This window comes from Squalius cephalus, assembly GCF_949319135.1.
Source record: "Squalius cephalus genome assembly, chromosome: 22".
Lineage (NCBI taxonomy): Eukaryota > Metazoa > Chordata > Actinopteri > Cypriniformes > Leuciscidae > Squalius > Squalius cephalus.
The window spans coordinates 26,542,017-26,654,835 of NC_137143.1; the positions used below are offsets into that span (position 1 = coordinate 26,542,017).

General features: G+C 37.4%; 2 protein-coding genes across 4 annotated transcripts; one reads left to right on the forward strand and one right to left on the reverse strand.

Moving 5' to 3' along the window:
* Positions 1–7,252: 7,252 nt before the first annotated feature.
* Positions 7,253–17,655, reverse strand: lims1 (LIM and senescent cell antigen-like domains 1; the record flags this gene model as incomplete). 3 transcript variants are annotated; one of them, XM_079856940.1, is made up of 11 exons in its annotated part: positions 17,490–17,637; positions 14,497–14,656; positions 13,606–13,672; positions 13,400–13,520; positions 12,672–12,821; positions 12,442–12,592; positions 10,391–10,483; positions 10,215–10,263; positions 9,976–10,051; positions 9,514–9,647; positions 7,253–8,575 (listed from the first exon to the last, which is right to left on the reverse strand). In XM_079856940.1, coding segments are annotated over exons 1-11 (1,032 nt in total). In that variant the 5' UTR covers positions 17,519–17,637. The 3 variants fall into 3 exon arrangements, with proteins under 3 accessions (XP_079713066.1, XP_079713067.1, XP_079713065.1); XM_079856941.1 differs by lacking the exon at positions 9,514–9,647 and having other exon boundaries at positions 17,490–17,655; XM_079856939.1 differs by lacking the exon at positions 7,253–8,575 and having other exon boundaries at positions 9,506–9,647.
* Positions 17,656–28,290: 10,635 nt separating this feature from the next.
* Positions 28,291–86,320, forward strand: thsd7bb (thrombospondin, type I, domain containing 7Bb). The gene is made up of 28 exons (XM_079856729.1): positions 28,291–28,548; positions 42,972–43,114; positions 54,055–54,895; positions 57,729–57,977; positions 58,333–58,493; positions 60,118–60,273; positions 60,662–60,862; positions 66,795–66,986; positions 68,308–68,548; positions 68,642–68,757; positions 68,874–69,006; positions 70,640–70,743; positions 72,883–73,074; positions 73,156–73,464; positions 73,560–73,738; positions 75,394–75,548; positions 76,047–76,200; positions 76,995–77,133; positions 78,361–78,476; positions 78,564–78,678; positions 79,380–79,525; positions 80,606–80,780; positions 81,001–81,174; positions 81,503–81,598; positions 81,755–81,837; positions 82,954–83,146; positions 84,855–84,942; positions 85,274–86,320. Exons 2-28 carry the CDS (start codon positions 42,988–42,990, stop codon positions 85,350–85,352), a joined length of 4,914 nt encoding a protein of 1,637 aa, XP_079712855.1. The 5' UTR covers positions 28,291–28,548; positions 42,972–42,987; the 3' UTR covers positions 85,353–86,320.
* Positions 86,321–112,819: the final 26,499 nt, after the last annotated feature.

Consider the following 112,819-nt stretch of genomic DNA (forward strand, 5'->3'; position numbering starts at 1 on the left):
AATGGCAGATTAGAGATGTTTAATAACTTCATCTAAATACAGCGAGGCAGGGAGTCTTCAATCAGGAGACCAGCGATGACATTTAAACAGGCACCTGAGCAAATTAAACCCAGAGAAGGTTAAGCTCTGTTAACACCATCGCAATGTCAAAAAATCCTGCATAAAGTTACTTTCCCATGCCTCTTTTATTTGACGTGGGATTCAGTGTGATGGCTCACAAAGCCAGGAGAGCTCTCATACTGTGCTCTGTCTGAAACGAATTATCTACTTTTAGCTTACCAGGATTTGTAGACAGAGTGAACAGCAAGAGAAATGGGACTTTGCCAGTGCGACCCCTTGGGGAGGCTTGTGAATCTGGTGCACTGTCGTCCCTTTATGTTCCTCAGAAGGCCTGGATGCAATGATGACTTTTCTTATTAGGTGTTTTTGACAGGGTAATGGTGCAAGAAAGGTATCCCATCCTAGATGGAGTAAAGTTATAGGTTGTCTGTCAGATCCAAATGACTCCAATTTACCGGTTCTTCATTGTGTATCAAAATACAGTGTTGCCCGATTCCCGATACAAATGCCTTTAAAGGATTAGTTCACTTCAGAATTAAAATTTCCTGATAATTTACTCACCCCGACGTCATCCAAGATGTTCATGTCTTTCTTTCTTTACTCAAAAAGAATTGAAGGTTTCTAAGGAAAACATTCCAGGATTTTTCTCCATATAGTGGACTCCAATGGGGTACAACGGTTTGATAAGACCCTTACTCCTCGGCTGGGATCGTGTAGAATCTTTGAAGCTGCATTGAAACTGCAACTTGGACCTTCAAACCGTTGTACCCCATTGAAGTCCACTATATGGAGAAAAATCCTGGAATGTTTTCCTCAAAAACCCTAATTTCTTTTCAACTTAAGAAATAAAGACATGAACATCTTGAATGACGTGGGGGTGAGAAAATTAGGACATTTTTATTCTGAAGTGAACTAATCCTTAAATGAGCCGGTTCTTTTTAGAGAATTTTTTTTTTTAAAGTTGAGTTACCAGTTTGAATCAGTCTGAAACCGTACCATGTGTAGGCTTCTGGTTGTTGAAAATGTAGCCACGTAAATCCAATGTGGTTGTTTTGTGAGAACAAAGACAAAGCATGGAAGGAAATGCAGAGGAGTTGTGAAGGATTTATCCTCGGCTTGGTTTGTGTGTTTCCTCTCATGTTTTGTGGGTGTGTGTGGCGTTTATCGTGCGGCAATATTGCTCTGCTACTCTTATTTCCCACCGCCACCTGATTAACGCGATACCTGCTCGCTATTTCCTCTCCCTTTATAAGCAGCCCTTTCGTGTTTTGTTTGTGTCGGACCGTTCTCATTTATCATGGTGTTTGTTGCTGTTATGCTCGTTTTCTCTCCTGTTTCCAGTTAGAATTACCCATCTTTATTTCCCGTGCTCCAAGCCATCATCCTTCAGTCACTCTGCCTTCATCTCTGCTGTCATCTATTTACCCCATTGCAGTTACTGCTGTGCCTGCCAAGCTTCATCATCATCATCATCATCATCTTCATCAAGACATTTGGATTACCTTTTCTGTTTACTGTCTATAATGATTCCTGGTTTCATTATTAAAATTGATTTATTCCATTTCCTGCATCTGGGTTCACTATCTACCATAACAGCTAGTGATGGGAAACCGAGGCTTTCTGAAGCATTTGAGGTTTTCATCAAATTGTGCCGAAAAACGGTTCATTACTCGAAGCTTTTAACACAATGCGCATTAGCGGCATCTGGTGGTCAGAATTGTTTTCTCTACCATATCTAACAAATTATCGCGGAGCAGAGGATGTACGGTTTGTAAAAGCACGTGGCCAAACAAAGCTTCAGAAGTCCGTGACATACAAGAGTGGAATCAATCTGGGATCAATACAGTTCTATCTAATCTAATCTCATCTCATCTAAATGAATTTGTGTCAATGAGACCACAACTCATGTCGTGTGTAGCCTGGTCAATGAATTCACATAGGCTATTGACCAATAATATAAAAAATATCTTTTTTTTTTTAGACCAGCTGTCTCGACCTACCGATACTGCATGACGTTCGAAGCTTCAAACATCATCAGTCACGTTGTATTGTCATTTTGACACAAGCATCGGTACAGTTTGTGAAACTGCGTCGGAGCATCGTAGCCCAGGTATCAACTGTCCCATCACTAATAACAGGAGTGTATGTTATTTATGTTGCTTATTTTACTTGATTGATTGATTGATTTGTTGATTGATTGATTGATTGATACTTCCCTCATGCTAAAAACTAAACATAGCACATACATTTTTTTTAGTGATTGGTTGTTTGTTGCTAATGCCAAGGTCTTGGGTCTGATTTCCATGAGATTTCAATGCAATGCTTTAGATTACAAGTCAACTAGAGGACATTTACCTCCCAGATGACTTCTTGGTATAGGAAACATGTTTTACCACAGGAGCTTCCTCAAAATATGCCCAAAACTGAGTAAAACTTGCTATCACACTGATAAATGATGCAGTTAAACACTGGCATCTCAAACTCACAACATCTAATTCACCCCCCCACATTTCAGAGGTTCATTACATGCTGTAGATTTAATGGCATTCTTAACTAAGATCCCCGTAGAAGCATTTTCTTTCGGCCGTGTTCCTAAATCGTAAGAAAATGAGCCAGAAAAATCAATAGGTAAAGTAATTTCACTTCACTAGTGACTTCCAATCAAACACCAGCCCAAACAAAAACACTCAAGCACACTTTTCCCCCCCGATGCACAAGCCACGATATCACTTTTCTCCTGAATAAAACATGCGTCCCATTTAGATTCAGTTGGCTTCATCTTAGGGAGAGAGAGAGAGACAGAGAGAGAGAGAGAGAGAGAGAGATCCTGCCTGATGGGACGTAGAAAAGAAGCAACGTCTAGAAATAGTGTTGGCACAAAGAATCGACTTATTCATGGATAATTATGTCAATTATACAACTCTGAAATCCTGCTTCCTCTTTAACTTAATAGCTTGCGACGAAGATGTCTGGTTGCATCCGAAATTGTCCACTTGAGAAAGTAAGTTCACAATCATAAACCAGCAACCAGCAGCTCAGCACCTGCAATGATGGTACTCCTCTCAATATGCTAATTAAGGAGACAAAAAGTTGAAGATTTGACAAGTTGAAGATGTCGAGAACACTTCTCGGTCACATGAGCTGGAGCACATATAGAAGAGATGTCATTAATGCGAGCACACACATCCTGGCTGCACTTCAGACGTTTCCCTCTCTAAACTTCAGTGAAGAGAAAAGCAACTTTGATATCGGCTCAGCGGAGGAGCCATGTTTATATCGGATGAGTGGGCTACCATAATTTTCCTCGCCGGATCAATAATATTAATCAAAAAAAGGGAACCAGGCTATGTTTGGACATGCAGAAACCCGATAAGCACGACTGCACCTGTGTTTCCACACACAGATCCCCGGCTCGGCGCTTGTCGCTTTCCTTTATCCACCCGGAAGGTTTTCTGTGTGTGACACATATTGACGTTTTCCATGCATACTGTCACCATGATAGATTTTCAGTCCTTTGCCATAACTCCCCGCAGTCCTGAACCTCACTGTTTCCATCAGTCTGTCTCTCTTTTCAACCTTCTTTCTTTCTCATACACACACAAATTGATCCAACACGTGCAGGAGAACCAAACGTCTACGGTAGTCAATCAATGCATCCTACCGTTGAATAACAAAGTCTAGCAAGTACGACTATTCCCACTCAGCATGAATAATTAAAGACGGCTACTTTTATGGACACAAGCTCTATATTTTCTTCTCTTACACTAGAATCAGCCTCTGAGCGCAGCATGATTTTCATACACCGTAATCAACAAACCAAATGCACTGCAGGCTCCAGAACAAATATCCTTTTTGATGTAAATCCTTAATTAGTAGACACTATACAATTCTGGCCTCCAGCTAGCCATATCAGCCTATATTTCAAAAATGTACTTAAGAATTTTTATGGTGCTTTCATTCAGGCACAACATAATCAATGAACAGGGACAGTAAAGTCTATTAGACCCAGCACGTCTAGCTAAAAATTAAAGATGTTTATTAAAAGGCCGCTCTGTGAAGAGAAACATTACCATAACATAAGGATGTAATTCAGGGTTGAAGGGGCCAAATGGAATTATTTTGTCAATATGAAATCAAAATTGACCCTATTTACATTCTTTTTGTGTATGATCTTCAAACACCACATTCACTTTTTACTCTCCAATATTAAATGTAATAATTTAGTCTATATGAAATAAACGATTTCCATTATGAGCTTGGTTATTGGTACGTTATTTAAAATAAAACGTTTGTGTTCATAATCATCACTGTATTGTATCCAATAAATTCGGCCCAACATTTTTTGTCAATATATATATATATAGCCTATATGAGAAAATATATAACTCTTGTTAACTTAATCTTTTTATTATAAAGTTTTATGTATCTATTTATTTATTTTATTGTTATTATTTTTCTTTTTGCACTGTCTAAACATTTCCATGGACCCCCAGCACTCCCGTGATGCCCCCTGGGGGTCCCTGAACACCACTTCAAAAATCCCTGTGCTAGACCATATAGCCATATAGAAGAGACATCACTAATGGCCATACAAAAGTATACACACACACGCACAGGTTTCCATTGGGACTTTCCATAGACATAATGATTTTTATACTGTACAAACTGTATATTCTAACCCTATCCATCACAGAAAACTTTCAAAAAACATCATCTTGTATGATTATACTTGTTTTCCCAATGGGAACCAAAAAATGTCCCCACAAGAACAAGGATTTCAGGTGTAAGGCCCGCTATATTGGTCCAATTGCCGGTTCGCCAATACACGGGGAAGGTATCACGTGTTACTGTCCTTTTCTCATGCAAAGTATTGGTTGGTTAGATGCAATACATTAATCATGTATTCTCTCGTAATTTCATCTGACTCCATAAATGAAAGGTTTTAATAATATCTGTGCCTCACTAAAAGTGAGCGAATGTTTGACTATTCCTTTTAACCATTAAATGAACAATGTCAAAATCAGTTAGAATAATCACATGTAACAATTTAATATTTCAGATATCCAAGATCAATTCCACAATCAATTCAAATATCTAGAACAAGGTTATACATTGGTTACACCAAATAATCTTACCCAGCTTGTAGCCTAGATAGAGAGAGAGAAAGGGAAAGAGAGAGAGAGAGAGAGAGAGAGAGAGGAGACAGAGAGACAGACAGACCACCTATTCCATTCGTGTCCAGCAAAGAAGAGCCCCGAGAGCCGGAGCACACCTTCCTTTATCCCCTTGACCAGGTGACATGGGGGAAGGGGGAGACCACCCTCAAAATGGCTTCTTATTCAACAAAAGGGGGGTGGCATTATCTGGACCAGTTTTCTCTAAACTTCTATAAACCTTACTTCCTTTTATTTGATCTATCTGGATATGAGATATCTGTACCACTCACTTTGAGACATTTCAAATGACACCAAAAACATAACAGTCAATGATAAACATTCACATTAAACCATGTTCTTGTGTGAGTTCTTCGTTGTTTCTGAGAGGAAGTGAACCTCACTTCCTGTATGGGGGATGTCGAATGTTAATTAGCTAGCAGGGCCCTTTGTCTCAGACCCCAACCAGAATTTTCAGTCTTACACAGGTATTGCTATCTTTGTGAGGACATTTTATGTCCTCATAATGTAGGGTTTACCAGGCCCCACACACACACACACACACACACACAACCCTATAATCCGAATAGTGCGAATGACAATGTTCACGGAGGTTACAGCCGAGCCCGTGACGTCAAGCATTGTTGAAGATTATTTCTGAGGAAACTAACTAGTCAAATCCACCCTCTTCAATTGCTCTCTTTGAGAATTGAATTGAATGCCTCTTATTGTTCTTTGTCATTTCCTTCTCTCCTTTCATTTGAAAAGATTCCACAGAGGAGGAGATGCTCGCAGGGAAAAGACGAATTGCTGCAGCCCTCGAGAGCACAGAAATTAGCACCGCTGAATGTAAATTACTGCCATTGTAAATGATGACAGAGGCGAGGCGACACCCAGATAATATTTTTCTACTGTTCTCACTTCTGCTATTGAGCTACAGTAATAGAATCAGAGGTATTGTTTTATTTGTGATTAGAAGCACAGTTTTAGACGGTAAAACGGCGAGTCTGTTCAGTGATATTGAGAAGTTGCTCATTCAATCCAACCCACCCAATAGTATCCAGAACTCTTATTGTGTTGCTTCTCTTTTCTCCAAATCTTTTGAACAATTGATCCATGTTGCACCTCAGCTTTAATTCTAAAGGGAAACTAGAGGAAGAGACAGAGTATTTAAAATGTTTCATGAGGACTGAAGGTCTCTTTTCAAACGAAATGCAACTTCTTTTTGAAGACTTTCATCTAGAAGTTTCAGGTCCTGTGTAACAGCGCCACCTGTTGACATTTTCCTAAAGAACACTGTATATTGCATACATCATCTTCAAAGAATAATTCAATAAGTTACTCTAAAAAATCTTCAACAGTGTAATTAGATTACAGTGCTAATTACTCTCTCTAAAATGTATTGCATTAATTCCATATCAACCTCGACCAGATGAACAATACAAGGATAGAGATGAAACTGCTCTTAATTCTTTCAAATAAATGATAATATAAAATTGCATAAATTATTCTCGAACTGGCCTAAGGGAGGTTTCATTAAAACATACATTTTAACATTTGACGTTAAAATTTGATGTTAAATCCTAAAATGTTTTCAAAAGGAAGTTCTGTAGTCTAGACAGTATTTAATGCAATTGCATCAGACGTAACTGTAATTAAATTACAGAAAAATTAAGAGTAATCCCCATTTTACAACTTTTTCTAATTCATTACTGAGTAATGCATAACACCCACCACTGGTCATCATTTAGCCCTTGTCATTCCAAATCCAAACTCGTTCTCATTTGATTATTCTGTATTAAATAATGTTTTGGTCCCTCTTTCCTTGCAGTTCAGATAATCAGATTGCATATTTGTATGGTTGTTTTACAATTTTAAAACCCCCTTATAATTGTTTTTGCATTTTATTGGACTGCAAGATACCAATATTTTATGGATTGTTGAATGTAAATGCACCTGAAGGCTGATTAAATACATATATCTGTTAGTTTTGCAAACTTGTATAACAGAGATTAAAAACTACATTACAAAAAAAAATATGACATCAGAAATAGTGCATACTTTATTAATATATTTTTAGATTTCGTACAGAACATAGTGAAATTTATTTAAAAGCTGCCAACAAGCATATTAATACATATTTTTGCCAAAATGCGTCATTCTGTGAATGCAGGCTGTGATGAATTCATGAACTAGTTTTGCTATGGGTGTAAATATTGCTGTAAAGTAAAATGAAATGTCTGACTGTAATAAAAGGGCATTTAAAAAAAGTAACAACACATACTTGTAGCTAAATGCACAATAAACACACAAAATATAATGTATAGAGTAGAAATGTGAGTTTTGTTTTTTAAATGTCTTTCATACTTAAAAATAGATGATGAAATCAACCGTTACAAGGACAGTCAAATCACGTTTAAGTTCAGTCGATTGTTACATAAATCAAAAGCAATTGCTGTCGATGTAAATAACAAAACACGAGGGGTGAGTTCATTATATTTGAAGAGTAAAAAGCATTTTTTCTCCAGAAAAAGCAGGCGTGTCATAAAACTAAACGTATAAAACGAAATGAAAAAGACAAGGATGTTATGATGCACGACAGTCAACAGTTCATAAACCTCTTAGAAGAAATACAAGTGGTGTCTTTTATTGCATATTTGGAGAACACAGCAAGGGCTTTAATAAAGCAAGATCATTTAAGTTGAGAAGGAGATTACAGAGCCTGAGCACTTTGTTCATTCGAGCGAAGAGTTTGGTTTAGAGGTTGTCGTGTTCCTCCAGACTCATTACATCATGCATTAACTTTTGATCCCCTGTCTGACAGAAATATGTGAGGCTTGAGCATACATTAAATATCAAATACAACTCTTAGATCAATAGATCAAAGTCAGACCCAGGGTCAGACACAGGAAGGGTTTCAGCCTTGAGAAAAAGTTCTGTGGCATTGCATACGAGGAAACAAATGTCAAAAACATGCTCTGAACGGTGTGACTACAACTAGCATTATCTTCATAAACATGCAAGTACATATATATCAATAAACAATATAAAAAGTATTTGGTTTTGGTTGCATTGTGTTAAGAAACAAGAACAATCTGTTGGAACGAGACCAAAGAAAATCTGCTGGCCACTTTCCATCATAGAACGATAAAGTAAGACACAAGTGAAAACTAATCCCAAATGAAATGCGGTCCAGATTTTGTTTGGTCTCCATTCATTCTTAAAGCACCAAAGATGGCGAGGAGATCTACTTGCGGCCCAAGGTCTCTGCAAGCTTCTTGAGTCTCTTCTTCAGCTCCAGAGGAAACTTCTCGTAACATTTCTTACACACTGGCTTCATGTCGAACTCCACAAACTTGTTCCTAAAAACACAAATCTTGCTTTTAGGAATGTGCTTTCTAACACGTTTAGGCCAGACACACATGTAATGCAAATATGCAACCCATTTCATTTACTTACAGTGCTCTTTATGTGTTTTTTATTGTTAACTAAAAATAATAATTAAAAATATTAAACCATATAATAGAATATAAACAATACTATTATATAGTACAATAATAAATAACACTGTTATATACATGATATAGTGTTTCAGCAGTTGCATAAATTCATTTGCATTATATGTGCGTATTTTCAGTAAAAACTTTGAGGACAATGGGTCCTCAATATGACAAAGAAATATTGAAAAAAACATCAATATGATGATGAATATCAAAAAAAATGATAATGCTGAACTGACAAATGAACACTGGAAAATAGGGATGCACCGGTATTCAAATTCTGGCTGACACTGATAATTACTTTTATGTTATGGCTAATAACCAATAAATATGGACATTTCTTTTTTTTTTTATTTAATAAATTAAAAAATAAAACATTAATATAATAATAAAAACATTGCAACAATTGATGTTAGGCATCACATTATAGAATGAAACAAACAGAATAAAAAATTTATATAAATTCTGAAGTTACATTACATTCCAGTGTTTATTAAATGATTAATTTTTAAAGTTTAAATGAGCAGCGGTATATGACAGTATAGGTACATTTTCCATCTAAATTAGGGTGAAAAATGTAAAATATGCATGCACAATTAAATATCCAATACTGGCAGATGCTCTTAAGAAAAATAGTATCAGCCGATATCTGACATGTCCATCCCTACAGGAAAACATTTTTGAAAGGAATACCTAAAAGCCACAAAATAAACGATGAGGTTGAAAACACTAACCAATGATAAAGAACGAGTGAAGCAGATGAGCATGAAGAAGAAAAAAGAGAGAAAAGGGTTACAGACAGACGGCGATGGCTTTCTTTCGGCGTTCGCGAGAGTCGCGTTCACGTTTCGCCAAGCGCCGTTTCAGTTCTTCCGGCAGGCGTTCGTAACACTGTTTACACACTGGCTTCAGGTCCACCTCCACAAATCTGTCCCTGCAGGGCCACCGTCAGGGACGAAAGAGGAGAAACAAGCGAAAAGGAGGGGAAATTGGATGGAAAATTGGGTTTGAAGTGGGAGAGAGGAAGAGAAATGGAATGTGGGAGCATTTTGAGAGTGGAAGAGAGAATTGAAGGGGACAGAATACAAGAGTTAGCAGGACAGAAAGGTTAGTTATGATCCTAACTTCACAGCACCCGGGAGACCCAATTTAAAGACACTTCTGAACCAATTTAAACAGAGCTGGTGAAAAGCCACAAACAGAAAAAGGAAAGTGGGGTAGATTGTGATATCGGATGAGTATGTGTGTGTAAAATCACTTACTTGAGAGTGAGCTTGGTGTTACAGGTCGAGCACGAGAAGCAATTCACACACCAAGCCTTGTTCAGAGCCGACACCACTGAGAGAAAACACAAAAGCATCTTAACAACTCACAACAGCAGTTCCCGTAGCCATAACTACTGCACTACAAGGCATTAATAGCTTTTGCTATTATATAAATACTGAAGCTTTAAAGGTTGAGAACTAAATGTCAATATCATGTTCAAGTAAACAGCAATTACCGTCTCCTTCGATCACACGGTTGCAATGGTAACAAACATCACCAAAGAGCTGCACAACAGACACAACAGACACTCGCATTAAAACCTAAAAGTTTCATTATCCATAATGTTTATAAATAATAGATTTTTGGGGGGGAACAAAAGAGGCTTTGAAAGAGGAGTCAGGCCTGCGTTACCTGGTTGTAGTGAGTCTCGCAGTAAGCAAGACCTTTTCTCTCGTAATGACGGTGTCCCAGGAAAGGCTTCTCGCATTTGGCACAGACAAAATGCTGCAAACACACACAAATATACAAGCTGTCAGTGTGAATCTCAAATATAAACTACCATTCAAAAGTCTGAGGTAAGATTTTTGCTTAAATCTTATGCTCACCAATGCTGAATTTATTTCATTTAATAAAATATAAATATAAGTCATATAAAATATAAAACAGTAATACTGAAATATTTTTTGTAATACATTTTTTAAAGCTGAATTTTCAGCATCAGTCTTCAGTTCCACATGATCCTTCAGAAATCCTTTTTGAAACATTTGTAACATTATACAGTGCTATGCATAAGTTTAGACACCCATGCTAAAGTTGACTAAAAAGAGGAATAAAAAATCATCTTTTAGAAATTGAACTTAATGCCTTAATTAAAAAATTTTGGAAAAATCCAACCTTTAAGGACACCAATTTTCTTTGTGAATGAATAATGTATCGTAAATAAATAAATGTTCTTCCTTAAAATACAGGGTGCATAAGTTTGGACACCCCTATGTTAAATTCCCATAGAGGCAGGCAGATTTTTATTTTTAAAGGCCAGTTACTTCATGGATCCAGGATACTATGCATCCTGATAAAGTTCCCTTGGCCTTTGGAATTAAAATAGCCCCACATCATCACATAGCCTTCACCATACCTAGAGATTGGCATGGTTTTATTTCAGTTAGCCTAATAGCTGGTTTGATTTGCATTGAGAGATGATCTTATGGAAAGTACTCCATGCCAATCTCTAGGTATGGTGAAGGCTATGTGATGATATGGGGCTATTTTAATTCCAAAGGCCAAGGGAACTTTATCAGGATGCATAGTATCCTGGATCCATGAAGTAACTGGCCTTTAAAAATAAAAATCTGCCTGCCTCTATAGGAATTTAACATAGGAGTGTCCAAACTTATGCACCCTGTATTTTAAGGAAGAACATTTATTTATCTACGATACATTATTTTATTTTATTTTATTTTAATTAAGGCATTAAGTTCAATTTCCAAAAGATGATTTTTTATTCCTCTTTTTAGTCAACTTTAGCATGGGTGTCTAAACTTATGCATAGCACTGTAGATGTCACTTTTGATCAATTTAGCACATCCTTGCTGAATAAAAGTATTAAAAAATCCTACTGACCCCTAACTGTTGAACAGTAGTGTATGATTAAGGGAGAGGTCTAAAGTGATAAATTCAGTGTCGAATCACACAGCGGACACCTCATGCACACGCACATTGAAAAAAAGATTGGTATAATATTGTCTTAATTGGTAAAAATTAAATAGATATTATTCAATTCAGTATAGGGTTGTCACAATTTCAACATTTCAGGAGTCAAAAATAATATGCTAATCGTTTTTTAATATGCTAAACACACTCCTTTAAATAAACAATTAAAAATGAATTAAAAAATATTACAATTAAATATGACAACAACATGAAGCCTACATTTTCTCTATTTGTTCAAGCAATTATTAACAAATTACAAGCAATAGAACAAATTAAACAAACAGAACAAAGAAATAGAACAAATTAAATGAAAGCAGCTTGAAGCTAATTACAGTCTTGAAGTATTTCCAGAAACTGAAATATCACTAAAAAAAAAATTTACTACATGACTATTATAATACATTAATATTGATCTGATGCCTTTTGCAGTTTGACTGTGTGCTTCTCCTTTTCTACTATATCATTGTTTGATTTATATTACAAATATCATATGTGGCAGGCAAGAAAGGCCTCATGGACACCCGATATCCCATGCCCAGATCCGCTTACATACATCTAAGACATTACTTGTGATGTTTGCATTGATACCTTGTCAAGGCTGGCATTTTGACCCGAAACAGTTTTCTGTTTTATTTTGTTTATTAACTAGCGTGATTAAAAACATATTCAGCTATATATAAGAATTGTACTAGAAATTTGTCACTGTGTTGAACATTTTATTTGCTTAAAATAAAAAAAGAAAGCACACGAACCTCGACGTGCCACTGTTTGCCCATGGCATTGACCACACGGCCCTCGATTGGACGCCTGCACGCTCCACAGATCGGCACACCCATCTTATCGTGGCAGGGGAGGCAGTAGAGTTCACCTTTCAGCTCGCGAGCATCCGCAGTCAGCTCCTTACTGTAAAACACACAACCTCCAAATCACATCACTTTCAGTAAATGGACACAGCAGAGGAGTCGCTTGGTGCCGTACTGACCCGCAGTTGCTGCAGTTGAAGTGATCGGGATGGTAGGGGTCATTTTTGAAAATAAGGGGGTTTTCCTCAATGATGGCGTGACACTTCTGACAGATGTACTTCCCGAGGCCCCGAGCTTTCTCGCGGTTATGACACGGACGGCAAAGATGGCTGGAAAACACAAACATGCACATCAGCCAATCAGAAAACACAGACGGCAACTTTCTGTTTATTTGTATTTACATGCATCAATTTGGCCCCATACACAATCAGCTGAGCTAAAGAACATCTCAAAGGGATGATTATGGCTGGTAGGACTAAAAAAACGTGTATTAAAGAAACAGAACTGCTCATGAGAATAAAGATTTCATTAAAGGATTAGTTCACTTCAAAATAAATCCTGTCATCATTTACTCACCCTCAAGTTGTTTCAAACCTGTATGAATTTCTTTCCTCTGCTGAACACCAAAGATATTTTGAAGAATGTCGGTAACAGTTGATGGACCCCATTGACTTCCATAGTACTTTTTTTCCTACTATGGAAGTCAACGGGGTCCATCAACTGTCTGGTTACCGACATTCTTCAAAAGTAAATGATGACATAATTTTAATTTCGAAGTGAACTACTCTTTTAATGAAATCATAATTTCATCAGTGGGCTGATACTAGACCAGTTTTCACATCAAACTGAACGTATGGAGCCTGTCAATCACATGCTCACGGTCACCCCTCATTGGCTATAAACTCACCGGCCGGCGTTCTTGACGAATCCAACATCGGCGAGCACGGCTTGGCAGATATCACAGCAGAAACAGTCAGGGTGCCAGCTGTTATTCATGGCCTTAATCACACGCCCAATTATAAATTCTCCTGTGGGAATATGAGGGACACAATTCACAATTAGCACAGTCAATAACATCACCTGTTCGAGTGTTTATGCATGTGCGTCTCTTACCACATTGGTGACAACAGGGAGCAAACAACATCTGGAAATCATGCTCACAGTATTTCCTTCCCTCAAACTATGGACAAAAGAGAGAAAAAATTAAACATAACACATCGGCTCCGGTGGGAATATGTCTCAAAGTCAATCAACTGCCAATTCTGAATTCAACTTGTAGACAAAACATACTGTAACTTCAAGATCTCAACACTTCACCCAGTCCAAAAAAATATTTACTAAATTTAAAACTTAAGGATCAGAGAGAGGGTGGGAAAAAAGTTATTTCATATATATATATATATATATATATATATATATATATATATTAGGGCTGTCAAACGATTAATCGCGATTAATCGCATCCAAAATAAAAGTTTGTTTTTACATAATATATGTGTGTGTATGGAGTATAATTATTTTCTATGTATAAATACACACACATGCATATATATTTAAGAAAAATGTGTTATTTATATATAAAATATTTATATATAATATAAATTATATATACACAGTATATACATACAAATATTTCTTAAATACTGTATGCATGTGTGTGTATTTATATATAGAAAATAATTATACACCGTACACACACATATATTATGTAAAACAAACTTTTATTTTGGATGCGATTAATCGTTTGACAGCCCTAATATATATATGTAAAATTACTTTTTTTTTTATTATTTATAACAAATATTTAATATTAGATCTTATATCTGTTTTTTCCACAAATTTTTTTATAAAACAAACATTATACAACAAATCTAACATTTTAATTCGACCTCCAGGACTTTCTTTAATTTAATAAAAAAACAAAACAAAAGAAATGTAGGATATCACCGCTTTAACCAGCAGGCTTCAAGATTAAATGCTACATGACAGGTTTAATGGAAGTACCTCGTAAAAGAGTCCTTCAGGAAACTGCTGGAAGCACTGGGCGCAGACGAAGCACTGTTCGTGATACAGCTCGCCATTGCTGTTGACAATTTTCTCCGCCGGGGCAAAGCCGCTTTTACACCGTTCGCACGAGGCGTTTGCCAGGGCATTGGCCATGTTGCTGTTAGAAACAGATCAATGTCAGGAGAAACAATCAGCAGCGTCTATGAACAGCTTTGATTTCTCTATGGTAACAAACAAATGTATATGCAAGAATCACACTACTACAAAATGTTTGGCGTCACAAACATGGGGGTTTAAAGAAATTTCTACTTTTATTCAGCAAGAATGCATTAAATTGATCAAAGTGACAGAATAGACGTTTATAATGTTACAAAAGATTTCTATTCTGAATCCTGAAAAAAATCAAATAAAAAAAAATAATAATTTTCCACAAAAATATTAAGCAGCACACTTTTTTTTTCAACATAATAATAAGAAATGTTTCTTGAGCTGCAAATCAGCATGTTTGAATGATTTCTGAAGGATCATGTGACACTGAAGACTGGAGTAATGATGCTGAAAATTCAGCTTTGCATCACAGGAATAAATTACATTTTAAAATATATTCAAATATCAAGTGCAAATATCAAGTGTTTTTGATCAAATAAATTAATGCATCCTTAGTGAGCACAAGAAACTCGAGTAAAATAGTACCGACCCTAAACGTTTAAATGGAATTGTATATAACTTCATTCATTCACTGATATATTGGCCAGGTAAATTAGCTGATAAATGCTGGCATTTCATTTCCTCAATTTTGCATGTGTCTTTAATATTATTAAATTGTGTCACATCTGTATCAGTATCATATCGTCATTTGCTATCCTGCTCTCGAGAGTGATTCAAGATGATGTTTCTCTAAACAAAAGTCCCATGATGTAGTCTTGTCTGGCACTTTGTGAGATATTAAGTTACACCGTTTAGGAGCGACCGGGCAAGACTTCAACCAATGTTTACATCACACAAACAGAATTAGCCTGTCGTGGCCTGTGGTCACTCTGTCAGACAAGATCCCAAATGACTCAGTGATTCCCTGCACAGACATCTCTCCTCTGACATCACAGGTCATGTGGCTATTAGAGGATGGATCGTCTTTACAACTTCCCCACACTCCCTTCGCAGCGTTAAAGCAGACTGACTATTCCAAGGACACATTCCCTAATATGGTGATTTGAAAAGAAAAGATCTGCTTGTGTACTAACACACTGTAGATGTAAAAATAGATCATTTGTGTGTTTAAGAGATGGAGACTGTTTTATGTCAGGTCTTATCATATGCAAGAGCTCACAGAACAACAGTGGAGGTCTCACACTACTGTGTGAGGAAGCTGGAGCTGTGCCATCTGTGTGTGTGTGTGTGTGTGTGTGTGTGTGTGTGTGTGTGTGTGTGTGTGTGTGTGTGTGTGTGTGTGTGTGTGTTCTGGAAGTACGACAACACATTCCCAGCTTATCCAACATGCATTTAGGAAGAATATACTGTGTCGCATAAAAAGTTTCAAAAAGAAATGTTTTGGGTAACATTTTGCATTAAGGTTTTATTTGTTAACATTATTTAACAGCATTTGTTAATCTTAGTCAATAGTAATTTCAACATTTACTAATGCATTTTTAAAATAAAATATGTATTTTTAAAATTAGTTAATGTACTGCATGTGACCTAACATGAACAAACAATGAACAAAGATAATACATGCCTCAAAAAATATATTGTTCATTGTTAGTTTATGTTTACGAATACTGTAAAGTGTTACCATTTTATTCAACTTCTCTCTCCAATTGTAATTAGTTTTCTTATTATTATTATTAGAAAAATGCAGTAAGTATTTCACTAGTGTTCTTAGACCTAGAAATAAGTCTCTTATGCTCAATCAAGGCTGTGGTTATTTGATCAAAAATACAGTAAAAACAGTAATATTGTGAAATATTATTACAATTTAAAATAACTCGACCCGGTCTTCAGTGTCACGCGATCCTTCTAATCATCCTAATATGTTGAATTTGCTGCTTAAGAAACATTTCTAATTATTATCAAGGTTGAAAACAGTTGTGCTGCTCAATATCTTTATGGAAAAGATATTCTTTTTTTTATTCTTTGATGAATATAAAGTTAAAAGAACAGCATTTATTTGAAATATATAGATCTTTTGCAACATTACAAATGTCTTTAAATTTAATGTTTAATTCCATCCCTTAACACTGTTAAGACATGATAATTGTCAGTTTTTAAGGCGCTCAGGAGCATCTCAGGAAGCAGATTACATCCATGTTTTCCCAAAAGATCTGATAAGTCTGTGGGAGCATCCAGATCAGGAATGTTTGGGAATTTGGTCTCTAGAAAAGCAAAACGTCAAAAGCACAGACTAACGTTACACAAAACATCTGAGAAAGCATTTGAAGGATAAGGAGCACATAGCAGCGTTCCAGAAGTACTATGAAATTTATTAAATAATTAAATAATGAATAAATTCATGTTATTTGTTAACTTAAATTTATCTAAGTTACAGTTAGGCTTTATATAGACCGTTAACTGCATCATGACAGTGCTCGTCTAAACATTTGTGGTGTTGAATGTCTTTCCAGCTCTCGCGCTCTCTCTCTCTCTCTCTCTCTCTCTCTCTCTCTCTCTCTCTCTCTCTCTCTCTCTGTGTGTGTGAGTGTGTGTGTGTGTGTGTGTGTGTGTGTGCCTCAGAAAAACTCAACTAGGGAGGCTAATTAGCTTAGCATCCGCCCTTATCTAGCAACCCATGCCATTTTACTTATTCTCTCTATATAAAACAAAGATTTAACACTTAACGATACAGTTTAACAGTAATTAAAGAGATAGAGTGGAAAACAAGAAAGAAGAAAAGTAATAAAGTAAACAATAAAACTGTAGATATCAGCTGCATCTCTAGCTAGAGAGGAAGATTTATCTATAACATATTTAATAAAAATCTATTTCAAACATCGTACCTGCCCGTCATCTCTGCCACCCCCAGCATCCCCTACAGCACGACTTATCCTGAGAGACGATTCAGATTTTATTCGACAACATAAAACGCCCCTCAGATCTGTTGCTTTTCCACTTTTCCCCTTCACTCTAAGATAAAGATGTTTTCCTGAAAAACAGACTATCCACTCAGCTCGCTTTTCCGGGTTAGATCACGTGCTGCTCGGCTAGACTTCTGATTGGATGATTGCATGAATCAGTTCTTCTGCTATGCAGAACTTAGAAATTTGGGGGGGGAATAACATAACATAACATAACATAACATAACATAACAGTTTTCTTCAAATAATCAATATCAGAAATAATCAAGCGTACGAAGTATGATAAATACATTAGATTTTATATAACGGTCACTCAGAAATAGTTCTCTTGTGAAGTTGCAACACACACAAAAAAAAATGTAAGTCCTCTATAAAATGCACATATATTTGATATATATTCATTTAAAATTAGTTCATTAATATACAGTTTATTTAAAAATCTAAAAATTATTTGAACAGCATTGAGGGGTTTCAGTTTTTGCGCCCTCTTGTGGTGGTTTTGCGCTGTTGCTCAAAAGTAGTGAAGGCGCTGGAAGAGAGTGGACAGGCTAGATTACAGGATAGAAATGAGCCACACACTTCTCTGACGTCAACACTGTTTAGCGCTTTCTATCAAACAGAGACTTATATGGCAATTGGTGCGGGTAAGCCATAAAATCCTCTAATTCAAACTAAGAATCCTCAGCCTACGGTTCAGTAAACTAGTCCAGTCTTAACTGAATAGGAAAGACAGTTCTATTTAGGCAAATACACAGAGATCTGTAGCGTTCCACATGAATTGTAAAAAGTTACGTTTTGAAAATGTATTATGCTACATATCCACCACACGAGGGCACTGTTGCAAAAATGAAGACAAAAATAACTTGGACACAGTTAATGTGAGGAAATACCATGGGAAATACACAACATGTGGTTTCTCCTGCAAGTACACCTGCTGTGAACTATAGGTGAGCTGAAACATCCATAAATCATTAAGATTTAGTCACAAAATCTATCTATCTATCTATCTATCTATCTAAGCTTTATTTTAGCAGCATCTTAAAGCGCTTCACAAGAATAAGATCCAATAAAACATACAATTATACAAACAATGCATTAATGAGAGTGAAATACAGACAAAGAAAAAATACCAAATAAAAGCAGAATATCAAAAGTTCAACAAGTAAGTAGACAAATATAATAATTTAAAAACATTTAGATAAAAGGTACCCTAAAAAAAAAAAACACACACACAGCTAATCTCAGCAGGCAGAGAATTCCAAAGTTCTGGAGCAATTGATGAAAAAGCCCTATCACCCATAGATTTTAAGCGAGTAAGCGGAACAAAAGGCCAGCTTCAGAGGAGCGGAGATCACGCAAGCGGTTAAAAGTTCAGAGAGATAATGTGGTGCCAATCCATGCAAAGCCAAAAAAAATGTTAGCATGAGAATTTTAAAATCACGGAATCGGACAGGGAGCCAGTGTAAAGACTCCAAGACAGGAGTGATGTGATCCCTTGTCCTGTTTCCAGACAGGTTTCGAGCGGCTGATTCTGGAACCTACTGTAATTTATTTAGGGTAGCTTTTGAAACCCCGGCCAGCAAAGCATTGCAATAATAAATGTGGGAAAATACAAAGATGTTAATTAACTTTTCAGCCACCAGGAATGACAACATAGGACACAATCTGGTAATATTGTTTAAGATGAAAAGATAATGTTCTGACAATGTTCTGAACATGAGGAGCAAATGTTTTATTTTGTTTGAAATTCCAGTGTAGAGTCATACACTTAAAGTTAAAGACCCAGCCTTACACAGCTGGTGGGATGAACCACCATTTTTTTATCTCAGAAACACATTGAGAAAAAAAAGACACAGGCACATTAACATTAAGTTTTGAATGTATATAAACCTGGGTGTCATCTGCATAAAAGTGAAAGTTGAGACCAAGTGATCTTAAAAGTTGACCAAGAGGAAAAATGAAGATGCTAAAAAGCAAAGGGCCCAAGATTGATCCCTGAGGAACACCAGACTTCAGACCTGCAACCACCCATAGCGACAAACTGCTTTTGATCTGAAAAATAGGACTTAAACCAGCTTAATGCGTATCAGAAACACCAAAGACTAAACAAGTAAGTCAAACTGAGTGATCAACAGTGTCGAAAGCGGCACTGACATCAAGAAGAATCAAAATAGAAAGACAGCTAGCAAAAAGTCGTCTATTAGACGTTAAATAGACGTAAATCTTCAACATCTAATTACGACTTTTCAACGTTGAAAACAGGTCGATCTTCAACGTCTTGGAATATGTAAAACTCTTTACATTTATTTGAGATAATAATGAACATGGTTTGGTAGTTTTTTTGGTAACACTTTATATTACGACCCGCAAACAACTGCGTAAGTAAACCGAAATTACGGTGTACGTTTCTGTAATTATAGTGTACTTCCGTGTAGGTATAAGGGAACAATATGTTAAGTTTTGGGTAATAAAGGGGTAACAAGCAGATATACAACCTGCAAACAACTGCGTAAGTAAACCGAAATTACGGTGTACGTTTCTGTAATTATAGTGTACCTCCGTGTAGGTATAAGGGAACAATATGTTAAGTTTTGGGTAATAAAGGGGTACAACCAGATATACAAGCAAATTATTTATAATGTAATTATTTTAAAACTAACAGGTACCTATTCTGTTAATATATTCCAGGCAAAAATTGTATGTCTGTTGTATATAAAAGTTTTTATCACATTTCTGGCAAAATATGTCTTTGTGCAATGTAGTTACAGGGTAATTTTGACATCTGTGGGTTGTAAATTAAACTTTTTGGCAATGCTATTTATTGGCTTTTCTTACTAAACTACTTAACGTTAAGCCAAAAAAAATAGTTTTTGCTATGATTTTAATTTAGAACGTACCATGTACTTATACTTACCTTATCACATTGTATTGCAATAACACTTAAATGTCAGGGCAAATATACTGTGTAATTAAAAGTTTTTTGTTTAGTTTTTTTAATAAGAGTACCTTTCTCTGTAATTACTGTGCAAATAGTGTTGTTTCGTATTGTTACATAGTAAGTAGTGTTTGTTACCCGTTTCAACTGTGTAGTTACAGGGTAAGTGTAACTCCTGCGGGCTGTAAATTAAAGTGGCGCTTGTTACCCCCTTGTTCTGTGTATTTACAGGGTAAGTGTAACTCCTGCGGGCTGTAAATTAAAGTGGCGCTTGTTACCCCCTTGTTCTGTGTAGTTACAGGGTAAGTGTAACTCCTGCGGGCTGTAAATTAAAGTGGCGCTTGTTACCCCCTTGTTCTGTGTAGTTACAGGGTAAGTGTAACTCCTGCGGGCTGTAAATTAAAGTGGCGCTTGTTACCCCCTTGTTCTGTGTAGTTACAGGGTAAGTGCAGTAAATATACAATAAAGGATCCAATTTAATTTCTGACTTTTATTTTACAAAAAAAATGTCAAAACATTTTTTCATCTTAAAATCTTAATAAAACATTGTCTTTTCTACAGTATACTCAAACAACAAAGTAACACATTATACCCCCCCCCCCCCTTTATTTGCGTCCCTTGCTTTTCTTCTTCTTTCTTTTCTTGCTCTTCTTTTTCTTAACTTCCACAGGGGACTCTGAAGTTGAGGAGTTGATGGAGTCCCATTGGTCTTGCTGCACTGCAAAAATATGAATATACAGTATATACATGCTCTTAGCAAGCTACACCTTCAATTTTACGTTGTCGAACAATCCTCCACTCTAAACATTTTGTGCCACCTGATATTACTGTAGTAACTGTAATTTTGAAGAAAACACATTTTGGTGAAGTTTGAGTCAGATCATGGGGGGGTTGTGATATTTTATAGTGATAATGACTGTAGTGCAGCAGAAAATGTTTTTTAAAAAGGCATAGTTGTTCTGACAGCAACAAAAAAACAAAAAAGCATGAAACACAAACCTGAGGGCAGTGGCAATAGTTCAATAGTTCAATAGTTCGGATTGAGCTGATCAACAAACGGACAGGGAACTACGTCATCACGTTGAAAGGTCACGCCTGCGCCGGCCGAAGTACCGCCCCACTGTTTACAATGCGACCGTACGTAGGAGGATAATTCAAATAGTATTGTTTGCGATTATATATATAGAAATAGTATTCAGTGAATATGAATATGAATAGTATATGAATAACATTCTGATGAATATGAATAGTAGTTCAAATAGCCGGCGCAGGCGTGACCTTTCAACGTGATGACGTAGTTCCCTGTCCGTTTGTTGATCAGCTCAATCCGAACTATTGAAGGTAAAAAGTCTATAAATTATATATTCCTTTTTTTTAAATGACCTATCGTTTCGCTAGATAACAACCTCTTCTTCAGCTGTGATCACGTACAGCCCGTTTAAACACTTAAAAGACTTTTGAAACTGCATGGATTTGGACTTAACGATGGTGACCAATGTTTGTTACCGTTGTCCGTTGTAAATTTTCATTTTGGGGTGAACTAATCCTTTAACAAGTGCATTTATAATGTACAGTACCAGTGATGTTTAGTTCTTCAATTTGATGTTTTAAAAAATAGGAAAGTGGTCACAAGTATAAGCCCTGGAGTAGGGCAGGAGTAAAATTTAAACGTCTAACCTTTCTTTCTTTCTTTCTTTCTTTCAAAGATAAGATTATCACTCTTAAAGCAGAGATCACCTTGCTCAAAGATGAGTGTGATTTTTTGAAAAAGGAAATTGAAAAGATGAAGTCTGCTGTCCCATCTGCAATGACACAAAGATATGCTGTTCCTATAGTGCCACAGCCCTCATGTTTGTGTTTCATGCTTTTTTTTTTTTTTTTTGTTGCTGTCAGAACAACTATGCCTTTTTTAAAAACATTTTCTGCTGCACTACAGTCATTATCACTATAAAATGTCACAACCCCCCCATGATCTGCCTCAAACTTCACCAAAATGTGTTTTCTTCAAAATTACAGTTACTACAGTAATATCAGGTGGCACAAAATGTTTAGAGTGGAGGATTGTTCGACAACTTAAAATTGAAGGTGTAGCTTGCTAAGAGCATGTATATATATTCATATTTTTGCAGTGCAGCAAGACCAATGGGACTCCATCAACTCCTCAACTTCAGAGTCCCCTGTGGAAGTTAAGAAAAAGAAGAGCAAGAAAAGAAAGAAGAAGAAAAGCAAGAGAAGCAAATAAAGGGGTTGGGGGGTATAATGTGTTACTTTGTTGTTTGAGTATACTGTAGAAAAGACAATGTTTTATTAAGATGAAAAAGTGTTTTGAAATGTTTTTGTAAAATAAAAGTCAGAAATTAAATTGGATCCTTTATTGTATATTTACTGCACTTACCCTGTAACTACACAGAACAAGGGGGTAACAAGCGCCACTTTAATTTACAGCCCGCAGGAGTTACACTTGCCCTGTAACTACACAGAACAAGGGGGTAACAAGCGCCACTTTAATTTACAGCCCGTAGGAGTTACACTTACCCTGTAACTACACAGAACAAGGGGGTAACAAGCGCCACTTTAATTTACAGCCCGCAGGAGTTACACTTACCCTGTAACTACACAGAACAAGGGGGTAACAAGCGCCACTTTAATTTACAGCCCGCATGAGTTACACTTACCCTGTAAATACACAGTTGAAACGGGTAACAATCACTACTTACTATGTAACAATACGAAACAACACTATTTGCACAGTAATTACAGAGAAAGGTAAGCTACTCTTATAAAAAAAATAAAAAAAACTTTTAATTACACAGTATATTTGCCCTGACATTTAAGTGGCATTGCAATACAATGTGATAAGGTAAGTATAAGTACTACATGGTACGTTCTAAATTAAAGTCATAGCAGAATTATTTTTTTTTTTGGCTAAATGTTAAGTAGTTTAGTAAGAAAAGCCAATAAATAGCATTGCCAATGTTTTTCGAAATCAGCTGTTTATAAAATTGTTTCAGATTAAATTTTTATCATACTGTGCTTACATACAGCCATATATATATATATATATATATATATATATATATATAATTTACAACCCACAGATGTCAAAATTACCCTGTAACTACATTGCACAAAGACATATTTTTCCAGAAATGTGATAAAAACTTTTATATACAACAGACGTACAATTTTTGCCTGGGATATATTAACAGAATAGGTACCTGTTAGTTTTAAAATAATTACATTATAAATAATTTGCTTGTATATCTGGTTGTACCCCTTTATTACCCAAAACTTAACATATTGTTCCCTTATACCTACACGGAGGTACACTATAATTACAGAAACGTACACCGTAATTTCGGTTTACTTACGAAGTTCTTTGCAGGTTGTATATCTGCTTGTTACCCCTTTATTACCCAAAACTTAACATATTGTTCCCTTATACCTACACGGAAGTACACTATAATTACAGAAACGTACACCGTAATTTCGGTTTACTTACGCAGTTGTTTGCGGGTCGTAATATAAAGTGTTACCGTTTTTTTTTCTCCGTTATTTTAGCATGTATAACAGACTTATCCTGTCTTAGATGATCAGTTGAAAACACATAGTCAAACAGTCCGGCCGAAACTACTTAGTTGAAATCACGTCGTAAACCAGTCCAAGGCGGACTGACTTATTTTCAACCATATTTCAACATTGAAAGATGGTAATTGTTTACTGGGAAGTCATTAGTGACCTTAAAGGAGAACTCCGGTCAATTTTAACATTGAGCTCATTTTTTTGTACATTTGGAGTGCTGTCAATACAGAGAACAACGACAAAAATCGGTGTTGCCTACACCGTGTTATTCTATTTTTAAAATTTGCACCCTGTTGACTTCAATGGGGCAAGTACTAAACCTGCTTTTAGCCTCTTAACATCCTTGATGTGTCATTACAAGTGCACAGAAAATGTGAGTGATTCCTTCTGAGTGAACACGAGTGAGTCTGACTGCAGTAGATGTGAAAGATATGTTTAAAAATGATGTTATTTAAGCCAGCGCAAATACCTTTGTTTACATCCTGTTTTTCGGTTGAAGTCCAAAGTAGTCGACTGCCGAGTTCACGCGCGTGATCATAGGTATTAAACCTATGCGTGTGAACTCTGCAATCGACTACTTTGGACTTCAACCGAAAAACAGGATGTAAACAAAGGTATTTGCGCTGGCTTAAATAACATCATTTTTATACATATCTTTCACATCTACTGCAGTCAGACTCACTCGTGTTCACTCAGAAGGAATCACTCACATTTTCTGTGCACTTGTAATGACACATCAAGGATGTTAAGAGGCTAAAAGCAGGTTTAGTACTTGCCCCATTGAAGTCAACAGGGTGCAAATTTTAAAAATAGAATAACTCGGTGTAGGCAACACCGATTTTTGTCGTTCTTCTCTGTATTGACAGCACTCCAAATGTACAAAAAAATGAGCTCAATGTTAAAATTGACCGGAGTTCTCCTTTAACTAATGCTGTTTATCTATCTATCTATCTATCTATCCATCCATCCATCCATCCATCCATCCATCCATCCATCCATCCATCCATCCATCCATCCATCCATCCATCCATCCATCCACCCATCTATCTATCTGCATGTGTATATGTATAATAAGTATGAATGTAGCCTATGTATAATATATATTAGGGTCTAATAATAATGTTTTGGTATTTTTACCAAAACATTTGCTTATTGCTACCCTATAATTTACACATAGCATTTTGAAAAAAGCCTTAGTCGTGATTTTTGAAGGTGATATGGGCATTGTTAGCAGTTCACAAAAAGATGGCATCTCTTGCATCTTCAGCAACAGTCGGTCAAGGTGATAAACAGAAACAGCAGTTGATCGGCAGCTTCAGAGAGAGAGAGCACCATTGTTTATTACTGTGTTGGATAAAGAGCAGCCGTGTCTAATCTTTCTGTGATGCTTTCTAAGCTATAATCTTGTAGATAGAAAAGCTGTTACTGGATTTTGTGTCTCTTTTAAACATTATAATTTTTTTGGCCTCTGGTTTTGCCCTTTAGTCTGAATTCATCAACCCCTTGGTGTCGTTGTCATGGAGACCCATGGATGCACAAAAGTGCATCTGAAGTTCTGTGTAAGAGAAATGCACGATTCCCTGATTCACATTCAGACTGAGTTACATAAAGATGATATAAAAACAACAGGCCTGTGGATGATCAAACATGAATCTATGATATGAAATAAACAGATTCATAACACTGTTTATCTTCATATTACACAGATTTGTGTGTGTGAACACATGAACCAGTGTCTATATTATAATTTTTTTTCCAGATCTCGAATCAAATCTAGGTCTAAATCACTCCTTTATCTTTTTATTAAAAGGGCAAATGTTTCCACGCAGAATGCTGTGAATATCTGAACGGGATTTACTTTTGACATTTCAAATGACCTATGAGAGGTGTAAAAATGTAACTAAAGACATGAATACAAGTGTGTAATACTCCACTCATAGAGGGTTGTGAGGCTTTGAGCAGAATAGGAGATCAATGAACTGTGAATGGCTCAGGTCTCAAGGACAAAGAGAAGTCTATTCATTGAATGAGATGCTGAGTTCTCTGTGAAAAGTTTGTTCTTCATTTGCACTTCAAATAACACACTTACTCTCAAACGAACATATGGCCAGAGGCACATACACACCAAACAATGTTTTATCTATCTATCTATCTATTAGGGGTGTAACGGTTCACAAAATTCATGGTTCGGTTCGATACGATACACTTGTGTCACGGTTCGGTACGTTTTTGATAGAGCAAAAAGAAAGAAATGCCAGAGAAATTTCCTTGATTTAATTTTTTTTAATAAAACTAACATCATAAAGTATGATATATTTTTTTACTTTGAGCAATTTACTAGAGCTATAATTGACTCTTCTTAGAAGAATAATAAAACAAAACAGCTCCTTGGAAAAAATGAAATGTAATATTGTGGTAGCCTAGTTATAAACAAAGGTTCAGATTTAGTTCAGATTAACATTTGAGGGCAGCAATTGTATTCATAATGTCAAAATAAAACCGACGTAATGTTACTTGAAGGCATTATAGCCTACTATTCCTGCCAAACTTCCATGGTTGCAGTTAGTGTTACTACAGTAAATCCATGGTGAATGTTGCTGATCTGTGGACACTGGATAGTTCATTCATGAATCATGGCACAATGTTTCTTCCTGGTTTCCACGCGCTGTTTGATCCGTTAATAACGGAGAAATGTGAATGTTTCTCACTAGATCTCGCAGCGATGTTATTACTTCTGTGGCGAATTCAAATGGATCTCTTATTAGCGCTGTGTAGTAACAGTGTCGCATGATCACGATCGGCTCGCGCTGCACTGGTCCAAACTGATAAACGGTCCTTCAACCACACAATAACGAGCAGTTTCGTTCCGCTTGCATTACGTTTGCCATTTGATGTTGGGCAATGTTGTGGTCGCGCCGGCGTCTCTTACATTAGACTTAATTACATCTTACAGGGACTTTAAGCAACAGCCTCTGGTGGAACGGCAACGGCATTCTGGCGTTGTATTGCGTATGCGCGAATTTAACTGCTACAACGTGAGAGTAAATCTAGGTTTTTAGACTTATTTACATCATACAATAGTAAAAACTCCTCTTCTGACAAAAGATTGTCATTTAATGCCAAAAGCAATCCTTCTCTTGCTTTTTTAAATGACTTTGTTTTTTTTGTATCTCAATAAATGCCGCGTTGCGCTGTCCTGTGTACGGTTGCTTAGTGATTTTTACGTTCTTGGCTACGGCGGTGTGACAGCATACTTCCGGTCGCCGTAGCCGTTCCATTCGATTCGCAGCTGTTGCTTAAAGTCCCTAGCGCGCTTGCCACGCGCCTACATGTGAAATAACGAAATTTTAGTCGGCAGGAAAAATGGTCCAACGAACCGTTCGGTTTGAAAATCGTAGTTACCGAAAACCGAACCGAAAGCCTCGTACCGATCGGTTCAATACGAATACGCGTATCGTTACACCCCTCTATCTATCTATCTATCTATCTATCTATCTATCTATCTATCTATCTATCTATCTGTCTGTTTGTCTGTCTGTCTGTTATTCTATAGTTCTGTCTATCATTCAATCTATCGTTCCATTGTTCTATAATCTACTACCTTTTTTTCATTTTTTTATGCATGGTAGAAACAAGCTTCAATAGATCGCCTTTGTGAACCATTGACATTTTTAGAGGTTTCGAAATTAGCATGGGTTGTTAGGTGGTTAGAAAGTCTCTGAAACTGTGGTCTCTAGAGGATCCTCCAGTGCAATTTTTTAGCTTTAGCAAAAATCTTAAGTATGATAGCCACACGATCATTCATTTTTATGGCATAAACATTTCAGGATGAGTAATCCTTATGATTAAACACCCTGAATCCCAAACTATGAGCAATAGTAAATCTTGACTTACGAAGCACCACTAACGATGCAATCTCAACATTTTGATTATTAAAGCAAAGGAGATTAGAATGCTTTCTGTACAAATTCTAACAAGAAATGTTTGTGATCTGATTAAATGTATGAGATTATCACCAGGTTAAAGTCTTTAGAGTCCAGTCTGATTTGCTTTGAATGGCAATCCATTATTTGACAATGAGATAGAGGAAGGGGAGGCGGGGGAGTTGAGTGTTGGAAGAGTGACGGAGAGAGAGAGTGAGCGGGCGAATGAGAGAGAGAGATAGCTAGTGCTGCCAGTGTCCGCACACCACACACAATCCCACCTCTCTGTCTCTCTCCTCTCTGCCACTTTATCCTCAGCAAGGGCTTCCCACTGGGATAATATTCTCTATCTGTCTTTCACGCACATTAATCAGTCATTCTCTCGCTCTCTCTTTTCTCCTCCTCATTATTTGACACTTTTTCTCCATCCTCCTCTCTGTCATCTTCCTCCTTCACCTCCCTGTCCTCCTCCTTTATCACTTCTATTCTGCTGCTCACATCATCTCACCGGCTGGAGAACTCACAGGACGCTGGAGGACAGGTAAGGCTCTGTGTGTGTCTGAGAAGTAAAAGACCCTGTGCGTATTTAGATGTCTGACAATTTGATGGATGATAATCTACAATCTTTTCAGTGAGACTTTGTTTTACTGTATATTTCTAATTTTACTGCTCAGTTTACTGCTAGCTTCAGTTATGGTTATCACGGTTCAGGTATCAACTTGTTTTAGGATGCTTTAGGAAAAATGAAAACCGCCACAAATGAGAAAAGTATTGTCATGCAACTCTAATAAGTTGCTTTTGGTAGATTTTGATGAAAAATGTTTTGAGTTCATATTGAGATCTCTGACATTTGATTGCAGAGACTAATATATTGGCAAATCTGAGAACATTGTTGAGATCTCTTCTGAAACTCTAGAGGAGACATATGTGAGATTAAGTAAATTAAAAGGTGATGCATGTAATTTTCCTAATTTCCTAATTTTCTTTTAATATAAAAATTATTGTATTTGTATAACAAAATATTGTTTCTTGTTCCAGATTAATGTAAAGAGTAGGCAATATGTAGGTTGCTTTCTTGTAAACACTCTGATTCTGTGGTGCTTTTGTCTAGAGTAGCACAACATTACCACAACATTGAGTCAACCAATGGCGTATGTTTAGGGGTGGGACTATCTGTTTGAGTGACCTATGGCAGATGGAATATTGTTCATTGAATGTTGTTGGAAAACAGTCATTATTTTGGTATCACTTTACAACAAGGTCCCATTAGTTAACATTAGTAAGTGCATTAACTAACATCAACTAATAAGCAATGCGTTTGTTACAGTTTTTATTCATCTTTGGTAATAAAAATACAACTGTTCATTGTTAGTTCATGTTGGCTCAGATTATGAAAGTCTCATTTGCTCTCAGTGCTGTCTAGGAGAAATCATTGAGAATTGAAGAGATCTCCTTTGTGCTTTTTATATGATCATGAACTATTCCAGTCACAGGTTGTTTTAGGCAGTCAATAGAAGTTTCTATCAAGCTCGTCAGGCAGTCAATAGACTAATTTAGTGAGCCGATAAAGCCTCCCTCCTTTGAGAACAAAGAAGAAGTGACAAAAACAGCGGGCAGAGATAAACAGACGTTTCTCTTCATGTCTGAAGACATTTATGTGAATCTACGTGGGCAATTTGACCTTGATGGCAATCCGCCCATGTCTCTTCGAGTTATTTAAGTGTTAAACAAAAGTTAAAAGCAGGTGTTTTGGTTACAAGATTTGGTGTGTCATCAGGCTGACTTCATCCTGAATTGTAAAGAGAACTCATCTGAGCATGAGACATATGGCTGCTGTCTTTTCCTGCCCCACTTTTAATTGAATTTTCCACTAAGGTTGAGGCAGGCAAAGGCTTACCTGTCTTCTGTCATCTGGTCTTCACAGATGGGCTGCTAATGGCTCTAATTTTCAGTTTCACCTCTCTCAAACTAATTTCTTATCTCTTAATATTCCCTCTCTCTTTCCAACTATCTGTCTATCTATCCGTCTGTCTGTTCACCTATCCGTCTGTCTATAATGTTTAACTATCTAGTATCTATCTATCTATCTATCTATCTGTTTGTCTGTTGTTTTATCTGTCTGACTTTCCTCCTATCACCCTTTCAACTCCTCAACATTTTACATTTTGTTAAATTTCGTTTCATTTTTGTCCTATGTCCTTCTTTTTTTCATGTCTCCCTTTGTGCTCCATTCTTCCTTTGTCACTTCCTTTTCTTTTCACACCGGCTGGAATCTTGCTTTCAGTTTGACAGATCTATGTTGTGATGGATGTGCGTATGTGTGTGTGTCCATATACAGCCATAAAATATTTGTGCGTCCATTTTATGGCTCAGAGGGTCATGAATTTGGAATGGGCCCATCGTTGCTTTGTTCAGTGCAGTGTGCAGTTGTGACATGAACATGCGATTCCTGTGTTACAAGTGCACATTAGTGACAGAAGATTGAATGAATGTGCTGTGGACTGGAGTGTGTTGTGAGTGTTGTGAGAGTTAAAGCCCATTGCATGATTCATAATTAATGCTATTGTTTTCATAATTTATATGAATGGGTACAGTATTGGGGGCACTTAGCAATCAAAGTTTTTCTGGGGATATTATGTTAATTGCATTTAAAAGGGGGAGGGGAGGGGGGGGTTGAGGCACAGTATATGCGCACTGGTCTTTTGAAAGTTTAAAAGTGCATTTGAATCTAATTGGAGTTTATTTTTGTTCTCAGAGGAAGCATTTATGCTGTTTTTGTCCAGAAATGATTTCAATTGTGCTGTTGGATGAAATGTCGAATGTGTTGTCATGGTGTGAACACCTCTGGCTCCTCGCTTGGGTTGTTCCATTCAATAATTAAGGGATGTAATTATAATTAAGGTTATATTTCAGAGACTTTTCCAAACATCATTTCTCCTCTGGGAAAAGCATTGATTTAATCTGGGAAGTAGAGTCAGATGAAGTTTTGTAAATTCCTATTTGAAATGGGTGTATGAGAGAGACTAAAGTGTCTGTGCACGCATGTTTGTGAGAGCGAGCCTGACTGTGTGTTGTTTCCTCTCCACGGAAATCAATCCAAACATGGAGTGCCGGAGCACTCATTGCTATTCACACGCGTGTCTGTCTGTATCATATCTTTAAATCTGCTAATTAACCTCATTACGACGCTCAGCCTGCAGGGGATCCAGTGTAAACCAAAGCATACGCTCATACACAGAGATTTGACATAAAACTCCCCAAACTCAAAGGAGACTGCTTCTCCAGTTTAATTATAAAAAGCCCATGATTGAATAATTAATGCTGTTGGGTCGTCCTCAGCATCTCACTAAGCAGAGGCCAAGTGGTCATTGTGGTGCAGCTAGACATGCTCTATAAATAATCCAAACAGGCACAGACCTCTGTAAACTGCGCCTGCCAAAAATTTGACCCATGCAACTAAGATTATACCCTTCACCACACAAACACAAATACAAGCCTTCTGTATGGGTTTACAGACCCTGAATGTGGAACATTACCAAAACATCAGAATTACAGCTCTAAAACCACAAAATGTGCTATGGTAAACCTGTTTGTATGGTGGTCTTCTAGCTTTATCAGCTTTGTACGCAGTCATATTAATGGCTGAACATTGCATTTATTCGACAACAGGCTTGAATTATTCTATGGATCACAACTTTTCAACAACAGGCACTTAGACCATCAAAGTCAGTCCGCAGAAAAAAAAAAAAAAAAGTAGACTCTAAATAAAGACTCTAAATGTGTGTTCACACTTGGCAGGTTTGGTTCGATTAAAACAAACCCTGCACACCAAACAAGAGGACCGAGACCGCTGAAAAGGTGGGTCTTGGTCTTCTTCCAAATGAAATCTCGTGCGGTTCAACAGAAATATGAATGCAACATGGACCATCTAAACGAACCAAAAACAGAACTTGAACATCACCAGATGCTAAAAAAGACAGAATACTGAAGCACACCATTTTTTTTTCTATCTTTCAGTTTGGTCTTAAAAATGACAATGTGAATGCTAAGTAAACAAGGAATATATGTATTAGGGTGTGTTCACAGTAGTTTGGTTCGCTTGGTTCATTTGATCCGGAAAAACCCAAAAAAAAACCATTTAGTCCTGGTCCGCTTAGTGTTTAGATTGGCATTTTTACCACTGAACCTAAAGGCATAGTGATACGTTCACAACCTGATTGGTCGGCTTTTATGACGTATGATTTTGAGACAGAACTTGCGAACATCCAAAACAATGTGTGCTGGCCAAACTTGTCCGCTGTATATGCATAGCCGGCATATTATGGTATTTTGACCAGCTGGGAACTCATAAAGAGCTTATAAGATGTGTGAAGGACTCAAAACAGCTGCAGGACTCCCTCCGTCACACACACAAACGAAGATCTGCTGTGAGGAGACGTGGTTCTGATGCCTGTATCAAACTATGATGGGTAACATCGCAACTATGTCAAGAAAAAACAGGTATACTTGAGCATTCTGTGCTTTTTAGGGTCTCATCTTTCTGTTTTTGGTTGTTTACATATCCTTAGTCCATGTTGCGTTTATATTTAATTCGAACTGCACCAGAGTTAATTTGGAAGCAGACCGAGCAGATCTTTTCAGCGGTCTCGGTCCTCTTGTTTGGTGTGCACCAGGGTTCGGTTGGCAGCGTTCACACTTATTCAAATGAACTGCACTGTAATCGCCAGGGTTTGTTTGAATCAAACAAACATGCCGAGTGTGAACACACCCTTTTTTTGTTGGTCTAGACTAAAAAGATCCAAGAGAACCAAACTACAAGTGTTCTTTCACACTTGTTTCGATATATTGGTTCGATTTATTGGTCCGTACCAGCGTTCGATTGCTCCACCATCCCCTTCCCCCTCTGTTCTCTGTTCAAATTATTTTATACACTTTTGTTATTGTAGTTTCCAAAGCGTCAGCACATAATGGCACTTTCGTCTCTCTGCCGCAAATGTACTACAAATTCTCTAAAGAATGCTGGAGTCTGTCAAATGACATTTTGCTTGTAGTGTGTCAGTCACGCCTGTCAGGAAAGGGAGTGAGAACACATACAAGCTCAAACATTTTCGAATCATACATCATCAATAGTGGTTCACTTTCATGATTTAGTACGATTGCGTTCATATCAGCAGTGAACCATATGGCAGTTTACATGAACGGTTTGGTTCACGGGTGCGCACCAGAGTTCGGAGCGTTAACATCATCCAAACGAACTCTTGACTTCAATCAAACCCATGTGCGCACCAAATGTACTAGTGTGAAAGCACCTTAAATTAGCATTTTGAAGAAAAGAGGTGATAGTCGCAAGCTTTCTGGACATAATTTTATTCCTCATTACAGAAAGTAGCAATGAAAAAGGTTATGTTCTTGTAGCGTTTTGCTAGCAATGGTTGTGGTTGTAATTCTCAGGGAAGCTTGATAAAAGAATATCTTGAATGTGCTACCACTTTCATTACAGGAAAAATAAACCTGTGTTTGCTTTAAAGACAAGTTATACAAAGTGCAGTCAGGGAACTGAAGCCCATGGTCAAGCATTATGGTAGTTTGTGCTTCTCCAGTCTCTTGGTTTATTTGATCACTGATTTGATTTACTGCACACTTGAAGGTTCCTGGTATCAGGCATCGTATGAGAAAGTCTCAGCATTTGCTGTGCAGAAATAAATTGTTGGTGAGTGAGAATGATTTACAGTAGACAGACACATCTTAGCAGTGCCGTGTGGTCGAGATTTCCATTTGCTTCAGTTGATTCCTCACTGCAAAAAAATATTGTTAAATTTGCGGTATAAACAAGCAGCTGTGGTTGCCTTAAATTCACCATAACAAATATGGTAACTATGTTTCAGGTTTTACAGGATGACATAATGGTGCCTATATATTTTATAGCTTATAACAATATATTTCATTAAGTGATATAATGTTAATATACCAAACTACTTGAACTGTTAAATCAGTTAAATATTCCTTCTTTACTGTTTACTTTTCACTGTAAATTATGTTCATTAATAGTTTATACTCGCAAAAAACATGAATTTGACAGTATTTTACAATAAAATGACACATAATGTGATTTGATAAAAAAAATTTTTACAGTTATATGCACTGGTAGATTTATCCACTTTTAGCGGAATTTTCAAAATAAAAATTCTTTATAGAAGATTTATTGAAACGCGTAGATGCAGGGACGTGACTCTTTAATACAACATAATTAGATGATTCATTTTTGGAAGCTGTGAAAGTAATGTGTTTCTTTTTTCTTTTTTTTATTACACCATAATGTGTAGAAAGTGTACCTTTAAGCTGCATATTAGCACCTTAAGGTGTTTTTTTAGAAACATTTTTTCACAATTTTGCATGCAGTAAATATATGTTTTGCTGCTTGCAGAATAGACCGTTTTCTTGATTATAATGGAAGCAATTTTGTTGCTTCACATTGCTCACTTCTCATGCAGACCATATGCACCATTTAGGGTTAGATAAGGTACAGAGGGGTACCTTTCAGGGTACACCAGTGACAAGTGGTTGTACCCCTCAAGGTACATTTTTTGCACAATAATTTTTTGAGATGCATTTCTAAGCCGTAAGATTGCCATGCCGGTTCAGCGCAAAGAGTGTTCCGGCGCAAACGTTCCCTGGTGCTATTTTGCAGGTTTAGAAAACAATTCCGCCACAGACAAGGAAAAACCTAGTCTAAAGTCAGTGGCGCGTTGCGCATGTTATTCATATGCTATTTTAAGGGCGCATGCTTGGCCATAATCAATGTAGCGTGTGCACAATGCGCATGCACTTTGCTTATCTCATCTACACACAGACGCAGCAGTTCTCATTTTTAGAAAACCATACATTATTACAAGGAAAAATATTACCACATGAGGGAAATCATTGTTGTGTCCATGAAGATGTGAAAAAATAGGCATAAATCTAGCTTACACATTTACCCAAATTATTATACGCCTGTTTAACCGAAGCTAATCTGGGTGGGTTTCTCCCATCCCCATACAATGTCACTTCTCTGTCTTTTACGGCCCTGACGAGAACGTCGGTCTCCTCGGCTGTGAACCGCTCCTGGCGTGCGCCTGGCAAATCCGCCATTATAATAGCAATCCGCTATAGATCAAGCGCGCCTGCTCTTAAAGGGAATGTGAGATGTCGCTCTGATTGGTTTATTGCATGTTACGCCCAAACCACACCTATGAGTAATGTAGCTACTTCAGACCAACCCATTTTAGTCATTTATCCCGCCGGTATAATAGCAACAGCGCCCAAGACCCGCCCACAAAGTTACTTGCGTTTCGCAATTGATACTTGCGTTTCATATCGTTAAAATGGGGCCCTGAATGTTACTAACCAGACACCAGTATTCAGCTGTTTGATCTCAAAGCTGTGGAACTTCCGATGGAGAGGTCCAGGACTTTGTGAAACTAGTGAAGTTGTGCTAGAGTCTGAGAACTTCAGAGATAATCCTAGTGATGCTAAAAAGACATCAAAGGACTGACAGCAGCTGGTCGTGTCCGGCCCTTCAAAGTGTGTAAAGCATCTGAAGTTTGGCAGAGATAGCGTGTCCACAGCGGCACACACCGATGATTTTTAGAAGCAACCTAGTGACTTCAGACAACCCAATGTATGTCAATGGGATTAATCGGACATCACACGAGCTGTTAATATTCTGGTAGGCCTGTAACCATATTTTTTATTTTATTTCATTTCATTTCAGTTTATTCCTGAGCATGTAGATACATCCTTGTATTCCTGTACCTGTCACTACGATCAGAAGGACCGCTTCCAAATCTATCAGTAACGCACTGTCTAATCTTTCATAAACCCGCAGCGTTCACAGATAAAAGAAGAAAGCTTTATAAAAACAAGGTTAAAGTGTCGACATTTGTCTGAGAGTTTCTGTCTGTTGTTTCAAATGAGAGTTAAGACAGTGACTCCAGCTCTCAAAGATCCTGAGCCCAGTTTGCAGCCTCGCGGCTAAGAATCACAATGGGACTATGAAGATGAAAGAAAAGACAATCAAAGACAACTCAAAAACATGTTGAGTTTGCTTTAAGTGAATCACTTTGAAACCCACTTTTCGGTCTGTTTTTTATGCAGAATCTCTCATTAGTGTGGCACACATGAAAACTGTATTTCAATCTGTGTGGAAAATTAGCTCAAAGACTAATAGACTCTCTCTCTCTCTCTATCTCTCTCTCTTGATCTGTCTCTTCAGTCCTGCAGCAGTAAGTCTTTGCTGTTTGTCCAATGTTGTTTAATTGAATGACTGATGCTGTCACTGAGAGGTCCTCAATATTTACTCAGTTTCATCTCAGCTATAGGAGAAGAAGGCATAGTTTCTGATGCACTTGAACAAGGTTCAATATTAGATTTTTTGCTGCACTGGCCAATGGTAAATTTACCTGCTATAAATCTTCCTTACTGGCCACAAAATTGTATTTTACATCATTTTTTAATATTAAAGCAATATTTTCTTGCCTCAGGCAATGCAATTTTTCCTCTGTTTTCTCCAGTGAATGTTACCATGTGACTCGCAGCATCATAAATGAGATCTCTACTGAAACTATATCTGATACATGATTGTGTTGCTCATATTTTTATGTTGGTGGTTTAATCACTTGTTTGGTCTTAAAGCAGTCAGGTACATTATTTTATTTTTATTTTATTACTAATTATTTTTATTATTATTTTGTTATTATTAATATTGAACAATATACATAAACTGTAAAATTAGTGTTAATAAAGCAATAATAATAATATTAGTTAAAACCAATAATAATAATAGTATTTTTATATTATTTTCACTGAGATGAATAAAGACACAAATCCTGGCATGTGTTCTTCAGCGACGATGACAACAACAACGATGATAATAATAATACTAATAATAATAGTAATAACATAATAATAATAATAATAATATAATTATAATTTACTTTATTTTTTATTATTATTGGTTCAAAATATTACATTACTAAATATTAAATTACACTTAAAATAATAATGATAATAATACATTATAATTTATTATAGATAAATGATGTTAGAAGACTGACAAGTCCTAGCATGTTTTCTTTAGTAGAAACGAGTAGAATGTTTTGTTGTTGTTGTTTTGTCTTGTGTTCTTTTCTTTTCTTTTTATTTTTTAATAAATGGTTTGTCCTTTACATCAGTGTCAGACTATCAGTCGGAACAGTTTTAATTAAACCATACATTATTTGCAGTTTCTTTTAAAGTGACTGGCCGATTGAAGAATAACTTTGAAATATTCGCCAAAGCTAAATTTTGTGCCTAAGATGGCAATTTTTGGACATATGTAGTGGACTGTATTGAAGCCTGAAAGCCAATCTCAAAGCCCTTGCATGTGTCTGTAATTGAAATCACTCCATTTTTCATACACTTTCCCAATTAAAGGTCTACACCTCATCCTGTATAAGTCCTAGCTTTCTCCAGCCACCAAGGAAATTACAAGAACAGATGTTCAATCCAGCTCGCATTTGAGCCCTATATAAAGTACGTTTTATTGATTCTTTCATTTCCACTTGGGTTCATAAGTGTTTTTGCAACCGTTTCCAGCTGAGCTGGAGCTGGTTTGGCCATAGCTGCCATATGCTTTCTGCTGCAGAGCTCGGGTCCACAGCAGGGTCTGTGTCCTAATTGAAGTGTAATTGACTCAACAGCAGGGAAGGTCAGTTTGTCACCGAGCACTGCTTACAGTGTGCCGTCAAGCCTGTTACCTGATCCAGCCAGTAATGACTCATGCCACGTCTCCCAGAGACTCTTTTTACAAGATGAAACAGGAAATTGATGCACATATTTATGAACGCACACACCGAATTAGAGAAAACTTGCACACTCGTGGATTAACATTGACACTAAAGTAATAACCTAATGTAGTTGACGCCATTGACTCTTGGGTGTCTGTTTTCTAATGTGAACACACTATTTGGAGACAGCAGGGATTTACTCTACTCACTATCTGGTTCTATTACACATGTATGTTCTTTTGGGGGGTTGGAATGCAGACATTTATTTAAAATATATTTAAAATATTATTTATTTATTTATTTTAATTGTATTTCATTGTAATTTTTTATTAATATTTAATTTTTTTTTTTTAAAAATATATTTTTTATTATTTAATTTACACTATTATTCAAAAGGCCAGTAAGAGGTTTTGGGCACACTTTAGATTAGGGTCCAATTCTCACTATTAACTAACTACTAATTACGACTTTTGCCTCAATAAACTCATAATTACTGCTTATTAGTAGTTAGTAAGGTAGTTGTTAAGGTATTGGGTATTTGATTAAGGGATGTTGAATATGGTCTTGCAGAATAAGGAATTATTATGTGCTTTATAAGTACTAAACAGCCAATATCCTAGTAATATGCATGCTAATAAGCAACTAAGTATAGTGAGAATTGGACCCTAAACTAAAGTGTCGGGGTTTTTTTCTTTTTTTTAAAGAAATTAATACTCATCAAGGATGCATTAAATCAAAAGTCAAACTTTTTTTCTTTTTTTTTTTTTTTTTGCTGAACTTGCTATTCATCAAAGAATCCTGAAAGAAAATGCATCAAGATTTCCTCAAAAATATTAAGCAGCACAACTGTTTTCAACATTGATAATAAAACAATTATTTAAAAACTGTATTTAATAAACTGTAAAAAACTGAGTAATTGCTGCTGAAAATCCGGCTTGGCATTACAGGAATAAATTACATTTTAAAATATATTAAAATAGAAAACAGTTCATTTTAAATAGTAATAATATTTCACATTTTTGGATCAAGAACTTCTTTCAAAAACATAAAAAAATCAACCCTGAAACTTTTGAACGGTAGTGTAATTATGAAAATTCCAAAATGATCTGGACATACAATTGCATAAACATAGCAAAATTAGTTTTTTGGTCCAGACTAAAACCTATCATCTACAAAATCTTTCTTTTAACAATGCAATTCATAGTCAATGCGTTTGCATTGTGTGAAAGAGCATTGTTAAATGCCAAACTTGAAAGATCTTTTAGAAGTCGCTCTCTTCATTAAAGTAACCAATGCATTTACTCATTAATTATCCTGATAGAGACAAAATTATAAGATTCATAAAGAGACAACATCTGCGAGAGCAGCCGCTGCGATAATGCAAGATTAGCTCAGTTGTCCTCCGGGTTAATTACTACAATACTGTTGAAGTAAAGGTTAAACAAAGGTGAGTCATGTTGGCATTTAACTTGGATTTCCTCCACACCTGAAGCGTGAACATTTGAGTCAACTCTAAAGCTCAAGCACGGGAGACGTTACAAAGGAAGGATGCATTTTAACACGGGAGTTAAATGTTTTAAATGAGAAGGTGGCATTATGAAAATGTCATTGCACTTCTAGCAGGTGAAATGTGATTTCAAGAGGAGAGACGTCCTGCAAACCCAGCTGAAAATTGCCATGGAAATGAATGCTTGTTATGATTAAAGCTGCAAAAAGACTTCTAAATGCATGCATATATATATATATATTAAAACGACTGAAAGAGACCGCCTGGAATAGACCTCTTATATTAGGAAGGGGGAATTGTTGTTTCCCATTGGCTTAATGATGCCTGTATGCGGGAGATTAAGATAAATTTGTTCATTATTCTTCTCTTTACACCCTCTTGACCCTCAAAACAGAGCTGAAGATTTCTAGGTATAATGAAAAGGATGCACCCATTTAATCAGCCAAACAAACTATTTAATTAAACTTTTCAGTGAATACTTGAGCCCCGCAATTCCTCAAATCAGTCCGCCCTTCTTGAAAAATTAGTGTTTTAATCAGGCAGTCATTTGTAGATCGCTACTTCTACTTTGTGTGTGTGTGTGTGTGTGTGTGTGTGTGTGTGTGTGTGTGTGTGTGTGTGTGTGTGTGTGTGTGTGTGTGTGTGTGTGTGTGTGTGTGTGCGTGCATTGCAGTCTGCACATGTGAGAGCCCGTGAGTGAATGGAGCCCTGTCGAAACTGATTAGCTTTGTAATTACTCTCCAGTCTCCGGTCAGCGCTAACAGACATGTTTTAATGCTATGCGTCAATCTACAGTCTCACGATGGAACGAGCAGGGAATTCTAAGATAACAGCACTTGGAGGAAAGGAGCGCAGAACTGTGTCTCAAAGCTCACTTTAGTTGTGACAGGCCTTTCAAACTGAATGACAAAGCCAAGGCAGCTAACCAAATGCGGATGCAGTCCGTGTTATGCTGAATGGAATGTGATTTACATTTTTGGATGGGAATTGGAGTTATATGGGGATTATGGCAAAGGGAAGAGACAGATGTGGAGAAAGAAGAGGAATTATCTCTCAGAAACATCAGGGGAAATGCAGTGGAAAGTAATGGAGCTGAGTAGCTAACAAACATGAGGCTAGTGAAGAGTCTTGGATGCAGAAATAAGAGCTGTTTAGACTATTGCAGCCAGTGAACCTTCAGTAAAATCAGGGGTGTGTTTGTTTTTAAATATACACTTTCACCTTAAAACTTTAGTGACTGGATGTCTCATCATCATTATGTAGGCCTATATTTGCCGAAGGTGCCCAGCTTCTCAGGCTTGTTTCGCATGTTTTTTCGTGTTTTGTATCCTATCCTATTACAGTTAACCACGCGAAGTGATATGGAACTGTAATGCGGTCAAATAATACAGTAAAAAAAAGTAATATGAGAAATAATATTACAGTCTAAAATAGAATTTTCAGCATCTGAAAGCATTACTCCAGTCTAGTAGTGTCACATGATCCTTCATAAATCATTCCAATATGCTGATTTGATGCTCAAGATACAGTTGTTATTATTATCAATGTTGAAAACGGTTGTGCTGTTTAATACTTTTTACTAAAACTGTGATCTATTTTTTAAGTGTTTTTTGTTGAATAGAAAGTTCAAAAGAACAGCATTTATTTGAAATAGAATTTTCACTTTTGATCACTTTTGACCCCCTATATAATATAAAAATAAAAATAATATAAAATATCATATAAATTATGTATATGTCAGATATTATTTTGAAAATATTCTCTAAACTCTTAATCTTATAACTCTTTTTTTATAATTTTTAATTTATTTTATTCATTTATTTTTTTATTTTTTTGAAATTTTTAATTATTATTATTTTTTATTTTTTTTTGACTTTTTTAAATTTAATTTAATTTAAAAAAATTTTTTTTTATTACAATTCCACACTATAGTGTACTGTACCATACCATAGCATGGTATGCCATACAATACTGTTCTATTCCAAATTATCATCCAATACCATAAACTTGTTGAGTTATTGATGGAGATGTATACACAAACACACACTGTATTTAGGCCCACTCTTAGAGGACTTCTCTCATCCTTCATACCGACGACAGTTAATTGACAACGGTTTGCCTGAAAGAGATGTGGTTCCAGTGGAGATCCACAATTAGTTAGTGAAGTTTGGAGTTTATTGTCTCTGTAATATAGTCATTCAGCAACCACTGGTAAAAAAATCTCTATGCAGTATTTTGTCACCATCTCTCCTGCTCTTTATCGCCTTCTGTCTGTTCACTCTTTCCCTCCTTTTCTTTTCAACCTTGTTCTCTCCCCTAAGTAACGGATTTGACATGGCGGGAATGTGGCAGACATAATTTAGCTGAGTGGAATCAGCCACGGCTCTTTGTGTCCTGTTCATCTCTTTAAATGTTCTCCTTGAGCAGAGCACACGCTTCCTCCAGTCAGCTCTAACGAGTGCCAATGAATTCCCTTCAAGAGACTGCATGGACATTTTCCCCCCTTAGGAAGGTGTTTATATGTGCCTTAGAGACAGAAGAATAAAACGAGACAAGAGGGAGAGAAATAGATACAGAGGAAGGATTTCACAGGTTTAGCTTCCGTGTAAATGTGTTCAGTGTCTCCAAGGGGGTATTCTTCTCCTAGATTTCTCACTTCTTCTGATTGATTGTGCAGAAACTTCTATACAGAAATACTGAAACCAACATCTGGATCTGTGGCTGGAAGGTCATTAGTACTAATCAGCAAAATAGAGGTTCTGTTGTGTTCTAGACAAGGAAGAATTTTATAAAACGACTTTATACATTTTTATATTATTATATTGCTTCGTTTTTGATTATTTAGGAGATTTCACCATTTTGACTCATCATTTCATCGGCGGGTCTTGTCTGGCCAACTATGTTATTTTCTTGATCAGGTTAATCCTACATTTCCATGTGTATTTTAATATAAAAAAAGACTTTGCAAACCATAGCAATCCCAAAATAGTGGATCAGTCAATATTCTCTCTGACAATAGGTTATTGTATATAAAATATCGAGGGAAAATACTTCAAAATGTTCACCTGAAGAAAATAACATGCTGGTCACAGAACTTTTGCAGACATGAGATATGTTCCTAAATTCATTTTAAATTCAGTCTAAAAAACAGTTTTTCTGAAGCATATAGAAATATAAATAAATTCAATATTTGTTTTTTTTTTAACTCAAGACCGACTTCAAAAACAGACATAAAACTGTCATTTAAATTACATCAAGACAACTTCACATAACAAATATTTGTGTGAGATTATAATATGTTTTCCTTTAATGGATAAATGGATTATATTTCTGATAAAAATTGTTGAAAAAAAAAATACAATTATCATTAGTGGACATGAAATCTACCCTAAATTGTAAAATGAGTGTGGTATTACTTTTCTATGTGATCAGATGCAGATCCCACAGACTTATGTTGAATGTCCAAACTTTGTCCAGTATGCAACCACTTCATAATAACAAACTTCATAGTAACGTGCATAAAAGTCTTTTTCAGACAATATAAAAATGTGAAGGTTGTGGTATTTTATTTTCCATTCAACTATACGTAAGATGTCTTCTCTTTCTAGAACTAACTATTGTAACTAGCTATTGTGTGTATTTCTGTTGCAGGTTCGATAGACAAGAGATGGCATTTCTGAGGCATGAGATTACCGCTATCTTCTCCCTGTGGGCTTCTCTCCTTTATGTTGCACTAATGTCTCTTCCACTGGTGGCAGAAGCACCAAAAAGAAGCCAGTACATCTGGAATACAGGTGGGTTGCCAATATTTCCTCAGTTTTTTCTTCTTGGGACGACAGGAAGAAATGAATTTGCGCTGTCCCTAGGTGAATTATGAGTATTTTCCCGCCATGATTACTTGCCATCACTTACTCATGTCATGTCGTTACAAACCTGTATGACTCTCTTTCTTCTGTAGAACCAACACAAAAGGGGACTTTTTGAAAAATATGGCCAAAAAAACCCAAATCAATAGAACTATTCATTCAGATATTTCTCTCATGAAAGTGCCATAGCGAGCTAAGGTTTTCATTGACTCAAAATGTTGGAACATGGTGCACTTTAATGTGCCTTTTTTTGGTCATTTTGGGATTTTGACACTACCAGTATTAGAACGATCCAGATAACCTTCAAAAAAGCCTTTTTAAAAAGTCATACAGTATTAGAAACGGTATGAGGGTAGGTAAACGTTGACATAATTTTCATTCTTTAATAGTGCACATACACTTTTGTGATATTTTACACAGACAAAAATGCATCAATTATTTCAAGGTTTTCAGAAATGCTAAACACAGCTTGTATTTGTAAGATCCATTCATAGCCTGAGCCAGAAAATTCTGACACTCTGTGGTCAGATCCAGTTGGAGAAGTCACATATTATTGGGATTGCATAATCAAATGTGTGAATTACCATTTTTGGTACAGTACATTCAGTCAAGAAGCAAGGTAATTCACATTTATATTCTGCAATTGATAGAGGGAAACAGACGTGTTGAATAAAAAAAAGAATTAGTGGTCCATGTTGGATATTGATCCTTGTTGCCACAGATCTTGGATCGGCAGGCATGTATGTACGGCAGTTCAGAAAACTGTGAAACCATCTGCCTGTGTTATCTGTGAAGTCTGATCTATCTTACATCCAGCTGGAGTTGCACTGAGAATTCCTCATGTCGCCATGGCAACAATTGTTAAGCGGGAGATTGACAGCTCGCAAAGAACAGAAGATTATTGCTTGTCCTATTAATGCCGTCCGGCGCATCCAAGCTACTCTGAGCTTATTTAAAGATGCCACAACTAAGCACTTCTCCAGTACTTGTAACAAAACATCCAACGTTTGGCTATGAAGACCTCAGGCAGGAAGTTCATATCAGGCAACTGCCATTCTCAGTAAATAGACACGGAAATGAGCTTAATTTAACTTCCTTGACTGAATGCAGGGACCAAATTGTGGGGGGTTTTGAAATGTCTGACCACTTGTTTAAGGAATAGTCTACCCAAAAAATAAAAATTCATATTAATTTATTGCACAAGCAAAAGTGTCCTGTAACAGGGAGATTATAGGGAAAAAGTTAGCAGTATTTGGATCTGAACATGGAGGCCCTCATAAGGCGACATAAGATGCAAGTTCATGTTAATGTCTTGTAAGTGTTCTCTTTTTTTAACATTTATTTACTTTTTATTTCTTTATGGAAAATTTTTTTTTTTTATCTTAATATAGCTTTCTCACATATTGTTCACAAGTTTGGGGTCAGTAAGAATTTTTTTTTTTTTTTGGAAGAAATAAATACTTTTACAGAGCAAGGATGCATTAAATTGATAAAGTGACAGTTAAGACTTTTACATTGTTAAAATTGTCATAAAAAACTTAAAAAACATAAAAAAAAATAAATAAATAAAGGTTGATTGAGCAGCAAATCATCATCTTAGAATGATTTCTGAAGGATCATGTGACACTGAAGACTGGAGTAATAAAATGCAGCTTTGCATCACAGGAATAAATTACATTCAGACAAAACATAGCTACTTTAATATTTTAAAATTTTAATACTTGTAATCGATTTACATATCATAAATACCACAGATTTGTTTTAAAAATGGACAGTAATTGATCTAGAGAGCACCAAAAGATCATTTCAGTTTCAGAAGTGTCTTTTAAAAAGTTGACTCCCTTGAAAGTTATTGTGAAATCCGCACTGATTGATGGCTGGATCATGGACATATCAACAGGTCTAATGCTAACGAAGGCAACTGTGAAAATGTTTTATAGATGAAGTATGGATGAGATAAGGACGTTGACGTTTCTCTGTGAAGCAGTGGTCAGTTCTCAGAGGTCTCCTCCCGTGCTGTGTGTGGATCGAACGGCAGCTCTGCAGGTCCGCAGGGGTGATGATTCCTGGAATGTAAAATCGATACTGGTTTCATCCTGAAGGAGTGTGTCCGCTTTTGTTCTGTCTATGAAGAAGGGCTCATTTGTGCACCTACACACTTTCTTTTATACTCAAGGTTTTCTTGAGCTTTTTTGTGTGCTTAATTTTGATCAGTTTTCCTAGAAATGAGGAAAAATATACTGGAGACAGGAGAGCAGATTCTTGAGTTTGCATCTCTGAAGGCTTGAAAGCCTACTTTTGAACGGTCTCCCTGGAGTTCCTCGTCACAAGCTGTATACAGAAAATAACTCTGTCTCACAAAACACGAAGGTGAAAATCAACCTTCAATTGCAGATGAAGACGGGCAGTCTGACTGTAGCAGATTATGTTTTTTTAGCAGCATTATGAAAGGAGACATTGTCATTCTATCCTTTTCTTTTGACAAAAATGTGTACATGCCAATGCAAACGAGATGAATCATAATTTTTCGGTACGTTTCTGAATAGAACTAATACATTCTGTGCGCATGTATCTGCTAGTTTATTTTGTCAAAGATGGTCTCAAAGCTAACAGACACGTTCTAAAAGCCATAAAACCTCAATTTTGGTGCCACTTTGATTGAAGTCTTTAACATGTCTCTTGACATTTCGATTTACAAGGTTATTTAATCCACTACATACTTTGCAGTTCAAGGTTTTGCATCAGTCATGTTCAACTGTTTCAGCTACAGGAACACGTCTTTATACATAAAATGCAGCTCACAAGTGCATTAGGATAAAATATACAACATCATGGTATAAAAGTATGCAGTTCAGGGAAAGCCCTGGTAACATTGAAAAATACATATAACTAGCTGTTTTTATTTTTCTAAAATGTTTGTATGCCTGTGAAGCAGTTTGAGCTGCATTTATGAGAGGTTCTATTAAAAACATATTTTATACTACTAATATGCTTCTACTACTGAAGAAATAATTGTATTATTATTATTTTATTATTATTTGTCACCAGGCTGAAAAAGTATAGGATAGGGCTATGTCTAGACTTCTCAACAATAATTCATACATCACTGATGTAAATGTGCACAATAGTCTTCAGTATAATGCAATACATAATAGATTCATTAAGGCAAAAGAGATAAATAGAACGTTTTTTATTACTTATTTTCCGTGGAGAGAGCAGGACCAAGAATGAAGCTGTGTCTGCCAAAACGATAGGACAGTGATGACCTCTCATAATGTGACAATACACATTCTTTCCTTTTTCAAATACTCTTTTTTTCTGTTTGTATGAAAAGCACACAGAAAAGAAGAGAGCAATTCTTAAGCAGTGAATATTGACCATCTATTATCCATTTGCCTTTTGTTTTCTGTTCAGTTCATTAGTCGTGCACTCATTTCTTTCTTTCTCTCTGTTTGATTGATTACTGTGGAGGGAGCGAGGAGAAATCAGCACCCACAGATGTACACACACACACACACGCGCGTGCGCGCGCACACACAGACACAGAGAGAGAGAGAGAGAGAGAGAGAGAGAGAGAGAGAGAGACTTTCACAATGAGATGATTCCTGTTAAATCAGAAGTCCTTGTTCTCTATATAGGAGTTAGTTCACAAAAGGATGCCAAAAGGTTGAAATGATCTAAATACTGGGATGGATAATTGCATTATCTTGAAGAACCTTTAACATCCATGAAACCTTTTCATTGCACAAAGGTTCTTATATAGTTGAAAAAGGCTTCTTTAGATTTTTTTAAGACAAAGAAAAATATGGTTGTTTGAAGAACTGTTCACTGAAAAGGACATTGGTGCAAAAAAAAAAAAAAAAAGTAAGAGTGTACTTGAATGTAATGAAATGTATGTATTTATACATGCATATATACATTTCCTTATATGTGAAATTTTGAAAAATGTGATATTTTTTTGTCCATACAAGAAAAATGAGAACAAGTATGATTACATTTTTTGTTGAACTATCACTTTAAGCCATTCTTTTAAATGAGCAAAGAGGCTTGTTGGGATTTAAATGATAAAACTATAGATATGAAAGTACATGATGAAACTATTTTGACGGTTTGGTTGTCAAATGTCAGTAGAACATGTTCATTGTTTATATGATGACATACACCTGTGGTTACACTGCCATGAAAACTTGTGTAAACTTGAAGGTAAACCCACACAATGAATTCATATCACCTTGACTAGCGTTTCACAGACAAGTAAACCAAAATACACTGCAACATCATTGATTTCCAGAGCAACATCCCAAGCCTTTTGCATTTAAGACACCAAAATCCAACAATCCTCAGCTCAAACTCCAACTGAATCGTGACAGGCCAAAAACGGCTCCATTTTCTTTGCTAAAGTGTCTGTGATAGGCAGAAAAGCACTGTAATTGAATCTGTGACCATCAGTGAGTAATTAATCTGTCATGTGCCCTATTGTTTCACCCAGAATGCATCCAAAAACTGTGCGAGTGTCAGACTAGAGCATTTCTTTGTGTTGTTGAGAGGGAGGATGCTGCCCGTCTCCAGAGACCTCTGGGTCAGGGAATGTTTTGTGTTTTTTTAAATGTGTAAGCAACACTAATGGTCCTGACACTTTCAGACATCAGAAATTCAGAATTTGATTTATTTCGGCATAAACAAGGGTTGTGTTGTTGAGTCGTGCTGTGTAGCATATGTACCAGGGCACTTGTTTGTAGCAAGACACAGCCAGTCTCCAATATACCGGTACTTGACTGTCTAATTAAGCTGTGAATGTGATTTGGGTTAGCATTGCATACTCTTATTTATCTGTTTTGGGAGTAACTTTTTTGCATAGTTGTGTAGTGTCTTAGAATTTAAATATCATCTAAATGTCTGTACTCGCATTAGTTATTGGTTTACGCATATTACTTAAAAAGAGATTTTTAACTCTTCCACGCCATTGACGGAAATGTCCGTGTTTTCAGTGTTATATGGTAGGGGGCGCTATGACACATCTTCTGAAAGAGTACTGAATCTCCTGATCAAAACACAGGCAAAGAAGAAGCAGAAACAAGCGACATAATGTGTAAGCAGATGCGCAGCCTATGTAAAATAATGCGATCAACATTAAACAGCATATAAATCAAAACTGCTTAATGTTACTGAATGAAATGTCGACCCATGACAAGCTATAGGACTGTAAAGCTTTGGGGGTGTTGATGTACTTGATCTCCATCTATGTTTTGATCATCGTTCTGAATCCCATCCAGACATAGTCTTTGTCAACAATGCGATTTTCTCAGCTTTTTGCTCAAAATATTTTTCTTTTTTTGAAAGAATTGCATACTTTTATTTAGCAAGGATGCATTAAATTGATCAAAAGTGACAATAAAGATATATAATTATAAAGACATTTACAAAAGATTTCTATTTAAAAAAAAAAAAAAAATTTACTTTCTATTCATTAAGAAATTCTGAAGGATCATGTGATCATGTGAAGGCTCCTGAAAATTCAGCTTTGCCATCACAGGAATAAATTAAATTTGAAAATACATAGGCCTACTATAATAGAAAATAGGTATTTGAAATTGTAACAATATTTCACGTTAGCGTTTTAAATGTATTTTTGATCAAATAAATGCAGCCTTGGTGACCTTGAGACTTTTTTCAAAATTTCAAAAACATAGACTTATAGACCCCAAACTTTTGACTTGTAGTGTATTTAAAATCTGAATGATGTTCTTATATGTGGCTGTTTGCATCTATACGATTCATTTGAAAGGTGCTCAGAGCCTTAGGGCCCTATCTTGCACCCAGCGCAATTGACTTTGTACACCGACGCATGTATCATTCCTATTTTGCACCCGCGCAAAGCGCGCTTTTCCCTCCACAGAAGCACGTCGCTAAACTAGGGAATGAACTTGCGCTCCCTGGGCGGTTCAGTGCAAAAAAAGGAGGCGTGTTCCGGCGCAAACAATCCCTGGTGCTATTTTACTGTTCCATAAAACAATTGCGCCACTGGCCAGAAAAAACCTAGTCTAAAGTCAGTGGCGCGTTGCGCGTTGTTCATTATGCTATTTTAAGGGCGCATACTTGGCCATAAACAATGTAGAGTGTGCACAACGCGCATACACTTTGATTCTCTCATCTACACAGAAGCAGCGGTTTTCATTTTTGCAAATCATACATTATTACGATCGATAGATAGATAGATAGATAGATAGATAGATAGATAGATAGATAGATAGATAGATAGATAGATAGATAGATAGATAGATAGATAGATAGATTTTAGAGTTTATTATAAAAACATACATCTAGCTTACATATTTACCCAAATTATCATACACCTAAAACCGAAGTTAATTTGGGTGTGTTTCTCCATCCTCAACGTCCCTGACGAGAACGTCTGTCTCCTTGGCTGTGAACCGCTCCTGGCGCGCGCCTGGCAAATCCGCCGTTATAATAGGAATCCGCTATAGATCAAGCGCGCCTGCTCTTAAAGGGAATGTGAGATGATGCTCTGATTGGTTTATTTCACGTTACGCCCAAACCACACATATGAATAATGAAGCTACTTCAGACCAACCCCTTTTAGATTTGCGTCGGGCGCAAGAGTCATTTATCCCGCCGGTATAATAGCAACAGCGCCAAGACCCGCCCACAAAGTTACTTGCGCTTTGCGCTTTGACACTTGCATTTCAGATCGTTAAAATAGGGCCCTTAGTGTCACGTAATGTGAGCGATTAAGATCTTGATTTAAAATTAGCGCTAATCATTTCTAAGAATGAGTGCGATCTAGTTTAGTTGCAGTGCATGCATGGTAAAAAACGGTATACTGACGCACTAAAGAACTTTCCATAGCTGTTAGCTTGATATTTTTTAGGCTGGTAAAGACTTGCCAGGGTCACAGGTTAGATTGCCAGGGAATGCTTGTGTGGATGCAAATGTTGTTAACGTTGTTTTAGGACAAGAAGTGATCTGCCAAATGCATAAAATGTTTTTAAAATGAGCTGTTTTCAGCGTGAGGTGATGAGGTGGTGAAGCAAGCAGTATAGAGCGCTTGTTTGCACCCGCAGTCTCGCTGGCGGTCTTCATAATGGAAGAATCCCACCATAGAGGGAACTCTGGGAGGCTTGTGGGTGATTAAAGCTTTTGAAAGTCTGAATAGCGGAAAATAACCTGTCTCAGGTGTGTTTGAACCAAAGCCTCTGATTGTTGCTAATGAAATATTTTCAGCTGTGGAGGCCGATGGGTTTTGCCTGAGGTTAAACCTCTGGGAATGAAAACCAATTTCAATTTTCGCTCAAAATTTGCATTTTGCAAGTAAATAGAAATTGATCATGTGGATTCTACTAGATAACATATCCCAGTTCAATCTGCCTTTGTGCTGCCAAAATTGAGTAAAACCAGTCACGATCTTACCGACAGTGACTTTGCTTCCGATGCCCTCGGAGTGACCTCATCCTGTCTCACAGCTTTAAGCTGCTGTGACACCATGGGACAGGGTCCTGCTTGTATCTTCTGTTTCTCTTCGCCTGCCTGCTGCGTTTCAGTGATGGCCACATGAGAGACGGAGGGAGAGAGGATCAACTCCCTGTGAGACATACAAGTCAGTTTGAAAGTAGGAAGGAGGTTGTCGCAGCTGTGAGGGTGATTTTGTGTGTGTGTGTGTACTTGTACAACTATCTTTGTGAGGACCTCACCAGTTTGAGTTTTAGACCATTAGAGTGAGGACAAAGAGAGTAAAGTGAGGACATTTTGGCCAGTCCTCACTTTCTGAGATCCCTTTAAAGGCCTGTTTGAGGGTCAAGACTTGGTTTTAGGGATATTAATAAGGTTATAATTAGGTTAAGGGTAGGTTTGGGGTAAGGGTTCGGGTTAGGCACTTAGTTGTGATGGGTAAGTTTAGGGGAAGCTGCTAGATATTGCATTGTGTCAATGAATGTCCTCATAAAGATAGATGTACAAGAATGTGTGTGTGTGTGTGTGTGTGTGTGTGTGTGTGTGTGTGTGTGTGTGTGTGTGTGTGTGTGTGTGTGTGTGTGTGTGTGTGTGTGTGTGTCTTCCAACAAAATGTACTTTTCGTGTCGCATTTCACAAAAATATGTCTGTTATAATTAAAATGTATTATATTTAGAAGTATTCATTTTTTTTATATCTATAATGCAATGCAGTTCATAGATTTTTTTAATTGTGGTTTAAGTGTTCAAATACTATATAGGGCCACTTTAATTACTCAGGGATTTTAATATTTATTTATTTATTATAGTCATACTTCAAAAAAAAATCCTTTAATGAGGAATTATGTTCTCCACAGGTTAAAAGAATAGTTGTTAATATGTTAGCATAAAACATAAGGTCTTAATGTAAATGTACAGTAAACTCATTTTTTTAAATGAAATCAATACTGTTATTCAGCCATTCTAAATCTTGCAAATTGATCAAAAGACAGTAAAGATTTCTATTCCAAATAAATACAAAGTTCTGTCATGAAACTCTAGATGGTGCAGGCTGACATGTCCTTAACTCAATCTGCTTGCAATCACATCATTCTCTATAGGGCACAGCTGATTGGTTCCTGCTGTATCAGCAGCCAATGGACTTGTGTGCTCAATCTTCAAATACTTGGTCAGCATTTGCTATAGCAGTGCAGCATGCTTTCAGAAACCCTCCACCTTCCCCAACTCCACCTGTCTAGATCTGCTACGGGTAATTCATGTATGCTATATTGTAAAGCAGCAGCAAGTCTTACTTGCTCACAGCAGCGCGTCATGTATGTATTGGCAGTAGCAAGTCCTGTACTTGTTCTGCAGAAGCAACAGCAGTGTAGCAGATCTATTCCGTTAAAACCAAATATATCAACATTGTCATACCCATTACCATGGCAAACACCCTTAAGGAGTTGTCATGACAGAAATGCTGTTCTTTCTATTTATTAAAGAATCCTAATGAGACCAAATCAGCATATTAGAAGGATTTCTGAAGGATTTAATTGGATCAAAAATACAGTAAAAACTTTAATATGGTGAAATATTATTGTGACATAAAATAACTGTTTTCTATTTGAATATATTTAAAATAATGAATGCAAATAAATTCAGCCTTGGTGAGCATAAGAGACTTCTTTCAAATATATTAATACCAACCTCAAAAACGTAATGACTGCAGCCAAATCGATATATAATTTTCATAAGGATATGAAAAAAAATCAATGGATATAATCAATGGCAATGGCAATAAATCAATGGCAACGTGGTTTCCACTAAATTCCACTAGCAGAAAAGCTATAGCAGCTTCACAATATCCGTGTTTTTCCATTTTCCTCTCCAAAAATGTCAGACAGAGAAAAGCATAACAACAAAAAATCTCTTTCCTAGTGGTTTTTCTCACATTGCTTCATTTCAAAGTGATTATTCCCACATCTAGTCTTTAATCAGCATGCCATCCATCAGAATCCTGATTAGCCGGGAGATCTCTGTAGGACAGGCCTCTGCGGTTAAAGTCCTACCTGAACTGCCTCTGAATAAATTGATATTTGACTAAGGCGGATGAGCACACGAGCAGTAATTAGCAAGCTGTGAAGACCTACTACAGTCTAATGATCAAATGTGTGTTCGGATCTGACTTCAGTCCTCATACAGTAATGACGTCATCCCATATGACTCGCTTTCTCTTTCACATGGTTTTGGTCTGCTTCGTTGTGCATTAGGTGCATTTGAAGGATGGTAGGTCTCTTTGGTGACCTCACCGATGGCTTGATGAAGGGAACATGGCCTTTGATATCCCCTGAGGAACGATAGCAATGATGTCAGACTTTCTGCTGGAAGCATCTGTCCCCCTCTGCCTTTTTTCTCTCCTCTCTCTGTTCCTATCACTTCGCTATTCTTTCTGCCCCCTTATTTTCTAAAAGGGGATAATGGAAGCAATTTTAACAGATGGCAACTTTTGCTGCATTTGAGTTTAAACAATTATCGGGTTTAAATGAATGAAGTTAAAATTAATGATCTACATCCTAGATATAACATGGCTGTGAGATCAGAAGCAACTGTATCACTAGTTATAATGTGTGTTACACTTAGACTTTTGCTTTAAATTGACAATATTACTAGCCACTTATAGAATTACTGCTATTCTGTTCTGTTCTGTTCTGTTCTGTTCTGTTCTGTTCTGTTCTATTCTATTCTATTCTATTCTATTCTATTCTATTCTATTCTATTCTATTCTATTCTATTCTATTCTATTCTATTCTATTCTATTCTATTCTATTCTATTCTATTCTATTCGGGCCAGACCAAGGCTTAATTTCTTTGATAAAAAAATTAAGAAAAAAAGAAAAAATAAAGAAAATTCATTAGTTTAAATAGAATTCAAAAGAATATTTATTTGAATTAGAAATCTTTTGTAGCATTATAAATGTCTTTACTGTCACTTTTTATCAATTTAATGCATCCATACTGAATAAAAGTATTCATTTCTTACTGACCCCAAACTTTTGAATGGTTATATTATATTATATTATATTATATTATATTATATTATATTATATTATATTATATTATATTATATTATATTATATTGTCTTGCATTGTATTGCATATTTTAATGGTTAAATTATATATATATATATATATATATATATATATTATATATACATAGTAATCATTGTTCTGACAGTGCTGTTCTAAAATAATTAAAGATGATTATCTGTCTGAATCCACATGTACCTGTACAGTATTTCTGTGCTAAAGTGAGATGAATTGAGGCTCATCGCTGTGCCTGTTTCGGGCTTTAATAGACAGTGGTAACAATAGTAATATAAATCACTTCATATCCTGTGTGTGTCTCTCTCTTATTTCCTGTAGGTGTATGGGGTGTGTGTGTGGCCAATGATTGCGGCTCTGTTGGGCTCCAGAGTCGCTCTGTGTGGTGTGTCCATTCTGAAGGCTGGAGCACTCATCAGTCCAATTGCTTTCCATCTGACCGTCCACCGCACCAGCGAGTGTGTGTGAAGATGTGCGAATGGCAAAAGGATCTGTTTGAGTGGCGCTTGTCTCCTTGGGGTCCCTGCACCCCGAGTCCTTTCCTCCCAGCCAATCGATGTGTGACCGCTCAGCGTGGAGTACAAAAGCGAGATGTGGTGTGTGTGAAGCATACTAACAGCACCAAGGTGAGCCTGCATGTGTGTGAAGCGTTTTCTTCACCTCCAGAAAGAGAGCAGGCGTGTTTGTTACCCTGCCCGATCGACTGCGTCGTCTCCGCCTTCACCCACTGGTCCACCTGCAGTCGCACCTGCGGGTCGGCCCTCCAACAGCGCACCAGGCATGTGCTGGCAACACCCCTGTATGGAGGAGCAGACTGTCCCATCCTCACCCAGACACGTCCCTGTAACCATGACAACGCCCACCCTGCCCTCTGTCCCTCTGACCAACAGGAATACAGTTACAGTTTGTGGGTGGGGCCCTGGAGCCCTTGCAGACTTAAAGGGACGGCACTTATTGGAAAGACAACGGTGGACTTCAATTTTGGGCATGATGGGAAAAAAACAGTCAAGGCTGCATACGCGATCAAACGCCACACCGAGAGCATTCCCCACCAAAATCATTATGATGAAAGTGGCCACAAAGTATCCTGGGAAATCACCATTGGCTATCAGACTCGGCAACTGCGCTGTACAAGGAGTGATGGGAAGAATGCCATGCTAAGGTGGGCATCCTTTCTATGAACTAATGAGTGAATACGTTTATAAACCCATCAATCTATTCACCCGTTCATCTATTCACCCACCCCTTTACCAGTCAACAATCAGTCTGTCCATCCATTCTCACATCCATCAATCCACAGTCAGTGCACCCATCCGTTTATTGTTTTGTTTTGTGAAACTCAACCCAGACAGTGTAATCCAGAACCCACAGCTACTTACTGAAAAGTGGCCCTAAAATATTGATTTCAGTTTATTTTATGTAAGAAAAAATAGACAGTGAAGTGGAACTAGCACAACTATGTAGGAAATTGGCCAATTATAAAGTTTAGCTTTTTACAAAAGTACTTGTCCAGAATAAAGAGAGAGTTGTGTGATAAAAGCTTTTAAAGAATGATTGTAGATGTTGACTGCGGTCACATTGATTCATTACTGATCTGACCATAAATAAATGATACCGGCCTATTAGCACACAGTTATGCAACAATGTTATGCAATAAATTTACCTTTTTTTTTTTTTTTTTTGTATCACTCTCCACAGTGAGGATATTAGAGTCTGCTATATTAAGCTCTGCTATCCTCCTAGTGCAGATGGATTACCATTGTACCATGTGATACTGTTTACATCAGAGAACAGGCTTTTATTTATAAATGCATTTCTGGTTACACTGTCAAATAACAGAATCTAAATTTTACCTTCTGTTGTGGGCGATACAGAAAAGTGAGAAGCCTTTTCGCCATTTCTTTTTTCAAATCAGGGAAGATCCCAAGCCTGCTGGTTTTTATTAATTTTTCATTAGATTTTAATGGAAATAGTACTTGTTGCTCCTAGAAAACTACAATGAGAGAGAGAGAGCAGGACTGCAGTGAATATGAAAAATGAAGAAACAGTTCTGAAAATATCCACATTATCAAACACGCTATAGAACAGCAGAAATCTATTGACACAATAAGTTATGCTTTTTTATTTGCTGCAAATATTTTCAAGTTCTATGTAGTTCTGATACCATCCATCCGAGAGCATTCTGGATCTTGATCCATTGACAAAATATCTACAGCTCAAGGGGGAAAATAGAAAAGGTGATCTGACTGAACCAATGCGAAATATTTTATGCGGGAAAAGTTTTGTTTTAACATCCAACTCTTAAGATGAGCATATTAAGGTTTAAAAATGTGCATATAAATCTGAATCTAAATATCCCACCTGAGTTTGATGATTTATCTGTTTTTAATTCTCATTACCAAGTGAAATTTTAACAGTGTTCAAACTCATTATCCCAATAAAACATACCCCCGGTTTCAAAGACAGGGCTTATAATATTTATTCAATGCCAATTCTACGGTCGAACAAGCACACTTTGCAATCAACACTTTGCAAGCAATGTTTTGTTGTCTATGCTATGCAGCAAGCATCAATATTGTTACCAACAATAAGATGCTAATGCCAGTCTATTTGAACCACTCGCTTAGGCAACGCATAATAAATTAACATCATTTTATGTCTGCAGATTACAAGATTTCCCTTGTGGTTTGCAAACTTTTTTGTATTGGTGTTAAGCCAGACTAAACTTCTGAATAAATTGAACACCCACGGACCACCCTATCTTTCTCTCTCTCGCAGGATTCATAGTTTGCTTTAGCTTGTTTTGTATGCCAATATATTCAGCAAGAATCATCAGCAACGTTAAAGCCTTGGAGAGTTCGAGAGACAGCTTGAAAAATGTTCTGTTTATGTTGCTACCTTTTTTTTGCAATGGTAGCCAGAGGCTAAATGCATGCCAACAGCTTCAGAACAGGCAGATGGAATATTTATTTTTTAAATAAAGCAATTAACAAACACGAAACCCTTTGAAACTACCAGAACAGTGTACTTTTCGTAATTGTAATATTTTTACAATTCAAATTTTACTATTATATATATATACAGGGCTTGACATTAACACCTGCCAACCCGCCAAATGCGGGTGGATTTCAGCAGTGGTGTGTAACGCAGTCACTCTTACAAGCCACTTTGGCGGGTTAAATTTTACATATAATATATATATTTTTCAACTTATTTTCAAGTCTTTTAAAAAGGCATCTGAAATAATAAACTGATTGCGGTGTAGTGTTGTCAAATATCAATTTTTCGATACATATTGATACTGAAATATCTGAAAAGCTTCCAATACTCATTTTCCACAGAATATATCGCTGTGTTTTCTCGTTCTCTCATCTCTCTGACAGCGAGTTGACACACAAACCCGCCTCCACTCACTCACTCGTTTCATTTGCTCTGGATGAATATTGTTGGTGTTACAGGATTACATTTTGGAATGGGTTTGCACGTATAGCGCATCATTTTACTCATTCCCGCAGATTTTCTGCTCACACCCAAAGTCTGCACACATAAACCCACCTCTCAGTACTAAATTGAGTTCTTTTTCACACCTTATTGGGCTTAAACAATCAAATACATAAAAAAATTATGTCAAAATTCCAGTCTTGGCGAGTATTCACGTAAACACAGTCAGCCATGGTTTAAGTGAACGTAAACAGTCGAGAAAGAAAACGCATGTGTAACAGTATAATGGATCCGTGAGTGAGGTCTTAAAGTGACAGCAGCCTAATATACCTGCTGCCAAATTGTGAGATAATATAAAAAATATCTATATGGGAGTTTTTCCCCATGGTATCAATGTCAAAATTGTGGCCAGTGAAAATGCTGAGTGGCAAATAACTTTGGAAAACCACTAGCCCACAGTGCCTGGTGAGCAAAAAAGTAAATGTCAAGCCCTATATATATATACATATATATGACATATATATGACACTATGCAATTTCTTTCTCACCTCCAGCCTCTGCGACCATGACAACAGCCCGGTAAACTTTCGTTCATGTGTGATGCCCAGAGACTGTAAAGTGTCTGATTGGTCACGGTGGAGTCCATGTTCAAAGACGTGTCGGACATCTGACCAATCACCTGGCTTCAGAAGCAGGAGCCGCAGCCTGAAGAGAGCAGCCATTGGTGGAGGAGAGCCATGCCCCGCCCTGGAAGAAAAAGCAAACTGTAACATTCTGGAAGACACACTGCCACTGTGCCCAAGGTGAAGAGACGGCATTGCCAGAATTGTGCATCCAAATCTTTTCAAATGTTTTGATTTTCTCTAAATACTTTAGTTCTTAAAGTCTGCAAGAAATTATAATTCACCCTATCTATTTCTCATCTGTTTCATCCACATAAATTGTTCAAATCCACACCCTTCTTACAATTGACTTGATGTGCTTCCATCTAATCAACAACTGATGGATTTGTTTTTTTTCTTTTTCAATAATCTGTTTCACGTGCGTACGTCATAATATGGAAGAAAATATATTTTGCTACTTCCGTTACTAAACAGATATGACTCTTTGATTTGACTTGAATTGTCTCGTATGTATTTTAATTGGCTGGAAATACAGGTATGAGTGGAGGGTGACCAATTGGAATCCATGCCAGGTGACCCCTCTTTTGAGTCAGCAGGACCATCGTCATAGCAATACCAGTGTCCTGTGCGGAGGTGGGATCCGGACCCGAGAGGCATATTGTGTCAGGATCCATGACAGCACAGTACCATCCCAAAGTAAGAACACTGTTTTAGAAAAAGTCAACTATGGATTAACAGCATAGAATTAGGATTTTTGAATTATTGTTTCAGACAACATTTAGTTTTTAGTACCATGGTATAATCACAGTATTATTTCAATTACAATGCACTTCACTGGAAGAACAGAAAATGTCTGCCTTAGAAGAGCTAGTCATTTATGAGATTCCATTTAAGTAAGGATGCTGCCCTAAAAGACCTTTTTATTTGGGATGAGATTGCTAATAAAAAAAGGCCAACTGACAATACAAAAAAGAAATGTGAATGAGACTCTCGAATGAGAGTCTTTTTTAACATTAAAAGCATAAACATTAAGGGGGGTGGGGTGGAGGGAATTTCTAGATTGCTTTCATTTTATTTAATCCTTTATATGCTGTTGAGACTCAGGGCAGAACACTAAGGGGGAGCATTAGTTTCCTCTGTGTTTCTATTTTTTGATTTAAATGGTAATCTGTTGCCACACAAAGAGAAGGACGGATTTGAATTGCATTTATTTTTGTGCAAGCTGTAAGATCTGCAAAAATATTTTGAAAATACATAGAGTATTGGGTACAATGGGGCATTTCACAACTCCCATAGTGTATGGTTGCAGAAAAAATATATATGTTTGTATTGAACATTGATGGAGCAACAGATTTTGTGTGAAAATAGATCATAAAAGTGGTTTATTTTGTTTAAAAATCTGGTCAATTTATGAGGTGGCTGTTTTACCCCACATACTTTTACGTATTATTCCGTTATTGAAAAAACGTTGCTTAAATTACCTTGAACAAAACTGATAATCATTAAAGACCCACTCCGATGAAAATCATGTTTTTCTAGGTGTTAACATGTTCTTGTGGCATTTTTCTGATGTTAGAGGACATATCTTGAGAAAAATAAGCTCAAAGTTGTATTTCTGAGTATTTCTGCATTCAAATGGCTGTGAATCAGTAGCAGACGCTAAAATGCCGGCTAAAATAGACTGGAGTTGTGACCTAGTAACTCCACTGGGCGAGGCCACAAGCTCATACTCCCCTCCGCCCCGCCCGCTCAGGTTCTGAGGAGTAGAGAAGAGGAGGGGGAGGGTCGTCTCCGTGCCAACGGCTCCGCCCACAACGCAGAGGCGAATTGCTAATGAGCTAATGCCGCTCTGCTGAAGCGAAGTACCAGAAAACGGCACAGGTTTTGTGATTTTGGCTAAAAACGGCATAATCATAATTTAAAGACCACTGAGAATGTTTCAAAATAGCTCAAAATATGATCGGAGTGGGACTTTAAGAATACCTTTGTCTCAAAATATATGCAATAATTTTAGCTATTCTCATTTGCAACTCAAATCTACAATTTTTTTACAAATATTAGATCAAATTAGCATTCAAATCAGAATCAACTTTGCGCTGCTGCCCACAATCGCATCAAGGATCAGCTAAATTTCCACGTGCACCTTGAAAAGCCGATATTTTGGAAAGTCCTACGGCAAGTTTTTGTGCCATCTAGTGGTCTAGAGGAAAATAAAATCAAAGACGCCTTTTACCCCGGTGCACCTTTAGCCCCATTGTACCCTACATCAATGGACGTTTATGGTGAATCTGAAACTGTCTCACTGTTTTTTCATTATTAGTCAATCGGCCTGTTGGCAGGAACTTGTGCACTGGGCCTTTACCATCATTGGCTGAGTCTTGCTTCATTCCCTGTCAGAAACATTGTCCCCTCACGCCTTGGTCACCCTGGGGACCCTGTCTCCATGACAACTGTTTCGAATCCCAGGGGAGAAGAGGTGAGAGACAAAAACATCCCATAAAACCAGATCGCACACATTAGATTCACACCCCCTGTCCTCTCAGTAATGTAAAAAGTGTATGAATCTCAGAAGTGGGCGTATTTCTGACCCTAAGCTTTGGTGTCGCCCACTCATTGAGGCGACAGTGACAGCACAGCTGTATTCCTCTATTTTGTACACTCACTTTAAAGTATTCTTTCCATTTTTTATTTATTCTCTCCTCTTCTTTAATCCGCATATATATTTGGACAAGATGTTTGGCTGTTACGCTCCTTAGTTTGCCAGAATGTGGGAACAGTATCTGCTAAAACGTTGGCAATGAGCATGTTTCTGTTTGAGTCATCACTAATGTTTTTTGTTTTTTCCTTGTTCCTAATTTTTTCAGGTTTCAGAATGAGAACTCGTTCTGTAATTACCGAGTCTTGGGTGGAGCCCGACAGTTGCCCTCACGTCAACGAAGCGATGATCTGCGATGACCCCTTCTGCTTCCAGTGGCGAGTGACATCACAGGGGCCCTGTGTTCCACGAAATGGATCGTGTGGCCCAGGATTCCAAGAACAGACTCTGGAGTGTTTGTCCGCCACAGGTATGAAGCTCACTTCCCTAATAGTTCACCTAAAACTGTTCTTCCAAACCTGTATGACTTTCTTCCGTAGAATCTTTTCTTTTACTAATTTAAAGGGATTCTTCAGGATTTAGCATTAAGCTTTGTATAAGTAGAAAACCTGTAGTATTTTCAAATTACCGTGCTTTCCACCCTCATATCCCCCTTAGATGAGAGATTTATGTATTTTTTGTCTGGAAAAAATCCTCTGATGATCTCTGATGATCGGAGGATTTTTTGGCCAGAGGCTAAAGACTACAGCCAATAGGAGGAGCTGTTCCGCATGCTTTCAACCCGCCCATAGAGGGTGGGATCTCACTCACAGAATGCACACATAGTATCAGCTGTCTTTCTTTGGAAGTTAAGCTAGCAGGCTCTTGTTCTGTGGAGAAAGCTGAGTAGTAGGAGAAAGCTGAGTAGTAGGGGTTACCACCATCCTCTTTTTCCCGGACATGTCCGGCTGTCGAGATCGTCCAAAATGTCCGGGATTCGGCTTTTGCTTTCTGCTGTCGCCATTCATTGTTTACATGCACACCTTTTGTTTCAATCTAACTGAATTCATTCCGATCGGTGAATCTGAATGTAGTGTTTACATGAACGCTAAACAAGTGATCGGTTGATGTGCGTTTTACCATTGCTAAGAAAATTCCCGCTCCTCCGTGAGAGATACGAGACCGGTGCGTCTCAGTAATCACGCCACCGGCCTCGCGCCGTTCTCCCGCGCCCCTCAGCCTCGTCCTGCTCGCCACAGTAAACATGATGAATGGCGACTGTAGAACGCAAAAGTCGAATCCCGGACATTTTGGGCGATCTCAAAATCCCGGGCAAACTCGTCACGGAGACTCACTAGCAGCCTAGCCTTGTTGTTTTCAACTGCGCTCTCTTACCGGTAGGCGTGGCTTGGGAGTGGCCTCCTAGGGCAGCGAAGCAAGTGCATTCTGGGAGTTGTTGTCTTTCATCCACATGAGCCAAAAATACATTTTCTGGCTTTTCTCAGTCTAGAAAGCTCCAAATTAAAAAATAATTTCACATTTCTTCTACATAAATGACCTATTTTAAATACACATTCATCTTTCCAGAGGTGAAGTATCCCTTTAATTAAACTGAAAAAACAAACAAACAGCAGTCCGTACAAGTCATACCCTATAATTCAATTCATTCAAATATTGAATTAAATGTTGCCAGATTTTTTTGTAATCTATTGTAATGTTTTGTTCTGCAGCATTTTTTTTCTGTATTTTTTTAGGCAAATAAATAAAAAATCACATCACTGATGACGTCCATCACTGATGAGTCTATTCTGGTGCAATGTGTCTTAAGATTTGAATGTAATCAAATGCAAATGAGAGGATTTTCAGGAAGGAGCAAAATACATTTTTGTCTGTTCCTCAAAGCTATTTATGGCTTCAGAAAACTAGAAACATAGCGCACAAGACATTTATTTTTTTTATTTTTGGAGCCTGACATCTCCCATACCTACTGTGCACTACTGTTCAAAAGTTTGAGGTAAGTAGGATTTTCTATTTCTTTTTTTATTTTATTTTTTATATTGTTACTTTTACTTAGCACAGGTGCATTTAATTGATCAAAAGTGACAGTAAAGACATTTATAATATAGAAGAAAAAATAAATGCTGTTCTATTGAACTTAATATTAATAAAAGTATCCTGACATTTTCCACAAAAATATTTTTAACACTGATTTCTGAAGGATCATGTGACACTGAAGACTGGAGTAAATTAATGCTGTTGAAAATTCACCTTTGCATTACATATAATTACATCTTAAAATATATTAAAATAGAAAATGCTTATTTGAATTGTGATAGTATTTCCCAATATCACAAATAAATGCAGTCTTGGTGAGCATACGAGACTTTTCCTAAAACCTTTAAAAATCTTACTGACCACAAACTTTTGAACAGTAGTGTATTCATTTTAATTGTATGGAAAACAGCAGCCAATTCTGCAAATGATCTCCTTCCATGGTGTAAAATCATCTTGAGTAAATGGATGAAGGTGATTAAATGATTGCTTTACAGAACTATCCCTTTAATTATCTTTCAATCTCATCCTTCTTCACCTTCATCCCTCTAATTACTTTCAACCTTCTGTTATCCCCATCCTCAAACTCTTCAGCGATTAGTTATTTTTACTCGCATAAGCAAATGATCAGCTGTCTCTTAATCTCCTCTCATCTCTCCCCTCCTCCCAGCGGCTATGTGGCATATTTCTTATCTGTCTTCTGTGCTTCTCAGAGATGAGTTTAAGATCAGAACAGACAGACAGATCTGTCACAGTGTTGCACTGCAGTTTTGACACACAAATGCACAGAGACACAAGTTTCAAAAAGCCTTAGGAGTCCTCTAAGGTCTTTCATTTTAATGTCACTCATCCATGTCAAGTGCCAGTGCATGTGTTGTCCATCAGCAAGTATATGAGCGGTCTTAAGGGGTTTACTGTGTGTGAAACACGTCCGTTTGTGGCTCGCCAAATGTCAGGCATTACTGGAAATAGTGGAGTTGGAATAATATATCCGACACACGTATGCATTAAACCTGACAGCGTTGCACTTAGAATGTTCTACAAAATGCAAAGTGAAGCTGAAATACCAAAGCCATTAAAGTTGAAGTGCAGTTGACTTAAAGTGATAATGTATTCTTGCTGGAGATTTGAGTTGTAATCACATTGCACTTTGTTAAAGTCACCTTATCTAACTTTCCCACAACAACACTACATTACATCCCAGGTGTTCAAAGAGTTTATAAAACGTAATCTAGATTTTTACATATTCCGTCATGATGATAAAATACAATCCCATATGGAAAAAAAAAATATTTTCAGATGATAAAACAGATTTCAAATACACAATAAATGGCCCAAAAATATATTGTTAATATAGATATTTATATATACTGTATTATAAATATATTTTAGCTACCGATTTCCTCATATTTGGACCTTTATATATACTATATATATATATATATATATATATATATATATATATATATACATACACTCACCTAAAGGATTATTAGGAACACCATACTAATACTGTGTTTGACCCCCTTTCGCCTTCAGAACTGCCTTAATTCTTCGTGGCATTGATTCAACAAGGTGCTGAAAGCATTCTTTAGAAATGTTGGCCCATATTGATAGGATAGCATCTTGCAGTTGATGGAGATTTGTGGGATGCACATCCAGGGCACGAAGCTCCCGTTCCACCACATCCCAAAGATGCTCTATTGGGTTGAGATCTGGTGACTGTGGGGGCCATTTTAGTACAGTGAACTCATTGTCATGTTCAAGAAACCAATTTGAAATGATTCGAGCTTTGTGACATGGTGCATTATCCTGCTGGAAATAGCCATCAGAGGATGGGTACATGGTGGTCATAAAGGGATGGACATGGTCAGAAACAATGCTCAGGTAGGCCGTGGCATTTAAACGATGCCCAATTGGCACTAAGAGGCCTAAAGTGTGCCAAGAAAACATCCCCCACACCATTACACCACCACCACCAGCCTGCACAGTGGTAACAAAGCATGATGGATCCATGTTCTCATTCTGTTTACGCCAAATTCTGACTCTACCATCTGAATGTCCCATCTGAAATCGAGACTCATCAGACCAGGCAACATTTTTCCAGTCTTCAACTGTCCAATTTTGGTGAGCTCGTGCAAATTGTAGCCTCTTTTTCCTATTTGTAGTGGAGATGAGTGGTACCCGGTGGGGTCTTCTGCTGTTGTAGCCCATCTGCCTCAAGGTTGTGCGTGTTGTGGCTTCACAAGTGCTTTGCTGCATACCTCGGTTGTAACGAGTGGTTATTTCAGTCAAAGTTGCTCTTCTATCAGCTTGAATCAGTCGGCCCATTCTCCTCTGACCTCTAGCATCAACAAGGCATTTTCGCCCACAGGACTGCCGCATACTGGATGTTTTCCCTTTTCACACCATTCTTTGTAAACCCTAGAAATGGTTGTGCGTGAAAATCCCAGTAACTGAGCAGACTGTGAAATACTCAGACCGGCCCATCTGGCACCAACAACCATGTCACGCTCAAAATTGCTTAAATCACCTTTCTTTCCCATTCTGACATTCAGTTTGGAGTTCAGGAGATTGTCTTGACCAGGACCACACCCCTAAATGTATTGAAGCAACTGCCATGTGATTGGTTGATTAGATAATTGCATTAATGAGAAATTGAACAGGTGTTCCTAATAATCTTTTAGGTGAGTGTGTATATATATATATATATATATATATATATATTCATCCAAAATAATCCTAAATATATTTTTAATCTCAAGAATATATTTCCTTAAGCAGTGCTGTTTACAAGATTGGACAATGTTTATATATATTTTGATTACACTATGGGTGGATTGTCACCAGGGTGTTGCTATGGTTTTTAGCATTGCTATATGTTTACTATGCTATTTTAAATGGTGTCTATGTAATTGCTTATTGGCCCTAGCATAGAGCCTGTTGTTAAATACCCGGTGCTTCTCTCTGTGAATTTGTTAATGTATGACGATGATGATGCACTATTTGGCTGAGTTTTTGCTCTGGACAGACATGGTTCAATGGTTCATTTGCAAAAGTTATCACTCCAGTTTTAGTGATCTGACTGCAAATTTGATGTTTAGGAAGGAGCGTGAATTCTGCTGTCTATCAACAGTCCTGCAGTTCTGATGCTATACTATAATGCACTTTTTAATGCTCTAGGTAGATAATCACTCTGGGAAATTGCTTCTTCCAACAGTACAAATAGGGGGAAAAATCTTGTGTCTGCCACCGTGAAAAGAAAATGAAATAAACCCTTATAACACAACAGAAAAGATGATGATTACAGGGGTCATAAAAATACATTTTAAGAGCTGGGCTCTTTTTAAAAATGCTCCGTTTGTGCATTTATATCTTAGGCAACGAATATGATTCAGAGAGATTTATTTTTAGGGCCTAACATCAATTGAAGAAATGTTGCCCCCTCCTGCATTTGAGATGTAATGAAGAAATGAACTGTTGTGCCTCAATATCTGATTCTCAGAGCAGAGTCTATCTAGGTTTATTGCTTGCCTTTAATCTTTGTTCTTTTATATCACAAACAAAGAGCATCTTCTACTAGTTGATTCTGTGCTTGTGTATATGCGTCTATTGTTCATTCCAATTTCTAAAATAAAAAGTTCTTCTGCAAGATTGTTTTTGTATATGTGAGCTCTCTCCAACCCCCCTCCCCCCATTTTAAACATACTAAATATGGTCATAATTATGATTAAAACAAGAAAACTTCTGAATTAAGTTTATATTAAAAACCCTTAAGCAGAAAACTAACAACATTTAGTGAGGTTAATGATTAAAAAAAGTGCCAATGAGTCTTGTTTTAATTAAAAAAAATTTGAGTATTTTCCAAACTGAACTGAGCGAAGTTTAGCATTGATATTTTACTTCAGCATTCATTAGCAGATAATGATTTTCAAGCATTCTGTTAATTAAAAATGTGCCTTAATGTTGCCCAATCATGGTCTTTGAGGGAAGAATAGAGCAATCAGGATGCTATTAAACATCTTATTTGCATATTATTCTACTTTAATTAAAGAAAAGTGGTTGTTAGGTGCGAGATAAGAGGAAACTGAGAAATTCCTGTGCTTAGAGCAAACCATGATAATTATTTCAATGTTCTAATTTTGTTTCTCAGCAATGAATTTAATTACATATTTTCTTGTGTTGTACTTGAATAAGATGTTAATTGAATATGCTTGTTTATTGAGAAAGAATGTGTGTTATTTAAGGAAAGTGAGAAAAGATAAGCATTATAGTTGATATAAATAAAGAAAAAAAGAAAGAGAGAGAATAGGGACATTTCTGATCGGATGCATTTAATCAAACGTTCCGCCTTCATCTTTGCATTATAGGTGAGCCAGTAGATAGTAACCAATGCCCAGGAGATCCTCCTCCAGTCGGGCAGCTATGTGAGATGCCCTGTCCTGGGGACTGTGTGCTGGGACACTGGGGTTCCTGGACATCCTGTTCCCAATCCTGCTCCAGTAAACACCAAGAGGGGAAACAAAGTCGTTCACGTCTTGTTCTGGCTCTTCCTGGGAAGCGTGAGTTCAGTCAGATTAAACATTTGGAGTCTATATTTACACTCAGCAAATTGCCCACCTTGTTGGCAGAGGCAATTTACACTAACTCTGCACACCATTGACTGATTGAGTCAGACAAAATTACAAGAGAAACCCATCTGATAACAGGATCACTGGTGTGGACCGTAAAGCTGCGTTCACACTACGTCGCTAGTGGGCGTTCCCACTTCTGGTTGCCTAGTAATGTTTTTGATTGACATTCACGGATGTTCCTCATGTTGTAGACCACGAATCAGTTTTCATAAATGATAGGAACGTTTCTGACTGCTAAAATTAACTTCTCCTCCAACTTCGCACTCCACTGATCACACTCCTATTGGTTGTCGCTCTCGAAAGTCGCTCATCATTTGCGTAAAGTTAAACATATCTCAACTTTATCACGTCACTGGACGTAAAAAAAAAAAAAATCAGAAATCACCAACTCTCTATTGCTATGATTGGGATCGTGTTGCTTTTTCGCTTTGTGTTGCTGGTAGTGTGGACGCAACTTAAGGCGTGTGCCGTTAGCTTTTTTAGACATGTTGGAAACGTAACATTTGTTAGAATTGTTGCAGAAAAGCTTAGTACAGCAGCTCTCGTATACTGGGCTTTATTAAATTCCTCTTTGAGATTCTTTCAGTTTAATTATTCACTATGCCTCTTTAAAAAAAAAAAAAAAAAAAAAACTCTAGTCTCTGATTTATTCTGAGTACAAATCTCTAATCCCCATTTCAAAACGTTGTTTTGTCTTTGTCCTGTCATTCTCAGGCATGTTTCTTTTATGCTAGTCCCCATAAATCAGCTCTTTTTCATTAATTATACATTCTTTTATGACACACTCATTAAGGACATACCCTGCATTTGACCCCTAAAACACATGGTCCTTTGTCCTTAAGTGTGTGTGTGTGGTACAAGTATATACCTAATTTGTTATTGGGACAAAATGTACCCACAAAAATGTCAATGTCCAAAATCCTTGTCCTTATTGTAAAATGTAAAAATGCAGAACGTTTTCTGTGATGGGAAGGTTTAGGGGTAGGGTTAGTGTAAGGAGATAGAATATACAGTTTGTACAGTATAAAAACCATTATGTCACCGTGTCTATGGAATGTCCCCATAAAACATTAAAACCCAATGTGTGTGTTGGTCATGGGATCATGAAATTGATCTAAAGTGACAGTAACGACTTTTACATTGATACCAAATTCCTATTTTTTTTAAAAAAAATGCTGTTCTTTTTAACTTTCTATTCATCAAAGAATCAAAATAAAAAAGCATCCTGAGCTATTTAGTTTGGTCGTAGATGGAAAGCCATGTCCTCCGGCTCCTGAGCTGGAGCAGTGGAGAGCCTGCAGCACGCACCCATGCACAGTGCACTACTGGGATACTTCACCTTGGCATCCCTGTGTGCCAAACACCATCACAGACGAGAGTGACGGTAACAGCACAGCCCAGATGGAGAATGATACCACCTGTGGTACAGGGGTACAGATGCGCCAAGTCACGTGCAGGAGAGCTGGGAACGGACACGTACTGCCAAAACGGTAATAAAATTCCATCCATAAAAACTTTAATCCTAAAATCTGTGTAGACTTCTTTGACGATAACCTCTATCTCCTGTCTTGACTCTACTTCAGGTGTCCTGAATCCTCTCGTCCTGACACGATACGGTCTTGCCCGTTACCTTGCAAAACTGACTGCATCATCACACCTTTTAGTGAATGGAGTGCCTGTCCCTCTTCCTGTTTATCAGGTAAGCTCATATTCCACCAACCCTAACAACATGTCCTAACTAGGCACAACTTGACAAGCTAAATGTTTGACCTTTATGTATTTTTTTCTATACTGTGATAATCTTTGCTTCTTTAGTGAATGCTACTGCCCCAAACCAGTCTCGTCATAGGATTATTATCCAGAGACCTGCTAACGGAGGTCAAGAGTGCCCGGACACTCTTTTTGAGGAGAGAGAATGTGATCCACCCCCTCTGTGCCCAACTTACAGGTAAAGAGAGAAATGGTTTCATCATTTAAATGGGAAAAGTTGGACGCACTAAGCCAACAAGTTAACTAGCAGCCAGTTAATTTGAAATTTATAGAAACTAAACGAAATTAAATGAATTGAATTACTCAAATGCTGACCGGTTTAGTGATGACGTTTCAAAAGTCATTGACTAACGTTGGCGTTGGTGTGGTGTTTTTGAAAGAAGACTCTTATGCTCACCAAGGCAGCATTTATTTGATCAAACATATATTAGAGTCTGAAATATTAATACAATTTTAAATAATTGTTTTCTATTTGAATATATTTTATAATATAATGTATTCCTGTAGCCTAGAAATCTAGACGCACCCTAGCGGCAGCAAAATGTATTTTGCAGCCAGGGTAGTCTAGCAACTCTCCATTGATTTTCGAGCTGCAAAAACCTAAATTGGGTCAGGCCAATCACATCGCGTATAGAGTAGGCGGGGCGGGCTTAACATAATGACGACAGAGTTGCGATGGTTGCTGCTACTTGAAAACAAAGAATGGCGGCTGCTGCTGGCGAACAGTCTTTCGAATCGGCTTTGGCCGCGACTCTGGAGGACTTGGAGTTAAGTTTTTCTTTGAGAAAAGAGCAAAGAACGGCGCTTAAGTCATTCTTAAAAAAAGGAAGATGTGTTTGTAGTTTTGCCAGCCAGATATGGCAAAAGTTGAATCTATCAACTAGCTCCGCTGTTGGGAAAACGCTCTGGTTGGTTGAAGCGCTGTCCTACTGCGTGCAGAGGGAATTTGAAAGACAGCCGTTTATCCCGCCCCTCGGATTGAGCCGTGTCTATGGTGAGTTGCCAGACCAAACTTCTTGATGTAGGTCTGGCTTGCCAGGCTAGTATTCCTGTGATACAAAGCTGAAATTTCAGCGTCATTACTCCAGTCTCCAGTGTCACATGATCCTTCAGAAATGTGACACTGTTCTAATATGCTGATTTGCTGATCAAGAAACATTTCTTATTATTATGAATGTTGAAAACAGTTGTGCTTCTTAATGTTTTTGTGGAAAATGTGATGCAGTTTATCCAGGATTTTTTGATGAACAGAAAGTTCAAAATAACAGTTTATTTGAAATAGATTTTGTTTACATTATGATGTCTTTACTGTCACTTTTGATCAATATAATGTGTCCTTTCGGAATAAAAGATCTCTATCTGCACAGTACTATAAAGCTACTTATAGATCATGAAGTACAAATCTCTCGCTTCTCGCGTCCGTCATAATTAACTTGATATCAACTTGTATACATAAATATCATTGAAAGTTCATACCATGAACTCGATTTTTTTTTATTATTATTATAACTGTAAACTACAATTTTCCTGATTTAAACATTTCAGCATTCATAAAATTAGGAAAAACAATGAATATAAAATGAATGAATGTAAAGTTTTCCATCGACCTTTTAAAAGTAGTTGAAAGCATTTTTTAAGACAACTACCCAAATATAATAAAACCATGTGCAACATGTGGTGTTACGCAATTAAAAGGTGGTAATGTGTATCCCTACTAAACGTGCCAACAAAATACAAAATGTTTATGAAATGTAATTGGATATTAGCCAGACACTGCGACATGTTTTCTGTGCACGGATGTTTCCTGGCAGATGGCAGACCCACCGCTGGCATCAGTGCGTTCTGGTACCTGATTCGGTGAGGCAGGCTGTGGGTGGGCCCGCAGAGGCATGTGGTGTTGGCCTCGAGACAAGAGGTAAGAGACAGATTAGGATCTCTGTATAATTTAAAGTTTTATTAAGGAAGTTCTGCAAAACCAGGGTTAATGTAGGACGATAACTTATCTTAGCTATTCAGAGGGACTTCTGGGCTGCCTGAAGGTTTCTTGCTGGCAATTTTCCTCACATCCCCATCTTATAGAAAGTTGTCAAAATGTCAGAGAGGACACACAGCGTGGTGTGACATCTGACATCTGTGTCTCCGAGCCGTTTTAAAATGCCCTGCTGGTGCTTCATGTAAATTTAATGGCAAGTGCTGGCCTATCAAGACTCAGCCGGGTTCCTTTCAGAGTGCGGTTTGCAGTGAACAGGACCAAATTCTGCCTGTCAGATTTAGAAAATGAGACAGGGTATTTCTAAGAAAATGTATTACTTCCTCAAGATGCACACACTGGGCTTCAGGAAACATGAGCAGAATGATTATCTATGTAAGTCATTTGTAAAATCGTCTTTATTGATTTGTTGCATTCGATTCAGTGGAACAATTTTCATAAGAATGTGTGTTAAGCGGGGCCCAAAACAAATTTCTACACTTTTACAGGATTGAAAGTTTTGTCATTTTTTTTACTCAGCCATGTCATTCAAAACCTCTTCTTTTTGCACGAAAAAATAAGAGTTTGAAGAATATTTTTGACTGTACACTGTCCGTACAAAACAACACTGGACTCCATTGACTTTCATTGCATGGACGAAAAACAGACATTTTTCTAAATATTTACTTTCATGGAAGAAAGAAAGAGAGTGAGCAAATGATGATAACATTTTCATTTTATCACATTAAATGGATGTTTCATTATGTTTGACACGGATAACATTTGTGTTGCTATAAATAATGTTAAAAATAAATATAAAAAACTTAAACTTATTTTTGTTTTCATTTAGTTTAACTTGTATTTTTGATGTACTAAAATAACGAACTAAAACTGAAATAAAAATGTATAAAAACTACATAGACATTTTTTTAAAAGACAAAAGCACACAACATAATTGCTGAAACAAATATTAAAATGGAAAATATAAAAATAAAAACTCAATTCAAAACATTAAAGTTCCCCTGTAGTCTATAATTTTATCCATTTAAACTGTGATCTTTGATCATCAAAATTACATATTTAAATGTTTTTCCCTGTGAAAATAATTTTTTCATGCCTTAAAATAGCTTAAATGTAACTCTACACCCTCACTCCATTTATTATACGTAGATATATGGATATGCATATTAGTCCCCGCCTCCACTCACTCACTCCAGCTCAGAGATCCACTCTGTTAACTTTACTGTAGTAAACGATACATGATGGCAAGTGGAAATACCGGTTTAATTCAGCCATATCTGAATATGGAGAGCCATATCTGAGTATCTTCTTCTGAATCAGTTTCTGGTTCAAACATACCAGAAACTGATTCAGAAGAAGAAGAAGTGGAAGATGCATCAGAATGGTAATCCGTTTTATGTATTGCTCTCGGTTACTGCTCGGTTATTGATATGATTCGAATTTTGCTTGAGTACGTTATCACACAGCTAATAATGTGTTACTAATGTTACAGAAACTATGTTCCCGTTGGCCATCTCAGAGTCAGACAGCTGCCTTCTAAAAATCAGAATTCGTATAAACGCTTTAAACAATTTAGAACGTCAGCGGAGAAAGGCATATAGTTCATCATAACATTGTAATAAACGTCATATACATAATTCACCAACTACATTGCTAAATGTACCTGATTTTTCACATCAACAGAAAAATATACTGAAATAATAGTATATAATATGGTCATAGTTAATGATATAAAGCCCGCCCGCACGTTGACGGGATTGGTTACGGCGATTTCAACCTTTCTTTTTTCTTTTGTCTTTTTTCACTGCAGTTTTAAGGAGAAAATACTCAGCAATGGTGTTTAACTGATGAATTTGCACATGGCTTGTCTTAAAGAATATTAAAAACACATACACATATAGACAAAATTAAAAACTTGATTTTCATTACAGGGGGACTTTAATAAAAACGTAAATAGTATCTGAATGATACTAAAATAATGCTGGTTTGACATAGTGTCCAACATATTTCATACTACTTTTGAACAAAATAAAAAAAACTTTTTCCTCTTTGTCATGTTTGCAGAGGTGTCGTGTGTTGGTGCAGATGATTCTCCTGCAGATATGACAGACTGCGTGAGGTGGGCAGGAGTGATGCCCGTCCCGGTGAGGGAGTGTCGTGTGCCATGTAGAGATGAATGCAGCTTCACCTCCTGGAGCAGATTCACCCAATGTCAAGGCTGTGGAAGCTGGCGCACTCGTACCCGATCTCTGATAGGTAAACTGACTGCATTCTGATCATCACAATTTTCTGAAAGCACACACACCATCCAAGCTCCCCTTCCGTCCAAACTCTCAGGTCGCAGTAAGAAGCGCTGGCGATGCCAACAGGAGGAGTTGTTTCCTCTCATGGAGAAAGAAGCTTGTCCTTGTTCTGAATTTCACACCAAGCCTCAGGGTCCCTGGTCTCCTTGTTTGCTCTCACCAGCAAAGAATATTGCTGGCCATCCTTTCATCCAAGGAGTTTCCCACCAAGGCCAAAAGACAGTCCAGGACTGGCGAGCTCAGAGGAAGAACAGCGAGTGTGGGCACGGGAAGCGCTACAGAGCTCTCGCCTGTCTCGATCACCTGGGAAAACTGGTGGATCCAAATCTCTGTAGCAGCCCTGGTGATGTGCTCTTCAATATATACAGCATATATTGTATTTCTCAATGTATTTATAAATGTATTTCTAAGTAGTAAGTGCCATGCATGCTGTTATAGGTTATGAAGAAGAAGTGTGTCATGTGGCCTGTTTTACGGACTGCAAGCTGAGTGAGTGGTCGAATTGGTCCGCCTGCAGCGCCTCCTGTGGCGGGGGTGTAAAAGTTCGCTCTCAGTGGCTACGAGAGAAGCCTTTCAATGGAGGTCGACCCTGCCCAAAACTCAATTACAAAAATCAGGTGAGAATAATTTTACACTTAGGTTGTTCTTGTAGTCCACAGAAGACAAGAGTTGTTCTGATAACTTGAAATATCCAGAGACATTTAGCATTAGATTTACAATTGAGATGTTCAGTCTATTTAAAATAGCCTAAAAAAATCACATGCTGTACACATGCACACACGTGTATGCTTAAATTGTATGTGTTCATATATTCATGAATAGAGTTTCTTCATCTGTGAGCGAGAGTCACAGAGGACAAGGCAGTGTGTGTGTAAAGCTACTGTGTAATGTATTATTCATCTGGCTTTGGGGGTCTTCCCCTGCCTGCCCACTTTCAGCTGTTTCTCAGCTACATAAGACAAGACTGGAGAGGATCAAGACCTCCAGGGACTGAACCTCTTATCCCCCCATCTTTTTGCTCGTTTTCCTTTTATTTCACTCTCTTTATTATATTTTCCATCAGGGCAGGTCAAGCAACATTAAAGTTTCATGGATCTGAACTGGAGTCAGCAAGCATTTCCTTCAGCTCAGTTTCCCTCATATAAATGAACCACTAAATAAAGAATCTACGGTGGGGGCAAACATCTTCCAGTAGAAACTAATAGAAATTCTTTCCTTTTCTTTCCCTTTTTCAATTTCCTGTTTTCCTATTCCTCCTTCCTTTCCCTATTACTTTCCGCTTCCTCTTACTTTCATTTCCTTTTCTTTCTGCATTAATACTTTTTCCTTTTATTTTCCTTTTCCCATTCCTTTCATTTCCTTTCATTTTCCACGTTTTTTTTTCCTTTCTTTTTTTTTCTTTCCTTTGCTTTACGTTCACTTTACACTTTTTTCAATTTCCCTTTCCTATTCCTATTTTATTTATTTTCCAATTTCCCTTTCCTTTCCTTTCCTTTCCTCTTTCTTCATATTCTTTTCTCTATGCATTTGTTCCATTTTCTTTCCCTTTTCTTTTCATTTAATTTCCTTTTCTGTTTCCTTCCCCATTCATCTTATTACTTTCATTTCCCTTTTCCTTTCCTTTCCCCCATTTTTTAAATGTCCTTTCTTTTTATTTCCTTTCTTTCCTTTTTCATTTCCTTTGCTTTGCTTTACTTTCCTATTTTGGTACTTTTCTTTTTTCTTTCTTCTTCCTTGCTCTTTTCTTTCATCTTTCTTTTCCTTTCCTCTCTCTATTAATTTCCTCTTCCTTTCTTTCATATCCTTTTCTTTATGCATTTGTTGCTTTTCATTTTCCAATTCCTTTTCCTTCCCCTTCCCTTTATTTTTTGTTTTCCTTTATTTTTATTTCCTTTCTTTACTTCTTATTTTCCTTTACTTTGCTCTACTTTTTTCCCCTTCCCATTCCACTTTCCTATTCATATTTCCTTTCCCCTTTTATATCCTCTTCCTTTCCTCTTCCTTTCCCCCATTCATTCCTCTTTCTTTCTTGTGGTTTTGCTGCTGGTCATGTTCTGCTGATATGAATATCTACAAAGGCTCAGGTGAGTACCCTAGAGATTTGTGTGTGTGTGTGTAATATTTTGTCCTTAAAAGTGTGTGTGTGCCTGCCTGTATAAATATTAGCATGTTATTTTTTTTCTGTACATACTTTGTATACACAGAGATGCACAACACACACTTGTGTGCATGCTGCCATAACTAAAATCATAGCTATCTTATCTGTGATCAGGTGTCTGAGGTACTTCCCTGTTACTCTGACTGCAGTCAGTATGTGTGGGAAGTGGAGTCCTGGTCCATGTGCATCATAACGCCACCAAACAATCTCACGAACACTGGATCGACACAGCCTTCCTGCGGAGAGGGTTTCCGGACCTGCAAAATCCAGTGAGCTTATCACGCTTAGTCTTTTAATGAGCATATTATCTCTTTAAAAGTTTCATTAAAAAGAAGTTGTGTCTCGTACTGAGAATGTATTTTTAAAATGTCCCCATTCTGCCACAATACAGCAGGACAATATATTGTGTTTTACCTCTGTTGGACAATGATAAAACAGATCCTGTGTGCGTCACACAGCAAAATTGTCTCGTAAGTCATCGTTCAAAACCGACGAGAGGTCACAACAGTGCCAAACAGATTCATGAGGTCATAACAAAAGATAAGTGAGGTCGTAACTCTGCCCTTCAGACTAAAGTGAGGTCAGGAGGGGATGATGGGATGCTATGGGTAATGTTATAACTGAACAACGTTTTCTGGTTGTTCTGTATTTGTGCTCTCACCCTGACTGAGAGGTGCCACAACAACCCTAGACCACGTCTGAATTTTAGGCTCTTTATAGTTTCATTTAAATTATAAAAATAACTTTTGTTTGTCCCTGACTGAAAGCTGCTTGAAAAGGGGAGGAGAAAACCAGGATGAGGTTGTGGATGACTCACTGTGTGCCCAGGAGGAACAGCCAATCACAGCTGAGACCTGTCTACTGCCGTGCCCCGCCCACTGTGTGACATCAGAGTGGAGCCAGTGGACCAAATGTACCGTGGTCAGTTTGATGGATGAATAGATACAGGGTCTGATGAATGGATAATAAAATGTAATTTCAATAAAATGTCAGGATGGAGGGAAGCTTGTCATGATGGGATGACTAAAATTAACATTTATTACTTTAGTAAGTATATTCCAGTTGGATGATGGATGGTTGAAAGTTCCCATAATAAAAATAGGTTCATTAATAAGTATATAATAATTCATTTCTAAAAATGTCAAATGGTGAATTGATTGAATGTGCATGTTTAGCACTTGTTGATTACCACTGAAAAAGATTGTGGCATGTCCCTACATTAGCAAAAACAAGCATTTACAGTAATGCATTTTAATGGACGTCTAGGGTGCAAGTTATCTCACCTGAATAAACAATAAAATGCACATTGTTTTGAAGGTATAGGCACATGACTTTAACATTATGATTGTTGACATGACACACATGGGGTAGAATTGCTTACTAACTTGTTATATTGAATATATCCTAAAGCCTGTAGTTTTTATCTTGATGCTCAACTGTTTACAAAGAGAAAAATCCACTTACAACAGTTACAACCTTTTTTACTACAACGCCAATGACCACAACAATATTAAAAGATTCAAATAAGTAACTACAGTAATTATAATTAAGATTAAACTACTTACATTTTGGAGTCCCAGAAGTTTTTGGGGTGAGTTTAAATAAAAATATAGACTTCCGTTGTAAATGCATTACTGTAAACACAATGTATGAAAAGTCCCTATTAGGATATGCATGATTTTATACTGGTGTGATTGATGTCTGCATTCCTCAAGGATTGTAATGCCGGTGATTTGAGGTGGAGGAGTAGAACTGTTTTGAGGTGGCCAGAAGGAGATCATACCTGCCCTGATCTAAACCAGACTCAACCCTGTATCAATATGACCTGTCTCAAATACTCCTACGTTTACTCAGGTACTGTAACAAACGTTCACACCAGTGGCGAGGCCAGACATTTTAAAGTGAGTGGACCTTGGTGAAACAGGGTGGACCTCAGTGCCTACTCTCAAACTGAAGTACATCATTTTACAATACATGAGATAAAAATATAGATTTTTGAAAAAAATTCTATATTTTTTAGTAATATAGAATTTTGACACCTAAAAAAATAGCCGAATAAAATATGCCTAAATTGAAAATAAAAATGTAAACATGTGATCTGTTGAGCATCATGCATAACAGTTAGTCTCATATATCGTTGAAAAGGTCTCAACTAACAGATTACATCAAGCATAATTGTTTCAGGTAGAGACCAGTACCAAGTACATGTTAACAGTATACACATGTGGCTTTTGGGCCACGTTTTGGTTCGTAGCTTCACCAAACATTAGTAAACCATAGTAGAAACATTTATTTATTTAGAGCAGGTGTTCTCAATTCAAACGAGCCCATACACAACGTAACACGACACGTAGATCTTGAGATAATTCTCATACATTGGCATTCCATACTGCTTTGCTAAAGCTATAGGACATCTGAGATCTGATTGCGTCACGATGATGACGATGGTGCAGTGTTTTCTAACGTCATTTGACAACGTTAGGAAGATCAACGAATAGAAACTATTCAGACAGTATGCAATTTCGAACAGAGCTTGGATGTCAGGTATAGCGGATAGCAGGGACGACGAGTAAAGACCGATCGGAGACTGTTATGCTGCTGAAGCTGTGGACTGATCACTCATATTGACAGAACTAGCATTTACCATTCTCTATAGAATAGAAGCACACAACTGGAAGATCAGCGCTCATCCACCAGGATCTTAGTAATTCTTGCTTTATTCTTTACATGTTTACACATGCAATTAGTTCCTATGTTCATGTATTTGAGTGATATTTGTCATGTATGTAGGATTTTTCTTCTTTCCCAACAAAAAAACTGGGTTAATTGGGTAAACCAGCCATCAATCTGAGAGGACCAGTGCCATCCTGGCCCTAATGTAGCCTCGCCACTGGTTCACACTATCACAATTTACAGATTGTCAAAAAATTGTTCAGTGAAGTGCAGGGAGTGAAGTGTGTGTGTGTGTGTGTGTGTGTGTGTGTGTGTGTGTGTGTGTGTGTGTGTGTGTGTGTGTGTGTGTGTGTGTGTGTGTGTGTGTGTGTGTGTGTGTGTGTGTGTGTGTGTGTGTGTGTGTTGAAGACTGGAGTAGCTGTCAGCTCAGTGAAAACGCAGTGTGTGGCCGGGGGATTAAGACTCGACTCCTGAACTGTGTCCGCAGCGATGGGAAGCTGGTGGAACTGAGCATGTGCAAAGAGGTGACTGTTCTTTTCTCACTGGAATTCTTTCACAATAAATTCTCAATAGGAATCCAATGTTTTGAATGTTTTTGTTATCTTTTCTAGTTGGGTCCTTCACGTGGAAAGCTCTCTGCCCCCTGTGAGGTGGGCTGCCCTGTTAATTGCCTGATTACAGAGTGGTCCACCTGGTCAGAATGTTCACACACCTGTGGAAGCCAAAGTACGATCTCCAATTTATATAATAATAATAATAATATTGTTAATAAAATAATAATAATAATAATAATAATTATAAATATTTCGCTTATAATTTTTTTAAACTTTGTTTATTGGATTTTTTTATATATTTAGTTTTTTATAATAATATAAAACAATTTTTTGAAGAAAACAAAGTAGTGCTTTCCTTCTCAACACCGGCCAATAAAATAAAAATAATAATAACAACAATAATAATTATTATAATAAAATGTATTATATTATTATTATTTATGAAAACATAAGTGGTGCTTTCCTTTTCAAAACTAGCCAATAAAATCAACAACAACAACAATAATAATAATAATAATAATTGGATTTAAAAAAAAAAAAATTATTAAAACATTAGTGGTGCTTTTCTGCTTTTTTTTTTTTTAGCCTTGGCCAGTAAATATGAATCTAGAATCGGAAAGATAGAACACACCTGTATGTTTACATTCTTGAGAGTTCAGTCATGCTTCCTTGAACTCGGCTGTTGTTTGGGGCTTAATTAAAATCTATTATCAGTCTCATTTATCTTCATCCAAGGCTCTGCCAGTCCCATGAGTAAACTCATCCCAGAGCGCTTATTCAATTTCAGCGTGAAAACAGTGCTCACACTGGACTTCAGGTCCTGATCCCATGTGTTTGTGTCTTGCTATGTGTGTATGTGTGTGAATTTTCCAGGTCAAATGACACGTTCCAGGGTCGTTCTGCAGCCTGCCAGTGAGGGAGGTCGTCCCTGTCCATCTCAACTCTCCCAGACTCGCCCCTGTCCCGTTAGGCCCTGCTACAGCTGGAGACTGGGGGACTGGAGACCATGCAGAGTTGAGGTAGTATTGATGCAGTGCACCTGACTGAGTTAAACTCAAACAAACAACTGCTGATGCTGCTGATGCCACTGAGACATTGTCCTTTGCAAGTACAAATGAACAGATCAAAGATGTTCACGTAGCTAAAGGCTACTGCTTTCCATCAAACTGTCAAAGTGAGCACAACAAGGTTTCCCCTGAGCTCATATGAGATAAAATTATCCTCGCTACGCCGTTGTAAACAGCTCTGACAGAGTTCTGTCTCATTTGTTTCTTGAGCATTAAATCAGCATATTAGAAGGATTTCTGAAGGATGATGCGACCGAAGAATGGAGTAATTATACTCAAAATTCATGTTTTTAACAATGTTATAGTTTTTACTGTAATTTTGATCAAATAAATGCAGCGTTTGTATGGCATTCTTAAAAAAAACATTTTTAAAAACTTAGCAAACCTGAACTCTTGAACAGTAGTGTAAAAAACAAAGTACAATTATTTTTAGGGGGTGTAAAATACATAATTACAATAAAAAATCTAATTCAGTTTTAGGTATAAATAAAAAAAAAAAAAAAAATAAAAAAAAAAAAAAAATATATATATATATATATATATATATATATATATATATATATATATATAATTGTTTTTTAAATCCCTTGTCCCATGATTTCTCTCTAGTGGAATAAAGGCTACCAATTAAAGGTGCATTTTTATACCATGTCTCTACAAAATGACTGAAATAGGTGTCCTGAGCAATCAGACGTGTCTCTTTGAGAGTCAGAGTCAACACGCTTTTTTCAGAACACCAACCGATCAGAAACACTCTCTGGCTGTGAATCATTTCGCGTGTTGGACACAAGCCTGTGCGTAGGCCACATCATGGTGTTATGAGCCAATTATATTATGGCTAAATCTAGAGTGGTTTCTTTCTACCCACACTTTCTAAATTACAGAACTCTAGAAAAAATAAATGACCTGAAGTATTTCAGCAGAACACAGAAAAGACAAAATACATCTAAACTGCCCAGTATAGCATCATGAACATGACAGATGCTGTCAGCTCAGATCTGCTCTGTCTGTAGTCTTTCTCTCTCTTTGCAGGGGGCCGACTGTGGCGAGGGAGTAAGTCGGAGGGAAATATCCTGTGTGGTGCACTGGGGTTCTCTCTCAGGTCCTCCTCAGCCCGTTCCGGTGGATGATAAGATGTGTGTAGGAAATTCACAGAGCAAAGTCAGTGAGATGGAGTTATTGCAGCCCTGCACAATCCCTTGTCCAGGTTTGCATCTCTAACACAAATACTAGCACAAATAAAGATTTTTTTGTTGTTGTTGTTGAAAGAAGTCTCTTATGCTCAAGGCTTTGATTAAAAATACAGTCATATTGTGAAATATTTCTACAATTTAAAATAACGGTTTTCTATTTGAATCTATTTTAAAATTTAATTTAGAAGCTCTTTGCAACCCCTCATTGGCTGCAATTTCTCTCTCGTACGTCAGGAGAATGTCACCTCACCAAGTGGTCACCATGGAGTTCATGTCAGCTGCTGTGTTTGGACGGGCGGAGTTTTGAGACGTGGGGTCGACAGGCTCGTTCTAGAGCCGTGGTCACACAAGTCCCGGAGAACCAGGACTCCTGTCCCAGCCAGATGTATGAGACACGGCCATGCCAAGGTTTGTGGGAAGCCATAGTGGAGAAAAAACAAAAAAAACATAAGCAGTTTAATGCTTTATTGTCATGAACATGCGCTACTTATTTTCACCATTTTGATATTGGTAAAAAAGAATCAGTCCGCCACATTCAAAAGAACACAATAATTGGACTCTTTTAGGTTTGAACAAACTTCCTTTGGACAGTTTCAAGCTGTTGTTTTTCATAGATGTTATTTCCTGTTTGAGAAAATAGCTGTGAGACTGAGAAGTGATAAACAGGAAGTGTTGTTCAGCCACTAAACCAGAACCAGAAAAGCACTCTAGTGTCTGTTTTCATCTGTTCTTCCAGGAGGAACGTGTCTTAGTTATGAATGGATGACCGGTGAGTGGAGGCATAACCGTAGGCTGGTGTGGTGCCAGCGCTCTGACGGAGTCAACGTCACAGGTGCGCACTATCAATGCATTCATCCTCAAAATAGTATTATAAGAAAGCAAATTCATGTCTTATTTCATAACCTTTTTAGTATTGGAAAGGACTTGGGAAAAACACAACCATTAATTTTCATTTTGGCTTAATGTAATCAGTGTTCCTCTACATTAGGAGGCTGCATCTCTCAGAACCAGCCGTCTGTGGTACGACAGTGTCACCCTCCCTGCAACAAACCCTTCTCCTTCTGCACACAGGTAACACAGAACACTGTGAACACGCATGATCTGATTCACTATCCCGCGGCTGAACATGTCCAGGTCCTATTTCATCCCAAAACTAAAAGCAACAAAATAGTAACAGTATTTTTTAGTTTTAAAAAATGATGCATATTTTGCTCTCTTGCCTCCTCATTGTTATTGTTAACTAAAAGTAAAACTATTAAAAATGTTTTTGGTTAATTAAAGCTAAAAAATAAAATATAAATATAAATATTAGATCAAAAACTTAAACTTAAAAAAAAACTGAAATATTGAAAATGTTGTCAGCAAATTAACTGAAATACAAAAAAATTTAAAACTGAAATCAAAATTAATCAAAGCTATATAAAGATATTTTAACAATTAGTAAAAATGACAAAAGTACAACAAAATTATTAACAAAATTATTACAAATTAAACTAAAATGAAAACTTAAATTATAAAAACAATTCAAAATATTGTCTTATTTGCTTAGATGCATTGCTGTAATTCAAAAATGCAATACAGTTTTGAATAATTTTTCATCACAGTAATGGAAATTTGGGGATGGTTTTAATATGTATATTAATAATAATAATAATAATAATTATTATTATTATTATTATAAGTACAAAAACTATAAGAATTTATATATATATTATTACTGTTTGTTTTAATTTAACAAATACAATGGATAATTTAATAATTGTTTATATTTAAAATATAAAAATAAATTAAAACAATGTTTTATTATTATTGTCATTATATTTTAATCATAATGTTATGGTTATGGATAACATAATTTTTTTTTTTTTTTTGGTGAATTACGGTAGGGACGGAGATTCACCCTATTGGTAACACAGCTGCTGTTACACGGTAGCTTTGGATCTTCGTTACAGCAGTGAATGATATTCTTTTAAATGAGCTTTGACAGATGCTGAGTTTACTAAGAGTGGTATCATTTGACTTACGACAGTGTTTCACTCTGTTATGATGAGATGTAAAACCCTTTATTATCACATATCACAACTTCATCTCACCCTCTAATACCATGCAATTAACAGCTGTACGTCTCCATAAGAACGTAGCACATTTCAATATCCAGCCCACTCACTCTGATGTTTTTTCTGTCAGAATGGAGTTTGTGGCTGTGAGAAGGGCTTCACAGAGGTCATGACCTCTCATGGGTTCCTTGACTACTGTACCAGAACCCCAGGGTTGGACCATAAGAAGGCAGATGTGAAAACCACCGCAGGACGTCTTAGACCAGAGCACACTCGGAACAAGAACCTCATCAAGGACTGGGCATTACAGCCTCTTGGACCAGGTACTAACAACAACCTTATGCTTGATTCAGTGATGATGTATTCTTGTAGGCAGAAGTTAGCATCACCCCGGTAACCTCGACACAAACCCAATTTTCCATTGGCTTTTGAATTATTGCAGAAAATAAGCTCTGTGACCAACAAAACATTTTTGGTTCTCAAGCATTTTGTTCTTGATGATTATCTCTTTACAAATGAACACACCTTTTTTGAAGCTTAAACGTACACTATGTAATTTTTTTCGCCGCTAGGGGTCGCTAACCTCTTACAATAACAAAGGCGTAGTTTGATGACGCAACATTTTGCTAAGAATTATGGATCTTGTCGTCAACGTCAAGCCGACCGATCTAATAATGTTTATGGATGACTGAATACATCGATGCTTTTATCATGACTGTGATATTAAGCAGTTCGGGATTGCTAGAGACAGCTATCAGCTCCACACGCGACGCGAGTCCCGCGGATATAAAAGGAATATGGACATTTCATTCTACCGAACTACACGCGAGTGCAGAATTACAACTCACAGGTCAGTTTATTAGACAAATTAAACTTGTGAGGTAACGCAGTGCTGTTTCACCTGGTCTAGCATTACACTAGCACACTAAACTGCATTTCACTGTGTTGAAATTTATGTGTTAGTTTGTCTGTATGAGACTAGCAGTAAGCTAGATCAACATTAGAATAACATACAGATCATATTATAACATTTTATCATTGTTGAACTATATAACATTGATTAGTTTTATGTAAATGTGCTCACCTGTTTAATAAAGTACATGTAGGAGCGGTCGAAGTCTCGGACGTGGAGCTCTCGTTTATATACTGTCTATGGAAGCTTTAGGCATCTCGAAAACACCGCGCTGATATTGATTCTCGTTTTAGTTCTCGTTTTTTATCCAAAGTCTGCTTGCCATGGTCCGTAATGTTTGAACGAAACAACAACAGCGTGCAAATAGACATTGCGAACTACATTGTCCACGTCTGTCGCCTTGGTTACTATCAGAGGGCTCTGGTTCATAGCTCTGGTTATGAGCGGAAACCAGGGAAAACGCGGATATGATGACATTGACTGCGACAAAACGGAAATAAAGAAACGGGACGTGTCTTCGAATTAAATTACAATTTCTCCTGGTTTGAAAGTTGTTGAAAACAGTCTGGATAATGTAAGTACACAACTAAAAAATATATATATAACATAGATATAGTGATTTTTGCTATTTTTAAAGCAAAAAAGTTACATATTGTGCCTTTAAATACAATTGCCAGAAGTAAAAAGCTAAATGTAGGCGATAAACCCTTATTTCCCTAAAAATGTGAAAGCGGACTAGTGAGTAGATGAGTTTACCTGTTCGGTGTGTTGCCGTTTAATGTCTCAACAACCTCTGTAGTTCCATTTAGACACTTTTTCAAGACAAGTAAACGCTTTTAAAAAACAAAAAAATAAAAAAAATATTACTTATGTATTTTATGTCATAGAATAAAGAATATCTTAAACTTGTGTTAACCACAGATCCTATTTCAGGCATTTAACCAATAATTTAAACGGAAGTGCTAAAATACTAACTGGTTTCCAGGTTTTGGCCTAGAAAAATACGTCATCCCTGCAGCACTCTATTGGATGAATTGTTTGATTGACAGCTGGTGGTCAATAGCCGGTTTTCTCACCCTGAATGCTTTGTAAATGTTAATGTTTATTTTGACTGACAGATGGGCGCGTCAAGTTGTGGGTATATGGGCTGATGGCAGCTGGGTTTGTTGTGATCCTCCTCCTCATCATGATGTCCTTCCTACTGTGGTGAGGCTGATTTGTACATGGCTGTGCTAGCTTAATGTGCTTCATATCACTCTATGGTCTTTCTTCTCACATAATAAAACAGTCGGGGTCCTAATCACCCTCCCGTCAGTTTAGTTTCAGATAATGACTGCCTGAATGAGCATTATCCCATAAATAAACCACTGGCATATGATTTTAACGCAAATCATTTATGACTCCCTCATTGGTAAATATCATAGATGAAACATGTTTGTTCTGCACTCTGGTGGTGATAGTTTAAACTGCAATAAATCATGATGCAAATTGTTTCTTTAGTGAGTTTATACATATTTAAACATGTTTTGCGTTTCAGTAAGAACCCAGAGGACAGTCCCAGCAGCAGTCCGCAGAAAGCACTGGCTCTGGCATATGATGGGGACTTGGATATGTGAGTCCACCATGCGTACGCAATGCTAAAAAATGCTCAAAACAGACATCTGGCATCATTCAGGCCACAGCATGAACATTTACAAGCTGAGCGTGACAAAGAGCCAGACCAGAGATGGTGTTGACTGGAAAGCTGATGTTTAAACAGCACAAAAACTAAACGGGAGGCTGTCGGGAGAACTTGGAAAGTGTCATACAGCCGAAACAGGATGTGACATCATGTCTACAGTACCATTGCGTGAGTGTGTGTATGTTTGTCTGTGTGAAGATCTGTGCGTGCATGTGTGTATGAGTTAATCAGAGAGATTGTTCAATGCCCATTATGAGGAGATTGTTCTGTACGTTAAAGGAATTGTTCACTCATAAAGGATTTATTTTTTTCACGCACTCATGTCATTCCAAACCCGTATTAATATCTATCTTCTGTGAAACACAAAAAGAGAATTTCTAAAGAATATCTTGGCCACTCTTTTTTAATACAATCAGTCGTATGAACTACTTTTATGAATCTTTTGTGTCTACTATTTTAAATGCTTGAAAGCTTTGTTCCCATTCAGTGCATGAAAACGAGCAACCAGAGCATTCTTAAAAACATTTCATTAAAATTCCTTACGTTCCACAGAAGAAAGTCAGTCATATGAGTTTGAAACTACAGAATTTTCATTTTTAAGGATCACCCTTAAAAGATCACCCTTAAAAAGGGATGTTTTCTGATGCACTACATTAGTGCCATCTTAAGTGCCATATTTATTCATTTATTTATGTTTTAAAACCTATATAGCCTTTAAAAATTGCCTCCATATTTGAATAATTTAGGTTTTAAACAACAATGTTTTGATTTCACCATGATCAGCTTTGAAGGATTTAAAATGCTTTGTTAAGGTTGTGACGTTCTTTTGTAATTGTGTATACTGTAATGTGAATATTTTCTATCTGTGTCTTTGAGTGGTTTATAAATAAATCTGAATCTCAGAGAGGAGTGTTATATTTAAATAAGCACTGTTTCATGCTGTAGGACTTTCATATTTCTGCTGCGTTTCACTATCTGGTTGCGCTCTTTTAGATTCCTCTCTGTCTTTGCGGTTCTGGAACAGTGCTGCTGTCATTTCTGATCAGTATCAATACACTGAGCCAACATCTACGGGTCAAGCCCAGATTGTCATATTCCTCTCATGAATTGTAATTAGAATGTGAATTAGTTATAACAGATGAGATCAAATGAGGAAAACGCAGATGCTACACAGCTGCATGTATTCACAAGGGCCTGTAGATGGCAGTGCTATGATAGAAATCCCAATTGTCTGAGGTTTTTGGTTCTTGAATGCTGATATGACGCTCTATAAGCATACAATATCAAGGACATCCTAAGAGAGCATCTGAGTTTTAAGCATTAGTAGCCATATAATTCCAGAAGTTTGAAGAGCTGTATGTTCTTCAATAAAAAACATGTATTGACAAGAAAAAATTAAATATCATTTCATTTGATTTTTTTTTTTTTTTTTACCATTTTAATTCAGTTAGATTGTTTTAATATAATATTAATAACAATAATATATCAATTTAAATAAGTTTATTTCTTCCTGCTTCCCCTTTGGTGGTTTGCTGAGAAACCACTGTTCTAGATCCCATTTTGAGATCTAATGGTTCAAGATTTCTTTCTCTTTTTTTTAAGATATCAAGATTTAAAAAACAAAAAAATATAAAAATTACTGCTTAATTTTAACATATAACAATTTTGACAGTCATTTATTGCAGCTTACAGTTTTCAGATCAGCTTAGAAACAATGTATAAAGCCTTACAGAGTTATACCAATAAAGGTATCATATTGTTTTAATATTGTGATCTTCATGGAACAAAAGATTGAGTTGAAGTTTAGCAGAATATTTGAGTTGCTTCCATGCAATGATTTCTCAATCTCGCTCGTGCTTGTTCATATTCACACATATCAGACATGCCGTGACAGATTTGACATCAGTGACAACAAATCTAAATGGTTGTTTAAAGTTTAAATAAACCACAAGCATGTTTTCATTTTTAGGCGAACTGTTCATCATAACTCATATAGGCTATCTTGAGCTGTAGAGGGTGAACATACAGAGCCAAATCTTTTTAGCTTCTGCATGTGGTTAAATACTCGAATGTTGGCATAAATGCATGACAAAAAATTCAATCAGCAAAAGTGAATTATTAAGAGAGTTTTTGTTCGAGCGCAAGGCATTTGAGTGAGTTTTCTTCACTCCTCGCTTTGCATCAGGTCACTGATAAGGTTTTCCAACAGCCCAGATTTCGAAATTGGATTCATTGATTTACGAGTGGAGGTAAACGACTTTTTACTACTCTCAAAGGAAAATATTGTAGGTTATTTGGACCTTGAATTATTTTCTGTCTAGCTAAATTCAGCCAAAGATGATCAAATTACCCATTATAGGCAAATGGGCGGCCCACCGCAGCAGTCTTTTTTGCATCAAAATGTATTTTGTCTCTCGCAATCTGGTTACTGATGAAGGACGACAGTAATTTTACATGTACGTTTTTGCAACACTGGATCAGCCTTTTTTGTAGATATGTGGTTGTTTTAGACAGAATTTACTCATTTAATTTAGTTTTCAGTCAAACAGAAGACCTCTCATCTCCTCATTCCTCCACTCTCGTACCTTCTTCTCCCCTCCCCTGCTTTTCGCTCCTCTATCAGTGAAGAAGTGCATTAGAGAGCTCTCGTTCTCGCTCGTGTCTCTGTGTGCCTTATCAGATGAGATAAGCTTGAGTGCTGAAGTTCTAATAGGGTTTCAGCCCAGTGGGATTCTCCTCACGTGCCTAGAGAACAACAAACACATACATCACTGCACCCCGAGATCAGCTCCACTCCACTCCACTCCACGACAACACGGACGCTGCCCAAATCAACCACATTCTTAATCATCAAGATCCCAGTTTAGTGAAAGCACATGAGATTGCCAAGAGTTCGTACTTAAAGGTACAGTCCCCCCTCCCAAAAAAAATGTCTCACCTCATATATGGTTTTCTTTCTTAAACACACCTTATTCAAATATACATAAACATGAATGTAAACTAGATTATAAAAACTTGGAATATATTGCATAAGGCTGCATGATTTGGGGGAATAAATAGAATTGTGATTTTTCTGATAAAAACTGCAATTTCGATTTAAAATGTAACTTAAAAAAACAAGGTTTGCTGTGTGCTTGTTTGTAGGGCTGCACAATTTGGCCAAAAATGTTATATAAATAATAATATTAAATCAAGAAATATTGCTATTGTAATACTTAAAATAATTATTAAGTACAACTGTAAAATTACAATACAAAAAAAAATGTATTGAATGTCTTCAAAAAAAAGTGTGAATACTTGTCAAAATATCTCTTTTTGAATTCCACAGAAGAAAGAAAAGCCACACTGGCATGAGTGTGAGTAAATACCTGAATTTTCATTTGTGGGTGAATAATTCCTTAAAATTGTGCTTAAGCTTTTAAAACGTTGTAATGTAAAAAAAAAAAAAAATGTTAGAAATTTTCTAATTAAAGCTGCAGTCCGTAACTTTTTTTGGTTACAAATTATCTAAAAACTATTTTTGAGCAAGTACATAACCAGCCAGTGTTCAAAACTATCTCCTTACCTTAGCCCGATTCACAACAGTAAGCATGTAATAATGTTGGACGTTTCCGCGGGAAATAGTACGAGCTTGCCATCCTTCATCTTTGCGTCATTACGTCACGACTGTATACATAAAGAAGGAGAGTAGGCTATATCGCATGTGAGGATGATGCAGGTGGCAGATAATTTAGCCTTTTCTCACAGCAACTGATGGCGGACTGTAATTCAGAAAGGTCCAAAAGACAATCATCAGTGACAACATTAGATTCGTCCACGCTGAGGAGCCGTGCCGATGCGCAACCCACGTAAAGATGATAATTCCGCAAATAACTGCAATTGCAGGTTTCAAACAGAGATGGCGACAAAGAGGCAAACCTTACTTACTGCAGCTTTAAGCTAATCATTTGCCAATTAAACAGATAGTCCCGCCCCCAAACTCATGCTATTGGCTAACTCAGTGTTGCTGTGTTGGACTGGACAGAATGCACACACAAACAATGTTTTGAAGAAGCTAGTGGGGAAAGTGTTTTACATCCAAAACATTGACAGGATTACAAAGTCTCCTCATGCTTTCCATAATAAAACACAAAAAAGTCTGCCTCAGAAACAACAAGCTTTGTCAGGCACTTTCCAGAGGGCAGCTCACCTTCCAAATATTAGTAATATTAGTAAACGATTATAAAACACAAACACTAAGGCCAGTAATGAGAAAGATAAAAGAAAGTGGCAGTGAAGAAAAAGAAGAGTGTTGGAGGAGATAACTCCCGTCTCTTCATTACTCCGTTCCCTCTTCCATTAAAAGCTTTTTCTAGCTCCTCTGCCCCCGGCTGAAGACTCTAAAGAGAAAGTGTAATTGTGCATGGGAAATTAAGTCTGCGACTTGCGACACTGTTTAAAATATTGAGTCCCCAAGGGTAAGGAAGTCTGCTATAAAATGACAACTAGTGTTGAGGAAGTTACTTTAAAACTGTAGCTTGTCAAGCATCAAGCTCCACATGACTTATTAAAGGAGTAGTTCACTCAAATTAAAATTCTGTCATTATTTACTTAACCTTATTTTGTTGCATTACTGGCTTTCTTCCATGGATGGGTATTATGGCATCTGTTTTAAATATAATGAAATTGAATGAGGACTCTAAATGACAAGAAAACACCCTAATAGTATCGTAAAAGTGGTCCATATGGCTCGTGAACTACTGTACCAGGCAAGTTTTTTGAAGTCTTAGAATAATCTTGAAATCTGCTGTATAGATCTCCGAGAAGTAGGGCTCATGAGAGAGCAATGCCCCATTCGCAAATGCTTTTACTTGTCGCATACTTGTTTATTTACTCATTTTTTAAAAAATTTACTGGAATTGACGCGTGCAAAATCTAAATCACTGTCCATCATTTTGCGACCAATTATTGATAAATATTGGAACTATTTCCATTTTAAACCATGAAGGCGAGCCAGTGGATATCACACAAGCAATGTGCAAATTTTGCTCTAGAGTTATGGTGGTGAAGAAGTCTCAAACCCCAGTTAATTAATCCGGTCGCAAAGTAATACTTATGACACTTCTGTCATGAGTTGACTCGAGAAAACCCTAGTGGAAAAAAAAGTATACTTTATTGTATTTGAAATATATTCCCTTTTTCAATAGTGCATTGCAAATATGCTAACAAAAATTTTACTATCTCTAGATATATTAAAAGTTTATTAGCATCATGCTTTTAACCATTTTCACAATACAACTTTTAACACACTTAATAATTCTACTTTAGTATATATTTTAGAAAAATATACTTGAAGTGAAAATTCAGTTTATTTTTTAAAAGTGTATTTATTTGCACTTTATTAAACATATATTTTAGGTATATTTTAACTGTGTGCTGGAAATGATCATTGCATTGAAAGTATTTCAAAATACATTATAGTATACAATAGTATTTTGTACAAAGTATAACTAAGTTTTATTTGTCTAATAATGTACATTTGTTATTGAAGACAAAGTATGCAATTTGTGGTATTTGGAATAAGCCAAATGTATTAATGAGCCTAGCCTATATACTTTTTACTCAACTATATCACACCACGATAGCCTTGTGGGCAAGTGCACCGACATGTGCTTCGGTAGACCCCAGTTTGAGTGCTGGCTCGTGGACCTTTCCTGGTCCCGCCCCTCCTCTCTCCCTCCCACCTCACTTCCTGTCTAGGTACTGTCCTATCATAATAAAAGAAAATATTTTTAAATATATATATATAAATGCACTTATGGTATATTGCTTATTTGTTTCGAAGACACTCGTAATGAATTTGTAATGTGAGTACACTAAATAAACTTAAAGTTATGCTTTACTACAATTTAAGTACAACTAAAATATACTTAGTACAAAATGAGTTGTTTCAAAATAGCACACTTCAAGTTAACTAATCATTAACACACTTGAAGTATACTGATAATTAGTCTGGCTGCAAGTATACTTAGCACCAGGGAAGGATCAAGATTTTTTTTCTGATTCAGATCTATCATCTGATCCATGTCACAATATCAGTCTGAATGATTCATTCATGAATCAGTCTGGTACGGTTCCTTGAGTTTACTCGAGAAACGGATCAGTGAACAAATCATTCTTTTGATCTTTTCAATGAAATGGATTTATCAACTGCTCAAAGCTAGTCTGAATGATGAATTATTTTACAAATTAAACTCATCCATTCCTTGAGTTCAACTTCCATTTTTATTCTCTCATGAATCATTCTTTTGTGAGAAAACACGGTCTGAATGATTCATTCACAAATTGGACTCACTCAACTCACTGACTTGAATCTGCAACAGCAGTTAACACCTACTGGAAGGGGAAATTGTTGTATGACTTGGAATATACTTTTGTGACACTTTATAGAATAACTATTACACCCTCCTACTCCCATGTTTTTTTGGTAAGTAGACTATCATTTGACTGAAGTCTGACTGATTGGACCTTTGTCCAAGCCATTGGTTGGCTTATTTAAACACAAAGCCAGTTTTTTTTCCACAGTTGAAAAAAGGAAGTACATCATTATTATTATTTTTCTGTAGCAGTGTGTCTCATGAAGCATGAATAAGAAACCTCTTTTCTTGATGACAGATTGTTTTAAAACTGCTATGTTTTCTCCTCCAATCAAATCTCACATTTGTTCACTGCGGTAATTTTAATCAGTTAGTCTGGTGCACAGGCCAACATTTTCCCCTTGGGATCAATAATTGTATTGATGACAGTCCCGATAGAGGCAGTTCAAGCAACCCATCTCTGCAGAGCACATCGATTTAATTTTCTGCAATCCATTTGAATCAGGTGGCTGCCAAACGCCATTGTGTTTCACCTCACACCGAACAGGCATTATCAATCACACACAGAGAATGACCTGTCCGTTCAGGCCAGAGTTATGTGCAGTCGGTCTTTCTCAGGGACATTGTCCCTGGCTTTCGCTCTTGAGAGATGAGGTTCACTCGGGTGCTTTACACAAATGCCGACAGGTTGCAGTGCAGCTGTTGTGTGTAAGCCATAGGCAGAAGTGTTCAATCTCTTGTGATTGTTGCAGAAGCTATTTTTTTGTTTTGTGGAAGCTCTACCTACATGTGCTAATTAGATTTAACTGGAGGTTAGGGTATTTGTTGAATTGTAATAACATAACCCTACTTTATCAGTAGCCCACTTATATTGAAATTATTATATAACACATCCTTAACCAAAAGTACTGTTTCAGTACCGTGGTGCAGTGATGGTATCCAATGATGATACAGTGGTACTTTATATACCATGGTACATACTGAATGATTTCATACCAGTGTTATTTTAGTATCATTATTGATATACTATTATAGTAGTTATTAATAATTTAAATTAGCTTTTATTTTTAGATTTTCAGTTCTCTATGAGTCAATCACGTTCGACGTTGTGGGATCTCACTAAGGAACCCTATGTAAAATGTATTAAAAAAAGTATTAAGAAGTGGTAGAAATGCAGCTATGATCTATTGAATTTGACCGCTATTCGCATTTCCAACACATGGCAATAGAATAGTCTATAAAAACTTTGATGCACTTCTGTTATTTGTGAAGAGGTTTTCTGAAACTTATGCATGGCATAATTGGCTTAATTTGGCTGTTGGAATAATGTTAGTAGTATTTTAAATGGGTCGCATTTAATAAGCATCTTTAATGGTTTTATGAAAAATGATAGCCTATGTGTATTTTCTGATATTGCACAAGACGCAGACAAAATCCCCCAAATGAAACTTGTACACTCGCTTGAGGTGGATCATTTAGCCTATTATTTGACAAAAATAAATGCACATAAACTGTAATGGAAACTTACTATAAGAAAATCCTAGTGAATTTATTAGGAATGTAGAATGCTTATTTAAGTATGTGACTGAAAAATTAATTAATAACTGGATTAGCCTAATAATTATATACTAAGTATCGCATCTGAAATGTTGCTGATTAATGTGAAAATGTGAGTTCTATAATTCCAAAGCCAGATTGTAGAGTCGAATCGGTCGAATACAAACTTAAACTGTTGAAGAGTCATCTTTTTGACACTTTTGAAATCTAAGATCTGCATTGCAAATTCATAATGATGGATGAACGCATATAGTGCTCCCTGTGACACGCTGCTATGCTGTCATTCCCAGAAATTAGACATGTTTTTACCATGTTTTGTCTGTTAATATCTTATCGCATCTTGTTTTTGCTAAAGCCTATTCTGATTATCTGCATAAATTAAATTTGCAACTTAGATGGGAACCCAGCTAACTTTCACGACCTCGGAATTTACAAATTAAGCACTGCATTCAAGTAGCCTGGAAATCCAGACCTAAATCTAAAAGATTAATGGTCTGGCGTCGACTAATGGAAATCGGCCAGCTCGAGGGGCGGCACCAAGCATGCATTTGAAAATCTCACTGCACGCAATTGGATAACACTACGACCAATCACAACAATAAACCCCATACGCTTAGCTACCAGCAGAGCTAACTGGTAGATTATACTCTTACCGTATCTGGTCGGCAAAACAGCAAAAACGTCCTTCTTGCAAAGGAACGATTCGAGTGCCATCTTCTGTTCCTGTTTTAGATAAAAAGCCAAGTCTAACTCGTTCATTGTAGCAGCCAAAGCCGTTTCAAACAACTGGTATTCATCCATAGTCATCTTGCAATGTTTACTAATGACTTTGACGTCACAGTGCTGTCGTAATCTGTTTAGCTCGCCTCTGTCCCGCCTATATCAGATAACCCGATGTGATTGGTGCAGCTCAGATAGAGGGGCATATTTAATGAGCATCATTACTCGACACCAGAGTAACTCGCTGGGCAAATTCAACTTGTGCTCTCACGAGAACTCTGGATTACCAGGGTAGCATTCAAGTAGTAACAAAACAAGCCAATGGAAATTGGCAAGTGAGATTTGCATGGCAAGCCACTCCCCTGGAAATACGGGAACTCACTCATTCAGCATTTTGCTTCGGACTAAGAGCAGCTGTTTATCAGCACTCTGCCAACCTGCCTTCATTGACAAGAGAAGACGTTCTGTGTTGGAGAGACTGTTCATTCAGCGGTGTGTTTTGCCATAAAGAGTTAAGTGATCACACCCCTAGGCGCTTTAACAAATAAAAGAGCAGTTTCCCTAAAAAAGAACGCATGGTGACATTGCGTCTTTTTAAAGATGACATTCCACCCGTGTGTTTCTGGATGTGGTCGTTTCCTGGCCTCCAATACTCCAACGAGACGATACTTTGAAAAAGGTGAAGTTCCCTGTGCTATTCCCCGTTCTGGTTTCTCTGCCCCGCAGAGGACACTTTGGTTAATGCACATGGAGATTATAGTTGGGCCTCTCACTCCTCACTAACATTGCAGGCTGTGGAGTTTCCTGATGAGATTGCAGGTCCTTCTCATGGGGAACCCAGCATTTCGCCCCTGAACCCCTGAATTAATTTGGCAGAATAACATCCCTGATCCCTGGGGGATGGAGACATATAGTGCCATTGCGCTTCGGGCAATCCGAGTTCGAGTCCCATCTCAAGCACTTTCCCTGATCACATCCCTCTCTCTCTCCCATTCGCATCCTGTCCATATTCTGTCCTATCATAATAAAAGTAAAAAAGCTTCATCCACACACAGAATAGAATAAGCATCTTTTAAACCACTACATCAACATCTCTCATCATGAGGGTGGGGGAACAGATTCCGACAGCTGGATTTTTGCCATGTTTCTTACACAGTGAGCTTCTAATATTTTCAAAACTGACTTCAACTAGTCGGCACAGATAGCCTTGTGTTCAGTGCACTGACATATAGTGCAATTACGCTTCTGGCGACCCGACTTCCCAGCTTGTTGACTTTTCCTGATTCCATCCCTCTCTATCTCTCCCACTTCCTTTATATATTTTGTCCTATCATTATGAAAGGCAAAAACACCAAAATAATCTTTAAACTGATGTTGTTTGAGCTTCATCCACACACAGAATAGAATAAACATCTTTTAAACCACTACATCAACATCTCTCATCATGGATGTGGGGGAACGGATTCCGACAGCTGGATTTTTGCCGTCAAATTCTGTTCCCCCCATTTTTCTTACAAAATGAGTTTCTAATATTTACAAAACTGACTTTTGCTAGTTGGCACAGATAACCTTGTGGGCAGTGCACTGACATATAGTGCCATTACGCTTGGGAGACCAGAGTTCGAGTCCCAGCTTGGGACTTTTCCTGATTCCATCCCTCTCTATCTCTCCCACTTCCTTTATATATTTTGTCCTATCATTATAAAAATCAAAAACACCAAAAAATATATTTTTAAACTGATGTTGATTAAGCTTCATCCACACACAGAAAATAATCAGCATATTTTAAGCCACTACAGCAACATCTCTCATCATGGGGGTGGGGGAACGGATTCCGACAGCTGTATTTTTTTCCGTCGGATTTTGTTCCCCCCATTTTTCTTACAAAATTAGGTTCTAATATTTACAAAACTGACATTGGCTAGTTGGCTAGGTATATAATAGTTTTGTTTTTTTTGTGTCCTAGTTTTCCCCAATCTGTTTGAAGTCAATTCATTCACCTGTGTCCTGTTAATTACCTGATTAAGCTCCCTTGTTTGCTACATGTATTTAGTCTCTGTGTTCTCCCTCAGTCTTCGTCCATTCTCGTTAATGTTTGTGTGGTTTTCTCCAGGTTCCTGAGTGTTTATGATTAAAGACTGTTTCCTAGAATCATTCCTCGTCGTGCGATTTACTATTATACCACTGTTACGTAACAGTTTCATTGATCATAGTTTTTCATTTTTAAATATGTCTCTCTAGTTCTTCAGTTCTAGGTTATTTAGTTTTAGTTATTGTAACTTTAATAATTAAATAAGTTAAGTTTTCCATCTAATATTAATATTTTGTTTCAGACTGTATATTGTATTTGTGGTTGCACTTTATTTTACAGTATGTTACGTGTACTTACAGTGTACTTACCTAAGAAATTACTGGTAAGGTAACTATAGGTTAAGATTAGATTTAGGGGTAGGTTCAGGGTTAGTACCTAGTTATTACAGTTATTGCAAGTAGTGCTACCGTTTTTGTTTTACTTTTAGTTAACAATAACAACACCGTTTCATGGCACTGTATTTTTTATTAATGAAATTAAATTAATTAATTAATTTTCACTAATTGGAAAAAAATAATCTGTTGGGCAACATCACTTATATTTTATGAATCCATTTTTGTCTGTTAAATCTGGACAAAACAAACATTTAAAGATATCCTAAACTATTTGAAACATATTTTCAACAAAACAAATTATTTATTCATACAAAGTATCTACTTTCCTAAATATGATTTTTCATATTTCTCTAATCGTTTTTGGTTTAACTTCAGACATGATGAAGCGGTCTACTGATCCTTATGGACATTCTGCGGTATCACAGCCCCTAGGCAACAGAGAGAACTCAGATGCAGCACTCAATGCCACGTGAAGTGTTTCACGTATAAAATTTATCGCTGAACTGCCTCTTTGTCAATAATACCTGCCAATGTGAATGTCAGGGCGACGCATGAGAATCCATTAGACACGGCAGCAGCAGTCTGACCTGTGGCATCGCATTCAGTCACTGTACCCTACTGTCATTTCTTTTGGGTCTCCAAAGAGATATTCGAAATGGAGTGTTAACCCTGGATCATAAAACACAAGAGACTGCCAGAGGCCGTTTTGACATCAGCCTCTGATAAAGCTCCTCAGACACGTGTAGCTATTGTGAAAAACCACAATCTGCTGTGAAATAAAGGTTTTGGTAATTTTGTCAAGAGAACACAATAGAGGTGTGTTATTCTAACGAAACCTTTTTAGGAACGTGTTCAGGTCATATGTCACCCCAAAATTACAAAACATAATTACAAACATTATTTTGCATAAACAAAATGAAACCTGTTTTAGTACCTACAAAATACTCAATTCCACACTGTCAATCCAGCCTGGTCTCATTCTAAATACATAGGTATTATTACATAACTTTCAATGACACAAAATATACTTTTAGCTGTATAGAAATTGTATAGTTTTAGCTGAATCGAAATTGGAATAAAGGATTGTGAATTTTCACTACTATCTAAAATTTTGGTGTCATAACTGCCTGTTTTTGTGTCATGGCTGGAAAAAATGTTTGGCCTGTAAATTTTCTCAAGTCAAATTGGCAGGTGTGGCAAAATAAAAAAATTCTTTATATACACCAAAATTTTAGATAGTAGTGAAAATTCACAATCCTCTATTCCAATTTCGATACAACTAAAACTATTAGCTTAACTAATATGAATTTAATAGCCTACATTTTTAAAGGGGACATATCATGAAAATCTGACTTTTTTCGTGTTTAAGTGCTATAATTGGGTCCCCGGTGCATTTACCAACCCAAAAAACGTGAAAAGTGACAGCTTTTGATTCGAAAAGAAATGGATCAAATGAAATGTTAAATTGTGTATTACAGTAATAAGAATCTAATGACAATCAACATTGAGAATAAATGGTGTAAGAAATGTCCAGACACATTAGTCTGTAATTGTCATTGAAAATAATGTCCCAATTCATTTTTTTTCACCATTTAATATGCTTAATTTACTTTATCCTTTGATTTTGGGGTGAAATATGGCCTGGACAGGTTGTCGTGTGATTCACCTTAAAATGCTTCAGTTCTGGTGTTGGGAGTTTGAAGTGAGAGCTGTAGCCTAATCTTAATTAAAGGGCTTGATGGCAAAAGGCAGGGCTGAAAATCCTGCAAAAACAGATTCGTTCACAAGGAGAGAGAGAGGGAGAAGAGAGAGAGACAATAGGTTTCTAAATCCCATGCCGGATTGATCTTCCAGCTTGTGGTGTTGGGAGTTCTGTAATTATGGCTGAACTGAGTCCTTGACCCAGTTTTGCAGTCTTATCTCCTTCCCTCTTTCTCGTTTTCTTTCTTTCTTTCTATCTGTCTTTTTCTCACTTCGTCTCTTACTCCATATTTTTCCTCTCACTCATGCCATCTTTCTCCTGCTTGCTAAACTGCTGAAGAAGTGCATGCAAGTAGAAACGGCCGTGTAGATGCTGTTATGTGAGACGGAGATGGCCGAGTGCCCGGGGTGTTTAAACTGTGAGAGCTCGCTCCAGCGGGGAGAATTACTCTTCTTTTTCTCTCAACACCACATTTGGCACCTGAGGCCCGCCCTGGCAAAGCACCTCATCATCCTCCCCAACCCAGACACAATTCAGCATGGCGCTGCAATTCGCTCAGTAATGTGGGACCTCAACCATGGCTGGCTGCAGGGAACTGTTGGCCATCTAATATTTCATTTGATCCATTTCTTCCTGGAGATAAGAGTCAATAGTCTTGCTCAGGGCGATGTTTGGTGGTAAAGATGTTCTCTTTTAATACTACACAGCAAATGTGCCGAGACAGAAGACTCAGCTCATCCTTATTCCAGCCAAAGCAGGCCGGGCTAAAGGGGTGAAATGGTTGAGTTTAACTGTCAACCTCATTTCACGTGTCATACTGGATCATTTTTATGGCACTGCAGAGTTTATGATTCGAAAAGCTTTATAAAAGACCAAGGTGTCCCACTGTCTTCGTATTTCATTTTTGATGATTGCATATGTAACCAGTCCTACTCAACCTGCTCCAAGCAGGATTCGAACCGGGGTCTCCGGCGTGGGAGGCAGGCACGCAAACAAGGACGCTGAACATCGCAGCCACTAGCGTGAGTCTTGAGGCCAGGGGAGTGAGGTTTACATGCACAGCTCTTACTGGCCTACGACAGTTACACTCAGCCACTAAACCTCACTCCCAGGACACAGCACCAGATGTAACCGGTCCTACTTGACCCGCTCCGAGTGGGATTAGAACTGGGGTCTCTGGCATGGGAGGCGGGCTTGCTAACAAGGACGCTAAAGACTGCAGCCGCTAGCATCAGTCGCTAGCAACTCTTGGTGCCAGGCGTGTGAGGTTTATACGCACTGTGGCTACATCCGTTATTAGACATATGGTGCGTTCAAGTCCTCCTGGGAGGTTCGTACGTACGAGGTGGGAAGTCGCGCTTATAACGACATGTGCGTTCAAGTCACTTTCATCGGAGCAAGATGGCGGAGTACTTTCTCTTAATTAATTACACAAAAATACAGTAAGGTTATTAAACTCTTGTTCTAGAAAATGAAGAACAAAGAAATGTGCATCAGGTGTACTTTGTATTTTTATGTTTTTAAATAATTTATGAAGCCACTGCAACTCATCGTTACATGTTGCATTGTTATATTATAATACTATCATATTCTGTGTTGGCGATTAGCTAACTGCTCTGTAAATAGAAAAGCCTGACAATATCACAGCTAAATACCTTTACATATTGTGTATTCCGCCATGTTAATCACTGACACGCCCCCAACTCGTACAGATCGGGGCTTAAAGAAAATCCCGAACTCCCCACTGGTATTTACGACATTGTGGTGGCGTTCAAGTGCGTTCAACTCGTAAATACGATCTATACGAGATGACTTGAACGCACCAATAGTACCAGTTTGAATTGTAAGGGTGATTCTCATGAAAACATGTCCAGGTCACGTTTCTCCTCCAATTCGAAAGAAAAAAAATATATATACTATAATAAATAGCATAAAAATTTGTATATTAAATATCATATCTAAATATACTTTTAAACTGTAGTATATATATATATATATATATATATATATACTGTATATATACAATATATATAAATTTGTTTTATTTGTTATGACCATTGTCTTATTGGCCATGGTCTTATTTATCTTTTTCAAGCATAATATAATTTCTTATGTCTTTTCTTTTGATTTTGGGATGTAAATCACCCTGGACATGTTTTTGATAACACCTGTAAACATTATTGTTATTTATAAAACATATATGTATTTTTTACACAAGAGCATTCTAACTAACAGATTCAGCAGAGTTTCTGCATTCAAGTTGCCAAAGTAATCAACAGGCGAAGACTGCTCAGCTCCAGGACCCATACATCACTGTCACCCCACCACTCCTTTTCATGACAGCCATTCTAAAGCACTACCACGGCTTCTCAACCAGGATGCTAATCACATCTACATCCTCCCTCTACACATCCTGAAAAAATGGTGATGAATGCTGTTAACATGGAACTACAGTTGAGGGCTGGTGTCTAAACCTTTTGTTTAGCCCCTCTATCAGGCTTGTTTGCTTATAATGATTTTATCTCACAAAAAAAATCATTTGTTTCTATAGGACCCTGAACCAGCTGCAAAATGAGAACCAGTTGAAATAAATGGTATTTCCTATCGTCTTACCTCATGTCTTGCATAATGTTGGCTGGGTCCATGCTGACTCTTATGATAAATTGCTTGCGGTGTTCCTCACTTGTAAGTTGCTTTGTATAAAATCATATGCAAAATGAATAAATGTAAATGTAAATGACAATACTTGCCCTTCTCTCTTCATCCATTGGGTCTGATGGCAGCATAAATGTTGTTTAAACAGCATTGGCAAGAAAAACAACTCGCGTTTTCCTCTGTGTGGACACTGACAGCACCATTTATTCTCTTCTGATCATGCTGATACGAAGTCTGATGCTACTGCTGTTTTTAAGGCATCATGCAAAATTCCTTTGCAAGGAAAAAGCACCTTGGAGTGCAAGTCTGTCTGGAGAGATAAAGATGCTTAGGCTGTGGGAGAGATATTTTCTAAGTCAGTTACATAGACTGTTGGTTTTAATTATCTTTTTCAGGAACAGGCTGAAGACTCAGAAGATGAAATCCAAACACTTTAATAGCAACACTCAAGAATCAGGTAACAGACAGGGAAACTCACATTAACACGATGTAGGTATTACGGTGACCGGACAAGGAGTGCAGGAGAAGGAACAACTTAAGTAGTGAACATAAAGAGGATAATTACTAAACCCAGCTGATGCACATGAACTGATAATGACATTAACCAAGGAGACGGATGAGTAGCGGGAAACTGATCAAAGAAACATGTGACAGATGAAAACAAACTCAAAGTCCATGAACAAAACTAAACTGAACGTGACATAACGCCCCTCCCGGTAAGGCGCGTCCTCGCGCCGTATAAGATTGTTGACAGATGGAAAGATGGCGGAGGTTTAGGACATGGCGAAGGGCTGGTGAAAGGAGCAGGCGGACAGACGGATGACGACGACCAGGGAGGAGCAGGAGGTAGCATCCATGGTGGAGAAGACAGGAGGAGTGGCCAGGTGGATGCGACCAAGAGCTCAGCCATACCGGTAGCCCAAGGTGGAGTCGACTTTGGGGGGAGCCATGATGGTGATGACATCTGGGGAACGACCGATGGCGAAGGAGCCTTGGAAGGTGGAGCCCACCGCGCAGACGGAAGTCCGAGGAAGTGATGAGACGCTGCGACGGAGCCTCCGTGACAACCGCCAGATCCGGAAGGCTGAGGATGAGCTGGTGTGAACGAGGGCGGAGGTGGAGCCTGAGGGAGGACGGAGCTTGCCTAAATCGAAGGGGTAAAGCGCCTGAGAGCTGCGGACGGCCTGCAAGTCCGCAGCAGAGGGATGGCGATGTCTGACCCAGGTGGAGCAGACGGCCCAAGGGAGCCCGGTGAGGCCAAATGGCTGATGGTCAACGTTGGAGTCGAGGGGGGAAGGAGCGCAGGCGCAGGAGCCGGGTCGACGGGTCGAGGTGGGACAGAGCGCAGCGAGGCTGGAGGAGGAGCCATGGGCTCATCACACCTAGGAGGAGTAGGCTCCCAGCAGGTCCACGGTGTAACCACGCCACTAAGAGGAGGATGAGGTGACACAGAGGGACTGATGGGGGGTGATGATGACTGGGTAGCAGGCTTGGCTGAGGACTGAAAATGGAGAATGGCACAAAAACTGACAAAAAATAGAGCATTCCTGATGGCAGTACGTAGAGGTGGTGAGAGAGGGAGGCTGGGTGAGGATAACAGGACTGATGAAGAAGATTCAGATGGGTTCAAGGGACACAGGAAATTAGACTCTCCACACTCAAATAAACTGTCCAACAGGTCCAGCCAGTGCTCGCTCTCAGTGGCGGGAAGGCGGGTGTGGCTCGCTTCCATCCCCTCGAACTCGATGAGGATTCCCACGGCGATGGGCGTTTTTTGGCGGCTCACACCCCTGGTCAGACTCTCCATGGTGCTTCAACTCCGGGGCGATGGTGTGCTCTGCCCTCCCATTCTCGGGCACAGGCTCAATCGTCGCTGCAGGCGGAAGTCTCCAGTCTGCGGGGGCTCAGGCTTCTTCGATCGGGGTGGTGACGGGCTGGGCTCTGGGTCTGGCCGTGTTCTGGATCGGGGCTGTACGCTCTCCAGACACCTCACAACGGCTTCTCTCCAGCTCAGTTCGGTGGTGTCTGGAAGGTAGATGGGGTTGTGGAAGTTCCAGAACAGGGTCTTTAGGGTCTCGTCGTTGAGCGGGCTGGTAAGTGCAAGACAACAGAAGTTCACAGTGAAGCTCAAAAGGTCAGTGCTCTACTGAGCCACTGAAATAAACTGATCTCTTATATACATTTTGGAGGTCATCTGTATCGGCGTGGTGTAGTCAGGAACAGGCTGAAGACTCAGAATATGAAATCCAAACACTTTAATAGTAACACTCAAGAATCATGTAACAGACAGGGAAACTCACATTAACACAATGTAGGTATTACGGTGACCGGACAAGGAGTGCAGGAAAAGGAACAACTTAAGTAGTGAACATAACGAGGATAATTACTAAACACTGCAGCTGACGCACATGAACTAATAATGACGGTAACCAAGGAGACGGATGGAAACTGATCAAAGAAACATGTGACAGATGAAAACACACTCAAAGTCCATGAACAAAACTAAACTGAACGTGATAGACGTACTAACCATTGTGGTCACTTTAGTGGACGTTTATTTCTTTATTGGCATATTTCTCTTTATTGATCTATTTAGATCTAGACCTGTAGAGTTATGAAAACAGATTTACACTGTATTGTCATGTTGGTAAGAAAGAAACTGCAACAAAAATACTCTAATTGTTAGATAAGTGTTTTTTAATTTTGCAAATTAATAATCACAACTTAAGAGCACTTTTGAAGATGATATAATTATTTCTATTTCAGTGGCAGGCTTGTTTTGATAGGAAAGTGTCTCATGCATCAGACCGGCAATGTTCAAGTTTATTTAAATAATTTATTAATTATTATTGAGCTTCTTGAGAAAATGCACTGTAATTCTAAATCAATCAGAGCATCAAGGAAATGCCACTTAATTAATCTTTCCGCTTCATTAGATTTTCCAATCATGATTAAATGATTAGTAGATATGAACTTTGTATTCTAGCATTACACTTTTGCATTTCTCCTCGCTGACATGATCTCATGCGATTGGAGGGCGATTGAGAACAACAGGCTTGAGTGTTTCCTGAAATAATATTAGATGAAATTCATAAATGTGAGTGTGTTTTGTGTGCATGTGCACAAATGGAGTAAGTAGGCACGTTTCCATTGCAGATTTGTGCAAAACTCTTGCGATTTTTTTCTAAATGTCGACAAAGAACTATTGCGAAATGACGGCATTTCCATTAACCCATGTTATGCGACTAAAACTTCATTCCAAAAATCATAGCAACGGACGTTGGTGGGTTTATGTATCTAAGCCACCGCCCTGGCCATTATTATTAATCAAGGCAGATGTGTGTGTTATCCAATCATCAATGGCAAGGAAAGACCCTTAGCCTATACTTGAGCAGCACATATGAGGTGTTTCTGGGTGTTTCTCACTCATTTCTGCTTCAAGGTCTTGATTGTGGCATTTCTTTGAGGTTTAGAATCCAGTATTCCTGTAATTCTTCTGTCTTTTATGAATTTAATAAAGAACTCTGTCTCGTATTCTGTCCAAACATACCGCGTCATCTACGTCAAGCTGACCTGTAAATGCGCAAAAACTGTTTCCATTGCAGTTTTGCGAAATATTTCTTTTTCGAATTGCCTGAAAAACCACCTCATGCGAGTGTAAAAACTTTTTTGCGATAAATGGGAGTTTTTGCGAAATTGACGTGTTTCCATTGGGCGTATTTTCAATTCGCAATTTCAGTTTGCGCAATTTGAAGGGTAATGGAAACGCAGCTAGTGTCATGTTCTCTTAATATTTCAGGGAATATTGCAGGGAATCTCACCAGCCTGGTGCTTTGCAGCCCCCTGCGAACAATTCTTCTCTCTACTCAGAGACACCCTAAGCTTTTCCTGTTCCTCTTGCAGGGTTTCATGTGCACCGGAGTATGCCCTGCAGCCGCATGTCTTAATGTCACAGGAAAATTAAAAAACCTTCGCCAAAGGCCTGAATCTTAATATAGACCCTTGCTAAATCCAATACATTGGAGACTATGACCAGGTGACAGGGTCAGTAAGTACTGATTAAAATTGAGGTCAGTAAAAGGTAGCCTTTGAAAAAGAGTCAAGAAGGAGAACAAAATACTGAGGAGCTCCTTCAACAAATGCTTAAGGCTGCTCTTGTGTGAAGCGCTGTGGTGTAGCTTGTATTTCATTTACTTTTCACGTAACCCAAACATGTAATAATTGCTCAGACCTGTTTTGATGTCCTCTCTGATCATGTTGTAAAAAAAAATAATTGTAATATTGCTAAAATATTGTAGGAAATGAATCATTAGGCTAATTGAGTGGTATAGTAAAGCTATGGCTCTAGCTTTTCCAGCCAGGACAAATATCAGATGATGTATGTTTATATGGCTCAAGGGCTCAATAAGCAAAACACACAAATTTAAACATTTTAACAGTAGTCAAATTAGGCATTGCTTGCAAGTTTCCATATTGATATTGACATTGTCAATAAGGATTGCTGTTAGCATAGGTTACACTTTTAGTGTAAAGATTAGTGTAATGATTACCTGTGTAAAGTCACTGATGGCTAACGACCTTCCATAAAGAGACAATCCACAAACACACAAGGGTGCAGTTTCCTCCCAGATATATCCTACTGCTTTTGTTGAAAAAAGACGTCTGAATGAGTTTACAGTGGTCTGAAAATAAAAGAACAAGGTGAAGAAAACAGATTACTTTAAGATTGCAGATTATTTGTAATAACATTAATAGACAGCATTACTTATAATGATTTACAGATTATTGCATTCAGTATTTGGAAAAACAGAACTCAACACTTAATTTCATAGAAACAATAATTGTAGTATGTTGATGAATGATTCATATTAACAGTAGCCTAAATAAGAGAGTTGAATTATTACCTGTTATAAATATATTTTTATGACAAATAGCAATGTTTAATAGACACTATAGTAACAGGTAAGTTAATGAGGAGATAACCACGAATGTGGGTCTACCTGTGGTTTTAGCCTAATCCAATCACAGTTAGACTATAGGCTACTATGGAATTAGCCTATAGCCTATTATTAATTGTTTTGGAGACTAACTAACAAATTGGAGAACATATCACTGAAAAAAAAAATATGTGACTATTGTTTGATGACTAATTGTTTAGACCCTCAAATTAGCCTTGTTTGTTGCCGAAGTAGTTTTCACCTCAGATCACAGGGCGGCTTGTATAAAACAGCTTTTCATCCGCTCCCTTCCTCACGAGCCCATGAAAACATGCGTTTCGCTCAGTGGTTTCTCATTCCCAAAACACAAATTTAGATACAAGTACAAAAAGAGCTTTAAACCGCGCTGTCAACGGCGGAGATGAAAGGGAGTAAAACGTCGGAAACCTGTCAAACCGTTGACATTCCCGCGTTATCTGCACAGCGCGAGCTGCTGGAAGCGCGGGAAGCGCGTGTCTGCTGACCGATTCGCCGCCTCGCGCTCCCCTCCTTTCTGTCCTTTCTTCTGACAAGCAGTGGGAGAGAACGTAGGAACAGACAGACGATGATGTGTTTTTCGTCTTTTTTTTTTCTTTCTATTTCTAAGGCGAAATAAGGATAATTTCTTGGAAACCCAAGACAAACAATGTGGTTTTGTGCGGCGCTCTGTGTCTGTACATTTTCTCAGAGGCCTTATCATTAAGGCTAATGTTGATTAACTTCTAACAGCTCTCTTTCTCTCTCTTAAGCTGTGTGTTTGAAATTTGGCAATACATTCCTCCTAATTAAACCAATGTCTTCTCAAGCTTTTGTGCTTTTGTTGATAATTATGTGTTTTTGAAATTGCCAGTCTGACAGAAGTCTGTGAAATATCTCTATGCAGACAGGCTTCAGAATGCTGCAATCTGCTAGTTCTCTCTCTCTCGAATGGAATATGTACACAGCTGGCATATGCTGAAGACTGGTGAAGCATTAAACCAACCTTTATAAAATATATTATATCACTGCACACATTCCTGGTACTTTTCACCTCAATAAATTTTCAATGGTCACATAAAGGTGCCGGCAGCACAGGTCATCACCTGAATGAGTGCTCCGACATAAAATGAAATGGTGTACATGCAGGGCTTCCTATATTAATAACCCTTGGGGAACTTTTTGCTGACCTATACACACATGCAAACATGCACTAACACATGCAAACTGTACAAATACAAAGACATACACAAACCCTCATGCAAATAGGTTATAAAAACTACAGTATTTCAAACATGCGCAATCTTTCATCAGGCAGTACATGTCTACCATCAATCAAAAGTTTGGAATGATTATTATTTTTTAAACGTTTTTGAAAGAAGTATCTTATGCTCACCAATGCTAGCATGATAAAAAATAGTAAAACTAATATTGTGAAATATTATTGCAATTTAATTTTATTCCTGTGATGGCAAATCTGAATTTTCAGCATAATTACACCAGTCTTCAGTGTCATATGATCCTTCAGAAATCATTCTGATGTGCTGATTTGGTGCTCAAGAAACATTTCTTATTATCAATGTTGAAAACAGTTTTTGCTAGAGAGTATATGATTGTGGAAACCGTGATACCATTAAAATATACATTATTAAATTTTAAAATATATTGAAATAGAAAAAGTTATTTTGAATTGTAATAGACCTAATACTTCATGATATTACTGTTTTTACTGTGTGTTTGGTCAAATAAATGCAGCCTTTGTGCATATAAAAGAGATCTTTCAAAAACATGAAAAAATATTATTCCAAACTTTTGACCGGCAGTGTATAGTACATAAAAGTAGTTGTACATAGAATGTGCATTTTGAGCAGAAAAGTGTATTTTTATGTTTGCATGCATACAAGTCCAATTACATAACCATTATGCCACCATTACATCTCCAGCAAGGAACACTGTTGCAATGTAGCGACCTTTCGAAATACTGCAAGGTAGGCTAATCTAAGAGTTCTGTTTTTGTCATATATAATAATTCAACATTTACAGTGAGGAAATAAGTATTTGAACACCCTGCTATTTTGCAAGTTCTCCCACTTAGAAATCATGGAGGGATCTGAAATTGTCATCGTAGGTGCATGTCCACTGTGAGAGACATAATCTAAAAAAAAAATATCCAGAAATCACAATGTATGATTTTTTAACTATTTATTTGTATGATACAGCTGCAAATAAGTATTTGAACACCTGAGAAAATCTATTTGGTACAGTAGCCTTTGTTTGCAATTACAGAGGTCAAACGTTTCCTGTAGTTTTTCACCAGATCAGTCAGGTTTCTGGGCTGTCGCTGAGAAACACGGAGTTTGAGCTCCCTCCAAAGATTCTCTATTGGGTTTAGGTCTGGAGACTGGCTAGGCCACGCCAGAACCTTGATATGCTTCTTACAGAGCCACTCCTTGGTTATCCTGGCTGTGTGCTTCGGGTCATTGTCATGTTGGAAGACCCAGCCTCGACCCATCTTCAATGCTCTAACTGAGGGAAGAAGATTGTTCCCCAAAATCTCACAATACATGGCCCTGGTCATCCTCTCCTTAATACAGTGCAGTCGCCCTGTCCCATGTGCAGAAAACACCCCCAAAGCATGATGCTACCACCCCCATGCTTCACAGTAGGGATGGTGTTCTTGGGATGGTACTCATCATTCTTCTTCCTCCAAACACGTTTAGTGGAATTATGACCAAAAAGTTCTATTTTGGTCTCATCTGACCACATGACTTTCTCCCATGACTCCTCTGGATCATCCAAATGGTCATTGGCAAACTTAAGACGGGCCTTGACATGTGCTGGTTTAAGCAGGGGAACCTTCCGTGCCATGCATGATTTCAAACCATGACGTCTTAGTGTATTACCAACAGTAACCTTGGAAACGGTGGTCCCAGCTCTTTTCAGGTCATTGACCAGCTCCTCCCGTGTAGTTCTGGGCTGATTTCTCACCTTTCTTAGGATCATTGAGACCCCACGAGGTGAGATCTTGCATGGAGCCCCAGTCCGAGGGAGATTGACAGTCATGTTTAGCTTCTTCCATTTTCTAATGATTGCTCCAACAGTGGACCTTTTTTCACCAAGCTGCTTGGCAATTTCCCCGTAGCCCTTTCCAGCCTTGTGGAGGTGTACAATTTTGTCTCTAGTGTCTTTGGACAGCTCTTTGGTCTTGGCCATGTTAGTAGTTGGATTCTTACTGATTGTATGGGGTGGACAGGTGTTTTTATGCAGCTAACGACCTCAAACAGGTGCTGCAGGTCTTTGAGGGTCAGAATTCTAGCTGATAGACAGGTGTTCAAATACTTATTTGCAGCTGTATCATACAAATAAATAGTTAAAAAATCATATATTGTGATTTCTGGATTTTTTTTTTTAGATTATGTCTCTCACAGTGGACATGCACCTACGATGACAATTTCAGACCCCTCCATGATTTCCGGGAGAACTTGCAAAATAGCAAATGTTGTGAAAACTGGAAACTAGAGATGACATGAATCTTTCTCTACAAAAAATGGCCTATGTGGTTTGACTTTGTGGAATCCCTCTTGTAGACCGGGTGTTAATCACTTTTCTCTCTCCATCCTTTCCCCCCTATCTCTCTCCATCCTTCTCTCTGTTGCCAAAGGTTTTAAAACTCATTACTATTACCCAGATTAGAATTCAGAACTCAAACAATGAAGTTAATTACGACAGATGATTACTGCTGTAAGAGCTCTGGAGTTCTTAAGACATTAGTTGCCAGAGGGGTACTTTGTAGGAGCGTGCTGCAACTGAAACCAGCTCAGCTAAACCTAAGCTGAACTATTTTGTTTTTTGTCAAAACAGGGAAAAAAATAGTGCGTAATTAAAAATGACATTTTATTCATCATAAAAAAGAAGTCTGGAGAAAAGGGCTTATAGGGGTACTCTGCATTTGATCTAGAAATTGCTAATATGTCTGAAATCTACTTTACATTGTTTTTAGATTGCATTAATCAACTGCCAACGTCACATGGGCAACTGAAGAAAAAAATATATATACATACCAATTTGTTAAAATCGATATTTGGAATAGCAGTAGAAATGCTTGCTTTCTCATGCACCACTGATAATAACAAAACAGGTCAAAATGCTCTGTTTAATGCAGCATTTCAGCTTTTCATTCTGATGAAACTGGCTAACATAGTTTCTCGGTGTGTGAACATCAGTGCTTTTATCATCAAAGAAAAGTGTAAATTATGGTACAAACTTTTAAACTCTAATATTAACAACACTGATGCTGAAAAGCGTGATCAAGCATCTTTCCTTTCAGTCTCTATGTGTCCCACTACCTGACAGGGAATTTCTGTCTCATAATTGGGAAAGCCAGAGGGGTAAACTCAACAGAATCTTTGTTGGGGGGGTTGGGGTGCTTGACAAAACAAAATCAAAGTAAAATAATACAGTGACATTTCAGGTGTTTTGGAAAATGTTTCGCTGCATATACTGTATCATAACCATATTATTAACTGATAGCGATAATAAAACTAACTACTACATTCTGCTTTATACTTTTCAAGAACATAAAACAGAATTTTAACAATAATTCACTTCCACGGTACATTTTATCATTGTCCTATGTTGTCTATCATTGTCCTATGTTGTCTACGGTATAGTTTATCATTGTCCCAGACTTTTGACTGGGTCTAGGAAGAGGGATCATATTTCTCCTGTTTTGGCATCCCTTCACTGGCTTCCTATTAAGTTTCGAGTTGATTTTAAGATCCTTATGTTAAGGCATTGTCTGGCTGTGCACCAAGATATATTTGTGATCTTATTGTGCCATACTGTCCTGCTTGGGCACTTAGATCTTCAAATCACTTGCTTTTAAATGAGTCACGAAGTCGCTACAAATTAAAGGGTGATCGGGCCTTTTCTGTGGCTGGGCCCAAGCTTTGGAATGCTCTCCCTTATCATGTGAGGTCTGCTCCTCATTGGACATTTTTAAATCTACTCTGAAAACACATTTTTATTCTTTAGCTTTTGGAAACTTGTAATTGTTGTTTTTTATAGTGTAGTCCTGCTATGCACTATGTACAGCACTTTGGATCAATCTGTATTGTGTTAAAAGTGCTTTTATAAATAAAGGTTGTTGTTGTTGTTGTTGTTGTCTTTTTAAATATATAGTCTATTATAAAGTCACAATGAAATTTAAGTAGCAACAGATCTTTTCTTCCATATTGTGACATACATTCAAATGTAATGAATTATAGTAAAAGAAAAAATGCACTTATGTTGCACTTAAAAAGGGAGGCAGATGAATGTGACCCAGCAGGGTGGGGGTTCAGCTAGACTTTAAGGGTATGTTACACGACAAAAATGTACTAAAAACTGTAAAGTTTTTCCTTTGCACTTTTAAAAAGTTTTGTATACACGTATAGCCTACAGTTGAAACCGTTGTCAAAACGATCCCGTTCACACAGATCCACAAAAACACTGTATTATGCATTCCAGGCCAGTAGTTGGCAATGTCACTTTCTAAAGAAGCAGTACGCACCTATGGGCTAAACACGTAATACGCATTCACAAGTAAGCATTTTTGCAGTTTACACGGACACAATAATGGTAACGGTTTCAAAAACTTGCACTTTGAAACTAGCTTTCAAAAGTTTGAGTTTTCAGGCCCACAAAACACCACTGTCATAAAATAAACGGGCAAACGCAAAAAAAGTTTTAGTTGAAAACCACTAAATTATTGTAAAAGTCCCTAACATGTCTCCAGAGAGAAGTCTGTCATTTCAGCGGAAAATTTAGATATTTGATTAAAAAGTTAAAAAAGTAAAAACTTGCTTACATAAATGATTCACTATAAAATCAATAATATGCATTAAGAAAATAGACAGGGTGAGGTTTCATTTCATATTGAATTAACTAATGTAAAATGATTTATACATGCAAAAAACATTTATATATTTATAGAGTTAACTAATAAAATACATATCATTTTTTTGTTAAAATTAGTAAAAAAAAAATTAAGTTTAAACCAAGATCATCATAACTCAAAGACTTTGTAGTTGTTTATTTAAAACCCCCTTTGTATTTTTCAATATAATGATTGGTATGCAGGGCTGATGTACAATCCAGATCTACATTTAATTATAAAAGCCTTTTATTAAACTTTCATGTTTGATAATAGAATATTTTTCCACACAAATACCAGTTCATCCACTTTCATCTTTTTCATTTAGTTGATAATCCTCTTACTTTCAAACACAGATAGTGCCATACAGCAGGTCACAGGGCATTGAGACTCTGGTTTTGTCATGGTAATGAAGCAAGTGAGACAGCTTTCAATTCACAGACGATGAGCTCACATCAGAAATAATAGCGTTTTTTTTTTTTTTTTTTTTTTAAATCATTCAAATTGGCAAGTAACTTTTTCATCTGTTATTATTTCCATGTATATGATGTGAAAGATATACAGTAGGCTATATCTCCCCTGGCTTAAAAGAACTGCCTTTCATATTTCATTGAGTGATAGCCTGGATTTGTTGAGGATCATTACCATTACAACAGCCCCTGCAAAAGATACTGTTATCTTCTCTTGTGATATCAAATGATGATATATTGTGAGGCATCTCATTCAGTCTCACAGATGTGATACCGATCAGCGTGGCAATATAATGATGAAGTAGGATAAAAGATAATTTGAGTCAGCCTCAATGACACTTCAGTCCCGTTTGGTTATGTGGTGAAGGGGGAACTGGATAAGTCATACCTTTTCCCAGTCATATATTCTAGGCCTATAATACATCCCTAAAAGAGTAACTTGATTTTGTCATAGAAATCCCAATCATTTTTTTTGAGAATGTAATGCCATGCACATAAATGCAGGCTATTAGACCACATGTATATTATATATTTAATGATATGTCACATATAATGTATGTAATGAAGTACCTATCAATATATTATAGATTCACTCTATTATATCTATATCTTCATGTAAATTTTTCGCCCCCAGCCCCCCACTTCATGG

What these genes read in the sequence shown, in the direction of transcription:
- thsd7bb (XM_079856729.1), top strand. Translation starts at nt 42,988, where the DNA reads ATGGCATTTCTGAGGCATGAGATTACCGCTATCTTCTCCCTGTGGGCT. An exon ending in TCGTACCCGATCTCTGATAG is followed by an intron (nt 73,075 to 73,155) that starts GTAAACTGACTG and finishes CCAAACTCTCAG; the next exon opens with GTCGCAGTAAGAAGCGCTGG. An exon ending in AACTGAGCATGTGCAAAGAG is followed by an intron (nt 78,477 to 78,563) that starts GTGACTGTTCTT and finishes TATCTTTTCTAG; the next exon opens with TTGGGTCCTTCACGTGGAAA.